General features: G+C 39.8%; 2 protein-coding genes across 3 annotated transcripts in view; one reads left to right on the forward strand and one right to left on the reverse strand.

The window, feature by feature from the left end:
• Positions 1-5,213, forward strand: part of LOC131221626 (cycloartenol-C-24-methyltransferase) — an 8,801-nt gene extending 3,588 nt beyond the window's left edge. Inside the window, exons 3-14 of the mRNA XM_058216917.1 lie at positions 735-801; positions 1,287-1,360; positions 1,515-1,599; positions 1,694-1,749; positions 3,222-3,276; positions 3,435-3,482; positions 3,673-3,756; positions 3,895-4,011; positions 4,096-4,179; positions 4,269-4,394; positions 4,527-4,624; positions 4,916-5,213. Coding sequence (XP_058072900.1) covers positions 735-801; positions 1,287-1,360; positions 1,515-1,599; positions 1,694-1,749; positions 3,222-3,276; positions 3,435-3,482; positions 3,673-3,756; positions 3,895-4,011; positions 4,096-4,179; positions 4,269-4,394; positions 4,527-4,624; positions 4,916-4,979 — 958 coding nt within the window. The 3' untranslated portion in view covers positions 4,980-5,213. The remainder of the gene's footprint in view (positions 1-734; positions 802-1,286; positions 1,361-1,514; positions 1,600-1,693; positions 1,750-3,221; positions 3,277-3,434; positions 3,483-3,672; positions 3,757-3,894; positions 4,012-4,095; positions 4,180-4,268; positions 4,395-4,526; positions 4,625-4,915) is intronic.
• A 2,881-nt stretch (positions 5,214-8,094) lies between these two features.
• Positions 8,095-120,302, reverse strand: LOC131221633 (insulin-degrading enzyme-like 1, peroxisomal). Of its 2 annotated transcripts, XM_058216928.1 has the most exons (26): positions 120,040-120,302; positions 119,682-119,757; positions 119,228-119,295; positions 97,692-97,783; positions 97,506-97,579; positions 97,349-97,392; positions 96,364-96,415; positions 84,174-84,296; positions 83,963-84,075; positions 83,603-83,765; positions 81,062-81,154; positions 80,741-80,826; positions 79,033-79,119; positions 73,145-73,248; positions 71,424-71,526; positions 57,574-57,669; positions 57,287-57,476; positions 38,217-38,278; positions 26,422-26,526; positions 15,157-15,358; positions 14,848-15,056; positions 9,826-9,950; positions 9,690-9,741; positions 9,128-9,214; positions 8,672-8,794; positions 8,095-8,504 (listed from the first exon to the last, which is right to left on the reverse strand). In XM_058216928.1, exons 1-26 carry the CDS (start codon positions 120,160-120,162, stop codon positions 8,217-8,219), a joined length of 2,940 nt encoding a protein of 979 aa, XP_058072911.1. In that variant the 5' UTR covers positions 120,163-120,302; the 3' UTR covers positions 8,095-8,216. The 2 variants fall into 2 exon arrangements, with proteins under 2 accessions (XP_058072911.1, XP_058072919.1); XM_058216936.1 differs by lacking the exon at positions 119,228-119,295 and having other exon boundaries at positions 120,040-120,180.
• Positions 120,303-133,256: the final 12,954 nt, after the last annotated feature.

Genomic DNA, 133,256 nt, shown 5'->3' on the forward strand with positions numbered 1-133,256 from the left:
TCTTACATTTATAAATTATACGAGTAGACTTTGAATATACTTGCATCAACAATATTTCATTGTTGATGCAAGTATATCGATGTATTTTTTAACAATCATTCAAGTTTTATTGAAAAATTCCACCAATTTCCCAATGTTTCCCCATGTTTCTAACAACAACAATACATTATGCGATACAACCGATATATCCCATGCGATAACCAATGCGTATCCGTATCCAAGGGTACGATACATAACGTGATACAAATATTTCGAACACTGATCCCTACTAATCAGGTGTTATATATAGTAGAGATACACAAATTGAATGCAATATCTGTTGATCTTCACAGAAATGAGCTCTTTCTGGTATTATCTTAGATAAGACGGACATTTTGATAATCTTTTCTTTCTTTCTATTTTTGTTTTTTTCTTTTGTTTTTCTCTTTTGAGATAATGCAAATTGTCATTGTTATAATCAACAAATCGGCATTGAAGATTGGTCCAGGACTCTGACATTCATCTTGCACTGTCACACCGGTCCTCAGCTAAAGATTGAACAAGAGGACTGGGGAGAGAGGAATGGGGAATTTACATATATAGAGAGATGTTCCTGACTTGTGTGCTGGTTATCAGTCATCATCATGTCACCGATTACTGTTATCATCATCCAAGCCTTATCCCAACAAATTGGGGTGTCACTGATTACTGTATTTGATTTATTTTGGTTGTTAATCTTTTTTGCTATAATCCAGGTATGAGAAGTATCATGTCTATTATGGAGGAGAGGAGGAAGCGAGAAAAGCTAACTACACTGACATGGTTAGAGAACAATTTTTTTTTTTTTGTTTAATTTGTTTATCAAAAATGACTTCCATTGTTTATGGGATCCTCCACTTGGCCACATGTTGTGTCATTTTATTCAATTTAAGTTCCACTTTTTGGTATTAACTATACTTGGGCATAATACATTAGGAAAATGTTGTTTAGCAAAAAATGCATGATTTTCTCTTTCCTTCTCCATTCCATCAAAAAAGGTTTTTCTCATTGTGTTGCAAGCATTAATATGGGGGACTGCAGAAACGGTTGCGATCCAACTTTGGCTTTTTTGAATTGTGTTTATATCTCATAGATGTTTGATTCTCAAGAAATACCTCTCTTGACTGAAAGTCTCAAACAGAATTTTATGTTTCCTTCAGACAGATGAACATATAACCAGCATAGAGTGATTGGTTCTCATTATTTCATATTTAAAAGTGAACTTACACTTAACTTCCATTTGAACATCTATATGGTTCACTTTGCAGGTAAACAAATACTACGATCTTGTCACCAGCTTTTATGAATTTGGCTGGGGCGAGTCCTTCCATTTTGCACCCAGGTTAGTGTATTAGAGACTTTCTGGTGTTTCATTCCTTTTCTTACAGATGCAGAGACACTTAAATCATAAGTTGGATATGGATCTTTTTTGCATCTCCATGATTTCTTGGATCCTCCTATTGGAGATGAACTACAAGTTTAAATTACTTCTGCAGATGGGAAGGGGAGTCACTTCGTGAAAGCATCAAACGGCATGAGCACTTTCTTGCTCTACAACTGAGTTTGAAGCCTGGAATGAAGGTTTTGTTAAGCATTTCTTGAAAATGATGGAACTTATGTCCAAAGGAAATCTTGTGGAGATCCTGTAAATTTGGTCCCTGGCTTCTTGTTGTAGGTGTTGGATGTGGGATGTGGAATTGGTGGACCCCTACGGGAAATTGCTAGGTTTAGGTAATCAAATGTCTTCAGTTGATTTTTTTTTTTCCTTCTTTTCTCAAACAGTGGAACTATTCTACTTTAGTTCTCAAGGTCTCTTCAGATCTTGTTCTGTACTAGCTATCATGTACGATTTGGTGAAAACTGTCCTTTCAAATTTCAACTTCCTGCATAATTATGTCTCGACTTTAAATTTGATTTCAATACGGTGAGATTAGGCATCATGATTGAATGCAAGAGTTAACCTGAATCCCAATTCCTATCAAGTAATCCAGTTAATCAGGTCTCAATAATTTCCCAAAGTTACATTTTTAAGAACTGATGGATAAAAATGAGAATTACTTGGTGGAAGAAATTCTCACTTATGGATCTTCAAAGTGTGAGGGAATTTGCTTCATGCCAGAATTAATTTTATGATGGAGTTACTGATGCATCCGATCTCTCCCCATTATCACGAGGATTTCATCGCCTTATGAAAAGTTTTGTGCATAGTTCAAAAGACCCAAAAACTCAACTCGACTCAAATGCCCAGCTGGGTTGGGTTTGGCTCAAGAGCCTTACTTGACTCAACTCGATAATTAATAACAAAATTAAGATTGTAGTGATGGTATTAAATGTTCTTAAGCTTGGTGAAGAGAATGAAATAGTAAAAAAAAAAAAAAACTGCATTAATATTCCACAGGTAAAGGACATTGGTTATCTTGAAGGGGTTGAGGGTCGGAATCTCTTCCCGTCACTTTACAGTATTAAACAAATTCTTTGATAGTGAGTAACTTGGCTTGAGTCATTATGAGTCGCATTGACTCTACTGAGTATGCGATGCTTGATGAGTCTCAATGAAACCATGCTGAGTCAAACTCAATAGTGACTTTCCCATCGACTCAGCTTGAATTCTCACCGAGTCGAGTTGAGTCGGTTTGAGTCGACTCGGCGAGTTCCAGAATTATGGTTTAATGTCAGTTTACTTGCTTTGCTTGTTACATTGGCACAGCAGACTTACAGCCTCCATATATCACATCATCATGGATCATCAGGTTCCATCTGTTATACTATTTGCGCATAGTATTGATGCCTGCATGCCTTCCAATACACATTCTGAAATGTTTCTTTTTCCTGCAGAAACATGGAGGCTGTCTTCTGCTATATTTATCTTTACCTTGAATTTGGCATCTTGAGCATAAACAACTTGGATCAAATTAGGCATGAACACAGGCACATACGCATTCTATCAGTTAAACATTCACACCAAAAAAAGGAGTTTTCTCAAACCCCATTGCCATCTTAATTACCTAATGAAAGGAAAAAAAAAACCATTGATAAAAGGTGCTGTCGTTTGTTTCACGGTATTTTCCCTTTTCAAATGCTGTCCTGGCACAGGTTGGAAGTTACTAGTGACTTTGGGCACACAACAGTTGCACTTCTATGATTTTTTATTTTTTTTGTTTTTGTTTTGAGAGTTGGGAATGATGTTTTTGTGTCTATTGCAGCTCAACATCTGTTACAGGACTGAATAACAATGAATACCAGATTACAAGAGGCACTGTGAGTATATTTTAATTTTTTGCTGTATGATGAGAGATGCATATGACACTCTTGAGATGGGTACCTTTACAACTGGACTTTGATTTGTTTGGTTTTCCATAGACAGGCTTCCTATTTAATTTGTTAATGGCATTATTCTTACTGTCATTGCTCCACAGGAACTCAACCGCTTAGCAGGAGTGGACAAAATCTGCAACTTTGTGAAAGTTAGTTCTTCTTCTTTATCTCTTTTTGAAAGCTCATCCCATTTCTTCTTTCTTTCTTTGTCAAGAAGGTCATTTCTTCCTAAGCCAACATTTCAATCCTAAATGCTTTCCTGTGTTGCTGTTGCTGGTGTATTTGTAAATCTATATCAGACTCGTCAATATTTCTCTTTCTTGTTTTCTGTTGCTGTAGGCCGACTTCATGAAGATGCCAATTTCTGAAAATTCTTTTGACGCAGTATATGCAATAGAAGCCACCTGCCATGCACCAGATGCAGTATGTGATTCATACAAAGCCATATCTATCCAGCAGTAGTTTCTTGTCCATGCCTGCAGATAAATGTTTCACTTCCCAGATCCTTTATATCCTTGGTTTCAAACTCACACATCTATTTATTTTTTGATTGAAAACAAGCTTGGGTGTTACAAAGAGATTCTTAGGGTACTGAAGCCTGGTCAATATTTTGCGGCATATGAATGGTGTATGACTGATTCGTTTGATCCCAAGAACAAAAATCACCAGAAAATCAAGGTTCACACCATATAACGGATAAACTGATACCCTTTCCTTTCTATGCATCCACTTGTCCATAATGAACTTATTTTGTGGAAACAGGCAGAAATTGAGATCGGTGATGGCCTTCCTGACATACGATCAACAAGGCAATGCCTTGAAGCTTTGAAGCTTGCTGGATTTGAGGTAAGCTGACCTGATTGCTGCATTTCCCCTTGCCCAAGCTTGAATAAGGATGATGTTATAGTGTAACTTGGACTTGCTCGTTTTTGTAGGTTGTATGGGAGAAAGACCTAGCTGTAGACTCCCCTGTACCTTGGTATTTGCCTTTGGATAGAAGTCGCTTCTCTATAAGCAGCTTCCGTTTAACAGCTGTTGGACGTTTCATCACTAGAAACATGGTATCTGGGATTTTTCTGACCCTTTCTTGTCTTGATATCAGTTGAATAGTCTGAAGAATTCTGGTTTCTTCCTTTAAAATCTTGGTTAACAGTAAATAAGCAAACCCTTTGCTTTCTTGTTTTCATTTTTAGGTCAAAGCTTTGGAATTTTTAGGGCTTGCACCTGAAGGAAGCCAAAGAGTTTCATCTTTTCTTGAACAAGCTGCAGAGGGGCTTGTTGAAGGCGGGAGGTGAGCTCATAAATCATGTCAAACTGCTGGTTTGTGTGTGCGCGTGTGTGTTTCCCCTTCTCGCATATACTCATTTTTCTCCCAAAAACCATGTTCTGAATGTGGGACCAAAATACACGAGTAGTTCTAAGTTTGATGAAAATGCTACCAATGTTCATTTTGCATTTCTCTTGTTTGTTTCAATTTCTCTATAGTCTCAGACTCCTGGTTAATTTAATTGGCTGTTGGCTATCTTTTCAAGTGAGGCCATAAGCAGTCACTGACGAATGTGAGTGTCATGAAATTGGGCAGGAAAGAGATATTCACACCAATGTACTTCTTCTTGGCTAGGAAGCCAACTGCAGAAGCTCACTGAAAGGTTTGAAGGTTGTATGGGGAAGTGTAAAGCGGGGTTTGTTCTTCGGATGTCAAATTGAAAACGATGTGCTTTCTACATAATAGAATCTTGTATTTGGTTGCTTTGTCTACTTTCGAATCTGTAACAGGAAAACATCTCCTGATTGAGCTCTGACTTTTGCATGGATGATTTTAGGACCTACCATAGCTTAGAAATGATTAATTAGCCCTGCTCACAGGACTTCTTCTGCTCTGTTGCCAAGGATTTGGAGTGCATAGGTGAGCCACGCTCATATGAGCCCAATGTGGAAGCCACTTCAAGTGGGACCTTCACCCCATACCCAAAAAAAGAAAAAAGAAAACACACACACACACACACACAAATTGAACCCTCCAGCCAAGGTATCAAATGGTTGGGCTCTCCCGATGGGCCGATCATGCACACACATTTTGACATTTATGAGCTGTTGATCTTCTACTGACTTCCCAGTATCAATGTGGTTGCACCTTATAAGGCCCACGCACTTGTTTGGCTGACTACTGGTCTGCCCATTTCATCTGGCTTAAGCAGTTGTCATGGGGACAAATTTTAGAGGTGGTGTGGCCTATTTACAATAAGCGCCTGTTTGGGCGGTGGGATTAGAAGGGATTAGTTGGGATGGGATTCAAAAAAACATAATTATTACCCACGGCAGGGATTGTCCCCTGTTGCCATGGGATAAAATTAATGCCATGCATTGAATGGATATACCCACCATCATTTGAAATTATTGAGAATAACACGTGTTATCTAAACCGTTCATTTGTTTTGTAACCTCATTTTATGGCATGGGCCTAAAAATGAGATAGATCCAAAACTTATGTGGCCCCAAAGAAGTTTTCAACGGTAAGTATTCAATCCCCGTTGCTTTCTATGGTGGGGTCCACTTCAGCTTTAGATTTACCTGATTTTTTGGCCCATGCTCTAAAATAATCTCGATAAATGGGTGGACAGTGTGGATATAGCTCACAAATCATGGTGGGACCTACATAACTTGCTAACATTGAGTGAAATTAGCACGAGACCCAATGCAATTCCATTTAATGTAATTCCAAGCTTTTCCATTTCTTCCCAAACATGGAGTGGAATTGGCACGGAACAGATGAATCCCATCCCACCTAAATCCCTTCTAATCCCACCGCCCAAACAGGCCCTAAATGGAGGGATGCACATGGGAGATGTCCGAAGCAGATTGCGTACTGCCCTAGCCTGGACAATAATCCGTCCAGGCAGGGCCTACGTGGGGTCCACTGAGATGTATGAATTTTATCCATGCCGTCCATCCATTTTTCCAGATCATTTAATGGTATCATTCAAAAAATGAGGCAGATCTAAGGTTAAGTCACACAATGCCACATGAAGCAGCGCTGATAATGACACTAACGGTTAAAACCTTCCTAGGAGCCACTGAGATGTTTATTTGCCTATCCAACATGTTCATAAGGTTATATAGACGTGGATGAAGCTAAAAAACAAATATCAAACCAAAACTTCTGCAGCTCCCAAGAGGTTAATGATGGGTGTTCAATCTCCACTGTGTGGTCCACTTGAGGCCTTGATCTGCCTCCTTTTTAGGTTCATACTAAAATAATCTGGAAAAAAAATGGATGGATGGAGTAGATAAAACACACATCACTGTGGGCCCCACAGCCATGCCTCTACTGTTCAAGTGTTGTTTCTTATAGTTGGTTGGTCACTGGTTCCACGTCAAATCATTTCCATGGTCCAAGGTCTGGAAAAGACCCTTGTCCTTTTGGATTTGGAACTGGTCAACCGTTGGCCTTCCTCAGTTGCCATTAAAAACCCATGCGCATCATTTATGTGTCGATTTACCCATCAGGCGACTGTACCTGGCTCTTTGACTATGTGATCTTCTGTGACTGAGTATGTGGGTGCATTGTAGGAAAAATTGTCAAGAAAATGCTGGCCTGATTAAGTTGGTCACAGTAGTAGGCTAGGAATTGGTTTGGACTCCCTTTTGAACATGAGCAAGGGTCCTATTGAAATGCTTTCCCCAGGCGACCAGCTTTCAATATTATTAGTTACATAATTTACATATACATACATGTTGATTGATCTATATCAATCCCACATTCTCCACACGCATTTTATGATATCACACCAATCTCAGAAATATTTGCCATTTGATCAATGATTTTTTAACATGGATGATCAAAATCATTATCGCAAAATAGGTCCAATCATTTTGATCCATCTATTTGTTAGAGACCATCATGGCTCGCTTATGATTCTAAAGAACAACTTTTCTTAGGCAATCATTACCATTCCATCCATGGCTTGGAAAAAGGATGGCTACAGAAAATAAGGCCAAATTAACAATGGTCATCCAATCAGCGTGCCTTTTGCATTGTAGACTGGAATATATGTCCTGGAATTAATGGACAGTTCAGATCAATTGATTAGACAATCTAATCCAATTGAGGCAACTAGGAGCACTATAACCATCATGGATTGCTTATGACTCATTAGGTGGGATATGTTTGCGGCAAATAATCTCAGTTGGGGCAGCCGACTGTACAGGCGTGAGGTTGGCTTCAGCCCAGATTTTGAACTGTTCAAGCTGGGGCTGGCCAGGCCTGTCCTATTCAATATTTTGATTTTGGCATAGCCCCCACTGACGGCCTTATCTCTGGCCCCAACTTTAACAAGCAACCTTCTCACTAACACACACACACACACAGATATATATATATATATATATATATATATATATATACAGCCAGCACATTACGTAACAGATCCAACTACCGTCCAGGCTAGGAGGAAGCAAGACATTTAACCCCCAGGAGGGCTAGCTAGAATAACAGACTAATGCCATTTGAAGTGTGACGGTTCATCAATATGCATGGAAGAAGATTGATAGTGGTTCCCAATTTTAATTTTCTGCCAAGGCTGAAAATTCTAATCTATCATGTGCAAGGAAAATATTCCCAGGAACTTTGGACTTCACATTAGGTACACACAACCGTATGTGGTGGCCATTTTTGGCACAGGTTAACAGCCAAAGTTTGTGAGTCTGCATGCAAGATTATCTGGGCTCTTACAACTTTAATACTTCAACCTAAGGCAGACAGAACAGAATCATGAACTCTATTTATCAATGTCAAACAAATCAGATCATTCTGATTAGTTCATTAAAGGGTTTCTTACGACAATTTGGATACACATGGGGCAACGCTGAATTCTGCACACACCCTATATATTTTTCTGCAAAATAGCTGGATTGAAGCATTCATACTTCATAGGACCAAAGCCTCCTCTGAAAGAACCAAACAGAGGGCGTGATCTTCTGAAGCTGAAAATATCATCAATCCAAATGGATTGGGGCCGATTGGTTTCACATTTGGCTGCTTTGCATTCAGCAGAATGTAGGCCCCCATAGACCTGTATGCTCAGAGACTTTCTTTGAGGTGCCCCTATCTTGATATGCTCGTTGAAAAAATCTATCAGTTCCAGTTGGGTGAGATCTCTTAATGCAGCAACCTGTTTGATGTCATCAATTAAAAAATAATAATAAAAAACTTGGTTTTATACTAGAGATGTGGTGCTAGACCTGTGACACAAATATTGTCCTCAAAATTGTTAAAAGGTAACCTGAAAAAAAATAAAATAAAATAAAATCATGCACCCATATATTCAGGAGTGCTCACCTCAGATTCTCTCCGATCGAACTTGAGGGTACCATCCACAATCTCGCGCCAGTAAAATGCAGATTCCTCCCTCAGATTCTTGTGCTTCTCCAGCTTCATATCAATCAGTGCATTTACATTGCTCTGTGGGCCATAATTCCAATTTACCAAAAGAGTAATTTTAATGCTGGCTAGGACATGTCCTGGTGATTTTAATATCAAGATGAGATCTAATCCTACTCTCCGAACATGTGCTACTGTGACATTCTGTGGGAGACCCAGGGCTTATCCATGGCGAGGGCTGCCCTATTAAATTGTGCTCACACGAGCCACATTTGCATGTTGTGGGGAAAGAGATGGAATGACATGGGCTTTTGCTAGTGTGGTTTTGAAAGTCAAAGTGCAGGTCCTAATATAGTTTATATAAATAGTTATTGGCACATAATCTCGTCAGGAAATCGGTGCTACAAATCTTACCTTGTATTCATCATTGGTCATTTCATAAAGCTTGCTTTCAAACATCTTAAGAAACACTTCTACTCTCAAATCAAGCTTCGCTGGATCCTGTCAAGGTCATTCAAACAGTACTTCAGAAGATGAATAGGCATGCGCATATAGCAGAGCTACTATTCTGATTGAAAAAATGTGCAAGTGTAGCATGAAGAGGATTGTCTGACACCTGAGCCTGGTATGAGCATATGCAAGATTCAGGCCATTCATCAAGCAGGTGCCAACATGAACATGACCTTACACAAATTTCAAGCCAGTTCACTGATGAAATGGAACACTTGTGTGCACTAGATGTGGACCATTGGTCAATTTGTTTAACTGTCCATTTTTTTTTCAAAAAAAAACATAGATGTGACTTCTGACCCAACTTAAGAGCAGAGCAACATGATTATTAGGCCAGGGAATGTTCACGGTGGGACAAGCCTAATGATTGATCCAGATCCCACACTATTATGTCACAATAGCCACAAACAGGATAGAGGATCCTCTTCTTTGTGCAGACGTCCTTGGAAGGGCTCATTCTAGTTACCTTGACAGTGGATTGGACAATAAACTGCACTCCTCGAATGCCTGAATCATTCCTGCATTTGTGATGTTTTGAAAGTTTAACAAATAATACTGGGATCAACTAGGGGATTGCTTCATTGAAAGATGCTTCTGCAAACCTCTGCATAAGCACAGTAACGTATCCAAGCTGCTCGACTGTTCGAAGCTGATAAAAAGCTGGTTGCTTAGCAATGAGAGCAAAAAGCTGAACTTTCACATTCAATTTAAAATCGTCTTGATGAACCTTGTAATATTTTGACAAAATCAGGTATCAGTGCTTGCAAGATATTGAGATGAATGATCCAATCAAGAAAGTATCATTGTAAAACGGTATAAATGTGAATCGGATACTCAGTAGAATAAAGCACAATAAAAAAAATGCTCCTACTTCCTAACAATATTATGCCTTAGGAGTAAAATGTCAGAAACTAACCTCCCTCACACTTTATCCAATGTGCCATACCCTAAATTTCATGTTTTCTTTCCCGTTCTGTTTTTCTGAATGGCTAGGCATTGACAAACATTGATTCCTATGGGGCAACAAAATGATCTCGATACTGAACAAAGGAATGGATCGACAGTTTCTTATAATGCACATTTACATGATTTGAAATTTACTATAAATGTTTATAATGCATAAAAATTATAGCAAATTGGATGGGAGGTTCAAATGTTCCCTTTCATTCGTAGATGGAACTCCTGTTCAACTCAAAACCAGTGCCTTGACTTGAGAACCCAGCAACTTGTTGAGAATTAACACAGGAAGGATCCTTGCTCTTGCTTGGGTGGTAGACTCTCGGGAGTTTCAACACCCGTTCAAGGGTTCAAGTATCCATAGGTGGTGAAAGCCCACTATGGTGTGAGTGTGTGGGGGTGTGTGTACGTGTAAAAAAAAAAAAAAGAAAGAAAAGAAAGAAAGGAATTAACACAAGAAACTTGGGAGCCTGGATGATCTCAATTCAAAATGCATCCATTTAACCTAAGCCTCACCCACTCCCGAGTAGCACCATTTTTGGGGGCATTATCCTTAACTTTTCTAATTTACATGCAAGGGTACATTATCATGAAATTTCATCCCCTCAAATAACATCTACAATATCACTGACTAAAAACAATTAAAAAAACAAGAGGAAGAAGAGAGAGAAGAAAAGAACATGGTTTATCATTTGTTATGTATAATATATAATTGACATATAACACTTTACAATTATATACAAACAACAGTCCTGGTTTAGAGCCTTGTAAAATTTTTCTTCAGTCATATGCTATTGTCAAGAACTTAAATTAGTGCGATCAAAGATTTATCATTTACTGTAAAATTGCTGACATGATTTGCCAATTCTAGTCAATCCACATTAACTTCGTCTTTAGTTAGAAGTGATATGCTGCCAACTCAATTCATATCTCAGAATCCATCCGTAATTTGGTATTTTCCGATCAAGCATCGGTGCTGAGTTTACCCTTTAAGCTGTACTAGCCTATCAATTACAAGCTTAGTCCAAGCAGCCACATAGATATTAGTTAACTTCATTCGAGGAGACATTGTACTTTCCTGTGAATTACCTTATTTTATTTTATTTTATTTTAACACCACCTATCACAGAAGATTATTACAAGCCTCTGAACGGTAAATAAAAAAACCTGGGAAGGAGAATGAATGGTTGACACAATCTTAACAAGAAACTGTGATGCACATATACACCCAAGGCCAACGTATCTGTGCGCTTAATATTATAGTGATACTGCCATGGATAAAAGTATCAACACTGGATATGGCCAGATACTTCTTGAACGGGAACCCTACCACAAATAGGGTTGGTAGTTTGTTAGCTCAGGTGAGACCTTCATCCCTTTCTTCCTTGCCTCCAATTTCTTTCTGCGCACCACAGTCCAACCACCTGGATTTTCTTCTTCTGTGAACCATCTTTTGCATCCGCCAATGAAACCAGCTGCTTCCCTTTCAGATTTGTAGGAGGTTCTGACTTGATTGATCGACCTTCTCTAATTGCCTTTTTTTTTTTTGCCACTCTCATTTCTCTCATTAATCATTTCAAAATCACATTGGAAAATTCCTTCATTATTGCCTAGTGCATTTCAAGTATGGATTCTACGGCACTGTGAATGACGAGAACGTGAAAAAAACTGTTATCCCTATTTGATTCAGCAATGCTGATCTTCCTCAATCTGACACTTTGGCTGTAGTTTATTTTCATTTATGCTTCCATATCTTACTTGCTAGAAATGAAGAACTTTGTTTGCACCATAGAATTCATATCCATTATTGGGGCATCAAAGCCTACAAACTAAAAAATATGTGGGTGTGTCTGGCATCCTCAATTGAAATAAATTACAATAAAACAAATAAATAAAGACAAAAGTTGTATGTGGCAATGGTGAAGTTCTATGACAATTTGCTCATGGGGGAAGGATGGGAAAGACCAAGATTAGATAATTTGCAGTTTGATCGAATTTCCAAGGTGGAGGCAGATTCATTGGAAAACTGGTTTCAGAGGAAGATATCAAAGCCTACTAACTAAAAATATATGGGGGTGTGTCTAGCATCCTCAACTGAATTAAATTACAATAAAACAAATACAAGACGCATACCCATTTGATCAAATTTCCAAGGTGGAGGCAGATTCATTGGAAAACTGGCTACAAAGGAAGAGATCAAGGCCTACTAACTAAAAATATATGGGGGTGTGTCTAGCATCCTCAATTGAATTAAATTATAATAAAACAAATAGATAAAGACGAAAGGTGTGCGTGGCAATAGTGAAGTTCTATGACGATTTGCTCATGGGGGAAGGATGGGAAAGACCAAGACTAGATAATTTGCAGTTTGATCGAATTTCCAAGGTGGAGGCAGATTCATTGGAAAAACCGGCTAAAGAGGAAGAAATCAAAGCAGCGATAAGGAAGTAGGGTAGTGACAAGGCCCTGGGAGCAAATGGATTCAAAACTTTTTTTTTTCAAAAGTTTTGGGAGGTGGTAAAAAGCAATTTGGTATGCTGCATCAATGAATTTTTCGATAAAGGCCTCTTGGCAGCAAAGATAGGAGCAACTTTCATTGCTCTTGTCATGAAAAAGGAAGGCGCCGAATATTTGAGGGATTTCAGGCTAATTTGTCTTCTCAGGGGTTCATACAAGCCATTAGCGAAAATTTTGGCATCTAGATTTAAAGTGGTACTAGAAGGTGTGATTACCAAATCTCAAGGGGGGTTTGTGGCTAGAAGACAGATAGTAGATGGTGCCTCTTATTGTGCAAGAATTCATCAACTTCCGGTTCAAGGAAAAGAAAAAATGTGTAGTGTGCAAATTGGACATAGAGAAGGCATATGATCAAGTAGATTGGGGATTCCTCGATTACATTCTAGATCGGTTGGTATGTGGGATGAAATCGAGAAGATGGATTCAAGTCCGTGTAAAGTTGGCTAAATATTGGTATTGGTAAATGGATTTCTAAAAGGCTTTTTTCTTGGCATCTAGAGGCTTGCGAGAGGGGGACCCGTGATCTCCATACCCATTTGTGATGGTCATGGAAACTCTAAGCAAGATGATAGAGGAAAGGTGTTTGGATTGATACAAGGCTTTAAGGTGGACAAGTTAGATTTCCTAATCACCCATTTACAACACGTAGACGACACGATGCTATTTTGCAAGGTATATGAAACTAAAATGGATAATCTCATAAAGATTATTATATGCTTTGAGGCCGTATTGGGGTTAAAAGTGAACATGAGCAGGAGCGAGTTGTTGGGGGTTAATCTCTCAAAGGAAGAAGTGAAGAATTTTGCAGTTATGTTTGGATGGCAGGGACATACATTTCCCATTTCCTATTTGGGCCTCCCTCTTTATGTAGGGAAGCTAATGAAGTCATTATGGGATAAAATCATTCAAAGATTCGAAGGAAAGCTTTCTCGATGGAAGAGTAGGCATCTATCTTTGGAAGGGAGGTTAAAGTTAATAAATGAGGCAATGTGCACAATATTTCGGTATATAACATGTCTCTTTTCAGATGTCTAATATCAGTTTTCAATAGAATGGAAAAATTAAGGGATTTATTATGTTTGGGGTAGAAGAAAAACATAAATTTCACCTCATGAAATGGGAGAAGGTATGCAAACCATTTGAGGAAGGGGGAGTGATGGTACAAAATTTGTAGGTGATGAATTCAACACTTCTTGGAAAATGGAATTGGAGATTTGGGGCAGAAGAAGGTAATCTTTGAAGGGAGGTGGTGGGTAGGAAGTATGGGATACAAGAATGGGGTAGGCGGACTAAACCTTTGTCCTTATAAAGGGAATTGGCTATATAGAAGGCGGCGTCAAGATGAAGAGCAGAGTTCATGGAGGGGGTGAGTTACTCCTTAGGAGATGGCAAAAGTATCAAATTTTGCGAAGATCCTTGGATGGGGGATAGAGCGTTGTGGGAGTTATTTCCAAGTTTAGCTAAAATTTCGGCAGAGAAACATTTCGGTGGCAAGATGCTTTTCATGGTCAGGAGGATAGGTTATTTGGGCTCCTCCTTATAGGAATCTTTCGGATGAAGAGGTAGAAGAATTCGTTAGGTTGATGGAGAAGTTATGAAGTGTAAGGCTTGTGTCACAAGAGAGGGATATAATGGTGTGGTCCAAAGAAAGGTCAGGTTTGTTTTCCGTGAAATCATTTTATAGAGTACTCGATGGTTCTTCATCAGGAAATCAGGTGCGTCACATAGTGCCCATGTGAAGATATGGGGCACCTACCAAGGTGGCAACACTGGTTTGGTTTAAAGATTGGGAAGAGAGGGGAGGCAAGTATGGAGGCTAACACTATTGGCGGGTAATTGGTTCACATGGAAGGAAAAACAATCGATGTTTTAGGAATCGATGTGGACATGAAACATTTTCATTTGTGTCAATCACCAAACCCCTACTTGCAATTCCAGGCATTTCAAGTCTAACTTGAGCAATCATAATGGCACTCGGGGCTAGTCCTTCAATAAGAATGGAGTGTAGCTAGCCCCTTTGCTTTTCTAATTGATCAACTTAAGTGCATTACATTTCAATTGAACATCGAAACACGATTTAAATTAAAATATCTGTTAAAATTTCATCCAAGACAGCCATATTGTTGTTTTCATAGGCAATAAGAGCACACCTGGATATAGTGGACTAGTGCTGAATTCTCATTACTTTGATTTAGACCCTCAATAGGGTAAAAGTGACTTGTGCCCCTTTCAAGCTTAACAACTCTATTTGTCAAATGCTGAGATGGGAATAGTGCTTTGCTCTTAGGTAGGGGACCCTTGAAGAAAACGTCTTCAATATGTTGGACTATTGACTCAGCTTCATCTGGTTTGATGTTTCCTGGAAAATTTAAGCGGAGTTATATAATATAAAATGAAGACGAGATGTCAAACTTAAAAACTATATTCAATTGGAACTTAATATAGCAGAATGTATGAACCTGCCACATAACACTCCAAGAAGACCTTTGAGAGCATGCAAGGTGAGAATTTCACAAGATCACCAGCCTCAAGATGTGGAAGAACTTCAAGATGTTCAGTCCAAGGCCATGTGTGATCCTCTAGTACTAATGAGCAATAGTACAAAGCCTGCTGATACGGTTGTTGAAACTTGAAATTTTGGTACTCTTTGATTACCGTTTCCTGATTCAGAAAACATATGAGAATATCAGTTAGCAATACAAACCCAGTTTTCAAAATACTAGGCGTTTGAAGGCAATTATATAACATTGCAGCTTTCAGGCAGCTTGGTGATGACTTGATGAGGGAACCAACCATATCCTGTAAATCTAGCAATAGAAAACAAACTATGTTCTGCTTTTGGGAACAGAGTGCTTTCTTTCTGTTGGGAGGTAGAATTGTTAGATACCTGCTCATGGTTTCTCTCTTTTGTTTCCTCATAAGTTAGCCCAATCTAGATCATCTGTGTTGAGCATATATTTAAAATCACCGATTGGTTTCCATTCACAATGTGATCAACTATTTGAACGCTCTGGATTTCTGAACAACTAGGGCATGTCTATGGTTAAAGAGTCACCGTCATTTTTAAAATGGTCATGAACTATCACATAAGTCTGCCCTAAAAGGTTTTCTAAGCCCACTTACATTTAGAGCCTTCCCCATCCACATGCAAGCACACTTGCCAATATCTCATGTGCGCAAGATCCAAGCTTTCATCAGGTGGACAAAACTAAGTAGATCTTCTGGTTAAAAGAACCAGGCTGTTACACTCTTTGAATGGAGCATTGTGTATGAGACAAATGGATAATGACTTGAAGAAAATGATTTAGCCATGTGGCCATTACATGTTTGGCATGCCAATGAGTGAACAGGCTTGAGATTTGGTTAGGAGCCATTCATGGTGGCACTACTGAATACCTTTCAAAATAAATAAATAAAAACGGTAGCACTACTGGATGGATAGCATAGGTTTTTCACGTGTGCTACATTGGAAGATGTGCTATGAAGCCACTGTCCACATGCTAGTGAGAAAATACTTGCATTTCTCCTTTTAAAGTTCAGTTGTGTGGCCTAACAACAATATGGACTGTCCAAATTAGAACCTATAGCTAATTGATCATGGCAGAAAGTAAATTACACAAATAGTCTTGATTATCAGGAGAGTTGCAGTAAATATAGCACTCATCATGTGCCCTATTTAGTTGTAGGGCTTCAATGGTGACCACACGTGAGGCTTGAGGGTAGTAGAGGAGGATGAAATAACTCAGAAAGTAATATGCTAGAATCAGAATAAAAAAACCTATTGGTTTAAAACCTTAAAATTGAAGAAAAGAGAAGAAAAGAAAAGCGAAAGGGGAGAGGAGAGAAGAGAGAGACGAGGGAGAAGGGCTGCTTGATCTATTCACATGCCCAGTAAACCCTCTCTTATTATATTAGGGCTTTCATTTACTAAAGAGAAAACTACAAAACTGTCCCTCTTTACTTAAATATTACGTAAACTAAACTCACGGGCCCAAACTCTACTCCAACATGTACAAGAGAACAGACGTGAGACCCAAGCTGGACCGCCCAAGTGATTACAACTGTCCATTTAACACTTCCCTTCTAGCTGGAGCGTAGATATCGTACATTTCTAGCTTCAAAATAAGATTTTGAAACTGAGATTTCCCAAGAGCTTTGGCGAATAGACCTGCAGTCTAATCATGGGACGAGATATATGGAATAGAAATATCTTTCTAAGAAACCTTATCACAAACGAAGTAGCAGTTGACCACTATGTGGTTTGTTCTTCCATGAAACAATGGATTGTTGGCTATATGAGGAGTATTTTGGTGGTCGGATTGCAGAGTGATAGCCGGACTTCAAAAAGGTACGAAAAAACCCAAGTACTTCGGATTTTCCGAAAACAATTCTTGAAATAGCATTTTCCGGAAAGATTAGCATTGCCAGATGATGTTAGGGTTACTAAAAATCACGATTTTTGTTTGCTTATGCAGGCAAAATCGGAAGTTAGGGTTTGAGATTTGGGGAAACAAGGCTTTCGGAGAAAAGTGGGAAGGTTTCGTGTTTTTCTTCTGTTTGGGCATTTTTAATGAAGCGGATTATGAACAGTACCGCTTTACTTAATAAACGTTGTGGGGCCCACCTTGGATCTATGTATCTTATCCATGCCGTCCATCCATTTTTTCACATCATTTTAGGGCATGAACCCAAAATCGAAGCATATCCAAAGCTCCGGTGGACCACACCACAAGAAACAATGTGAATAATGATGTCCACTGTTGAAACCTTCTTGGGGCCCAGAATGATTTTTATTTGCCATCCAACCTGTTCATAAGATGACACGGCCATGGATGAAGGGAAAACACAAATATCAGCTTGGTTCAAAATATGTGGCCCCTAATAAGTTTTCAATGGTAGGCTTTCGATTCACATCGTTTCCTATGGTGTGGTCCAACTGAGCTTTGGATATGCTTAATTGTTGGGCTCATGGCCTAAAATTAACTTCTAAAAATGATGGATGGTTTGGATAAGACCAAAAAATCACTTTGGGCCCCACAAAGCGTACTCAGTACGCTAATCCGCTTCCTTATGGACGTGGATTTCCTACGAAAGCCTTTCGCAGGAAGTTCATGCGCACTGTGATGTTTGGGATAAATCCACCCCGTCCATCTATTCTGCGAGCTCATGTTAGGACATGGAACCAAATATGATCTGGATCCAATACTCAAGTGGGCCACACAAGAGGGCAAATTGAGGAAAGGAATTTCTATCATTGAAATCTTTTGGGCTCCACCTTGATGTTTTTATGACATCCAAACCATTTATATGGTCATTCCCACTGGGATGAACTTAAAACACAAAAAAACTTAGCCTGATACAAAACTTTTGTGGCCATACGTGTGTTTCAACGGTGGTTGCTCATTCCCCACAGTTTTGTCTCATGTGGCCCACTTGAGTATTGGATCCAGATCATTTTTGGTACCTTGTCTTGAAATGAACTCACAAAATGGATGTACGGGGTGGATTTATCCCAAACATCACGGTGGGCCCCACCTAGGCTCCTAGCATAGGAACATCTTGCGAAAGCCTTCAGTAAGAAATCTGCGGTATTAGGTGTTACGGAGATAACACTTTAGTGGGTGTTACCCTTACTGTGTGAGGACCACCTTTGATGGGGACATCTCGCGCATACGCGCATGCACGCCGCCTCACCTACGCACGTACGCACGGAGTAGGAGGGCCCCACCATCGATCTGTCTCGATGACGACGTCCAGGGAGGGCCTCCTACCTAGAAGACGAAGTTTAGTTCAAAAGATTGGGCCCGGTAATCAAGAAAAGCCCATCATGGGATCTCATGATCGTGGCCCACTCGTCGGATTGATTTCATATTTTAGGTTTTGTTTATTATTATTATTTAGAACATTGTGAACGCTTTAAATATCTCTGTTTGGTTTTTATTTTAGTTTACTTCATCGCCAAGTAATAGGTTGCGCACATAGTGCGAGTTTTGGGGTATAGGATTTTCCCTATAAATAGGCACTCTTTGTAGTTATTTTGATTCATTAAAGTTAATAAAAAAATTCTTGCTTTATTTTTCTACTCTCTTCGTGAGTTGTGGAAGAATTCAAAAGTGGGTGCGAAGCCCTCCCTTTTCAAAGGGCTAACTACCGTGGTGCGAAGCCACATTGATCCTGATTCACCCCCATCCTCCATCATCTTTTTTTTTCTATCTTCCCCCACCATCCGTGCTTCAAATTCGTCCCTTTTGTTGTATCAGATTTCTTCATTACAGCAAGTTTCTAGATTTCGTCCCGCAGGCGAGCTGAAACTTTGGCGGAGCACCACACTCAGACCAGAGCTCGGATCGACGTCAGATTTGGGGGTTTTGCAGCCCAAGCCTGGCTGACTAAGGCCTAGGAATCCGTTTCTGGATTCCGTCCCCCACCACACGTGCGCCTACACATGCGCCCGCACCTGGCGTGCTGCCCACACGCAGGGACTGTCTCGAGTTCAGGTTTCTTCCTATTTTCCTCTCTTTTATACATGATTTCATAAATCCTTACCCTAGATTATATTATCCCTAATTGATTTGCCCCTTTTTTCATCCTAGGGTTCCTTGAATTGAGATTAGGGAATTCCTTGGATTAGGGACTGATTCTTATGCATGTGGGTGATTTCTATTTCCCTTTGAGTATTGTTTGGTTCATAATTTTCATTGATCCAGCCCTAACGTGTGTAGGCCTGGATCGGCATAGATTCCCCTTTAATTGAATGTTTGGATTTTCATGTGGGATGTGGAATTTGTGTGATTGTTTCTGAAATGGTGTAATCTAAGCCTGAAATCTTGCATATCATATTTAAATTCATGTCCTGCATCAAATTTGGTATCAGAGCCTAGGGTTCTTGTAGGGGAATTCACCACATATTTAGGGTTTAGTTTGTTTGAGTCATTCATACATCCAGTCCATCATATATAGCTACTAGAAAACCGTAGCCCCTGATATATATAGCTGAATTTTCGTAACGGTGTGTAGTCTCCTTCATATAGAGTCTCGTAGGGTCATTTAGTTTTTAGACGCATATAGTCGTCATAGAAAGTCCTTAGGTTGACTTAGCCAGTGTATGCCCACACGTACGGGTCAAGGTTTTGGCTTGCACCCTACACTAAACATGGAGCAACTGCTAGAGTCAATGAACAAGTTGTCCCAGCAAATCGAGTATTTGGGTAAGTGATATGAACAATATATAGACCAACGCTTTGATCAATTTGATGCGCGCATAACCCAACTAAAGGCCTCCGCCAGGACAAATCCCAACATTGGGATAGATGTCCAATCTCAGGCAGGTGGCCAGGAGGATAGACCAATGAATGGAGGTGGCCAAGGAATTAGTCATGGGCATGCACCTGTGCATCCACCCCAACAGGGGCATCAAGACCACTATTTTGAGTGGCACAACATATACGGCCTTGTGGCTAGAGAGAGTGCCCCAGAGCAACTACTAGAGTCAATGAACAAGTTGTCTCAGCAAATCGAGTATTTGGGTAAGTGCTATGAACAATATATAGACCAACGCTTTGATCAATTTGATGCGCGCATAACCCAACTAAAGGCTTCCGCCAGGACAAATCCCAGCATTGGGGTAGATGTCCAATTTCAGGCAGGTGGCCAGGAGGATAGACCAATGAATGGAGGTGGCCAAGGAATTAGTTATGGGCATGCACCTGTGCACCCACCCCAACAGGGGCATCAAGACTACTATTTTGAGTGGCACAACACATACGGCCTTCTGGCTAGAGAAAGTGCCCCAGAGGCTAGTATAGAGTTACCCATTGAGGCCATTTCGGTAGTAGATGAGTTTTATAATGTCTTTCCTGATGATCTACCGGATGAGTCTCCCCCTAGGAGGGATATAGAGCACACCAGAACATGGGACTCCGTAATACCTACAGCCGAGGTTGCGTTTAATAGTTCCGTTGATAGGTCCATAGGTTTCAGTCCTTATGAAGTCGTTACTGATTATAAACCTGAGAAACGTATTGATCTTGTCCCTATGTCACTGCCTCATAGGCCGTCAGAGCCTGCAGAGTCTTTTGTGCATCACATTCATTCATGGTATCAAGAAATCAGCAGAAGATCACTACTAGTAATGAATATTACAAATTTTTTGCAGACCAGCATAAATGTTTCAAAGAATTCAATGTAAGGGACTCCGTGATGGTCCACATCAGCCCCAAGCGGTACCCTCCGAGGGTCGTTCGTAAGTTACATGCGCGTAATGCTGGACCCTTCAAAATTATAAAACGAAACGGTCTCAATGTGCATGAGGTAGATCTTCCACCTTCCATGGGAATTAGTTCCACATTCAATGTGGAGGATCTAGTTGCATTTCAAGGGGCTATTGATGCATTGTCTAGCCTTTCGCCTAACTATCCTGATTCATCAGACCTTTCCATTGATCTATGACCCCCTCCCGACCCATTTTTCCAGCCTCTACCTCCCATACTTATCCGTCCCGACCCATCTTCCCAGTTACTACGTCCTATATCTACCCCTCTCGACCCATTTTTCCAACCTCTATCTCTCATACCTATTCGTCCCGACCCATTTTCTCAGCCTCTACCTCCCATACCTACCTGTCCTGACCCATCTTCTCAGCTTCAACGTCCTATACCTACCCTTCCCGACCCATTTTCCCAGCCTCTATGTCCCAAACATACCCGTCCCGACCCGTTTTTCCAGCCTCTACCTTCCATACCTACCCGTCCCAACCCATTTTCTCAGCCTTTACCTCCCATACCTATTCTTCCTGACATTTCTTCTTAGTCACTCCCTCCTATACCTAACCTTCACACACCCAGAGAGAAAATAGAGGATATCCTGGACCATCAGATAGTTTTAACGTCAAACGGCAAGTTTCAGAAGTACCTGATCAAGTGGATGTTACGCCTAGCTTCAGACAGCACGTGACTCACTGCGGAGGAGCTCCAGAGACTTGATCTTGACGTCCTGGAGTGGTTCAGGAGTTTTATTTTGCCAGTGGCGAAATCTTCGCAGCCGAAGAGAATTGATGGGGACATCTCGCGCATAGGCGCACGCATGCCGCCTCACCTACGCACGTACGCACTGAGTAGGAGGGCCCCACCATCGATCTGTCTCGATGACGACGTCCAGGGAGGGCCTCCTACCTAGAAGACAAAGTTTGGTTCAAAAGATTGGGCCCGATAATCAAGAAAAGCCCATCATGGGATCTCATGATCGTGGCCCACTCGTCGGATTAATTTCATATTTTAGGTTTTGTTTAATTTTATTATTTAGAACATTGTGAACGCTTTAGATTTCTCTACTTGGTTTTTATTTTAGTTTACTTCATCGCCAAGTAATAGGTTGCGCGCATGGTGCGAGTTTTGGGGTATAGGATTTTCCCTATAAATAGGCACCCCTTGTAGTTTTTTTGATTCATTGAAGTTAATAAAAAAATTCCTGCTTTATTTTTCTTCTCTCTTCATGAGTTGTGGAAGAATTCAAAAGTGGGTGCGAAGCTCTCCCTTTTCGAAGGGCTAACTACCGTGGTGCGAAGCCACATCGATCCCGATTCACCCCCATCCTCCATCATCTTTTTTTTCCATCTTCCCCCACCATCCGTGTTTCAAATTCGTCCCTTTTGTTGCATCAGATTTCTTCATTACAGCAGGTTTCCAGATTTCGGCTCACAAGCGAGCTGAAACTTTGGCGGAACACCACACTCAGACCAGAGCTCAGATCGAAGTCAGATTTGGGGGTTTTGCAGTCCAAGCCTGGCCGACCAAGGCCTAGGAATCCTTTTCTGGATTCCGTCCCCCACCACACGTGCGGCCAGCCTCAGGCGCACGTGTGCTCGCACCTGGCTCGTTGCCCACACGCAGGGATTGTCTCGGGTTCAAGTTTCTTCCTATTTTCCTCTCTTTTATACATGATTTCATAAATCCTTACCCTAGATTACATTATCCCTAATTGATTTGACCCTTTTCTCATCCTAGGGTTCCTTGAATTGAGATTAGGGAATCCTTTGGATTAGGGACTGATTCTTATGCATGTGTGGGTGATTTCTATTTCCCTTTGAGTATTGTTTGGTTCATAATTTTCATTGATTCAGCCCTAACGTGTGTAGGCCTAGATCCGGATAGATTCCCCTTTAATTGAATGTTTGGATTTTCATGTGGGATGTGGAATTTGTGTGATTGTTTCTGAAATGGTGTGATCTAAGCCTGAAATCTTGGATATCATATTTAAATTCATGTCCTGCATCAACCTTGATGAGTTTTTTTTTTTGGTATATCCTCATCGTCCATCCATTTTCACAACTCATTTGATGATTTGATCCGAAACCTTTAGTAGATCCAAACCTCAGGTGGATCATACCACTAGAAACAATGGTGGATGACCAATAAAACATTTTGGGGGCCATAAGAGTTTTGTACGATGCTAATCTTTGTATTTTCTCTCCATCTAGGTTTGGTTGACCTTATTAATGGGTTGGATGGCAAGTAAACATTATGTTGGGCCTTAGGAAGTTCTTAGTAGTGAGCGTTCAATCACCACGCTTTCCTATAATCTAGACAACGTCCATCTAAGAGTTGGATTTGCAGAAGTTGATGGACGGTCCTGAAAACAATAATAAGGAGGGCGTTTTCCCATCCAAAACAAAATGACATTCATTTTATAAAATAACATGCAATAAATATTAAATCACCCAGAAAAAACTGTGGTACATTCATTTCCAAGAGTAAAGTAAGTGTGACTTCAATTGAATGTCTATTATTGTGCTTAGCCACCCCATTCTGTTGAGAGATAGCTTAAGAAGTTTAGTGAATAATACTATGACATTAGAAATAGGACAATCACGAGACAAATTCCAATGCATTATCAAATCTAACAATGCAAAGAGTTGAGCCGAGTTGACACCCTGATCCATAGCTCAAGTGGTAGATGGAGTGAAAGATACCTCGTTTCAACACTGAGGTCTTGGTATCGATCCCTAGTGGGGGTGGCTAACAGTGAAGTGTGAACTGACAGTGGGGTGTACTAATAAGCTAACCAAAAAAAAAAAAAAAGAAAAGAAAAGAAAAAGGTTGAGCCGAATTGAGTTTTTTATTTTTATTTTTCACTATGAAAATTATAATATACAGAAAAAGTTTTAAATGATTTTTCATAAGATATTACTAGGTCATTCTAAAATAGTAATCATTTTTTTAAGGTAACAATAATAAGGATTGAACTCTGGATCGCTCACACACACTATACTGTCTCTACCAGCTCATCTAACGAGCAGGAGACGAATGGCCATCAATAAAAGAACAAAATACTGAAAACCTGACAGACTAACAGCTTGAGATGGTCCCCACACATCACAATGACCAACTTAAATGGAACAATGCTTCATTCATCAACTCTATAAGGAAAATGTCCTCTATGGTGTTTACTCAGTTAGCACATTTCGCAATTCAAACTTGATAATCTCAAAAGAGATGGAACAAGGCTCTGTAGTTTCTAGAGAGAGAGATGGCCCATCCGGCGATGTGACTAGATAACAAAATCCTCGGGTAGCACCGTAGCATCTATTGATTCTTTTTTCAAATAGTAGACTATTCCTCTAATGTCCTCCACCAAATGTCCTGCCCTTCTTCAAGTTCTAAAAAGGGCAGTGAGAAAGGAAGAAGGTGACAAAGAAATTTATAGACTTTGTTAGCTTACTCACAGATAAAAAGGAAAATTTAAGGGCATATAAGATGGAAGATAATGACATAAATGCATTAGACTAAGTAGTTCCAAGTCTAATAATGTTGGAGGAGGTGCCATCAACTAAGGTAATAGACGTGTTGGCAGTAGGAGCAAATGAGAAAAATAAACTGTGATTTATAATAATATGATTGAAAGCCCGAAAATCTATTATCCAGGGAAATGAATGGGATGACCCAAAGCAACAATTGATGTGAAGGGTAAGTTATTGGATGAAGGACCACTGGATGAGAGGAACCACACATTCTTCCTGTGATAATGTGGCATCAACCCTATCACCACCAGTATTGGAAGCAGTAAAGTAGCAATCTACCGTAAGCTGGAAGATCATCAACAACCAGTGCTTGATTGGCTCTTGGAGGTTTCCAATGAAGGTCCCAACAGAAATCCACAGAATGATTAATCAACCCAAAATCTGATCATTTCTGAATTAATACTCCTTTTTAGCAAGCCGGATAAGAGCTTTGCTGCTTTCATGTCTTTCATCTGCTTCTTCGCAAGTGTCGCATCGGACGTAAATCATAATGAGATGATAGATGGCAAAATAACCACGAAGATATTTACCTCCATTTTAAGGAGACAAAATCTCTTCATACAACTGATGCACCTGAGAAATATACTATTAAGAGTACATCATTCTAACCATATCCCACACATTTTTATCAGAATTAAAAACACCAAATTTTAATAGACTCTTGGTTCCATATTATTCCACAACCAGGACCTAAGCTAAGCATCATCACACATCCACTATTTATATTCAAGATCAGATTCCTCAGGTTCAATCTTCATGAGGAAGTGATCCTTCTCATGAGCTAAAAGAAACACTTCAAAAGATTTAACTTAGTTCTGCCTATTAAGTTTTACAAACATAATTGATGCATTAAATGAGGAATTGGGATTCACCCAATGATGAAGAACCAACAACCACGCCTTTATGCTCCACAACCAACTTTTAATGAATTTGATTCAACTAGCATTGAAAAAAGTATGACCTATGATCAGATCCACAGTTAATTACATCTGCATAACTTCCTTTGCAAAAGGTTGCACTCACCTTAAAATTATCGCAGAAAACATTATCTTTTTTTTTAAAAAAAAAACAAAAACAAAAACAAAAGAGAAGAACTCTTTCTTCTAGGGTTCAACCAACACTTTGGGATTTTTGACTACTCCCCCAAAATCTGCTTGTTATGTTAGGGTTTTGAGAGAAGAAGATCTAGATTTGAATCACCTCTCGGTCTACTCTGATAGCATAGAAAGCCTTCAAACTGAAGAAAAGAGAAGAAAGGAAAAGAGAAAGAGGAGAAAGGTGAGAAAAGAAAAGAGGAGGCAGAAGGGCAGATCAATCTATTCACATACCCGCTCACCTTTCTCTTATCATATTAGGGCTTTCATTATTAAAGAGAAAATCACAAGAAGACCCGCTTTACTTAAATATTACATAAACTAAGCCCATGGACCTAAAGTCTACCGCAACAAATATTTTAGCCCACTAATCCACTTGAATGATTGCAATGGTCCATTTAATCAGTGCCTCGGACTCTAAGCTGATATTCCCTACGGATGGGCAGATTTGTACTGAATTTCAGTGATGTAGTCAAAACTTCAATTTCAAAATGAAGGGTAGGATAAAACTGAATCATACCACACCATACCACAGTAACACAGAACGCAAGATAACACTTCCTAAGAACAGTATTAAAAACATTGCAAAGCAAAAATTGAATAATCATGTGAGCATCGCAAGGTTCGGTCTAATAAACCTGTGGCAAGTTTCATATTATATAGGAATGAGTTACATGATATGAGTCTTTCTACTGGTTTGGAGGAAGAGTGCTCTACTTTTAGCCTCATGTTGCATTCATTCTTCCTTGATTAGACAGGAAAAAGAAGTGAACAGAAGGTGGAATTACGAACAAACTGGGCAACCTTAAGTGAAGCAAGACAGGAGAACTTATTACCTTGATTACAGCAAATCTGTCTGGTTTTACTTCGAACTGTGCAATTTTTCCAATTATTGTTTCTAATAAAATCCTCATTTTGTGATTATAACCAACCACTATCACCTACAGAGACAAGCAATAGGTTAGTACATACATACACATGCATAAGCACAAGCGCGCACACACACAAAGAAACCAATACAAATAAAGGTATAAATTGAAGATGAATTAAAATGCATGTAAAAGATGAACAAGTGTCAGCAGATTCAATAATTCCTCCATGCATCATTATCAGCGGAATTTAGTCCTGGTCCATAAAAGTCAAAGATTTAGAAGCTCAATTCTTCTGACCTCCAAAGCAGTTTTACTATTCAGAAGAAGATTTATTTATTTTTCTTAAGCACATCTAATTTAATCGATAAGAAAAATCAATTGCACAAATTGAAGAAACTTTCCACTTCATCAAGACTTTGATATCTGAATTACAAATTTCTTGGAATTAGGTCACCCTGAATGTCATACTATGAAATTTTAGTTAGGTTGTGATTTTCACTGAAGAACAACGCAGGCCACCGGTCCACTGCTAGAGTGATGCCAATCAGGCGCTAACACTTGCGCAAGTGCCTTTCCGCTCTGGCATGTGGGTCCACCCACCAATGTTTTAAATTGCTTATGGTATATGGTGTGTAACTTATGCTACGTAGCATAGCTTATGAAATTACCTTAAGTTGCATGTAGGCTACGCAACATGATAATTTGCATATGCTACGTGCTACATAGACTAACTATGCTACATGCTACATAGCGCACATTACAAGTTACTTTTCACCACAACATTAAGATCAATGATGTTTTCGATTATTTGTTACATTTTTCTATTTTCAGTAAAAAAATAGTAAAATCTTTCCAATGCTTTTAGTAAAATAGAATAGGTGACAGTATTAAATCAGTCATGTTGCTCTTTCTTTACCCTAATCATTTCCCTTTCATATTACTTTAGGTTGCGTTTGGTTGCACCAATACCATAAAATTTCATTATTAATCAGTCTAATTTGGTGCAAAATATCAAGAAATTGGTGCCACCAAGCGCAACCTGAAGTAAGCTAAACGCTACGTAGCTTACACCTCATGCTTCATAGGGGTGATTGCTATGATACACACTATTCGCTATTTAAAACACCAACACCCACTCAACCGCAAGTGTACCACTTGGCCCATGCGGAGTGTATCTCCCTCTAGCGAGAGTTGTTAAGGGGATGATTTAATCTCCCTGGAAGCAGGGGGTGTAAAGAAATCTCACATGGGACCCATGCAGGCATTCCCATAGAACTGATCCATAGTTCTGGAGAAAATTACAATATCACAAATTTTTCTTTGCATGCATACAGACAGACGCAGACCCTTTTCCCTATTACGTCCAACCATGCCAAGTGCTCATACAAGAGGCCCTTTGGTCTCTGATCTACAATGGTTGAGTTCAACAGCATAGCACCTCAGCCCTACTATGCTAATATTCCAGAGCACAGCATGTGTCCAAAGGATCCTTTGATCCTTGAACAGTGCGCAATGCTAGTGCTTCCATGGACCCACTACCAGTAGGCCCTTCCTGCTCTTTGGCAGATGTTTGCCATTCATTGCAAGCTCATGCCCACAACAAGGACAGCAATCTGCCCTTCAAGTTGCAGTGCAAACAGTGTGCAACTTATACAGTTTTGAACATTGCACTTCAATTATAATAGGCAGAATTCATGCCAATGCCGTTAAGTCCTGTTCACCAACTAGACAGGCATCACTGTCTGGATTAGATCACCCTGCATCATGCAAAAGAGTGCATTATGTGCACTTCTACCACCAATGGTGTCCCTGTGGCACATAGCTAAAGCAATGCTGATGCTGCACAACTAGTAAGGTATCTTAACACTTTGTAGCTGAAGAAGTCTTATGCTTCATGGCTAGGAGATATCTTGTGACACCCTAAAACTATAAATATATCTGTCAATGCTAAACATCTGAAAGATGATCTCTGATGCTCAACAGCTCAAAGATGTTCTTTGCACACGACAGCTAGAAAGATGCTCTCCAATGCTAAACGGCTAAAAGACCGTTGATTGCTCCTAACAATCTTTGAAGCCCTAAAACAAAACAATGCGCACAACATTCACACCTCCATGATACCCACATTGTACTTCACTATCACGTGGATTCTATGGTTTTCACATTTAATCAAGGATTTTCTCCATGAGAAGTAATAGCGACTTGTAATATGTTGTAGCTAGGAATGTATCATGTCCCTACGGAATGGAAAACTTCTCAAAGGTTGTGTTTGGACAGTGGAAAAGTTAATAAAGAAATAGTAACCCAGTATCCTCATGGAATGGAAAACCATGGATTTTGATCTTCCTTCCCTTGTTTGTTTTGGATTGTAATTTTACATGGATTGGAATATACCAAGCCTTTCCTGGAGCAGAATTTATCCAATCGTGTTCAAATGACACTTGTTAGAGTCAGTGTTCGAAATATCAGTATCGCGCAATGCATCGCATCCTTGGGATACAGACACATATCGGTTATCGCATGGGATATATCGTTTGTATCGCATAATTTATTGCACTTTTTGGGAAACATGGGGAAACATTACGAAAATGGTTGAATTTTTCAATAAAACTTCTGGGATTATTAAAAAAGACTTTAATACACACTTTTAAATTATAAAGTTTCAAAAAAGAAGTGCACATAATAGGTTTCCTTTGTATAGGGTCCTAAGCTATGCGCTGTCCGATTGAACTAAGACAACTATATTCAGTATCCACCCTGTCCATCCGTTTTTCCATATCATTTCAAGACATTATCCAAAAAATAAAGCAGATCCAATAATCAGGTAGACCATGCCATAGGAAACAATGGTGATTGACCATTAGTGGGCCACAAAAGTTTTGGATCAAGATGATAATAATTTTTTCTCTTCATTCAAACTTATGTGAAGTTATCAGCATATTGGGGCCTACAATGATGTTTATTTTTCATCTAACCTGTTCATAAGATCACAAAGGCATGGATGAAGGAAAAAAAAAAAACAAAGATCATCCTAATCCAAAACTTCTTTGGCCCCCAAGGATTTGTTAATGGTAGACGTTCAATTTGCAATGTTTTCCATGGTGTGGTCCAATTGAGATTTGGATATGCTTAATTTTTTTAGGCTAAAACCATAAAATTATCTGGTAAAATGGATGGACAGAGTGGATAAAATACATGAATTATAGTGGGCCCACAAAGCTTACGAAGTACACTGCTGACTATGCATCCGTTTCCCACCATGCTGGAGTGCTGTCGGATGCGGATTCCTGCTATGTTCCTGCGCTCGAAACCTAGGTGGGGCGCACTGTAATGTTTGTAAGAAATCTACCCCGTCCATCCATATTTTGAGATCATTTTAGAACTTGAGAGCAAAAATGAGCAGGATCCAAGACTAAAGTGGGCCGCACTAAAGGAAAAGGTGGGTAGGAAAATTTCTACCATTGAAACCTCCTTGGGGTCAACAGTGATGTTAACATGCCATCTATACCGTTCATAACGTCATTCCTATTGGGATGAATTGAAAATACAAATATTAATCTGGTTCAAAACTTATATGGCCCACGAATATTTCAAGTGTAGATGTTCAATCCTCACGTTTTTGGCACACTTGAGTATCAGATCCTGCTCATTTTTTACCCCATGTCCTAAAATGATCTCACAAAACGGATGGATGGAGTGGATTCCTCAAAAACATCATAGTAGGCCCCACTAAGGTTTCGAGCACAGGAACTTCCTACGGAAGGCTTTGCCAGGAAATCCGTGTCCAGCGCTGACGCTACTCAAGCTCAAGTTGTACGGACGTTTCAAAGTTACGTGGCCCCACAATAATGTATTTATTATATCTACACCGTTCATGCATTTGGAGAGATCATTTTAGAACATGAACCCAAAAATGAGTCATATCCAAAGCTCAAGTGGACCCCACCACAAATAGCAATGGGGGACCAATTCTCACCATTAAAACATTTGTAGGGCCCACCATAACGTTTATTTTACATCCAATCTGTTAATTAGGTCACACAGACCTGGATGAAGAGGAAAAATAAATATCATATTGATCCAAAACTTCTGTGACCCTCAAAAGGGTTTCAATAGTAGAAGTTGAATCTACCACTGCCGTTTGTAGTGTGGTCCACTTAATCTTTGGAGCTGCCTTATTTTCAGCTCAAGTCTTACGAAGAGCTCGCCAAATGGACAAACGGTCTGGATATAACACATACCTCATGATGGGACCCACAAACTTGGTGACGTTAGCTCGGTGGTGTGCGGTACTCAAAGGCTCGAATGCTCGAAGCCATTTTATTTTTGGGAAAGTAGCAGCCGAGCAGGGAGAGGGTTTCGGGATTCCGAAACCCTAAATTTCCACAAATCCCGCAAAGAAAATTGGCATTTGAATGCGGAAAGCTTGGGATTCCATTTTCGAGAAGGAGATTCAAACGACGTGTAGCTCTGATTCGAATGGCCCACCAAGTGAAGCTTCCGATCAGATCCAACCCCTTTTCAAGTATCAAATCCTCCCTCTTGAAAATTTTTTACTCCTTTTTTCTCTGATTTTGTCGAATTTTTACTATGGTAGGTGGCTACAGTAGCTATCGGCGAAAAAACCGCGCTAAAAGTTATAATATCGCACGATTTTTAGTGATATCATGCGATATGTAGGAATATCGGCCGATAATTAGCGATATATTGATCGATAACAGCTATTTCTTGATTTTTTTTCCCTAAATATCTTTCGGATAGTTTTGTATCGCAAGAGTGCAATACCGATAATATCGACCGATAGTATCGATATTGCGAACATTGGTTAGAGTATAATGAGCCTTTCCTGAAGCAGGGTTTAGACATTAAGGAATAAGATGCATAGTTTCCAGGTGATCAGTGTTTAGTTATGATCGGTGTTTCCATTGTCTATGAAAAATCGATAATATCGCCGATATTATCGGTGTCGCTGGACCGGTGATACCGAAACAACAAAAAATCGTTTCTCTTCCCAATGTCGACGAAATATCGGCGATATTTTCGATTTTATCAGAAAAAAATAGTTATTAGCGACAACTCTCCCTATTATTTCCAAAAAACAAAATAGATATAGAAAAAAAATCTCTTACCTTTTTTTCTCAAAATCTGCCTGCGGGAGTGGCTTTCGGATGGATTTGGTGGGCCAATTACGGTTGATAGCGCCGGATTTTCGGAGGTAGGAAATCTCCCTTTTTTTTTCTTTTTTTTTTTTTCCTCTTTGAAAAGAATAGATTTGAAAGAAACCCAATTTCGGTGAGGTTGAAGGGGATTTGGGTTGGGATTTGAAAAAAAGAGAAATTTCGGGAGAGATATTCGGAATTTTTTTTATACGGAAAAAACGATTGAAATCATCATTTGAGGTTTTCCAGAGAAAATGAGACGAAAGGGAAGCAGATTGACTGGTGTATACACCAACGTAGTTGTGTGGGTACGTGTCATGCGAAAACGAGCGCTGACGCTCCTCGAGCACCGAGTTGTACGAATGGTTCAAAGGAGATCAAAGTTAAATGGGCCCCAAAATGATGTATTTATTACATCCATACCGTTCATCCATTTTTCGAGATCATTTTAGAGCATGAGCCAAAAAATAAATCATATCCAAAGCTCAAATGGACCACACCAGAAATAGTAGTGGGTAATGATTTTCACCGTTAAAACATTCGTAGGGCCCACCGTAAAGTTTATTTTCAATCCAATATGTTCATAAGGTCAAAAATACCTGGATTAAGAGGAAAAACAAATATCATATTGATCTAAAACTTTTGTGACCCCCAAAAGGGTTTCAATGGTAAATGTTCAATCCCCCACTGCTTTTTGCAGTGTGGTCCACTTGATCTTTAGATCTGTCTTATTTTTTGGCTCAAGCCTTACTACGAGCACATAAAATGAATGGACGGTTTGAATGGACGGTTTGGATATAACACATACCTCATGATGGGACCCACAGAACTTGCTAATGTCAATACACCAGTTATCTAGTACACCAATTCGTTTCCAGACGAAAGCTCTCTTTTGAGAGAGTGAACTCGGTGCGACTACGGCTTTACAAACGATGGTGCGGCCCTCACGACGGGGCCCACTGTGATGTATTTATTTTTTATCCATGCCAACCATAGGTTTTTCCAGATCATTATAGGACACTAGCCCAAAAATGAAGTAGATCGAAATCTAAGTTGGACCATATTTTAAGAAAGAGTGGTGGTTGAACCTCCACCATTAAAAACTTCTTCGGGCCCACATTAATGTTTTTGTAATGTTTATTTGTCATCCAACCCGTTGATAAGATCACGTAAACCTTTATGAATGGAAACGAACAAATATCAGGTTGGTCCAAAACTTTTGTAACCCATGAGAAGGTTTGAATGGTCAATCATCACTGTTTCTTATGTAATGGTCCACCAAAGATTTGAATCTGCTTCATTTTTGAGATTATACCCTAAATTGATTTTTAAAAATAGAGGGACAGGATGGATATACAATAAATATATCAAGGTGGGCCCCACCATAAGTGTTGTACCGTCTTACGTCAGGCTAGGGCTGCACATAATCCACTCTACTCCCCTTGCACCACTAAGTGGGTGGGAGTCAGTAGGCTGGGGCTATTTTTTTTTAATTTTTTTTTTTTTTCAATTCATCCCAGCAGGAATGGGGCATGAATGGTGTGAATGTGATATAAACATCATGGTGGACCAGGGAGGTTTCAACGGTGGGCATTTTCTTGCACACTTTTCCTTATCATGAGGTCCACTTGAGTTTTGGATATGCATGTTTTTAGGCTTAGGCCCTATCATGGTCTGGATAAACGGATGGACGGAGTGGATTTCTCACAAACTTCATGGTGGGCCCCACTGAGAGGATGTAAGGGTAAGAAGACATATTTACACACCAAAAAATTTAAAATAGGAGTTTTATTATACTCCACCTGCAATTAACCCTTCACGCATAGGCACTTGAAATTGTACACGTGACATATATTCATTAAAAAATAAATTGAATGGAATGAGTTATTAACGCTTGTTTATAATAATACAACCATTAGATTTATTCATTTTAACTGTCCAATAAATGTCCACCAATCTCATACGGAAATAATAAGATATGATAAAGTTTGGGTCTACTCAAATAACTACACTGAGTACTATAAATAGGATGGTTTAATTTGATTAATTGTATGCCATGTATGCAACTTCTCAGTGTATGTGTATTGTCCGTGTCACACACTCACAAACACTTGCCAGCATTTAACTATTGATGGAATGATGTGGGTCCCTAATCATGGGGCCTACCTTGATGGCATGTATTCTTTTTACAATTTTTTATTCCTAAATATGTAAATATGTGTATTTAGGCATGTCTTAAAGTTTTACAAAAAAATTTCATCACTTTTCCATGTTTTCTCCCGATTTCCGGTTATCAGCGATATTATTGGCAATAACGATATTATTTCTCTATCTCTGGCTAGCGAAACTTGTAGTGATAACGACAACTTGGTTATGATAAATTGAAATGATCATTAGACACAATTATCTTGCATTGTAGGTCCTAGAAAGCTTTCATAAGAAGAAAAGGAAATGGCAAAAGCAAGGGGAGGAGGTCCAAGTGGAAGAAGAATCGGTCATCCGATTCTAAATAATAAGAAAACATCGTTTATTAGGATAATAGGATGACAATGATGATATCGTCACCGATGATGAGAGAGAAAGAGAGAGGATGCATGAAGACTGAAGAGGGAGGGGATACATTTTTGAACTTGTTTTATTTTTAAAAGGGTAATAAAAATGTAACGAAATGGGAATAAGTAGAATTGAGTTAAACATTACAATAAGCAACTATGACACATATACAAGCGTAAATATAGGTTCTCAATTGATAATGTCATAATATGTTACTTTTCTTTGTGCATGTTGATGGAAAATGGATAGGTTATGTGCAAGGTATCACATAACGGTAACAGTGGCCATAACAGCCACTGTTGTTACTGTCATTGTATGGGCCATAATGGCCATTACAAACTTTTTTCTTTTTTGAAAAAAATATGTTTTGGCCCCATAATGGACCATTAAGGGAGCTGTTATGGCCATTACGGGTTTTTTCTTCTTCTTCCAATTATGGCCGTTACAAACTTACAGCCATTACATAACTGTTTTGGAATTCCTTGGTCATGTGCTTTTCTTTTTTTATGATGCATTTATAAAATTTCCATTTTTTTTTTCTGAATTTTAAGCAAAAAAAATCTTAGAATTTATGACACAATTGGCGATTTGATACGCGACTCAACCTAAATTATGAGTTTGAGCCGAGTTCGAGCAGGCCCCAACTCGACTCGACTCGGATTGAATCCAACTCGAATCGAACCAGTTCGGTGACTCGGTTACTTTGCCATTGATGTTGCTCACCAAGTGTTTGATAAAATAACTCAATGAAGTGTGGCTGGTGGCAAGGAAGGTGTGTACATGAAACAAATACCCTTTTTTTTTCTTGGTTTTTATATTGCTTAGAAGGTGTTTGATAAAATACCTATAAAACCATTGCTTCTGTTTCACATACAGAGGGATTTTGAAGGTGCAGTCCAGGTGTTTGTGGAAATGCCTCAATGGCGAACTCAGCTCAAGCTGGCACGAGCTGCTGATCGAACCGAGTCAAGCTGGCCAACCAGGCTCGAGGACTGACCTGAGCCAAGTTCATGCTGAGGTCAGCTAGTGGCCGAGCCAAGTTGAGCCGAGGCCAGCTCGACTCGATGTACACCCCTAGGTAAAAGAGTGCTTAAAAGATAGCTTGAACAACACCACCCAACACCCACCAACCCCCACCCCCCCCCCCCCCCCCTTTTCTTTTTCTTAAAGGTAACCCCACCAACCCTGGACTACTAACACAAACTACATTGTCTCCACTAGCTCATCTAGCGAGCGGGAGACATAACATCTTATAGTTCCCCCCTCTCTCTAGACATCTTAACACGCACTACACTGTCTCCACCAGCTCATTTAACAGGCGGGAGACATAACATCTTATAGCTTCATCCCCCTCTCTTTAGACATCTTATAGCTTAACCTAAACATAACATCATTGTCAACAGCATCAAATGAAATAATATGGTATACTGCAGGAGCACTGAATATATTAGACTCTAACAACACAAGAAACATGCTTAGGGGGCATTTGGATCGTAAGTTACTTTGGATAAGTTACTTATGCCATAAGTAGCTAATCTTGGTTTCTACTTATTCAGCCAATAAGTATGTTTGGTAACCAACATACTTATCAACCAAAAAGTAGAAAAGCATGTTTAGTTTTCAACATCATAAGTAATTATCCCTCAAGTTTGTTTGGTCCCCCTCACATCCACCATCCATCATCTAGGGCTAACCTTTGATGTGGACCATTCATAGTGTGGGTCCCACCTTTGATGTGGGTTGTCCTTCATATGAGGCCCACCTTGGATGTGGGCCATTCATCATTATAGCCTGACCTTTAATGTGCACCATTCATTATGCAGGGCCCACTATGATGTTGGCCATCCATCAAGTGGGGTCCACCATCAATGTTATTGTCCATCATGTGGGGCCCACTTTCAATATCCACCACCCAACAAGTGGAGCACACATTTGATGTGGATTGTCCATCATGTGGACCCCACCTCTGACGCTGGCCGTCCATCATGCAGCGCCCACCTTGGATATGGGCCACTCATCATTAGGGCTAACCTTTGATGTGGACCGTCCATCATGTGTGGCCTACCTTGATGAGGACCATCCATCAGGTGAGGCCCATCTAAATGTGGATCATCCATCATGTGCGGCTCACCATTATTAATTGTCCATCATGTGGCTCCACCTTCAATGTGGATTGCCTATCATGTAGGGCTCACCTTGGATGTGGGTGATTCATCATTAGGGGCCGACCTTTGATGTGGACCATACATCGTGTGGGGCCAGTTCAATATGGGCCATCCATCATGTGGAGCCCACCTTTGATGTGGACCATCCATCATGTAGGCCCCACCTTTGAAGTGGGTTGTCCATCATGCCAGACTGCTTTGGATGTGAGCTTTTTATCATTATGGGATGACCTTTGATGTGGACCATCCATATGAGGTCCTCCATCATGTGGGGCCCATCTTTTACACACACACACGCAAAGAGGGCCAGACCATCAATCTGGATCAATGATGACGTCCAGGGAGGGCCTCTTAGTTAGAGGGCCGCATTTTGGTTCGTTGGAGTGGACTCAATAGTCATGTGAATCCCACCATGAGTTCTCATGATCGCGGCTCACTATTCCAATTAATTTAGTACTTTGGGTTTTGCTTATTATTGGTATTAGGAATATCATGGACAGCTTAGATTGCTTTGATTAGTTGTTATTTTTGATTACTTCGTCTCCAAGTAATAGGTTGCGAACATGGCGCGAGTTTTGGGGTATAGGGTTTTATTATAAATAAGCACCCCTCCCTTGTAGTCTTTTTTTCCTCAATGAAGAGTAATAAAATTGCTGCGTTTTTCCGCTCCTCTAAATTTCTGAGTTGTGGAGATTCAATTGGGTGCGAAACCCTTCTTCCTTAAGGGCTGACTACCGTGGTGCAAAGCCACACCTATCCCGATTCGTTCCCACCTTCTTCCATCCATATTTCGCTTTTCCTACAATCATTTATGCTTCAAATCCATCCTCTATTGCAGCCGTTTTTCTCTCTACAGCAGATTTCCAGAATTTGGTCCTGCAGGAGGACTGAAACTTCGGCGGAGCACTACGCACAAACCGTGCATCGGATTGAGCTGAGATTTGGGGGTTTTGGAGTCCATCCCTAGCCGACCAGGGCTAAAGTGGCCTTTTTTCTGAATAGTGAGCCCCACACAAGTGCGGCCGAGATCACACGCACATGCGTCTAGGCCATTGTTGCTGTCCACACGTGCGGTACTCCTCTGGTTCGTCTATCCTCTCTTTCACTCCTCTTTCACCTAAAATCCCTAAACCTAACCCTAAATTACTCAAATCCTCAATTTTATGCCCTTTCTTCAACCTTAGGGTTCCCCGAATTAAAATTTCTGAATCCCTTGGATTGGGGGAATTATTTTTGTGCATGTGTGGATGAATTTACCCTCCTTTGATTCTTATTTAGTCTATAATTTTGATTGATCCGGCCCTAGCATGTGTAGGCCTGGACCTGCATAAGATTCCCCTTGATTGAGCATTTGAACTTTTGTGTGGGATGTAGAATTTTGTGTAATTGTTTCTGAACTAGTGTGATCTAAAGCTTGAAAATCTTGCACATCATACTTGAATTTCATGTCTGGCATCACTGTCCACCTTCAATGTGGATAGTCCACCACGTGGGTCCTCCTTTGACATGGACTGTGAGAGAGAAGTAGAAAAGTCATAAGTTAAAAAGCTAAAAATAATTACTTATTAAGTAGCTTTTGGCACACAAGTAACTTTTACCATGATGCTTACCAAACTAACTTAAGTGAAAAAAGTAACTTAATTACTTAACATAAGTTAAAAAGCAACTTATTTGGTGGTATCCAAATGGGCCCTAAGGGACATAATTCAATAAGATGCAGATATCATGAATGCTCTAACATTTTGCATACACCGATATGTCACTCGAGAATAAAATTACTTTTACATCCTTGAGAGATTGGATGTGTACATGATTAGATTTCAACTCCTATAGATACAACATCAGTCAGCAAACAGCATTTAAAGAAAAGAAAATGAATCACCTGAAATCCAGCATCAGTGTTGTTTATCCCATAATAAAGACCAGCGACTTGAGCATCATAAGCTGAAAGATTGAGAGGATAAATTTAGCATATCGCTCCAAGGATATATCATGGTTAATAATAAAAAACACAATGGATGTGTACTGAAGGTTACATAAGATGTTTTACTACAAATCAACCATGAAAGTAAACCATCATTTAATCTTTAAGCACCCAAAAATTACTTAAGAGTGTAAGATATTGGATAAAAGGTAACCAATATGGCCATAGAGCCAAACTGACAAGGAAGAAACAGAGTTGAAGCCCGCACGAATGTACAAGACAGGTTACACACCATCAGGCCCATCACAGCAGTAGGGTGGCTGACAGCATCAGAGCAATATCAAGGTTCTTAATCTCAGGATGCATATCGGCCCATTTGTAAACTGATACAATACGGGTATATCAGACCCATAGCACTCCTCTTTTACCAAAAGACTGATGGAAAATTTTCATGAAAGAAAAAAAGAAATATGGGAAACTCAGTAATTGGTAATTTTTGTGTTTTAGACATCCAGATGGTTTCAAACAGTTTTTTGGTAAGATGATGTTTGTCTGGCTAACCTCTCTCTCTCTCTCTCTCTCTCTGAAGGCGACAATTTTATTGTAGGATGTGAAAGCCTGAAAGAATACAATTTACAAAAAAAATAAACAAAAAGAAACACAATCCTACGTCTTCAAATAGCTTTCTCCCATTCCATGACATACATTTTTGCCCTTCTGTATACATTCCCTACCTGCTGACTTTGGTTCCTAAAGAATCTATTTTTCCTTTCTTCCCATAGGGACCAAATTCCGGCCAACATAGATAAGTGCCATCTTACCTTACTTCCCCATTCCTTTGCCATGCCAAGTCCAAAATAACAACAACAACAACAACAATAATAAAATCTTCAATGGAACCCAACATCACCCAAAACGCTCCAAAGCTTTGATGCCACTAACCCAAATCTAATTTGCAAACAAAGTGCATGAAAAGATGATTGATTGTCTCTTCATTTTGCATGCACATCAAACATACATTTGGAAGCACCATCCTTCTCTTTAGAAAATTGTCTATGGTTAACACGTTTCACTAGCCATGCCAAAACTATCACTTTGGGGGAGCTTTCTAATTTCACACATAGCTGTACTGTAAGTCTGTCTATTCGATGAAGCCCAAGAAATGAGCGAGTAGAAGGATTTAACCGCAAATTTAACCGATTTTTCTTTAATCCACACCATTGTATCCTTCTCTCCCATAACTGGCGAAGCCTTTTGAAGCAGTTCAACAACTTGAATATCTCTTCTTCCTATTCTTCCAACAGGTCCCTTCTATGTAATGGGTTCCAACTCACCACAATTTTCAATTATAGAAAAGCAATGAGTGACAAGCATGTTCGGCTCCATCGAGATCCTAGCCAATCAAGGGAAAATATTTTTAGGTGGATTATCTTCCAACCAAATACCCTCTCAAAAACAAGTACTTGTCCATCTTCCGAGGAGAATCCTATTCCCTCTTTAAGTCTGCCGAAGATTACCTTAAAAATTACCTTCCTCTTCTTCCAACAGGTCCCTTCTATGTAATGGGTTCCAACTCACCACAATTTTCAATCATAAAAAAGCAATGAGTGACAAGCATGTTCGGCTCCATCGAGATCCTAGCCAATCAAGGGAAAATATCTTTAAGTGGATTATCTTCCAACCAAATATCCTCCCAAAAACGAGTACTTGTCCATCTCCCGAGGAGAATTCTATTCCGTCTTTAAGCTTATCTCTCATTTCGCATATTGCTCTCTCATTCCGCAAGAAGACGACGCTTTATCTTCCCCCTGATGGCCTATGGTGACAAAACGTAGCGGAAAGGACAAGTTTATGCAAAAGAATGTACTAATTTTATGGATCCTCGAGGTAATCATGTGAGATTTCTAGAAACAAACCACAATAAATGGTTTAAAAATTACCTTATGTGATCGGTTGCGATCACGTACTGTCCGATGCCGAAGATGCTCTCAACCAAGATAGTTTCTCCCCGATCTATCCAAATACCAAAGAGTTTGGGTGAAGCCAACCTTTCCCTCTGGTAGGTGCCAAGGGAAAAGCACACCGTCCAACAAGTTGAGTTTGGGTGAAGCCAACCTTTCCCTCCATCGAAGATGCTCTCAACCAAGATGATTGAGGAAGGAAAAGAAGAAGAGGATGAAGATGTGGAAGCAATCCTCTCTCTCTCTCAAAGAAGAAGAGGATGAAGATGTGGAAGCAATCCTCTCTCTCTCTCTCTCTCTCTCACACACACACACACACACACGAGTACAAAAAATAGAACGTCAATCCGCCTCATCTATGCATGTACTCATGATCCAATCCCTCCGCCATGTCCATCCATTAATGATCATATCCCATGCCAATCAAAAGTAGACCATCAAATCTGGTCCATCAGGTTATCATCAAGTATATGATTAAAACAGTTTTAACGGTAAAAACAAAACTCCAATGGTTGAAAATCTATTTAAAACATTTCAAGTGTTGGGCCCAGCGGAAAAAACACTAAGTCGGTTCCTAATGGTGGAGACTGTCCATCTTGACCCAAGTCAGTCCTCTCACACAAGATGATCATACATCTCATGAACTAATGTCCACCCACGCACTTTTAGCGATTATGGTTAAAACAGGGTACTAAGATCTATGGACCATGACTTTGCCCGGTCAACGATCGTCGTGTCCAATCTCAAGTTGCCAAGGACTACCAGAGGAATCACTCCTCAACAAACCCATGATATAGATTCAAGGTAACACTACACACTAGGACCAACAAATTGTTTGTTCGCCAAGGATTCATAGTCATCATGATCTATTAAGATCGACCTAAGCACATCCACATGGCTAATGGATCAAGGCTCACATTGGTTTTCTAGGGCATTGGCTCTAAAAATCTCCCACTTGCCTTAAAACCAATGTGTGCTCAAATCCCTTAAGCGCACGTGTCAAGTAGGGACTTTAAAGACAAGAGGCTTAAGGAGCCATAATAGTCCTCTAATAGTCCGCATTATCACTCTAATGGGAACACTATCTAACACAAACGACCACACATTCCAATAGTTTCACTAATACCATACAAAGCTTGCCTTTCAGTATTTGTGATCTAAACCCGATCACCTGACAACTCTAAGTTCACTTAAGAACTAAATGATCCACTAGGAGAGTAAACATGTGCATCTCACACACATTGATCATCTAGGGAACTCCCAGCATGTCACATGCTAAACTAACAGTGTCACCATTTAAGTGAAAGTCCAGTACCAAATCACATTCTCATGAGAAACGATACATTCACATGAGGATGTTCTAATACGAACTTTCTTAAGGGGAGGTCAAGCTTATCACATTGTCTCATTTTCCTTTCACTCACTAAGACATCTCATCATAATTCTAATAATGTGCGCACCAATGCACTTAGGATTCTAATGAGCAATTTGTATGCCTTTTGGCATTAATCCCTTAGTAATGCACCTAAGTTGGTAAAATATGAGCAACGACTCAGATAAAACCACATCTAGGGTAACATGTCATTCATCCAATCATCAATATTGCAACTGTGGGTTCAACCAAAAACCATGTCCATGAATCAAAGTATCAAACTGGGTTCATGTCCTCCATTACTCTAGACTATGAATGTATCCATCCTACTTAAGTTGCTCTTAGCCGATGCACACTCGTTCTTTGCTTCACTTTCCATTGTCCCATTCAACTTTCTGCGCAAATAACGATTTTGCAGTTTATCAACTCCACATGTATGAAACATTTGTACTAAGAGAATCAAGTAAAGTGGGAGGAGATTGTGACCTTACATTGGCCTCCAGAGCAAGATGCTTCTTGTAGGCCTCACACTTATTCATGAAGTGCCCCGACTTCCCACAGTGCCAACAATATTTCTTTCCCTTGCCCTTTCCTTTTCCGTTCTAGCTAGTAGGAGCACCTACTCCTTTAGGGTTATTACCCTTTCCATGGTCACGCTTGTGCTTCTTGGCATATTGGGGTTACCTCCAAAGGAACCCTTAGTCAATATGGTCATACGCCCTTTTTGACATTTCATGTTGTTGGTCTCATAGAGAATCAATTGCGAGCGGTGTTTCTACTTATCATACTAGAGCTCATTAATGTTATGGTTGTTAACAATGTTTTAAATAGTGTGTAACGTATAGCATAGCGTAGCGTAGCATAAGCTACATAGCGTGTAGTGTAAGATGCACAATACTTAATATTTTTTTAATTAAAATATGATAAATTTACAAAATGCATGATTCCTATAAGTTCTTGATTGCGAATCTGGATCGTCAACCACATATTTCCATGCAAAATCAGTCTGTCTATTTGGCTTCAGACATCTCTAAGTGTGACCTCTTTTTTATTTATGGAAACATCACAAATTCACAATATAGATGGTCTGGATTGATATAAGTGTTTTATCCACAATATGGACCACAATTTGGATGGTTTGGATTGATCTAATGCAGTGCTACATGTGATGGGGATGAGTCACCACCATTTTAAAATAGGTGTTGAACTAGCATAGAAGAAAAACTTTTAAAAAAAAAGGAAATTCCAGGCAACATACGCTATATACGCTACATGCCCCGTAGCTTATGCTACAAGGGAGCTATGCTACATGCATACACTACGTAGCATTTGTTGATTCTACTGTATGGAAAAGGAAAATATTCGATTGAAATAAAGCGGAATAAAGGAACCCCACACCTAGAATATAGATCTTCGATGTCGATGGGAACAAATCGCCGATGATATGAAATTGTCGCTACGTCGAGGTGCGTACATGGTTGCTATCTTTAAGATAGTTTGAAGTACCCCTTGGTGTAATGAACCGGTGTAGAAGGTTACCGATGCGGCTATCTCCCAGGATACAACAACCCAACAAGATGGTTCTCCACAACATGCAATAGTTGCAAGACCCCAACACCAATACCACACCACACACCTTTTTGCCCCAAAGATAAATCAAAATTTGATCCCAAAAAAGAAGAAAAGATAGGAAAAAGCATAAAAGAATTTTTTACATTTTCTTCTTTTCTTTTTGGAACAATACGAAACCCTAGCCCTAACTCCTTATATAGGACTCGATTACCACGTTTCGATAAAAAGACCCGTTAAAAGAAACAGTCGTGACGATTAGATATGCTCGATTACGGATGCACGTTTCGCACTATGGAAATGGCCTTATCAACCGGGCCATATCCAATAGTCGCGATAAAAAAGAGAATAAAAAAACGATTTGTAAATCCAGGCAAAATGAAGCCCATTAAGACTCAACTCTAGGAGGCTCATCCAAACTCAACTGAAAGGTTGAACATAGCCACCTTTATCAACGTCAATCTCCCCCCTAAAGACAAATGCCTTCTTTTCCAACTCGATAATTTATTTTTTTTAAAAATCTACCAAACACCTTCTCCCATAAGTGCTTAGCCGGCTTTCCTACACATAATGGAAGATCTACATTAAAGGAAAATATCCTAATTGAAACCCAAAAGTAAACGCATATTCCTCCAATTGACTATCAGATAAATGAACCCCCAACACTTCACACTTGCTCATATTCACTTTTAAACAAGAAACTACCGCAAAACAAACCACAATTTTCCTCAAATTGTCCACCTTGCTTGCATTCACATCACAAATAAAAATCTTATCGCCTGCATATTGTACTAATGGCACTTGATATACTAATTTATTAACCTTGAAGCATTCTATGAGATCTGCTTCCACACCTTTGAAAACCATTTTACTCAAAGCCTCCATGACCACCACAAATAGGTATAAAGATAGTGGATCCCCTTGTCTCAAGCCTCTTGAAGTTTAAATGAAACCTTTTTGCAAACCATTCACCAAAATTGAATACCTAGCCAACTTAACAAAAGCTTGTGTCCATCCTCTCCATTTCTGACCACAACGCACATGATTCAGCATGTAATCGAGAAATTACCAATCCACATGGTCATAGGCCTCTTCTATATCAAACTTACAAACAATTCCTTTTCTTTTTTCCTTTGTAACAAGAATCAATAACCTCATGAGTAATCAACACGCTATACATTAGCTGTCATCCTGCCACAAAAGCACCTTTTGAATTGGAGGTCACACTAGGTAAAACTAAATGGAAACTTGGAAGCCATATATATATATATATATATTTCTAATAGTTTAGAAAGACTTCCAAGTAAGCTTATAGGTCTAAAATCTCACAAACTCTCCAACCCATCTTTGTGGAATCAAAGCATTAATGTAGCACCCAACTCCTTTGTTATCCTTGCATTATCATGAAAATCATTTATGAACGCACTCAAATCATCTCCAAAATTCCTAAAACAAAGCTATGGGAAATCCATTTGGCCCAACCGCCGAAGAGCTTTGTCCCTTCCTAACTTCTCAACTGCCCTTTTAATCTCCTTAATCAAGAATGATCTTTCCAAATCTTCTGCCTTCTCTCTTGAAATCATATCAAAAGAGAGATTATCTAGCTTTGTTTGAGAACCCAATCTTCACTCGATAGGTCTTTCTTGTAGAATCCCACTATGGCTACGTGATGCAGGGACATGTGATGACCTAATCCTAAATGCATGTATAATCAGGTTAAAGAATGTTCAAATAAATACACCAATTAACTAACCGTTTTCAGTCAAAGGGATTAGGTAAACTTCAAAACAAAGATGAGGTCATTCAGTCAGGATCATGCCCCTTAGCATAAAATCGCGTAAACAGTAAAAAAGGAGGACCTAGGGATATGAGAATATCCCTGATCTAGCATAAGTCAGTCCACAGTCAAGTTTGGATCTGATTCTACTGACTAACCATCCCTCTCTTCCGTTCAAACTAGAAAGGGGATATCCAGAGAGGAACGAAATGGGTGAAGAATGAAGGGTTCAAGATGAAGAAAGTACAAGTCCCTTTGTTGTCAAAAGAAAATGAAGATGATTCTTACCTTTTTCCCGCACTTCGAAGATCTAGAAAGAAGGAAATCTGAAATCGGGGTGGAATCCTCAACACCCAAGGGCCAATCCTGAAACCCTAATATCTTAAATAAAGAGGAAGAAAAGAGACAAATTTCTATTCATTCAACAATAATGAAAATAGGGTTTCTCAAAACATATATATAAGTTATGGAAAAAGTAAAAGTGCACTAAAGCTCCTGAAAACAAGAAAAATAACAAAAAAAGATGAAAAGTAAAGGAAGTGCAATAAAGCCCCTTAAATAAGGAAAAGAACAAAAACGCCAAAAACTAAAACACCCGTTTGGTAGGGTGTGAAATCTGACCTATGGATCTATGGTTAGGATGCGGTCATGTCACTCCTGCACTCGTACCACGTCAGAAAATGGGTCCAATGGACCCAACATCCATCCACATCAACTCCTCCACTCCGGTACTCAGTCGGCGACGGCTCCTCTGGTACACCCTAAATGGTGCACCACTGATGTCTGCATCACTACGCATACCTTTTCTTTTTCCTCTACCCTGACACCTTCACCTCAACACTTTTGATTTTGTTAACTTTTGCCTGAATAGTAGCCATTGCATGGAAAAATTGGTATTTCTATCCTCTTCTTTGCGCCAAGTTGTCCGAGATATTTTTCTCCACTTTATCTCATCCTCCTTTAGCATTGCACTATACTTCGCATTGTAAACCTCTCGCCATCAAGGTGTTCTGTAACGGTACTGGTGGCCATAACGGCCACCACAGTTACCTTTACGATACAAGTCGTAACGACTGTTACGGCCGTTACGGTCTCTTTTTTTATTGAAAAAAAATCCCGAAAAACTTGTATTTGCCCTGTAATGTTAATTAAAAAGTATGCAAAACCTGTATATTCCCCATAACATACAATTACAGGGTTGTTATGGCCTTTATAGGAGACGTAACGTGCCGTTAACAGCAATTACGGGTCATTTTTTTTTCCACAATGGCTGTTACGACCTCGTAATGTGTAACGGTTGCCATCGTTACCTTTACGTGACGGCCTTTACGGCACACCATGCTCGAGATGCCAGCTTCTCTTCCAACAATTCCACTTCCTCATCCTTAGAATTTAATGCTTGTATTTTCTGTAACACTTCAAATAGTTCCGCTACCTGACTGCCTAGAATCTCCTTCCTCCACAATAATATATATATTTTTCCTTTAGACCTTGAAGCTTTTGAAATAAAGAAAAGCTTACATAACCTTGAACCATTATAAATTACCACAAATTTTTTATCAAATCCTTGAAACCCGCTATCTACAACCAAGCTGACTCAAATCCAACGGAATGAGGGCCCCAATTTTCCTCTTCCACCTCTAATATTATTGAATAGTGATATGAAATTGGTTTCGGAAGACCTCTTTGATGGGCTAGAGGAAATTTCTTACATGCAACGACATTATCTCTGCCTTGAATCGTTTACACATTTTTAATGTTCCCTCTTTTGAGGACACCCCAACCCTCTTACATTCTAGCTAATTATCTTCATGAGAATTTTTTGCCCCTTCTCACTTATTCATCACTCCTTGGAGAATCTTGAGCCTCATAATTTATTTTTGAAGATAATCGCTTAAGTTCTATGTTACCTTTACCATTTTTCTATGTCGGGCTGCTATGCATTTCCATCGATGTCTCCCTTTCCTTCAATAAATTGAAAAATCGCATTAATCCTCCTATTTGTCCCCAAAACATACACCCAGGATATGGCCCACTCTACCCGATACATCTTTCACCCAAGCCATTCCACATACCATCGAACCTCCACAAAAAAAAAAAAAAAAAAGCACAAAATTCTATGATACTAATCTTTCACCATTCTGTCTCCCGACAATTACTTTATCGCATTCCAACATCGCCGCCATTGTTTGGATAGCCTGCTCTTGTATGGCCCATTCTTCTGCTGTCCTTGTTGCCCCGCCGACCCCTAAATCTTGTAGCCGATGCAAGTTTGATTCGTCTTTAGGCCCAAACAATAATCACCATTTTGTCTTCACAATTTGCGTCTGATGTTGAAGGGACTTTTTTGACCTTGTTTGCCTCTTAAGACTATGGGTTGCTGCTCTAATCTTCTCGGAGAAGCCCCTGGGCTGCTCCGACACTAGATTCCACGATTCCATTTCAAAAGAAATGTTATAATTGATGGTTAAATGAAACATCGACTGACGCATGAGACACTTCTAATTCTCAGATACGTGAGACTACAAACAAAGGTGAGGGTTCGATTCACCCTCAGTACTTTCCTTCCCATGGGATCCATGTATGGAGTGGATCCCTGTTTATCTCCTCTAGTCCATATCTCGCCACATTCACCCTCAGTACTTTCCTTCCCATGCGAACTCCATCAACGACGTCAATGGCCTCTAAAGGTGCTTCCATCTTCTTCATTCGAACAAAGACAAAACCCCTTGCTTCTTTAGTACCTTCTTTCTTGGAATAATTACCTCTATAACTTCTCCATAATCCCCAAAGACATCTTCAAAAGTCGTCTGATCCCACCCTTAAAGAAAATTATCTACGAAGGCCGTTAGAAACTTCTGCAGATTCTGGCCACCATACCTCCTCTAACGATCCTCCTTCCGAAAATCTTTTCGAGTTACGTGATTCATTCTCCATCATCTACCAATTTCCTTCCATGGTCGACCTTTGATATGGGGTTTGCTTCTTCAACGACCAATAGTTTCTCTTTACCTTTCGCAGTTCATATGGTGTTGTCATTCTTCTTTTCATACATCATCTCTATGGTCCTGACATAGTTCTCACTCCGGATTGTCGAGACTCTTCTCTATTTTGATCTCCCCCTCGAGCGAGATGATGAGATATCACGATAACTCGCCGCCTCCCTCCATTGATCCATCCTCTATGCTCACATTTTTCTAGTTATAAACTTCTCTACATTTTTCCAGAACGAGCCCCCTATCAATCAACAGACTACTCTGATGTCTTTGACTTTTGACCTCTTAACTTCTGTAATTATTATTATTATTATTTAAAGGTAACACTACCAGGGATTGAACCCCGTATCACTCACACACGCTACCCTATCTCTATTGACTCACCTAATGAGCAAAAGACTATAAGCAGACCATAGAGTAGTGGGCCACATACTAGAGAAACTTAGACATTTTACAGTAGGTAGGGAAAGTACCATTAAGATTCATGATATCATCTAGTAATTAGCATCTTCATGTAGTACCACTATACACAAGTTCATAGAATATATTCACGAGATTACAAAAGTACTCATTAGTCATTACCTCGTCAACACCACATGGAAGCTCAAGGGGGCTTAAAATCATTGTTGTTGCATTGATATCATACATGCAAGGATCTAGGTTTTGAATAAGTTACATTGCCTAGTTTGCTAAAGAAATTTTAAGGGGGGGAAAACAAATGAAAAGGAGAGTGACCACTAAAAAATGGCCCAAGATTGATGAAAACCAAAAAGGCGTCCAAAACTTGTAAAAAAAACACCAAAAGATTGCTAAGAAAGTAGTGAGGCTAAACTTAGAGGCATTTTTTTTGGGAAAGATACTGATTTTATTGAAGCCAAAAGGCAAAAAAGAGAAACAAAAAGAAAATTACTAGCAAAGAGAAAAAGAAAAGGGGAAAATACTCATGTAGAAGAAGCCCTTGCCTGCTCAAGGCATCCACTCCATACATAAACTAACCCTATTTATTACCTAAAGCTTGGAGTTTTTCCTATTCCTGAAACACCTTTCATTCTGCTCAAGCCAAAGGATCCAGAAGACCGCAAGGAGAGCTACCTTCCAGCGAGAAGAGGACTTCTTGTTCGGGAGTGCTGAGTGCCAAACATGGAGCAGTTGGGCTGAAGGATGCATCACCCACTGAAAATTGAATTGGACCAAAATATTGTTCCAAACCTCCCTAGCCTTTTTTTTTTGGTAACGATAACCTGCCTAGCCATATTGCAGTGTATGAACAAGTAATTAATAAATTCTGAGTCCTTAATGATGGGGACATCATGCGCACACGCACATGCACACGCATGCCGCCCCCTACGAACGTACGGAAGGAGAGGGAGGGCCACACCGTCGATCTGGCTCGATGACGACGTCCAGGGAGGGCCTCCTAGTTAGAAGACGAAGTTTTAGTTCATTAGAGTGAGCCCGATAATCAAGTAAAACCCATCATGGGATCTCATGATCGGGGCCCACTAGTCGGATTAAGTTCATACTTTAGGTTTTGCTTATTTATATTATTTAGAACAACATGAAGGCTTTAGATTTCTTTGATTGGTTTTTATTTTAGTTTACTTCATCGCCAAGTAATAAGTTGTGCACATGGCGCGAGTTTTGGGGTATAGGGTTTTCTTATAAATAGGCACCCCTTGTAGTTCTTTTAATTCAATGAAAATTAATAAAAATTGCCACGTTTTCCTGCTCCTTTCCTAGTTATGAAAACCTAATTACGTGCAAAGCCCTCCCTTTTTCGAAGGGCTAACTACTGTGGTACGAACCCACATCTATCCCGATTCGCCCCCACCTTCTTCCGTCCATATTTTTCTTCTCCTACAAGCATTTCATTTGTAAATCCATCAATAGCTGTAGCCGTTTTTCTCTCTACAGCAGATTTCTAGAATCTGGCCCTGTAGGAGGGCTGAAACTTCGGCGGAGCACCACGCACAAACCGTGTATCGGATCGAGCTGAGATTTGAGGGTTTTGGAGTTCATCCCCGGCCGACCAGGGCCAAGGTGGCCTTTTTCCGAATAGTGGGCCCTACACACGTGCGGCCGTGATCACATGCACGTGCGTCTGGGCTATTGTTGCTGTTCGCGTGCGGGAACTGTCTTCCGGTTCATGTTTTCTTCTTATTTTACCCTCTCATACTAGTTTTTCATAAACCCTAACCTAGATTGCATTATCCTTAATTTATTTGCCCATTTTCTCACCCCTAGGGTTCCTTAAATTGAAATTGGTGAATCCCTTGGATTAGAGACTGATTGTTGTGCATGTGTGAATGATTACTGCTTATCTTTGAGCATCGTTTGGTTTATAATTTAAACAGATCCAGCCCTAACATGTGTAGGCCTAGACCCGCATAGATTCCCCTTAATTGAATGGTTTGGACTTTCATGTGGGATATGAAATTTATGTAATTGTATGAACTAACATGATCTTAAGCCTGAAATCTCGCACATCATATTTAAATTTCATGTCCTACATCACTTGAAGTGAAGCAAATGCATGGGAGCAACAAAACTCTTATGCTTACGTTGTCCACCATCAAATTCCTATTCCTTCCAGCCAACCAGAAAAAGATTAAAGAAAAAGAAAAAGAAAAAAAAACTGCCACCTTGGAGGCAGCTCCATAAGACCAAACAGCTGCTGTGAAGTGACAAGGAACCTAAACAAAGGACACTAAAATCTAAGAGAAGAAGGATATAACTGTAAAAATACTAGATTGATCCCATCTCCACACCAAAGAGTCGTTCTCATCAAGGTTGGGTTGAAACCCATGCAACCAGGATGAGAACTGATTGGCTCATCTCATCTCCTCATCCAAAAGGTGTCTATGACAAGGGGAAGGGGGGCAGCCAGATTCCACCATTCCCTGAGAAGGAAAAGCAAGTTAGAATCGAAATCCTCGGATTCGAATTGAGACTAGCAAGTAACAAAAATCCAACCTAAGTTTTGAATCCCCTTGCTAAATATCTTTGTAAAATCTAACCCGAGAACCATTCCCAATTGAAAATCCCAACCCCTCGAAGACAATTGGTGCAACTCTAGCTATTGCTTTTCAAAGAGAGGAAGTGTGATACAAGGACGAATTACTGATCCACCACCCCATTTTGAACGATCCATACTTCCCAACAATAACGGACTTCCAAAAAACTATCATCTTCGACCCCGAACCTCCAGACCCACTTACCTAGCAAAGCCAAATTAACTTCCTCAAGATTCTTTATGCCAGCACCTCCTTCCAGCTTAACAAGTGAAATTTTCCCGAAGAAGCACCTCCCTGCCATAGGAAATTCCTTCTAAGTCTATCAATCCTACCTAAGACCGACTTGGGACATTGGAAAAGCGACATAAAGTAAAGGGGAAGATTAGACAGAGAACCTACACCCTAGAGACAGGAGTTTACTCTTCCAGGGGGAAAGCTTTCATTCCATCCTATCCAGAAGGTATTTTGCCAGCTTCCCAACAAAAAGGGGTAGGCCCAAGTAGGAGGGGAGAGCCCCTACTTCACACCCAAAGATATTTGCCAACAAGGAGATTTCCGAATCTAACAGATGAACCCCTAACAGTTCACTTTTGATCAAGTTGATTCCAAGGCCCGAGGCCACCTTAAAACACGAATGGGTAATGACTGACTCTATGAGGGAAATTTGGGAATAAGAAGGTGACGAAGATGTCTTTTTCTTTTTTCTTTTTTTAAAGAGATGAGAAAGATGTTTTCTTTTCTTTTCTTTTTTGAAAGGTGAAAAAGATGTCTTCAACCTTGTATTTTTGCAAGGGAGGAAGAGTAGGGGCCGAAATCATGTTAGATGCATTAAGAGTGATGACCAGAGGGTACTAGCAAAGGATAATGAGATCAATGAAGGTGGAGAGGCCGTTTTTAGAACTTATTAAATAGCAATCATTCTAAGAGCATAGGGATAGATGGAACCATAAACTCAAATGATGTCAGAGTCCAAAGTGAAAGAAGCTTTGGGAAAGATGAAAAAAAGAAAGAAAAAAGAAACGCCCTTGGACCAAATTCTATACCAATAGAGGTTTGGAAGTGTATGGGAGATACAAGGTTATTTTGGTTAAAAAAGTTGTTCAACAAGATTGCAAGATCAATGTTGTCGGATCGCATATCATATGCGATCATGTGCAATTGCATATGCCTATGCGCATATGCGATCGCACAATCGCATATGCAACTGCATGTTTTTTTTTTTAAACAATGAATTAAACATCAAATCATCGACATTCAACAATATAGGTAACAAGAAGTAACAACAAAATTAACAAGCTATTTATTTATTATTGTAGAAAATCAACAAGCTATCTTCCTTGAAACTTAAAAGTGCTTTAATCTTGATCTTCTAAGCTCCAAGAGAGGGGCAATGTAGGAGAGAGAGCGAGAAATTAAGATCACTTGGAAGTTGGAACTAGGAAATATGAGAGAGAGAGAGAGAGCACTTATGTAAGAGAAGAAGAGAGTAAGAGAGTTTTGGAGTGAGAATATTGCAAATGGAGGAGATTTGGAAGCCTTTTTACAGGCAAAATGTTGTTTTTTTTTTTTTTTTTTTGCAAAAAAAATTAATGTGCCATGGCCAATATGCGATTGCATATGTAGTATGCGATCGCGCATATTTTCGCATATGCCACATATGCGATCGCATATGGATATGCGCATATGCGGTTGCACATGACAACACTGTGTAAGATTGAAGAAAAATACTTGATGAATGGAGAAAAAGTATCATGGTGCCTATTTATAAGAATATAAGAGACGCAGTTGCACTAACTATCAAGGGATTAAACTTATGAGCCATACTATGTAACTTTGAGAAAGTGTGATTGAGCAAAGACTAAGACATGAGACTAATGTATCAAAAAATCACTTGGGTTTGATGCCAGGGAGTAGCACCGATAGGTTATAAGATGAGGAAAGTAGATAGAGTGGTCTAGTCATGTGCATTGGAGACCAAGAATCGCACTAGTTAAAAGAAGTGAGTTGATACAAGTTGAAGGCTCTAAAAGGGCAATGGGAAGGCCCAAAAAGACGTGCATGATGGTGGTAAGAGATGACCTGAGCTATGGTATAACTGAAGGTATAACCCTTGATAAAGTGGAATGGTGGAACAATATTCATGTAGCTGACTCGATTAATTGGGATAAGGCAAAAATGATGATGTTGATTCCAAATTACAAATAATTGCCTTGCGAAACAATTTCCAAAACCCAGGCTTTGAGCCATACTATGTAACTTTGAGAAAGTGTGATTGAGCAAAGATTAAGACATGAGACGAATGTATCCAAAAATCACTTGAGCTTGATGCTAGGGAGTAGCACCAATCAATGTTCGAAATATCGGTATCGCGCAACGTATATACAGATATGTATCGCACCCTTGGGATACAGATATGTATCGGTTATCGCACGGGATATATCGTTTGTATCACATAATTTATAGCAATTTTTGGGAAACATGGGGAAACATTGGGAAAATGGCTGAATTTTTCAATGAAACTTCAAAGATGATTAAAAAAGACTTTAATACACACTTCTAAATCATAACATCTCAAAAAAAAAAAAAAAGTGCACACAATAGGTTTCCTTTGTATAGGGTCATAAGCCATGTGCTGTTTGATTGAACCTAGTCAATTATATTCAAATATAATGTATAATATTTATAAATGTATCAAAACATGCATGAAAACACAACTAAGTAGACTCCACCACAAAAAACAGTGGGGACAGTGACACCCATCGTTGAAACCTTCCTAGGGCCCACCATGATGTTTGTTTGAGATCCAACTTGTTCATAAGGTTACTCTAACTACTGGAAAATGCTCTGTGAGCCCCGCCATGATATATGTTTTATCTGTACGGTCCATCTATTTTTTTAGGTCATTTTAGGGCACGTGGCCAAAATTGAAACAGGTTTGAATCTCAAGTGAACCACACCATAAGAAAACAGTGGTGATTAAACATTCACCATTAAAAACTTCATAGGGCCCATTGTAATGTTTATCTTGCATCAAACCTGTTGATTAGGTCACACAATCCTAGATGAAGGGAAAACACAAATATCAGCTTTATCCAAAAATTTGTGGCCCTCGTGAAGTTTTTAATGGTGAGCCTTCAATCACCATTGTTTCCTTCAGTGTGGTCCACATGAGATTTTGATCTATCTCATTTTTGGGTTAATGCCCTAAAATGATTTGAAAAAATGGAAGGATGGTACAGATAAAACACAAACATAATTGTGGCGCCCACAGGGCACTGACTGGTAGCTACTTACTGGTATAGTGCAGGCACTCAAGTTGGGACTCGATTTCATGCGAAGGCCTTCAATGGGAAGTTCCTACGCTGAGATGCTAGGTGGGGCCATCATGATGTTTCTGAAAAATCCACGCCGTCCATCTCGTTTTCCATATCATTTTAGGACAAGATACCAAAAATAAGGTGGATACAAAACTCAAGTGGGCCGCACAGAGTGGAGATTCAATGACCACCGTTTTCACGTCCGGCCATGCCACAGAACCAACATGTGCGTGGGACCTGACTATGGCCCTTGCCATTACGTATGTGTTGTATCCACACCGTACATCCATTTGGATAGATCATTTTAGGGCCTGAGCCAAAGAATTAGACCGATCAGAAGCTCAAGTGTACCCTACCAAAGATAACAATGGGGACAATGACACCCACCGTTGAAACTTGAAACCACTTCTATAGCGACGACCATCATATTTATTTGAGATCCAACCTATTTATAAGTTCACACAAATATGGGCAAAGGTAAAACACAAATATCAGCTTGATCGAAAACTTTTGTGGCCCTCACAAAGTTTTTAATGGTAAGAGTTCAATCCCCGCTGTTTTGTGTGGTGGGGTCCACTTGAGCTTTGGATTTGACCCATTATTTGTATTATGACCTAAACTAATCTCTCCAAATGGATGGATAGAATTGATATACAAAACATACATCTATGTGGGCCCCACCGTAAGGGCTACACCATTTTGTGCAGCCAAGTCGCACCAAATCCACTTTCCAGTGTGGATTAGGTGTTATGTGGGTAACTGCATAGCCCATGTTAACCCAACTGTAGGTCCCACCTTTGATGATATGTTGTATATCCACTCCGTCCATTCGTTTTTATAGATAATTTTAATACATTTTCCCAAACAGTAAGTACATAAAAATCTCAGGTGGACCACACCACATGAAACAGTGATTATTGAATGTTCACCATTAAAAACATATCAAGGCCTACTTTAAGTAGATCCTTAATGTTTATTTGTCATCCAACCTGTTGATAAGGTCAATTAGAATTGTATGAAGGGAAAATACAAATATTAGCTTAAACCAAAACTTTTGTGGCCTATAAAATACTTTTAATGGTCATTCACCACTTTTTTTGGTGTGGTCCACCTGAGATCTGGATCTTCTTAATTTTTTGTATAACGTCCTTAAATGATATTAAAAAAGAGATGGACGTCCTGGATAAAACATATACATCAATATGGACACCACAAATCCTGTGACATACCGTGTGTGATACATCTCATATGTATCTATCGCATCCCTTAAAAAAGGGTAAGCTACTTGCGTCCTACCACCGCCCGTCTCTAGTTGGGAACGAGCAGTAGCTTTAATTGGCCACCGTGATGTATGAATATTATCCACACCGTCCATCCAGTTTTTCGTATCATTATAAGATATAAGCCCAAAAATGAGGAAGATCCAAAGCCCAGGTGGACCACACCACATGAATCAGTGTGATAATGATTCTCACGGTTGAAAATTTTCTAGGGCCCACCATGATGTCTATTTTCCATCCAACCTATTCATAAAGTTACGTAGACCTGGATGAAGAGAAAACACAAATATCAGCTCCATCCAAAACTTCTGTGGCCCTAAAAGATTTCAACGGTAAGAGTTTAATCCCCATTTTGTAGTCCACTTGAGCCTTGGATCTGTCTCATTTTTGGGTCTATACCCTAAAATAATACGAAAAAATGGATTGACAGTGTGGATAAGACTCATACATCACGTGGCCACTCAAAGCTGCTGCTTGTTCCCAGATGGAGATGGCGGGGGTAGGACGCAATCTGCGTCCTCAAAAAATGGCTTCTGAAGCCAATCTCGCAGCAAAGATAGGGTTCCGATCATTCCAGAACCCTAAAATCCTAAAATTTCTCTGAAAAATCCCCCAAATCCCTTAGATTTTTGGCAGACCGCTAGCTCTCGATCGAGCGGCCCACCAAATTCAGCTTCCAATCGCAATCTTCTTCCACAGGTACCAAAATCCCCTTCTATGAAAGATTTTCCCTCTCTTTTTTCCTAATTTTTCGGTAAATCTGCATATACAACACGATAGGATTGCTAAAATCGTGTGATATTCTGCGATATATCGCACGATTAAAAAGAATTTTGACTATTTATTTATTTATTTATTTCCAAAGGAATCGGATATGTTTCATCTCGCTGGGCAGCGATAACAATAATATCGGCCGATAGTATCGATATTACGAACACTGGCACCAATAGGTAATAAGATGAGGCAAGTATACATAGATGGTCTAGTCATGTGCATTGGAGACCAAGAATCGCACCAGTTAAAAGGAGTGAGTTGATAGAAATTAAAGGCTCTAAAAGGGCAATGGGAAGGCCCAAAAAGACGTGCATGGTGGTGGTAAGAGATGACCTGACCTATCGTCTAATTGAAGGTATAACCCTTGATAAAGTGGAATAGTGGAATAATATTCATGTAGCTGACCCTAATTAATTGGATAAGGCAAAAATGATGATGTTGACTCCAAATTACAAATAATTGCATTTGCAAAACTATTTCCAAAACCCAGACTTTGCAACACTGCATGGAAAATACATAGCTGAAGAAGAATGCAAATAAAAATCATTTTACCTTTTAAAAAGGTCACGGAGAAGGCAACTGAAAGATGCATTTGTGTTACAATTCAATTGTTGCAGAAGGTCTTGGAAGGATTCCAGCAATGGTGGAAACATGTTGCTTGTATATTATGGCTATTAAAAGGGCAAACCATAGAAAATTTAAACTATCTAAACTGCTTACGATGAGAGACCCTAAATAGACTCAATAATTTCTAACTAGAATTACCTAAAGCTCCTGTTTTCAAAGAAAACAACGATTCATTTAACACACATGATAAATTATAAAGAAAGTTGCACATTATCATGTAAAACAACAGAGAACAAGAAACTCGGAAGGAAAGAATACATGCGACAAAATTGTCGAGGAATGATAGCTACGTAATAGAAAGTAAACATTTAAAACTTAAAATGGCAGTTCCAATTGCTTACCATATTCATTCAAATAATCCATCAATAACCTTGTAAAAATTTCAGTAAGGACTTCGGCTTCGGGGGAGTAGCTTGATTCAGGGCAATTGAAATCTATCTTGATGTAAGCCTTAGGGGTGGAGAACATAGTATCAGGTTTGTACCACAATCTTGAAATGGAAGACCTCCTCAACAGAACTGGAAATTTAGGCTGATCATAGGCCAATCATGTTAGATATTCAGTTAAATGAAAATTCCTATGAGATAAGGACTTTCAGTAAAAACATGTGTATAAAAAATTTGTATACCTTCTCTTGCACGTCTTTAATTGACAAATCAGTGGGAATGAATACGTTTGGTGCTGGAAGATGCACGTCAGCATTAGGAGTCGTCTCTAACCATTGCTACAAAACATAATAATTCAAAGATCACCAATTTTATTTGCAAAGTGATATAGAACTGAACTAAATTTCTTCATCATCCAAGTCATCCCAAATCTGGAAATAAAGTAAGGGCCTGTTTGAAAAGCTGGAAAAGAAAGGAAAAGAAACTGATTACCTTTTACAAGACCTTTTCTCATGTTTTCATTTCTAGAGAAAACTGTGGATTCCAGGAAATAATTATATGCCTCTACCACTATTGCAATTCTCTAGCACAAGATTCAAGGTGATTGTTGTCTAATGAATTGAAAATTTCACTTGTGAAACAAACATGCCCTTAGAAATGTAATCCATTTCTAATAGCCATCATCATCCAAGCCTTATCCCAACATTTCTCAATAGTACCAATGTAAATAATCATTACAATTCCCACTTTTGGTTTCTTTTTATGAGGACATCCGAGCACCATTCAAAGTATACTAGAGGAAGAGAGCTTTAGCCCCAGTTCTAGCATATCTATGGTTGGATGATCATTATATGGGGCCCGAATTGAGTAAGTAGCAACGTTGGCAGAGACCACATGCATGTTCATGCATCTTTGAAGACCCCACACTGGGAAGATGCATCTGGACTGCATATGGGAGCTTACTGAACACATCTAGACTGTTGGATTGAGTAGATGTTTTCATCGGACCATTGGCCCATCTTGATCAGTAGGCCATCTTGACCTTAGACATTATGAGATATTAGTTTAGTTATTTTCTCAGTTATTTTATTTATTTTGTGGGTTGTTTTATGTTTTAGTTGATTTATGGGGAATTTTGAATATTTTAGAGCAATAAGAGTGTTTTCGTAAGAACACCCCAAATAGTCTATAAAGGCTTGGGTGTGTGAGTACCCTAGCATTATTATGCATTTAATGATAATAATAATAATAAAATTCTCATTTCCTTGAGCAAAGAAAACCTCCTGTGATTGGAGTGAAGCCATGGAGTGATTTCATCCTCTCTCTCTCTCTCTCTCTCTCTCTCTCTCTCTCTCTCTCTCTCATTCTCTTCTTCAAGGTATTATCTTCTCTTTTCTGTTCTTATCTCTCTACTTCCCTCAATCTCTCTCTATTCCTTTATTTGCCTTTTGTTTTCTTCAAAACCCATTCCCATCCTCTCAAAAACCCACCTAAACCTAGATCCACCCCAACTGTATCACCGTATGAACCCCCACCCTCGACTGTACGACCATCCGTACAACCAACCCATTCCCCCTATCTTTCCCTCTTTGATCCTTCACCCTTTCCCCTTGAATCCCATAACCCTAACATAGAAACTAGAGTCCAAAAACGCTAATTCCCAATTCCTAACCTCCCTAATCCAATTCCCCAATTTCCTAATCCTTAAATTTAACCCTAACACATCAAAACCCTAACTAGGACAAGTGATTCCCTTTGAATCAAGAGATCTCCCTATGCTAGATGGAAGTTCTACCTTCCATAGATCCTAATCGATTCATATTTTGTTACATCTCATTGCGAGATTGTTTACGATTTTGAACTGGAACATGTTTTGTTACTTGGATTATTTAACTTTGTAATAGAGTAGTTTTATTTTTGTGTTTTGATTGCTTTAATTAATCCGTTATTTAGTTTTAGCACATCATTCTAGGTTAGACCCAGTGTTCATACTATCAGTGAGAAATCGATAATATCGCCGATAATATTGGTGTCGCCTGAGTTGCGACATCGAAACTCGCTTCTTTCGTTTATCTTCCTAATATAGGCGAATTTTCAGCGATTTTATCGTTTTTTCGTGAAAAATACAGTTGTCGGTGAGAAATTGTTGTAGCTACCTACCCTGCCACGAGATAACTGTCGCAAACAACCCCTTTTTGACGCCGATAATATTGGGAGACTGCATAAATACCCAAAAATAGAAAAAAAAAAAAAAAAAGGGGGGGGGGGGAGCTTTTTGGATTTCGTACCTGTACAAGAGGATTGCTGATCCTTTTTTTGAATAGATCATAAATTTCAAATGGAATGACAATTTTAGCAAAGAATCTGCGAAATCTCAGCGATCTTGGAGAGGTCTTTTTGGGATTTTGGGGTTTTGAGGTTCCCTTTTGGAACCCTCTTTTGTTTTCAGAAAACGGGAGTGGATTAGTTGGTAGGGACGCAGATTAGATACTGACAAGTTGAGTAGCCAGACTCGCAACTAAAGTGACGCCACCGAGTTCTGTGGGGCCCACCATGATGTATGTGTTATCTCTACACCGTCCATCCATTTGGAGAGATCATTTTAAGGGATGAGACAAAGAATGAGTCAGATACAAATCTGGAGTGGATCCCATCATAGAAAACAGTGGGAGAGGGACGCACACCGTTGAAACCTTCCTAAGGTCCACTATGATGTTTATCTGAGATCCAACCTGTTTATAATTTAATATAGACATGAAAGAAGGGAAAAAACAAATTTCAGCTTAATAGAAAACTTTTGTGGCCTTTAGAAATTTTTAATGGTGCGCATCACTCTCTCCACTGTTTTCTGTGGTGGGGTCCACTCAAGCTTTGGATATGACTCGTACTTTGTCTCATGCCATAAAATGATAGATCCAAATGAATGGACTGTGTGGATACACCACATACATCATGGTGGGCCCCATAGAACTTGGTGACGTCACTTCAGTAGCGAGTCTGGCTACTCAACCTATCAGTATCTAATCCGCGTCCAATTGGTAGTGTGGTGTGCGGGTCAATCTCGGTGCCGTCTGGATGTCACTAAGTTCCGTAGGCCCCACCATGATGTATGTGTTATATACATGTAAGATCATTTTATCAATATCGTCCATTTATTTGCCAAATATAATTTTAGGGCATGGGCCAAAAAAATGAGGCAGATCCGCATCTCAGGTGTGCCACACCAAAGGAAACAATGGTGATTAAATGCCCACCATTAAAAACTTCGTAGGGCCCATTATAAACTTCCTATAGCTATTGTAACGTTTTTTTGCCATCCAACCTATTGCTTAGGTCACACGGACTGGGATGAAGCGGAAACACAATTATCAGCTTGATCAAAAACTTTCAGTGGGCCCCTAAGGAGTTTTTAATGGCAAGATTCAACCAGTATTGTTTCCCTTGGTGTGTTCCACTTGAGATTTGGATCTACTTCATTTTTGAGTCTCTGTCCTAAAATGATATGGTGAAACGGATAAATGGAGTGGATTTCCCAAAAGAATGATAGTGGGCCCCACATGGTAAGGATAACACCCACATGTATCCGGGTAACATCTAATCCACTCCACGAAGGACACATTGCCTACTGACACTTATAGCCAGTAGCTAGTGGATGGTGCTTTGTGGGACCCACCATAATGTTTGTGTTTATCCATTCCGTTCATTCATTTTTTCAAATCATTTTAGGACAAGCCAAAAAATTAGGCAAATCCACATCTCCTGTGGAGCACATCACAGAAATCAGTCGTGATTGAATGCCCACCATTTAAAAAAAATAATCATGTAGGGGTCACAAAATTTTGGATGAAGCTGATACTTGTTTTTTTTCCTTTCATCTAGGACTTTATGAGCTTATCAATAGGATGGATGGAAAATAAACATTACAGTGGGCCTTGGGAAGGATTTAATGGTGGGCTTTCAGTCACCACTATTTCTTATGGTGTGGTCTAGTTGAGATGTGGATCAATCTTATCTTTTGGCCCAATCCATAAATTAATCTTTAAAAACAAATGAACAGTGTAGATAAAACACATATCTTGGTATTGGTGAGACAGATCAAATGCTCAAGTGGAGCACAGCACAGGAAACAATGAGGACTGACTGCGTACAGTTGAAAATCTCTTGGGGCTATAAAAGTTATGGATCAAACCGATATTGATATGTATGTTTTTCTTGCGGTGTGGTCCACTTGAGATCTGGATATGCTTCATTATTGGGCCTATGTGCTCAAATGAGTTAGCAAAAAGGATGGACCGTGTGGATATACAACGGATACATTAAGGTAGGCCCATGGTCAGGTGCCACCCACATTCCTATCCCTAGAAAACTTGCCAAGGTCCACCATATTATTTTATTGCTCATCCAAACCCTTGATAAGGTGTCACAAACCATTGATCAAGGCCAAATCCTGTTGGGTGAGGCCATGGCCACTCCTAATATGTTCTCTTTGCTTAGATAAGGTGTCATTATTCGAGTGATTTCTTTCAGCAGTGCATGCTTTTTAGGTCCCGTTAAATGAAAACTTTTTATGTGATGCATTCTTTTTACAATTTTTTATTCCTAAATATCCATATATGTGTATTTAGGTATGTCCTGAAATTTCACTGAAAAATTATACACTTTTTCCCATATTTCCCTATTTTCCCTCGCATTTCCGGTTATCTCTGATATTATCGGCGATAACGATATTATATCTTTATCTCCAGCTAGCGAAACTTGTAGCGATACCGACAACTTGAACACTGGTTAGACCATCCATCCTGCATCAAATTTTGGTATCAAAGCCTAGGGTTAGCCTAGGGTTTAGTGTGGTCCTCAAATTAGCACAGGACTTTCATGTTGCATTTAGAGTAGGCTTTTCTTATTGACGCATCTAAGATTAGCAGCCTTCCCATTCTCACCACATTGCATTTAGAGTCTTTAGTTCCTAAGGATCTCTTTTCGATCCCCAGTTTATGCCCACTCGTATTGGGCGCAGTTTGGTTTACACCCCATTATGAATTTAAAATAGCTTGTCGAGGCTATTGATGCCATAAAAAACCATCTCGCGGCCATCGAAGCCCAAAGTAAAACCACCAGTAACCAACTGGCAACCCTCATGAATGAGACCAATACTCACATGACCTAGTTAGAAGCCTCTCTCCAGGAAAAACCCAATGATGGGGAGGATGACTAATCTCAAGCGAGTGATCAAGTTAGTGGACGTGGAAGAGGTCGTGATCGAGGTAATGGTCGTGGTGGGGTACATGCCCAACCACCCTTGGAGAGTATCAAACCACCATGATACTAATGAGTGTGTAGTGAAAAATGTGAAAGTTGAGGAATCAAGTTATGATGATCACTTAGACCCAAAGGCCTTTGGCTTGCGGACATTAATCATTATTTTGAGTGGTACGATATGTCCGATCGCTGTCGGGTGAGATTCGTCAACATGAAGTTGGTGGGCCAAGCCAAGTTGTTTTGAACGAATGTCGAGCGGAAGATGGAGAGGTGTGGAAATGACCTAGTCTCACTATGGGCCAAGATGAAAGACATCTTAAAGGATAGCGCCAAAAGCTTTTGGATCAGTGGTAATCCTTTCGTCAGAGATCAATGCCCGTGGTAGATTACATCGCCAAGTTTGATGAATATATGATGCGTTGCAACATCGAGGAGGACCTGTTAATGACCCTTTTCCGTTTCAGGATGGGCCTCCGACCCGAGCTTCAGCGTGAGCTCATCATTCCTCATGAGTCACAATGTCAGCACCCTGGAGCATGCCATCCAAGTGGTGCAAGAGCTTGAGCGGTATTTGAAACAGCAATTCGTGAGGTGCTTCGACTCTCATGAATCCAATGTCAGGGCCACTCTCCAGGGAGCTAAGCCTAATTTTAGAAATCACTCCAAAGCCCCTACTAGTACTCAATCCAACAATAGGGACGTGAAGGGAAAATGTCTAGCTAGTTCCAACTCGAGGGTAGGTGAGCAAACACAGTGTTACAACTACCAATGATATGGTCATTTCGCAAACTAGTGCCCACGAAAGAGTGAAATAAGGCTCTCGTGATTGGCGAGTTTGATGAGGATGCGAATGATTAGGGCAATTGTGAAGAAGAAGAATATCAGCTTGAAATTGCTGCTAGTGATGAAGTTAAAGGTGTTGAAGCTATGTCACTTGCTGCTATCAGACGCGCCTTAGCCCAAGCTAAAGAGAGTGATGTTTGTCGTAGGAAATCAAATTTCCACACTTACATCAAGTGTTGTGGTGACAAAAACTGCAAGGTGATAATTGATAGTGGCAGTTGCACCAATGTGGTCTCTGCCAGCACTATATTTTGTTAGGGTTTGAAACCCATCCTTCACCCTCAGCCTTTTTGAGTTTCTTGGGTTTATGCATCCTCGATAGTGGTTTCTAAGGGATGTCTTATTCCCATTCAATTTGCTTCCTACAAAGACATGCTATGGTGTGATGTTTTACCTATGGATGTAGGCCACATCATTTTGTAACACTATTCGGCCGTTCAAATATGTGTTTATTTATGTATGAAGGAAAGAGAATAGAGCTAAATCCTCTTCTGCCCAAAAGCACCACGGAGAAGGGGGACACCAAGAAGGGTGATCTAAAAGATGTGAGGAAATCCCAGCCTAAATCTCTCCACATAATAAACGCCAAAGAGTTTGAAAGGGAGACTAAGGCTGATTTAATGGTGTATGCCCTCCTGGAAGGAGAGGTGACACCCGAGGTTAGCATAGAGTTGCCACCTGAAGTGAATCCGGTGGAGGAGTTTAGCGATGTCTTCCCTTAGGTCCTACCGAATGAGCTTTCATACCTGCAGGACATTCAGCATGCCATAGATCTTGTCCCTAGGTCGATCTACCAAACCTTCCTCATTACCAAATGAACCTTATGGAGCATGCAGAGTTGAAGAGGCAAGTAGATGAGCTTCTTAGGAAAGAATTCATTCAGGAAAGCTTGAGTCTGCGGGTCGTGCCAAACCTCCTCACGCCTAAGAAAGATGACATGTGGCGCATGTGCATGGACGGTTGGGCCATCAATAAGATCACGATCAAGTATTGATTTCCTATACTGTGTTTTGATGCCATGTTAGTTATGATGGGTAGTGCCATGATGCTATCAAAGATTGACTTCAAAAGCGGGTGTCATTAGATACATATTTGCCCCAGAGATGAATGGAAGATAACCTTCAAAACGAAGGATGAGCTACATGAGTGGTTAGCCATGCCTTTTAGCTTAACCAACGCTCTGACTACGTTCATGAGAGTGATGACCCAGGTGTTACGGCCCTTTATGGGTAAGTTTCTAGTGTTATATTTTGACGACATCATCATTTATAATACCTCTAAGGAACAATAACTCCACCATTTTAGGCAAGTTTGCAGGGCTCTCAAAAATGAGAAGTTATATGCTAACCTGAAGAAGTGTTCCTTCATGTATGTAGAACCGAGCTGAGCTTGGCACAACTCAACTCGGCCACTAGCTAACCCCAGCTCGAACTCGGCTCAGTCCTCGAGCCTGACTGGCCAACTCGGCTCGGTTCGGTCAGCAGCTCGAGCTAGTTCGAGTCGAGTTCGAGACAAGATCGAGCATGTGCGGCATTTTCTCAAACACATGGAGTGCACCTTCAATTTCTCACAGTATGTAAAATAGCACCAACAGTTTATAGGAATTTCATCAAACACTCAGTAGGCAACATCAAAATCAAGGTACAAGGGTATTTGTTTCATATCCATACCTTCCTCGCCACCTACCAACACTTCGTTGAGTCATTTCATTAAACACTTGGTGAGCAACATCAATATCAAAATAACCGAGTCACCGAACTGGCTCGATTCGAGTTGGGGTTCGATCCGAGTCGATTCGAGCTCGGACAAGCTCGAAATTTTTTAGAGCTCCAAAAATCAACTCGACTCGGCTCAAACTCAGTTTGGAACCGAGTCGAATCGAGCTTTTTTTAGTCGAGTCGAACGAGTTAACCAAGCTAACTCAATTCGTGTACAACTCTACATGTATGATTAAGTTTTCTTAGGCTTCATTGTTTTATCTAAGGGCATGATTGCGGATCACCAAAAGGTCAAGGTTATAATAAGTTGGCTTGAACCACAAACCATTCATGAGGTGCATAGCTTTCACAGCTTAGCCACTTTTTATAAGCAGTTCATCGAGGCTTAGTTCCATTGTGGCTCCCATCACAGACTGTATTAAAAATGGGGACTTCGAATGGGCTAATGTTGCCTCCAAGGCGTTCAAGGAGATTAAGGGCAAGATGATTGAGGCTCTTTTCATGCACCTTCCTGACCTTTCTAAAGTCTTCGAGGTTGCATGTGATGCATTTGGAGTTGGTATAGGTGGAGTGCTTAGCCAGGAAGGGCACTCTATTGCCTATTTTAGTGAGAAGTTGAATGAGGTGAAACAACGATATTCTACCTATGAAAAGGAATTCTATGCAGCAATCCAATCGTTGCAACATTGGCGACATTATTTATTACCACGAGAGTTTGTCTTCTTTTCTAACAATGAGGCCTTGCGATACCTCAACTCTCAAAAGAAATTAAACCCAAGGCATGCCAAGTGGGTTGAGTTTCTTCAAGAGCACACCTTTGTTTTGAATCATAAGACCGACGTCGAGAATAAACCTGTAAATGCCCTTAGTCGTAGAATGGCATTACTCCAATCCAGAAGCATGGAAGTCACTGGGTTCGAATAATTGAAAGGAGAATATTCTGCGTGCCCAAATTTTGGGAAAGTATACACGTCACTTTTAAATGACCAGTCGAGTAGTGCTAAAGGGTTTGTCCTGAGCGATGAGTTTTTATTTAAAAGTGTCTGACTCTGCATTCCTTGCATCTTCCTACGGGATTTTCTTGTTTGGGAGCTTCATTCCGAAGTACTCGGTCATTTTGGTCAAGACAAGACTATTGCCCTTGTCGAGGCTAGATTTTATTGGCCCAGACTCAAGCAAGACATTACCAAAATTATTGGGCAATATAGGACTTGTCAACTGGCAAAGCAAAAAAGGCACAATACTGGATTATATACGCCTTTGCCAATGTCACACGCTCCGTGCAAGATATCAGTATGGATTTCGTGCTTAGGTTACCAAAGACGATCAGAAAGCACAATTTCATCTTTATGGTGGTGGACTATTTCTCGAAAATGTCCCATTTTCTCCCATGTTCCAAAACATCCGATGCCTCCAACATTGCCAAGCTTTTCTTTGGAGAAACTAAAGCTACTTCATTCTCTACCACATAAAACATATTGAGATCAACAACCAAAAGAAAAGTTACATGCACTGCTTCGAAATCAGAACCATTCTACCTTGGGATTGTTTTCCTATTCCATCTGTTTGTGGAGAAAGCCCTAATAACACCAAATATGTCCCGTTGCGATCAATACCGGGAGTGGAAGAATCCCTTGAGAGGAGAGGATGATTTCATCCTCTAGGGAAAACCCTTAGAAGCGACGGATGGCTCGGCATCTCAACCTCAACCGGAAGTCCTATTGTTGCTACCAAATTGCTTTCTATTCCAAATCCTCATAAAAAGGATTAGTATCGACTTCTTCAAAAGAAACTTCCTGACGAACAGACGAGACTTCTTGTCTATTTGCCTTGAAAACCTGATGCATCGGCATGACTTCAACCGCACAAGAAGCCTCTCCACAAACCCCTTTCGAGAAATGATCGGGAGTATCGAGGGGACTATGCGAAAAAGGCTCGCATGTACCACCCCTTAAGTTATTTGGTGCACGTGCGACCAAGAAGACGAAAACCTCTCATGAGAGAGCTTCCGCACGAGCCTTTGGTGAGAAAACAGTCCTTGCCCTAGTGGAAACACCCTCCTCCAAGACCAGAAAGAGACCCCCACCCTCCTCTTCTATTACCTCATTAATTCCTGTTGCCATCGCCGGCGAGGGCTGATGAACAATGCCAGATGCCGCTTCCTCCATCATCCCTTTTGATGTCTTTTTTCTCCTGGCCAATAGAGAAAAGACATAACTTTTGGCAACCTTCCAATGTTCCAGTAGAGCATTTTTCCCGTGCTCCTCTGTATTTCCATTCTATTGCCGTTGGCGACCTCTCTTCCGCACTGATTGCTTCCAACTCCGCCCGCTCCACTACAACTTTCACTATGATTACTGCTGCCCCAACTTTAATTCTTGCAAAACGCACCCCTTCACTATCTTCTGTTCTTGGGTCAATTTCTACTACTGTTCCCAAACAAGCACCTAGCTCTTTAAAGATATCGGATGCCCAGAATTCCAATAGGATGTTCCACAGTTGGAACCATATTTTATCTGACCCCGGGATATACCATTCCTCCTGACGTTTAATACTACCAAAAAAACCTTTGTCGTGCATGGGCACAACTAGAAGGATCGCTTCAATGACTTCGATAGACGTAAGAGAGAGCAAAAACAAACTTCCCATAAGTCTTTTTAAGACTGTATCTTCCTGTTCCATTCCAGTGCAATGGGATGCCAAGCATTCCATAATAACTTCTTCTAATATCCTCGGGCATACTGAGAGGACTAAGCTATGATTAAAGGATTGCAGGGACTACCACGAGCTGTTCGTGAATGTGTACTCCCAGCCCCTCTGCCAAGCACACCCTCTAAACCCATTTTTTCTCCCTTGATCTTAGAGACCCTTCATCCTTGCTTTCACTCCCTTTTTGGACAAGTTCTCCACCACTTGTTTGTAAGATCTACCTCCACCATGATCTCTCTGTAATTTATCTGTCTCTAGAGGAATAGTGGGAACTCCCATTTGCTTGCCTTCGTTTTACCCATCGCCTCCGACTTCTTTTCTATCACTCACTTACCACCTTCCGCGTTTTTTTAACTCTGGCCCAAATCTAAATTCTTGGACTCACAGTTTAACCCCACAAAACCTTTCTCCATTTAGCACTTGCACCACCTTCTCCAACTCTAGTTTCGACAACATTCGGACAAAAGCAAAACCGGGGGAGTTGCTGAAAGCCTATCTTGAGGTATAACTACCTCCATGAATATACCTGCTTGCCCAAAGACCCTCTCGAAATTAGCCAGCAATTATTCTTCCAGATAACTATCCACGAATAATGTAGGGTATTCCAAAAGCTTTTGTTTACTCGATCTGTCGAGTCCCTGTTTACCGGCCCTCTAATATGATACATGATTCCAACCCCCTGATCTATCTTATCCAGATTGGAGGCCGATGGAATCCCCAGAACACTGGAGAATTGATTCCCATTTCCTTCTTGTTGAGATTGAGAATCTCGTCTTACCAAGTCTCCACCCTTCTCGTCGCTACTCTCACCTCGCTTTTCTCGCCACTCGCTCCTAGATTTTCCCCTTAGTTCATTTTCAAAACGGATTAATGTGAGCAATGAAAAGTACAAAATATTTGCCAGCTCTCATCATAGGTTTAAGGAATTTCAAGTAGGGGAATATGTGATGGTTCAGATAATGCTAGAATGGTTTCCGCAAGGGACCACGAAGAAATTATAAGCTCATAGTGTGACACCTTATAAAATATTGAAAAGATTGGGACCTAAAGCTATATCATAGATCTTCCACCAGATATAGCCATTAGTTTTACATTCAATGTGGAAGATCTTGTGTCTTTTAAGGGTCTAGCATCTCCATCTACTAGCCTTTCTCCCAACCCACATAGTGACCTGGATTTCGATCCCATCCCCATGACCCATGGCTCTTGCCAAATCAGCCTTCCTAGCCTTTGCCTTCTCTACCATCCATACCTACCAAAAGAGAAGAGATGGAAAGAATCTTAGATGAATAATTGATTCCTACTAAAGAAGGAGGTTACCAAAAATATCTAAAGTGGAAGAACAAGCCAGAGTCAGACGATACATGGATTACAAAGACCGAGCTTCAGAGGCTAGACCCGAATCTCTTAGAACGTTACCACCACTTTATTTCACCAAACGCGACCTCTTCTCAGCCGAGGGGAGTTGATGAGGACATCTGAGTACCATTCAGAGTATACCAGAGGAGGAGGAGAGCTTTGGCCCCAGTTCCACCCAGTGTTTGAATTATCTCTGATATTATCGAAATATTTCTGATATTATCTTCATCTCCAACACAGCGATACCGATAATGCTGGAAGTATCAGAAATTCCAGCTATTAGCAATGTATCGCTGCCAACGTATCAATATCGTTAATGTAATCGCCAATATTTTCAATTATGTAAATTCTAGGTGTTGCTTGTATTGCCAATGCATCAATATCGCCAATATTGCAATGCTTGTATCATAAGCGTATTGACGATATTTAAAAAATATCGCCAACATATTGATATCATCAAAATTTTGTTTACTAGAAATTTTATTTTTTTTCATTTTTTTTCATGGGCAAATGGTTGTATGTAGTGTTCAATTTGTCATTGATAGCGTTGATAATATCTCGATATTATTGATATCGCAACATGGGCGATATTGGGACCACAATCTTCGTTTTCTTTCCAATTGTTGATGATTTCTTGGTGAAATATAATGTGTTGTTGATATTTTGCAATATCGATGGCTGTTTGGATGGAAGGTTGGATGGTTAAATAGGTCGGATGGGATGGTTGGACTGATTTCTTACAACACATGCTTTTAAAGCCCCATTAAATGGAAACTTGTTATGTATGCATTCTTTTTGCATTTTTTTTTTTAATTTTTAAATATGCAAATATGTACATTTTAACATCTCTTGAAGTTTCGCTAAAAATTCCACCGTTTTTCCCTTGTTTTCCCGCATTTCCGATAATTAGCGATATTATCGGCGACATTGATATTGTTTCTGTATCCATGGCCAACGAAACTTGTAGCGATATTGATACTTCGAACACTGGTTCCACCATCTCTATGGTTGGATGATCATTGTATGGGGCTCGGATCGAGTATGAAGCTACGTTGGAAGACCCCACATGCATGTTCATGCATCTTTGAAGATCCCACACTGGGAAGATGCGTGTGGGATGCATATGAGAGCTTATTGAACACATCTAGATCGTTGGATTGGGTGGACGTTTTCGTCGGACCAATGGATTTCTCGCGTTGGATCATCCGGACCATTGGCCCATCTTGGCCGTGGACATCATGGGACATTAGTTTCATTAATTTCTTAGTTTATTTATTTTGTGGGTTGTGCGTGTGAGTGCCCTAGCATTATTATGCATTAAATAAACAAAAAAAAAAAAAAAACTCTCTTTTGCTTGAACAAAGAAAACCTCCTGTGATTGGAGTGGGGTGAAGCCATGGAGTGATTCCATCTTCTCTCTCTCTCTTATTCTCTTCTTCAAGGTATTATCTTCTCTTTTATCTTCTTATCTCTCTCTACTTCCCTCAATTTCTCTTTATTTCTTTCTATTCCTTTATTTTCCTTTTGTTTTCTTCAAAACCCATTCCCATCCTCTCAAAAACCCACATAAACCTAGATCTACCCCAACTAGAGGTGTACACGAGTCGAACCGAGTTGAGCTTGGCACAGCTCGACTCGGCTCTAAAGATAATAGGATGTTGAAATGGATATCTGTGAAGACAAGGATGACTTAGGAATGAGGACATTTGAAACATAAGCAACCAGAGAGTTGTCCCAATTGGAGATATATTGATGGCAAGCCTGTTGAGATGGTTCGGCTATGTGCTAAGACAGCCCTGGTAAACGAAGGCCATTTCTTTTACCAAAGATACAGCCTCAGGAATTTTTGGCAAAACAAGATTCATAAAGCACAGCCCAAATAGTTGGGATGAGGCTAATAATGATAATGACACTAGCAGCATATTGTCATGATTCATATGTGAGAGATCACGAGAATTGGTAATAATTAAACCAAAAATATATTTGTTTAATTGTAAACAAGTAATGCAAACAAATAAATATCTAATAATAACACATGAAGGTTACTTTTTTTATAAGAGATGTGTCTAGGAGTGTTGGGCATGCATGATTTTGCTGATAGGGCACAATTTAAGGAAACTTCTCTTTGTTAGTTAGTTCTAATAATCAATTCTGAGTTCAAGATCATGTATCATAACTGTAACATTCAAAAACCAACTGCATACCTGTATCCTGGCACTTGTGATTTTCTCAACAGAATATGCAGTTCCATACCATGGCTCTACCATGTCTGTAGATCCTTCAAACTTCTTCGACTCCCAAAAGATTCTGGAAAGTAGAGTCTGTCATCTCAAGTTCAAACATTCTGAATAAATGTAAACTATATAAAGCAGATGTCTTTTGGAAAGTCAACTATACAATGTCCAATAGTGTATTACTCTTTTGTTGCAAATAGTTTTACAGCAATAATGTCCTCTCTTTTTTTAACGCGCACACACAACGCAATGAGTACTCAAACCCATGACCTTGGTGTTGAAACTCTTGTGAGTCTACTACTAAGCCATGAGTACAGACCCTAATGTCCTAGAAACCACTATAAGATCCACAAAGGAAACACACTAAGCCAAAAAAAAAAAAAAGCCACTAGAACTGCCACAATGAATATCTTTCAGGTTGGACAAGTGAGGACTTGATGGATGCAGTTTATTAGAAGATCGCCAACATCCCATTGATGAATAACATATCTATCACTGTAAAAAAAAAATTAAAAAATTAAATAAAAAAAAAAAATCCACTAGCAATGACACAATGAATATCTTTCAGGCCAGAGACGAAGACTCAACGGAAGCAGCATAGTAAGAAATCAACTACAGGTGAGAGATGGCTCTCCAAATGCCTAAAATACTAATGCAATGCTGGCTATCTTTCCCAGAGATTATCTAGTGCTAGAACTGATATAGTTTTGAGGAAATTCTAGGTACCTATCTTCATAACTAGAAAAAGTAAAAATTCAGTAGCGGGTCAGACCTAGAGTACCAATTAGCACGAAAGCTGATGCAGCATACAAGATCTTTTGAACACAACCTCATATTGCATTACAAATACCTTGGATCCAATTTGCATTTATCTAATAATGACAGAATCAGAAAGTCTCTCCGGAATTCATCAAAGGCCTGAACTTTTTTATGCTGAAGGAAATTTGACACACTCAAATCTGGTAAATAATTACGTTCTGGGCCAAGATGGATCACAAAAGTAACCAATGACATACAAGATCTACCAATTCGAGCTTGAAACAAAAAATTCAGAAACACAATGTGAGAGTATGTAAATCATGTAACACTTTCAGTACATAAACATTTTTTCTGTCAAACAATATTAAACTTTCCCTCCTCCAGTAAAAAATACAATGTTTTAGATACAACTTCAGTAGAGCTGAGAAGGTAGTTTTTATATGAGATAATTGTACAAAAGTTTTAGGATTTCAACTCATCAAGAATAACCTGGGCAAAACCAAAACAAAATCCAGAAAACCAACGAATACTATATCATTTTGGAAGCATGATTTTTTTAAAAATAAAATCCAACTAATACACTGTCATAATAACATTTCCAATGAGATATCACTAACAAAGACCAGCTTACACTGATAATAAATGAAAAGATATAAATCAGAAGCCCATGTGAAAAGTTCCATGCATGCATATGCGGAGGTGTTGTTCTTCATATGCTGCAACTTCCCCTTTGGAAGATGACTAAGATCTTATTAAAACAAAGAAGGAAACTACCAAGCAACCCGCCATTAACAAGTAACCCTCTACACCATTCCCCCTCTATGCTGCAACTTTTCGAGTTTAAAATATAAACATTAGATGGTGTATTCCCATCATGATTACCAATAAGCTTATTCTATAATGGTAGGTAATAACACGTGTTATAACGATACCTGATGTTATTTGGAGTGAGTTCATCCAATATCATTTGAATGGTGCCTGGATTAAACCTAGAAGGCAAGGATGATGCTACAAGCCAATCTTCCGGAGGGTATAGCTGCAAGAATAGCTCTTTATCACCATCGAAACAGGAAAATCATATTGCATTTGGTTAAAAAGAATTTGTAGCATAAACCCATTTTAACAGAATAATCGTGGAAAGCAACTGCTGAATCGCAAACAACTTTCCTGTTCCCTTACCAAGATGGAGGACCACCATTTAAATACTAGAGAGAATACAATATGCATACAATTTAGCTGATGCACCCCTCTTTTTTTTTCTTTTTTTAAAATCAGTAATGCACTTCAATAGTTGACAGCAAATATTGATAAACACACAAACTGCCATGCATTAGTCATCCACAAGGCTATATAAAAAGCACCAAAATCAGACAAACACTTTTTGGTTCAGGCTTCATTAGAAAAATGAAACGAAAAGAAAAGGCTTGTATCCAGCAAATTCCATATAAATGTGAAGCTCTGGAAGTTCATTTTATATGCCACCTGGCCTAATATAAGGCAAACAGGACATCTTTTCTTTTCTTTATACTGAATAGTAGCTTTTATCTATTAAAAAAGAAAAAAGAAAAGGAAATAGGAGTATGAAACCAGCAACCAAAAGGTTGAGAAATGTGGCTTCTGATGCAGGCCCACAGCTCATTGTAGCATGTGCTGATTTTGGACTGTTTATTTATAGATTTGGGGCCAAAATATTAAAAGCTACAATTTCCTGTTTGTGGGAGATATGGGAGGATGTGATGGATGATATGAGGCTGATTTAAAGATATAATTGAAGATTTTGAGGGTTACTTTTACCATTATTAGGCTTGTTGACATCTTAGGTAGATTAGACTGATTTGAATCAATTAGATCGGTTGGGGAAACTTTAATTAAAGATTTATTTAAGGTCTATGGGGGGGGGGGGGGGGGGTTGGTTTAAGTGGGCATTCCAAAATTATCTTTGTATGAGTTTTTCTTCAGTATTGTAAGAAGAAGTTTGATATCATTCAAGTACTTCTCCCTCTCTATCAAAATATTCTTGTGGGCGTACGCTTGCCCATTTCTTGCAATTTAGGTATCGAGATCTCAATGAATCAAAATTTGGGTTGCACCATTTGTATTAGAGCAGGTCATCTTTCAGGATTTTTCAACAATGCATCATCTACTAATGGGTTCGAAAGGGGTGACACAGGAAGAGTTTATACAAGTCACCCAATTGATCCACACAGTCACAGAGCTAGTGAATCAATTCATGCATGTGGTAGGCAATCTCACTTATTAGGTGAGAGAACTTCGATGTAAAAGGAATCTGAAAACCAAATGTGGAGCACATGGACACATAGGGGGAGGTGCCCACCAAGGTCCTAACTAACAATGGGCGGCATCAGTTTGTGAAGACACCAATGATCAAATCCTTCGGTTGTTAGAATGGCACAAAGAGCCCGGAATTACGGTAGAAATTCTGAAATTCTATGGTCGATTGCACGTTGACCATTCAATTGATTGGCCAAGTAAGATATAAAAAGTGTTCAAGTACAAGGAAATCATGGACAATTGGAAGGTTAGGATAGTAGTTATGAAGTTTTCCAGTCATGCATTAGCATGGTCGGACAATCTTCAAGCCGAATGAACACATCAAGGTAAGGAGAAAGTAAATTCTTGTGAGAAGATGAAAAAGAAGTTAAAAAGGGAAGTTCCCACTCGCATCTTATGCCTGTGACCCCTATCAAAGATGTCATAATTTAAGTCAAGGGAACAAATTGATAAATGAATATATCGAGTTCCATACATTGACATAACGGATATGGTTTCTAATCTAACCCAATAAGAGCTACTCTAACAAGCTCTTTTTGTTCTAGCTCTTGTTTCACAATAAGCTCATTTGGTAAAATCAATTTTCAAAACTTAAAATTAAAATTTTAAAAATAAAAATAAAAAATCTTATTTTAAATAGCACGTTTAGTAAAACATTCTAATAAGAGCTTTTTTTAGAGTAGTTGATGTCATTTTCAAAATTTACAACTCCATTATAAGAGCAATTTAGACAGTTGTTTTGGTGGATCTCACCATAGATGGAACGTGCCCCAAATGGCAAAAGAATTGACGGCTACAATCTTCATGTTTTAAGACATTTAGGCCGTCCATCATGTCAGACATTGGATATGGATCGTCTATCATATGGAGCCCACCCTTAAGTGGACCGTCCATCATGTGGGCCAAACCTTCAAAGTGTCTTGTCCATCATGCGAGGCATGTCTTGGATGCGGACCATTCATCATTAGGTGTTAACCTTTGATGTGGAACGTCCATTATGTGGGGCTAACATTGATGTAGGTCATCCATCATGTGGGGCCCACAATCAATGCTAATTGGTCCTTTATGTGCGACCCTTCAATGTCCACTACCCATCACGTGGAGCCCAAATTTGATGGGTCAATCATGTGGGCCCCACCTTTGCAGTGGATTGTCCATCATGTGGGGCCCACTTTTGAGGTTCACCATCCATCATGTGGGGTGCACCTATGTGGATCATTGATCATGTTGGGTGTATTATCCTAGATGTTACCGTTTTAGCCTAGGTTCATCGTGTTGTTTGATATATGTATCTCCTCTTAATTAATGAGAATTTTAACTTATTCGGTGAATAACTCTTTATTTGTAATGATTTAGATATGAGTTCTTTTGTAAGAATTGCTTAGAAACGTGCCTATAGGCTATAACCATGGAGAATCATTAGATTTCCCAAAACTCTTAGATGAGAAATAATTACGAAAATAACATTAACCTCAACCCTTGATTTCTAGATCACATAGTTCTCATGATCCGTTTGATGTGAAATTTTATTCTCTGCCTATCTATCATAAATTGATTGTAATTGTCGAATTTAAGCCCTTAGATTATAGTAGAAGTTTTCCAATTGACAAATCAGCCGCTTAACCCTTGATTTTGGTGTCCATCAAGTGAGGAAAGTCCGTAGGCAATTGTAGTAGGATATTTCCTTTCATATGAAGGACTTTGATTACCCATCATATAGACCGAATGTGCGATGTGAGAACCTCATATTGATAAGCATTTTCTTAAGCGCCAAGTCACCTCATTTAGGAAATAGCCACCTTACCAAATCTTCCAAAACTTGGATATTTCAATTGACCTACTTTCTACCGTTAATCGCAACTCAAATTTGGATCACACTTTGGCCTCATATGACTATGAGATTATACAAAATTTAAACTCCGATATATGATCTTACACGGTTGAATGATGATCACTTTAAAGCCAATTCCTTCCTTTTGGAGCAACACGTGAAGTTTCATATTTAGGCATTTCCCACCATCGATCAACTACCAAAATTTGCCCAATCGTTTACTTATCTTGACTACACATTTCCCCCAAAATTGGGCCCTGATCATTAAGCGCGGATCGTTAATTAAGATCAAGTCCATTTTGGCATCCGCTAGGAGAATTTTCAAGATAGGCCAATCTAAATTTCAGATAACTAGGAAAATCATGTACCTTGGCTCTACTCAACAACCCCGACACCGTGAATGGGTTAGAACTAGAGAAAGATTACCCAAAATTAGGGTTTTAGAGTGTCCCAATGAGAGTGAGATGAGGTAGATGCCCACCCCTCTTTACAAGAGGGTGCGTGCACGCCCATTTTCTCCCAAACCCTCATAAGAGTCACACGCCCTCTTCCACTCCAGCCCTTGCACGTTTTAGAGAGAGAGAGAGAGAGAGAGAGAGAGAGACCCATCCCTTCTCATCAGAGTTGAGTCCTTTCCAACTCGGGGGGAATGTATAAGGCCCACGGCTCACCACGAGACCCAACATGTGATGATTTTAGACTTTTTATTTATAGATTTGGGGCGTAAATATTAAAAGCTACAATTTAGTATTTATAGGAGATATGGGAGGATGTGATGGATGATATGGGGTTCATTTAAGGCTATGATCGATGATGTAATTGAAGATTTTGAGAGTTATTTTCTAGAGTTGCTTTTACTATTATTAGGCTTGTTGCCATCTTAGGTAGATTAGATTGATTTGAATCAATTAGAAAGAGCCCCAACAAGTTGGGACAAGGCTTAGATGATAATGATGAAAAAAATTATTATAGAAACATACTATGACTTTGCTAGTCTAGATTGCCAATCTAGAGTGGAATGACAGAATAGCACTCGTGCAGCTGGCCCAATCAGTTGGGATCAGTGTTCGAAATATCGGTATCGCACAATGTATCGCACCCTTGGGAAACTATGACAAATTGACAACTATATTCACTATCCACCCCATCCATCCGTTTTTTCATATCATTTTAGGACATTATTCAAAAAAAAAAATGAAGCAGATCCAATAATCAAGTGGACCGTACCATAGGAAACAATGATGATTGACCATTAGTGGGCCACAAAGGTTAGATCAAGCTGATAATTGTTTTTTCTCTTCATTCAAACTTACGTGAAGTTATCAATAAATTAAGTGCCTAATAAAATATAGGGAAAATCAAGGTGCACCCTAAAAAGTTTTTAATGGTACCGTGTTCAACCACCATTGTTTCCTTGAGTATAGTCCACTTGAGACGAAAAATAAAATAGATCTAACGATCAAGTGGACCACACTGAAAAAAGTAATGGAGGGATTAAACGTCTGCCATTGAAACCCTTTAGGGGTTCACGGAATTTTTGGATCAATATAAAATTTGTTTTTCCTCTTAATTTATGTCTTTGTGACTTCATGAACAGATTGGATGGGCACCACAGATGACTCTGACATTTAATGCTTAGTGCATTTTAATGCAACCAAGCTTATTATTTGGTGTGGTCCACTTGAGCGTTGGATATGCCTCATTTTCGTACTCATATCTTAAAATAATATGAGAAAAGGGATTAACGGTTTGGATGGATAGACACATCACGGTGGGCCCGACCACGGACCTGCCCGTTCGGAGCTAGGGACGGGCAGGGGTAGTACGCAATCCGCGTCCTCGTGTGGTACACCAGCTAATCCGATTCCTTTTGGATAGATTTAATATTATATGGCCCCACAATAATATATTTATTATATCCACACCGTTCAACCATTTGGAGAGATTATTTTAGATCATGAGCCAAAAATAATTAATATCCAAAGCTCAAGTGGACCACACCACAAATAGCAGTGGGACAGTGATTCTCACTGTTAAAACATTCGTATGGCCCACCGTGAGGTCACACAGAGCTGGATGAAGAGGAAAAATAAATATCATATTTATCCAAAACTTCTCTGACCTCAAAAGGGTTTCAATGGTAGACGTTCAATCTCCCACTATTGTCTATTGTTTGGGGTGTGTCCACTTGTTCTCTGGATCTGTTTTATTTTTCGGCTCAAGCCTTACAACGAGCTCTCCAAATGCTTAGATGATAATGATGAAAAAAATTATTATAGAAACATACTATGACTTTGCTAGTCTAGATTGCCAATCTAGAGTGGAATGACAGAATAGCACTCGTGCAGCTGGCCCAATCAGTTGGGATCAGTGTTCGAAATATCGGTATCGCACAATGTATCGCACCCTTGGGATACAGTATCGTCTCGCAGTGGTGCGATACCGATAATATCGGCCGATAGTATCGATATTTCGAACACTGGTTGGGATAAGAATTAGATGATGATGATGATGATGGCAATGATGACGACGACGACTTGCTAGTCGATATTAAACTATGAGTCAATAAACATGGCAAATAGGATTACAGAACTACCCACTAATTTTTTTGTCAAGAAAATTGTTGGCAACTGAATGAAATGTAAGAGTGCAGCCAACGCATTATTTACTAAACTCGGAAATGATCAATTAGCTGACCTGCATTCCACATGCAATGCTGACCACATAATCACTAGGAGGGATTTTGTCTTGATAATGGAACCCCGTTTCACAAACTGCCAAAAGCTTCATAAACAAAACAAGTTGTCAATAAATTTTTTTCTTTAAAAACCAAATACTAGGATAACTGATATACTTAAACAACTGAACAAGCAATAATAGGTAACAAACCATACAGAGTAACAGAACTCAATGAATGCGAGAAGAAGATAAGACAGTCTATGCAAAAAATTTGACAATGTTTTTATCTTGTGATGTTAGCAAAATAAAAAACCACACGGAATTGACATAATACAAGAGGTCAGCCATATGCCCATTTACTGTGATCTCTATCACCCGCCAAAGAAATGTGCAGTCTGATGGTGCTTTAGAGAGATTCATATTTTGCTGTTTCTCAAATTTCTATGCTTATTGCATAAGAGCAGTCATATACATTTCTAATTCCAGGGGTAGGTTACTCACGTGATCCTTCTCCATATTATAAATTGCAACAGCGAGAAAAAAGGAGAGAACCAAATTCCCATTTCTGATGCAGTAGCAAGGTTGCAGAAACTAAGGAACAGTCGCTGAGAGCATAACAGTCCTAGAAATGTAGAGCTACGAGTTTTACTGGAGTGTAAAACAAAAATATTAGAATGTCTTAAGATAGCATTAGTCTCTAGTTTCTGTTCCATCTTCCTGCCAATTCTCATAAACTGTGATTAAAAAAAAAAATCAAAACGTCCTATAATTCACTAATACAAACCACAAAACCTTCCATCTTTACTCTCCCAACAGCGCTACATCTTAAGACACCTTTTACTATGAGCTCTCCCCAAATAAATAACTCCAGCCATAGCATGAGAATTAGAGTCACTACTTCCTAAAGATTCTCAAAGACACTTAGAAATCGCAACTAGCAACCAAACCTGGACCCTATCTAAACCCAAACAAAGAACAAAATCTGAAAATTTTCTAAACGTTATTGGCTCTTGAGTAAAAGGTAACCCCACATAGCTGATAGAACTCCAAATCTTCGAGAAAGTCCAAAGAAATTAGCTGACAATTCAAAATTCCTAAAAAATAGGTATGGGAGAGTATCAATTAGCTCCCCATCCTCATTTACATTTTGAGAAATCAAAAACCTGATAGTTGATATGCAGCCACTCAGGAATTGTACATCTGGCAAATAAGTAACTCAACTTAAAACAGTACAGATAGTGGGCACCACTTTTAAATGTTTTATAAAAGACAATTATGCTTTAGTAATTTCCTAGCCAGTCAATATATTGCTATCAAATATACGGTCTGTGGATAGACGTAGCGACTGGAGAGATATCCATAGTCATGCATATATCTTTTCCTTCTTTTTTTGCTTCATTCCTGTGGTCGGTCATGAGTACCATACTAATCTCCTTTATTAACAACATTAGTGTGCTAGTCTCACAGCTTACATTCTCTTTTTGCCCTAGCCCCATCTCTCCTCTCTCTTTTTCACTTCTACATCTATACTTCTTTTCTTCATACCAAAGATTTCAAGGTGGTATCAGAGCAAGGTTGGAGTGCTGATTACAACCTAAGTTTAAAGGCCCACTGCAGGCAAATCTGGTCCAAACCAATCTATCTGGTCCACAATGGGTTTTAAAACATTGAAAACAATAATTTTCTATTCATTAAAAGAGGAAAGTTCAACCAAAAAATCCCATACCTCATCAAAAATCCATTTCTGAACCCCAGACTTCTGTAAGAGGAGAATGTATTTGAACAGTAAGCCAACAATATCTTCCATGTGATCTGCAATGTGTTTCATAAAATCCATTTTTAGGTTCTAGAAAAAGGGACTCCTAGAGCAATCACAAATTTCCCGAGGCAACATGGAAAAAAAAAAAAGTTGAATGTATACATATCTAGAACAAAGTTTGAACTTTGACCACTAAAAAAGGAAAAAGAAAAAACAAAGAAGAAAAAAGAAAGGTCCTGAACACTAGAGCATGAATTACAAGTGAAGAAACATCAAAGAATAACTAACCATGTCCCGCATCAGTTAGATCAATAACTACTTTAAAGAATGAAAACTCATGAGTCCAATCGCCTTCTCCAGCAGACAAACTTGTAGCCCATCCTGCAATTTTAGCAACTATCCATGTTAGCAGGCCACGATCACAGAAAATAAGTTAATAAGATTTGAATTGCAATGTAAGGCATAACAAAGCATTTTGAGGACGACCATGAAAGGAACTCTAAATACCACATTATCTGAATGAACCAAATAGATGCAGAGACAGGATACAACTTCATAATAAAGTAAGCAGGGAGATAGGATTTCTTCTTCTTTTTTTTTTTTCTTTTTTTTTTTTTTTTGAAAGGTAGGATTTAATCTTTCTGTACACCAATGCAAACAGAAACCTATAACTGTTATGCACCAACACAGATGCACATGTCACTACATGCAAACATGACAATAATCCACAAGGATGGTGTGTAAGTATTTCTTTGCTGTTAATGAAGATAATGCTACAAAAGCAGCTGCATGTCTCAAAGCATAGGAAGGTAAGGGTGCTTGGTTCGATTGAGTCAGAAGCCACCGCAATTCAAGAAGGATGAGAAATCTTCACATACTTCTTTTCTAGGCATTTGGTGTTGAAGGGTCTCAAAAAAGGTTCTTCAATTCGGCATCCTCTTCCGAGCTGGGATGTGGAAAATAGCTTTCTTAATCTCGGACATTAAGCTTCCGCTTCTAGATTAAATGAGAAGGGGAGGGTGGTCGGTTCAATTGAGTCGGAAGCCACCGCAATTCAAAAAGGATGAGAAATCTTCACATGCTTTTTTTTTATAGGGATTTGGTGTTGAAGGGTCTCACAAAAAGGTTCTTAAATTCGGCATCTCCTTCAGAGCTGGGACCGTGGAAACTAGCTTTCTTGATCTCGGACATTAAAGCTTCTGTTTCTAGATTAAATGTTGTTGTCTATTATATTTGCAGGGATGCAAACAGGAGTGCCAAATCCCTTGCGAGAGAGGGAGGGACAAGAGGGTCACTCATCATCAGATCCTCATTTCCCCTTCCGTAAGCTGAAGCTACTTCTGATTAGTTTGGACCTCAAAGAATGAGGCAATCTTCAGCATTTGAAAACTTGCCAGCATCATTAAAGTATCTAGATATCAGCATAGATTAAAGTTTTTCAAATGGGCTATAAAGGGCCCATTTGAAAAACTAAAAATTCAACTTCTTCTCTAGTTTTTTTTTTTTTTTTTTTCATTTCAACCACAAAGGAAGCTTAATAACTCATCTTATGCTAGATATACGCTTACTTTTGGAATTAAAACACAAGATTTGAGTGATAGTCAATGACTTGGAAGTGGAATAAACCATTAAAAAAATAAAGGGGTAAAACTATCATCTTTTCATCCCCCCTCCTCAATTTTGTTGTATTTCAATACAATGGGCCCTAAATTAATCGATCAAACCATGCTTGATTCGTGTTTGACCAGGGCCTATTTGGTTGACTTTTAACAGGTCAAGCAACAGACAACAATCTTATCAAAACCTTAGGTGTCAGGTCTCCTAAACTATAGAAAAACTAAGGGTGATTTTCCAACTTCCTATGAAATGCAAGGTAAATGAGTCATCATTACCATTTGCAGGTGTTTGTTTAAACAGGAATTATGACTCGTAAATCGAGAGTCAAATACACTTGTAAATGAAGGAGGTAAAGTAAAATGTAATCATTACATTTTTTCATTATAAAACAACCATTTTTGCAGTGATTTCAGGGTAAAACAAACAATGTAATAAAATCATTATTACAGTCAAATGTATGTCATGTGACCACACAATTACAAAGCAAATAATCATGACCCACTTACAACCATTAACGGTAGAAATTGGAAAACCAAACAGGCCCTAAGGTATATGTATCAGTCGTTTTAATAGAAGATTAAAATATTTATATACTAAAACGGAAAATTGGGTTGTTTTGAGAATATTCAATGGTTGAGATATGATTTAGATGGATGGTCCAGACTGCATAGGTAATTTAGAAGAAAGTTTATTGTTTCTAGTCTCTCTCTCAGTTGTAACTTGTAACATAGTTTATTATTTCTAGTCTCTCTCACTTGTAACATAGTTTATTGTTTCTAGTTCCTCTCCCAGTTGTAACATATAAATATGAATATTGGTAGTCAAGACAGAGACTTCAGTTTGTCTCTGTAGTGATTTGATTGCACTTGAGAAGTGGTTTCTCAAATCTATAGGGTGTGATGCTCAGAGCGGTGAGTGTGTTACTGTTTAGATGAGGAAAAAGAAGAGAAAAAATACAGATCAATATTATTGCATCTTATGTTATGCAAACCAGAAGGATCACATGATGCAGTAAGGATGTTACAAGTTATAGCACAACAAGGTGCCATGTGAAAGATAAGGAGTAGATAAGGCACAACTTAAAACATTACAAGTCATAAATTCTGACACTTAAGCATCGATTTCAATCATGACAATAAAATGTCAGGAAATTTAAGTTCTCAAGCTCGAAGCATTGTAGTCGAACTATGGCAATATGCGTGAATAACTCACCTAATGTTTTCAAGATGTAGAAAAGAGAGCCTTCTCCTTCATGCCCAATAAGGTGACCAAGATACCTACAAGGTCCTTCTTTGTAAAACCGTATGCCTGGAGTGATCGGCCAAATAATCCTCAGTTTATGGCCTTGTTTTATTGGGACAGCTTTGACAAGAATCTACAATAAAGAACGGTGAAAAACAAAGTAAACAAAATCATTCAAGTCCAGAGTTGTTTTGCCATCATAAAATGGGCCTAAAATTTAATGCTCGGAGAAGTTACAAGAGGCAAGCAAATAAAATAAAAGCTGCATTTTGTGTAGAATCTATTGTACCAGGGCCCAGGGACCGGTATACCATTAATATCCAGAAATACCTGAAGATGTTCAGCGGCACAAGGCTGACCCGGAAAATTAAAAGTGCTCCGGTCAGTATTTTGAATTTCCCAGAATTTTTGCTCCACCAGTCTTTGAATTTCATTGAGGCTCTCTGGAATTACCCAAGATGAAATAAGCCATAAGAGTAAAGAACTTTGAAGCAGACCACAATTGTCAAAGCCTACAGAACAAATGCAGAAGTATATTTACCTTTTCCATACACAACAAGATGCATGAGGTTTGCTGAGTAATTTTGTTCATAGAATTTAATCAGCTCTTGTCTTATATCGAGCCCTTTTGCTTTGGGACCAACCTCTAAAGTATCCCAATTTCCTAAAACACGGCACATCTTCATCACATTAGAATAAGATATGATAAACTCCAATTTTAAAATATATTCATCGCCCTATCTTTATGAAGGAATAGGCTACAAGTATCAATGAGCAATTGGAAGATAGGATCCACAGAAACAAACTCCATGTGGCCTCCAAACCTGTCCAGTTATTAGACTGGCAAATTTGATTTTTAGTTTGCTAGAGATTGCTAAACGTGGGTAGCAGAAAACATCATCGAACCAAAAGGAATCCCAAGATCAAATAGCTATATAGCACAAGCAGTGTTCAAAGTATTAGTATCGCTAAAGGTTTCGCTGACCAGGGATACAGAAACAATATCGATATCGCCGATAATATCGCTGATAACCAGAAATGCGGGGAAACATGGGAAAACGGTGGAATTTTCAGCGAAACTTCAGAAGATGTTAAAATGTACATACTTGCAAATTTAGAAATAAAAAAGTGCAAAAAAAAAAAAAAAAAGCATACATAACGAGTTTCCATTTAATGGAGCCTTAAAAGCATGTACCATTGTAAGAAATCAGTCCAACCATCCCATCCAGACTATTTAACCATCCAATCTTTCATCCAAACATCCATCAATATTGCAAAATATTAACAAAATATGATATTTCACCAAGAAATCATCAACAATTGGAAAGGAAATGAAAGATTGTGGACTCAATATCGCCCATGTTAATATATCAATAATATTGAGATATTATTAATATTTTCAATGACAAATTGAACACTACATACAACCATGTGCCCATGGAAAAAAAAAAAAGCTGAAATAAAAATTTTTCTAATAAACAAAATTCTGATACGTTGGCAATATTATTAAAATATCGTCGATACACTTATGATACAAGCATTACCTAGAATTTACGGCAAAATTGGTGATATTGATGTATTGGCAATACAAGCGACACCTAGAATTTGCATACTTGAAAATATTGACGATTACATTAGTGATATTGATACGTTAGCGATACTTAGTGATACATTGCTAATACCGAGAATTTCCGATACTACCGGCATTATCAGTATCGCTATCAGTGTTATCGGTATTGCTAAGCTGGAGATAAGGATAATATCGGAGATAATTCAAACACTGAGCACAAGTAACATTTGGTTTTTTAGGTAGGTATCATTTTATTAAAAAGAAAGCCCCGAGATGGCGCAAAAACTACAACCTAAGAAAAAAAAAATAATTTAATCCTTCAACACATGTATACAAGAAGCCCACTCCACTACAAATAGAATTGTCCTGCTAGAAACTTGCTCCACCTCGTTAGTCTCATTCCGAAAGCATATTCCATTCCTTTCCCCCCATATTGCCCAAAGAACTACAGACAAGCTCAACTTCCAAATAGCCCTAGCTTGCTTCTCAAAGCCCCACTCCATGCTAGGCCATAAGTAGACCCCCGATTGAGTCCACCATCAACCAAGACAATTTGAATCTTCTTAGAAGGCCATCCCACAATTGTCGTGCAATTGGGCAATGGACAAAAAGATGATCGACAAATTCGGCACACATTAGAGATAATCATTGACTGCTTTTGGAGATTGTCAACGATAGAAACCCTTCCCCTTCCTACTAACCACCCAAAGGCCAAGGGGTGTCGTGTTTGCACTTCCATCCCACTCCTTCGTTCATTCTAAACTACTTGGTAGAAGAGGCAGACCAATAAACGTCCCGATTTATCCAAACACCAAACCATCTTGTCCTAAATCCCACTCACCAGACCACAGTGCCGGAGACGATCCAACAAAGATACAAACTGCTCCATCTCATTGTCTGGGAGGAATCTCCTTCAGGGAGGCAACCAAACGACATTATCTCCATTCAAAGAGAAGCAATTGTTGATCAAGACACCGATCTGAAAGGAGTTTGGAGCCAGACATCCTCCCAAAATTCGATCTTCTCCACATTGCCCAGAGAGAATCTAATGCCTCTAAGAATGTCTGCTGCATGGAGGTGAACCCTTTCCAGACTACAAATACCCTATAGGAGGATGAGTCCTTAGTCCTTCAGCCCTCTTCTTAGCACCCGTACTTGCTAGCTATTATTTCAGGCCACATGGCACCCTTTGAGTCTCCGCCCCAAATCTTTTAAAGCCACTTTCCCAATGACGCAAGGTTCATAGACTCCATGTCCCTTATGGTTACTACTCTTGCAAAAGACTTGCATGCCTAAACCCATCCCAGCAAGTGGCGTTTCTTCTTATATTCTAACCCCTGCCACAAGAAATCGCGCCTAAGCCTCTCCAATCTAGCCAGCACCAACCTTGAGCATCTAAACAAAGAGAGGAAAGTTAGACAATGTTGCTTTTGTTAAAGTGATTTGGCTACCTAGAGACTACGTATCAACTCTTCACCTTTATAGCTTCCTCTTAAACCTTTCCACCGCATTGTCCTACAAATGTTTAGCTAGTTTCCCAATGAAAAGGGGCAACCCAAGACGTGGAGGGGGAAGATCCCGCCACACACCCAAATTTCCCGCCAACTGCTCTCAACTCCTCCGAAGGCAAACAAACACTCGACATTTCTCTCTTGGCAATATTTACCTCCAACCCAATACCACTTTAAAGCATCTTAATAATCATTCTCAACTTATACACCATGACCGCATCAACTTTGCAAAACAAGATCGTATCATCGGCAAACTGTAGGTGGGAAATTGGGGGGGGGGGGGGGGGGGGGTGGGGGTTGACCCTCCCACCTTAAATCCAAGGAAGAGACCTACCCTTGCTCTCTGTCCAACATTCTACCCAACGCTTTTGCCAGCACCACAAATAAAAAGGGAAAACAAATTGCCTTGTCTCAAGCCTCTCAAACTTTTTAAGAAGCCTTTGGGGGAACCATTAATCAAAACCAGTGTTGTTAAAAACAATAAATTGGATCACTTCTAATTCATAAAGTTTATATTATTTTTTGTAGATTTTCTTCAATTTTTTCTTAATTTGTGTGCAATTGCATAAGCGATCACACACAAGCAATCGCATATGACATTTGACAACATTGATCAAAACCGAGAACTTACTCAATTGATACACTCAGTCACTCACTGATCCATCAATTCCATTTCCTCCTACACCTAATTCGGCCCAACATATAATCCAGAAAGCCCCAATTAGCATGGTCATAAGCCTTTTCAATAGCCAACTCATAGAGAACTCCTTTTCGACCCCCATATATTGAATCAATGCACTTGTAATTCATAAGCTATCAGTGTGTTGTCCAAGATTTACCGCCCCACAACAAAAGCAACGGGAGTATAACGGCCCGTAACGGCGCAAAATTTTTTTTTTGCCAAAAAAATATGAAAAAATATGGATTAAATCCGGAATATTCTAAGCATTCCAAATATGCATTCATTTATAAATTGGAACATGTTTATGGTGGTGTAACGGTCCACTCTTTGGTGAGAAGTTGTATCAGATTGTCTGTAACTTGAATTTGACTACAAAATTCATATATTTAATTTTCTAACTATCTACTATCAATGATAGATATATTAGAATGAATGTAATATGAAAATATCTTACATTTAGGCGTTTGCAATTATTTTTGAGGGCCAAAATTCACGCGTCAATAGACCAACAAATATCCAAAAACTAGCACCGGGCACCCCAAATATGTAAACTGCACATTAACATGTTCTACTATGATTAACACATCATATGACATCATTAAAACAGCAAAAGAATCATTAAAAATGATTTTTTGAATTTTCAAAAAACGGGCCAAAATAAATGCCAAAATAATTGCGTAAATAGAAAAAATATTAAAAATATATAAAATGCACCCCAAATATGTAATTTGCACATTATCATGTTCTACTATGATTAACACATCATATGAGATTATTAAAACAGCAAAAGAATCATTAAAATATGATTTTTCGAATTTTCAAAAAAGGGCCGAAATAAATGCGTAAATAGAAAAAAATATAAAAAAATATAAAATGGCACCCCAAATCTTTAAAATGCATATTAACATGTTCTACTATGATTAACACATCATATGGCATCATTAAAACAGCAAAAGAATCATTAAAAATGATTTTTCGAATTTTCAAAAAAAGGGCCGAAATAAATGCGTAAATAGAAAAAATATAAAAATATATAAAATGGCACCCCAAATCTGTAAAATGCACATTAACATGTTCTACTATGATTAACACATCATATGATGTCATTAAAACAGCAAAAGAATCATTAAAAATGATTTTTCGAATTTTCAAAAAAAGGGCCAAAATAAATGCGTAAATAGAAAAAATATTAAAAAAATATAAAATGGCACCCCAAATCTGTAAAATGCACATTAACATGCTCTACTATGATTAACACATCAAATGGCATGATTAAAACAGCAAAACAACCATTAAAATTTGATTTTTCGAATTTTAAAAAAGGGGTCATGCGTAAATAGAAAAAAATATTAAAAAATTATTAAATGGCACACATCTGTAAAATGTACACTAACATGTTCTACTATGATTAACACACATATGACATGATTAAAACAGCAAAACATATTAAAAAAGTATAAATACTATTTTTGATGAATTTACGAAAAATGGCCCACCGAGCTTTGATTCAAAAAAATCGTGATATAATGTGTTTTTATCTTCGAAATTAGTAGTAGAAGGAGTGAAAAACAGTTTGGAAGCAAGAGGTTTCAAAAACAACAAAAATGAAAAAAAAAAAAACGGGCCCGTTAGCCTTCGGCCAAGACGTAACCGATTTGGCACACCATGCATTCAGATGACAGCCACAAGAACCACATGGAATCTAGAACCCGAAACTTTGGCGAGAATTTTATATGGCCCTCCTATCAAGCTAAAGTTTTGAAATCCCCCAAACTTTCTGCAACTGTAAATGGCAACAAAGGAAGCCCCAAGCTCTGCCAAAAGGCGTCCTTTCAAAAAATTCTACCATGAAGCTCATAACCCTTGACGATTTCCCAAAACTCCTAGAACAACATCAAAGGAAATCCATCTAGAGTCGGAGCTTTGTCCCCATCCAAGGAGACCTCTGCTGCTTTCACTTCCTCCTCAGTGAAAGGTTTCTCGAGTGAGTTGGCTTCCTCCCTAGAGAGCCTACTGCAATTCAAATTGTCCAAGCTCGGTCCCCTCCACCCTTAACCAGATAACAACTCTTATAAAGTTGGAACACTGCGTTGCACACTTCTTTCTCCTCAAACCGTCTACTTCCACAACAATGTTGGCAATCATATTGTTTATGGCCCATGAACTTGCAATATTATGAACAACCTTGTATTTTTGTCCCCTTCTTTAAGCTACATGGCTCTTGAGCATTACGTCCATTTTATCTCCTCCATTAGAGGACTTGAGTATTCTTAAGTGAGCTTCACCTGAAGAGACTTTTCATCCTCCGGTAACTCATCCCCTTTTGCTTTATATCTAGAGCTTGCATGTTATTGAGGATGCCTTCAGTTTCTGCATCATGCTTCCCTAGGACATCCCTCTTCCACAAAATGATTTTTTCCTTTCAACAACTTCAATTTCTGACCTAGCTTGAACCCAACATAGCCCGTGGCATCAAAGGAAGCCCACCAATCTCTCACTAGCTTGGAAAACCCCTCCACCTCCAACCACATCAACTCGAATTTTAAAAGTTTTGTGCCCCAACTTTCTTCCTCCATCTCCAGCAAAATAGCGCAATGATTAGATGCGGGCTTTGGCAACCTATGCAGTGAAGTTAGTGGGAAACTTCACCCATTTTGCTGAAAATAAAAATTTGCTAAGCTTTGACATCAGCATCCACTCTTGCCCGTTGGGCCAGGTATATTTGCCACCTCTTATAAGGATATCTATCAGTATGTGTGAGTCAAGCCACTCCAAAACAGGCCTCATGTTGCGAGTGATCCTCCTGCCACTCGACTTCTCAAAGGAAAATTTGGTGACGTTAAAATCACCCCCACACAACACACCAAGGGAAAGCAACCCTGTCGCCAATGTTCCTAATATCGATACTATCGGCCGATATTATCGTTATCGCTACCCAGCGAGACAAAACCCATCCAATTCCTTTGGATTTTATTTTATTTAAAAAAAAAAAACAAAATTCTTTTTATTGTGCAATATATCACACAATATCGCACAATTTTATTGCAAAATCGCCGATATTAGTGATACTATCGTGTTGTATATGCAGATTTACCAGAAAATCAAGAAAAAAAAAAAAGAAAAGAAAGGGAAAATCTTTCATAGGAGGGGATTTCGGTACTTGTGGAAAAAGATTGCGATCGGAAGCTGAATTTGGTGAGCCACTCGATGAAGAGCTAGCAGTCTGCCAAAAATCGCAGGGATTTGGGAGATTTTTCAGAGAAATTTTAAGATTTTAGGGTTCCAAAATGACCGGAACCCTATCTTTGTTGCGAGAATGGCTACGAAGGCTTTTTTTTAAGGATGCAGATTGCGTCCTACCCCCGCCGTCTCCATCTGGGAACGAGCAGCAGCTTTGAGTGGCCACATGACATATGGGTCTTATCCACATCGTCCATCCATTTTTTCGTATCAGTTTAGGGTATAAACCCAAAAATGAGACAGATCCAAGGCTCAAGTGGACTACAAAATGGGGATTAAACTCTTACCATTGAAAACTTCTTGGGGGCCACAAAAGTTTTGGATGGGGCTGATATTTGTGTTTTCTCTCCATTCAAGTCTACGTAACTTTATCAATAGGTTGGATGGAAAATAAACATCACGATGGGCCCTAGAAAAGTTTCAACTGTGAGAATCATTATCACCGCTGATTCATGTGGTGTGGTCCACTTGGCCTTTGGATCTTCCTCATTTTTGGGCTTATACCCTAAAATGATACGAAGAACTGAATGGACGGTGTGGATAAGACCTATACATTATGGTGGCCAATCAAAGTTGTTGCCCGTTCCCAGTTAGAGACGAGCGGTGGTAGGACGCAATTAGCTTACCTTAAAAAAAGGGATGCGATAAATACAGATGAAATGTATTGCACACAGTATGTCATGGGATCTGTGGGGTCCATATTGATGTATATGTTTTATCCAGGCCGTCCATCCGCTTTTTAATATCATTTAAGGACGTTATACAAAAAATTAAGAAGATCCAGATCTCAAGTGGACCACAGTTGAAAAAGTGGTGAATGACCATTGAAAGTATTTTATAGGCCACGAAAGTTTGGTTTAAGCGAATCTTTGTATATTCCCTTAATACAGTTCTGATTGACCTTATCAACGGGTTGGATGACAAATAAACATTAAGGATCTACTTAAAGTAGGCCTTGATATGTTTTTAATGGTGAACATTCAATAATCATTGTTTCATGTGGTTGGTGATTGTGGTCCACCTGAGATTTGTATGTACTTAATGTTTGGGAAAATGTACTAAAATGATCTGTAAAAACTAATGGACGGAGTGGATATACAACATATAATCAAAGGTGGGCCCCATAGTTAGGTTAACACAGGCTATGCAATTACCCACGTAACACCTAATCCACGCCCGCAAAGTGGATTCGGTGCGACTTAGCTGCACTGAAAACGGTGTGGCCCTTACGGTGGGGCCCACAGATGTATGTATTGTATATCAATTTTGTCCATCCATTTGGAGAGATTAGTTTAGGTCATAATACAAATAATGGGTCAAATCCAAAGCTCAAGTGGACCCCACCACACAAAAAAGTGGGGATTGAACTCTTACCATTAAAAACTTTGTGAGGGCCACAAAACTTTTCGATCAAGCTGATATTTGTGTTTTACCTGGGCCCATATTTGTATGAACTTATGAATAGGTTGGATCTCAAATAAACACGATGGTGGACGCCATAGAAGTGGTTTCAAGTTTCAACGGTGGGTGTCATTGCCTCCATTGTTATCTGTGGTAGGGTGCACTTGAGTTTCAGATTGGCATAATTCTTTGCCTCAGGCCCTAAAATGATCTATTCAAATGGATGGATGGTGTGGATACAACACATACGTAATGGTAAGGGCCATAGTCAGGTCCCACGCACATGTTGGTTCCGTAGCACGGCCGGCGTGAAAACGATGGTCACTGAATCTCCACTCTTTCCTCTCGTGTAGCCCACTTGAATTTTGTATCCACCTTATTTTTGGTCTCGTCCTAAAATGATACGGAAAAAGGGATGGACGGCGTGGATTTTTCAGAAACATCATGATGGCCCCACCTAGCATCTCAGCGCAGGAACTTCCCATTAAAGGCCTTCGCATGAAATCGAGTCCCAACATGATTGCTGCACTGTACCAGTAGCTACTAGTCAGTGCCCTGTGGACCCCACAATAATGTATGTGTTTTATCTGTGCCATCCATCCATCTTTTTTCAAATCATTTTAGGGCATTAGCCCAAAAATGAGATAGATCAAAATCTCATGTGGACCACACTAAAGGAAACAATGGTGATTGAAGGCTCACCATTAAAAACTTCACGAGGGCCACAAAAGTTTTGGATGAAGCTGATATTTGTGTTTTCCCTTCATCTAGGTTTGTGTGACCTAATCAACAGGTTTGATGCAAAATAAACATTACAGTGGGCCCTACGAAGTTTTTAATGGTGAATATTTAATCATCATTGTTTTCTTATGGTGTGGTCCACTTGAGATTTGGACATGTTTCAATTTTGGCCACATGCCCGAAAATGACCTAAAAAAATAGATGAACCATACGGATAAAACATATATCATGGTGGGGCTCACAGAGCATTATCCAGTAGCTACCTCGCTATCAGCATCGTCAATACGCAACCTGCGTCCCACTCGTTGGATCCCTAATTATGGGGGATATTGTAGGGTATGTGCCTTACATCCACACTACCCATCCATTTTGAAAGCTCATCCAGGTCTGTGTAACCTTATGAACAAGTTGGATCTCAAATAAACATCATAGTGGGCCCTAGGAAGGTTTCAACAGTGGGTGTCATTGTCCCCACTGTTTCTTTGTGGTGGGGTCTACTTAGTTGTGTTTTCATACATGTTTTGATACATTTATAAATATAATTGACTAGGTTCAATCAGACAATGCTTATGACCCTATACAAAGGAAACCTATTGTGTGCACTTTCTTTTTTTTTTTTTGAAATGTTAAGATTTAAAAGTATGTATTAAAGTCTTTTTTAATCATCCCTAAAGTTTCATTGAAAAATTCAACCATTTTCCCAATGTTTCCCAAAAAGTGCGATAAATTATGCGATACAAACAATATATCCCGTGCGATAACCGATACGTATCTATATCACAAGGGTGTGATACATTGCGCGATACTGATATTTCGAACATTGCCTGTCACACACTAAATTTAACTCAACCCAAAAGTTGTCTTTCTTTGCTGCCCAAATTGACCTGTATACAACTGTGAACATCTAAACAAACCCTAAAGAGATACCCTTCAACAGAATTGTGGCAGAGAAACCCAAACCCATCCCCCCCCCCCCCCCCCCAAATAGCTCACAAACTATAATACCACATGACCACAACTCCCCCCACATTGTCAACAACATCAATGGTTACCCAGTCCTTAGCACTGACATCACATGGAGTCCAACAACTTTTTTCAAAAGCCTAAACCTTGATTTCCTAGAGCGACACCACCTGGGCTTTTGATTTCTTGCAAACATCTCTAATATGCCTCTTTTTTCTTTTTTTTTCTTTTTCTTACATCCCTTTCGTTGTTCCTCACCCCCCTAAACTAGCATTGGAGTCATAATTGGCTTCCGAGGCAAGAATTACCAGCCCCACCCCCCGGAAGGAAAAAAGAATTGCCCTGCAGCTCGTGGATGGACCACACACCTACCCCACCAGCAACATCCACCTGCAGTTGCACAACCTCGAGGACTCACCCCTCTATCCCTGATTATCATCATCCCTAGCACTCTAGGCCATCATCTCCGTAAAGTAGGCCCATACCTCCAACTCGTCTTCTTAGGCCATAGCCACCATCACATGCTTCGCCGCCTCCTCCCATCAAATCTACTTAAGCTTCTTCTCGACCCACCTCGAACTCCCTTAAGGAAGCCCCAGAACCACCTCATAAATAGACAAAGGAGTCGAACTCGAAGGCCAGTTTGCCTCTAACTCAGGAAATAACACCACATCTCTCGGGCTACAAAGGGTAGAGCCTCCACAAGTGCAAGAGCTAAGTTGAGGCCACTCATGTCACCATTGGAGAAATCCACACAAGCAGAAAAGTGCACACTCTACAAGCCTGAACGAACCTCCTTAAAGAAACGTGGAGAGATCTCCACCATATCCCCACCACACGTCACTTTCGACAAGCATCCGCCTGATCTTGCCACTGACACCTCAAGATAGCAATCTGAACCACCACGTGTTGCCCCAGCCTCTACCTTTGACACCCATTCATGCCACTTATGCCCCATACCTGCCACACATCAGCACTTTGACAGAGCCACCGCCCGGACCTGCCACTGTTAACTTAAGGCATCACTTTGAACCAGCATGTGCTACCCGAACCTCAGCATTGATCGTTTGAGGCACACCACCTAAGCCCCCAACCGCACCACATGTCGCCACTCTCCTAATCAGATGTCATCCTCTGCAACTTCTTCAGAACAATTGTAAAATGTAGGCATGGCTCTCTGTCGCATCGGTCGCCTCGCCAGTTGGCTCCTGACAACCAACTTGTGGCATGGATATGATGCAATCAATTGTCATGCGTCGGTGCCCAAGGTAATCATCTAAACTCTGTCTCCACGGTACCAACAACAATTTCGATGCATTACCAGTAATGGCAATCTCACATTAATGGGAATGGCCAAATACTCGGTACAAGGCTTTAATGATGGTTGATGCAGATTAATTGGAATGATCAATGCAATGTGTAATCTACTACCATTGATCCCCAATACATTATAATATAGGTAAGTTGAACTGACAACTATTGGTTGGGTTGAACATAGATACATAGTGTTGGATACGGCAACTTTGCAAAGCCCAATATTACTCATGTTTGAACATGAATATTAGAATAAAACCCTTTTTATCAGTAACCATCAATTTCGTGAAGAAAATAAAATGAATAACATTACATCAACGGGAGACACATCCCCAGTTACAAAGCCATCGTTAATCACTCCCTCTATTGTCATAACCTCTATCAACTCCTCTTTAAATCTTCCCATGCGACCACTAGAAGTCCCGTATGGATTAAGCCTAAGACCCCAAAGAAAAAAAAAAAAATTTCTCCCCAACTCTTTGGGCCACCTAGTTTGATGTTGCCACTTTGTTCCAAAATCTATGAGTGATGCATGCATGCCACACAGCACCATCGAAGGTGGCCCGGATGAATCCCACAAGCTGGCTTATCAAAGACCAAGCACACAGAAGGGTCCCAATTAAAGAGCAACCATCCAGGTAGAACATCTGAACCATCCAACCATAAAGATTGAAGATTAGGACCATATCAAGAGTCCAGATTGATTTGCAGGAAGATGAATGCCTTATCAATGGTCCTGATGTGTATAGTGGATGAGATCAACGGTCAGATTGGATTATGGGATCCAGAAACTGCAGGCTGCAGTTGAGTAGGACATCAATTTGTCGCAACATTTCTTTCATCTCCCTGTTTAGTGATCCTGCCTGCATTTTGCAACTGTTCATTCTGGACTTATTTTTTAACTGAAACTAATTGTTGAAAATCTAAAACATAAGCACCAGATTAAATGTTATAATTCTCCAAGAACGCCAAACACAGCACGCATTCTCAAAAAACTGTAGAAGAAACAGATGCTAATAGTAGAGAAGCAACTAATACTACGAGTAATTATTAATGCATGATAACAGGAAGAAAATAAAATGATTGCTTGTATATGTTATATACTTATATTAAGATAATCAGGTCAACATCAAAGAAGAATGACAAAGCAGCAAATATATTACAGCCAATTTATAGTCAACATACCCGAAATGAAGCCAATAATTGAAAATAATGCAAAAACCTTCAAACCATATAAAACCGCAGAAAGCATGCAATTAATCCATTATACCAAGATCCAACAATTTAAAATGAATTTCAGCATACTCACCTGTGCTGAATTTGTGGTACGGATGTGCCCTTGCACAAAGATGTTTGTGGAGCTGAAAAGGATAAGCAATTTTACAGAAGCTGTAGTTACCACTATGTACAGATAATGATAAGAATGAACATTTCCTTCTGAGAACCGATCACCTACTGGTGGCTGCACGATTATTTGTCATGATGTCACATCTTTTCTGCCAAGATGCCACTTGTGTAGGACATCCATGAAGATCACATGTCTCAAAAATCAGGCTGATCAACTCATCAGACAGGCCACACCTGCTGATTCAGACCATGCCTGTCCATTGATTCCAACCGCATGTCCCACCTTGTAAGTTGATTGGCCTGATTTCTGATCCAGCGGATCTTCAAGGTGAGGACCACCATTTGCATGGTACGGATTTCATGTTGGCAGGAAATGGAACAGCATGACAGGAACCTGTAGGTGATCAGTTGTCTTTTCTTTTAAGCCTGTGGGATGTGGTGTGGGGGACTCCAGCAGGGTAATAAATGATAAGAAGGGAATAAAAGAAAATCTTGTGCACGAGGAAGAAATAACAATGACTGCCCATTTATGGTAAAGTCACAATCGTTGCTAGTACGAAGTACTAGAACTCTCAAACAATAAATATTTTTATGTATCAGAATGGCAACAGGGGCCAAAGTTACTGACCTCTTCAAGACAGAGCACAGATTGTGCTTGAATGATTTAATTGATTCAGTGAATCTAATTATCAAAAATAACTTAAACTTCAAACCAGTCCATCATAATTAGTTAGTAGCCCAATGGGAATGCCAAGTCATACCCGTTCAACTCCTGTAACTACTATATATTTCCCAAGCCACTGAGTATCAAATCATGAATGATGCTTGAAATTTTAACATAATTCCATCATCCCGGTATATTAAAAAAGAATGTAGTATTTTGATGAATTGTATTGCAATTTTTATAGCCAAGCATTACAAGCAGAAAACATTAAAATAACCAATACCTGACTCATTCGCCAAGCATCAGACAATAAATTTTTCTGATTCTCTGGATAAGGGAAAGGGAAAAAGGGGGAAAAACTCAGGAAATTTGCTTGACAATGAACTAAAAAATGTTGGAAAAATTCAAAACTGATACCAACTACCTAAGAGCATACTTACCGGAATCAACTGCTTTTATTTCCCTCAGAGTAGCATCAGGAGACATCAATGGTTTGATAAAAAACTGTGCAAATCTGCAAAAGGCAGACAGCACGCAAACATCAAAGTGCAGTAATTTTCAAAAGGAAAACAAGACATGCGACAAAGAACAACTGGTTGATGGAAAAAGGTAAAACAGCATCTCACCTATCAAGTGCCTCTTCAAAACAGTCTGTGTTAATATCAAAATAGAAGTTTGTATGCTCAGAAGAGGTAAAAGCATTTGTGCTACCGCCATGCTGAGCATCACCCAAGATGACAAACAGAAAAAAGATTAATATTATCATTAGCCACCTCACAAGGATAACATGATTAAAAGGAAATCTTAAAAAATAAATAATAAATAAATAAATAATAAAAATAAAAAACATGATTAAAAGGGCGACATGGACAGGACATACAAAAGGTTCGGATCATGAAGGTAAAAGGGATTAAGTGAGTGAGTAGTGAGAGAAACTAGATAGGGGGAAATCCATCAGGGGGGCAAACGAAAGACAAGGTTCGGATTGTGAAAGTAAAAGGGATGCGGCAGCATGGGAAGAACAAGGTAACAGAGAAGTGGAGAGGGGCTGGCAAGAAATTCGTTGAAAGTCGACATCCTCTGGGAAGAAAACATCTCACACTTCCAAGCTCCCGGAATACCCTACACTGTATGCGGATGGCTTCCAGGAGGGTTGGCTCCCGATCAACTTTTCTAGAGTTTTCAGGAAAGCGGGCATTGTCATGGACGTCTACATTCCTCGGGACAATGTGGCTTCTCGCTACAAAGGTTTTGCCTTCGTTAGGATGAGCTCCGAAGGTGAGATTGAATGCACAATCAACTTGCTGGACGAAGAGAGTTTCAGGGGCAAGAAGCTTAGAGTTCAGAGGACTTGATTTGGACCAGATGTGAAAAACAAAGAGGGTTTAAGCAATAGGTTGCTCAGAGGCTCTTCGACCAGAAGGGAGGAGGTAGGGAACTTACAAAATACCAAACTGAATACCCAGCAAATCTCAGCCAAACAAGGAAAGCATTCATCATTTAGGGATGCAGTGGTGGGTGGAAATCATATGCAAACCAGTCGAGCTCCTCTTCTACAAGATGCGGGACATGACTCTATCTTAGAGGACATAGAACGTCAGAAAGTGGTGCCAGAGAAAACAGAACCCTCCAAGTGGGTATGGTCCCAAGCTTCTTCTGAAGGACCAATTGTCAATGTGAGACCCGAGGTTATTGACAATGCACTTGTCACACTACAATGGTCCCTTCTTATAGAGACAGTCCCCGATGTGACCCTTTCTGAAGTTCATAGCTGGATTCAGGAATGTGACATCTCTGACTCAAGCTTTTCAGTAAGGCCTATTGGTGAAAACGAGATATGGATTCAATTCGACACAAAAGAGACTCTTCTTAAAGTTCTTCTGACGAGCTCTTCGTTTCTTAAGGGTCCTATCAGGAGCCTCACGAGATGGTCAGAAAAGACCCATTTCGGGAGTGAGGAGGCCTTGTTTTTAGTTTGGGGAGTCTCGATGGAACTTTGGATCAAAGACATGCAGTGTTCGAAATATCGGTATCGCACAATGTATCGCACCCTTGGGATATAGATACGTATTGGTTATCGCACGGGATATATCGTTTGTATCGCATAGTTTATCACACTTTTTGGGAAACATGGGGAAACATTAGCAAAATGGTTGAATTTTTTTATGAAACTTTGGGGATTATTTAAAAAAACCTTAATGCACACTTTTAAATCATAAAATATCAAAAAAGAAGTGCACATAATAAATTTCCTTTGAATAAGGTACTAAGTTATGCGTGTTATCTGATTAAACTAAGGTAAATATATTTAAATATGATGCATACCATTTATAAATGTATAAAGATATGTATGAACATCCAAACATCAATTGGAATTCATTTTAACATATCATTTTAGGGCATGGGCCGAAAAATAAGGTAGATCCAAATCTGAGGTGGACCACACCACACCACACAAAATAGTGTTCATTGAATGATCATCATTAAACTATTTTGGGCCTATAATTTTTTTGGATAAAGCTAATATTTATGTTTTCCCATCCAGGTTTGTCAAACCTCATGGATAGATTGGATGGCAAATAAACATTACAGTGGGCCCTAAAAAGCTTCAATGGTGGACATCATTGCCACCACATTTCTTGTAGTGTGGTACACTTGATCTTTCATTTGTCTCCTGTTTGGCCTCATGCCTTAAAATTACTTATGAAAATGGATGGAGGGTGTGGATTGGCTGGTGTACCACACGAGGTATGAGCATGTGTCGTGCGAAGATGGGATGCAGATTTCCTACTAAATCCTTTCGCAGGAGTGGGGCACACCGTGATGTTTGTGAGAAATCTACTCCATCCATCAGTTTTGTGAGATTATTTTAAGACTTGAGGCAAAAATTGAGCAGGATCCAAGACTCAAGTGGGCCGCACTAAAGAAAAAGGTGGGTAGGGAAATTCCTACCGTTGAAACCTTCCTGGGTCGACAGTGATGTTTACATTCCATCCATACCGTTCATTACGTCATCACTACTGGGATGAATTGAAAACCCAAATATTAGACTGATTCAAAACCTGTGGCCCCACGAATATTTCAACTGTGGACCTTCAATCCTCACGTTTTCGGCCTACTTGAGTCTTGGATCCGGCTCATTCTTGGCCCTATGTCTTAAAATGTGTTCAAAAAATGGATGGATGGAGTGGATTTCTCACAAACATCACGGTGGACCCTACCTAAGTTTCCAGCGCATGAACTTCATGCGAAGCCCGGACGAGCGTCCCACGAAATCGGATTGCGTACTGAGTTACTCAATGCGCTTTTATCGTACTGAGTAAACTCAGTTGGACCCACTGTGAATGTATGTGGTTTATCCACACCGTCCATCCATTTTTACTGCTAATTTTAGGGGTTTATACCAAAAATGAAGTAAATCGAAAGTTCAAGTGGACCATTACACAGGAAACAGTGTGGAATAATGATTTCCACCATTGAAACCTTCCTAAGGTCCAAAGTAATTTTTATTTGCCATCCAACCTGTTCATAAGATCACAAAGACATGGATGAAGAGAAACCACAAACATCAGCTTGATCCAAAACTTCTTTGGCCTCCAAAAAATTTTCAATGGTAGAGGTTCAATCAAAATGTTTCCTGTGGTGTGGTCCAATTGAGATTTTAATTTGCTTCATTTTTGGAATCAAGCCATAAAATTATCTTTTAACATGGATTAGCGGAGTGGATAAAATAAAAAAATAACAGTGGACCCCACAAGTTTACTCAGCACGCTAAGGGTACCGAGTTACTCAGTACGCAATCCGCTTCCGTCGTCCACGTCGTACAAACAGTTGAAAGGAGATCAGAGTTACATAGCCCCACCAATAATGTATTTATTATATCCACACCGTTCATCCATTTGGAGAGATCATTTTAGATCGTGAACCCAAAAATGAGTGACATCCAAACCTCAATTGGACCACACCATAAATAGCAGTGAGGACAATGATTCTCACCGTTATAACATTCGTAGGTCCACCATAACATTAGCTTTCCATCCAATCTGTTCATGAGGTCACAAAGACCTTGATGAATAGGAAAAACAAATATCATACAATCCAAAACTTTTGCAACCCCAAAAGGGTTTCAATGGTGGACGTTCAATATCCAGCTGCTTTTTTCCAAAGTGGTCCACTTGATCCTTGGATCTGTCTTATTTTTCTCATAAAGCCTTACGACGAGCTCGCCAAATGAAAGAACGGTTTGGATATAATATATACCTCATGATGGGACCCACATAACTTGGTGATGTCAACACAATCGGTGATGTGAGAGGCACCGTCCGTCCGCCTCCTTTGAATAAGGGCTCGGGGCCCTTTTTTTCGAAGCAGCCGGAACCCTAAAATCTCTCCCAAGGGCCGATGATTTCGAGGATTTCGATGGATTTTGCGCCCAAATCTCTCTAAATCAGAGGCTTCTATTCGAATGGCCCATCAAACACAGCTTCCGATCAGGGCGATCTTCTTTACAGGTACCGAAATCTACCGTTGAAAGTTTTTCTTTTTTCTTTTTTTTCATTTTTTTCGGATAATGACGCTGTCCCAGGTGCGATATCGACGATAATATCGGTCGATATCTGAAGTTTTGGATTTTCGGTATCTTCCGGGGGTTATCGGAGGAGTTTCGTCTCGCTAGGGTCCGATACCGATAATGTCGGCCGATATATCGGCTGATAGTATCAATATTTTGAACACTGAAGACATGTTCCTAGCAATTGGTTCGTGTTTGGGTGAGCTTCTCGCCATCGACCCACCAACGGAAGAGGGTGAAAAGATTGGTTTAGTTTGACTATGTGAAGAAGAAGAGCGTCACCGACCCAAACACCATTAGAGTGATAGCCAGAGATAAGAAACTGAAGCTGAAGGTTCAATGTGAATCTTTTTGGGGAGTTACGCAGCGGTGGGGGGGAATTTGGAGAAGGGAGACTGAAAACTCTTCGATGGCTGCGCATTTTCGGCAGGATGCAAACGAAACTGCATTGAATCAAGCAAGAGTTCAAATAAAGCAAGAATCTACATTCTACTACAAGTCTACAACCACAAGAGAGAGAGAGAGAGAGAGAGAGAAAGAGAGAGAGACTTACACTAGTAGAGTACTAGTGGAACTTGGAAGAGAAGAGAGGGAGAGAGAAGAAAAGGAGAGAGGGAATTAGAGTTACACTTACACTTCTAGTAGAAGAGGGGAGAGAGAGAGTTACACAATTACATAAAAAAAAAAGTTCGAATCTAAAATTCTTCAATCAATCAATCTTGTCATGATCCTAAAAAAGAGACAGATTGAAGGCTACAATAGACCACTCGTGATGGTTATTTGGCCATCCAACTTATTCGTAAGGTCGAATGACCCAGGTTGGAAGTATGGGCACTATCGTAGTGCTATGAATAAAACTCACATAGTACGTGAGTTATGTGAGCATGTAGGTTCCAGTGGCATTGCAAGGCACAAGCAACACCTTGCACATTTACCGAGGTCAAATGCAAACGCATGCGACAAACTTACTCCAAAAATCCAAAGGAAGATCATTGAGTATGTGGATAAACAATCGAGAAAGAGATGCAACAATGCCCAACGACCCTATGTCGGCAGGCCAATCTAGACCACCACTGGCCTTGAAAAGAGCTCATGGAAATGGGCCCATGGATAGATGGTGTAAACTACACCCCAAGGATGTGGTCAAGTGAAGGGGTCGGGACAAAAGGCTGGATCAAACAACTTTAGAAAACCGGTATGAACAAAAAGATAGGAAAACCACTATTCAATATATCGCTAAGTGGTTTTACCTAACCTGTATTGTTTTCAACTCGATTAAATAAAAAAGCTTTAAAGTTATGGTTGAGATAATAGGTCAATTTGGACATGAGCTTAAACCTCCTTCATATAATGAAATGAGGGAAACGTGTCTCAAAGTCGAGATTGATTACACACAATCCTTCATAGCCGAATATAAGGAATCATGGAAAACATATGGTTGTTCACTCATAGCCAACGGATGGACCGATAGATCCAGTCGGTCTCTCAACTCTCATAAACTTTCTAGTAAATAGTCAAGCTAGGACAATGTCCTTAAAGTCCGTGGATGCATCGGCTCATTCTCATACTGCAGATTACTTATTTCATTTATTAGATAGTGTAGTTGGGGAAATAGGGGAGGAATACGTTGTTCAGGTAATTACAGACAATACAACCTCGTATGTAGTTGTCAGTCGTCGTCTTATGGAGAAGAGGCATCGTTTATTTTGGACCCCTTGTGTGGCCCATTGTGTATATACTATGTTAGAAAATATATATAGATTATTTTTAAATGTGATTGTAAGGGCAAGAAGAATCACGGTCTTTATGTACAAACAAGCACTTCTTCTCAGTCGAATGAGAAAAATACATTAGAGGTAACTTGCTACGTCTAGTAGTCACTCGTTTCGTTACAACCTTCTTAACACTACAAAGATTAAATGCAAAAAAATCGGAACTTAAAAGCCTTGTTGTGTCGACCGATTTTACAAATGGGCCTTGGTCAAAGAAAATTAAAGGGAAACAGGTTTAAAAAACAATTTTTTAGCAAATATTTCAGACACAAATAGTAAATGCGCTAAAAGCATCTGAACCCTTAGTCACTGTGTTGCGATTGGTGGACAGGGATAGAAGCCAACAATGGGTTACATATATGATGCGATGGAGAGGGCAGAAAATAAGATCATGTACCACTTTAACTACAGATATTGTGATTACAGGCCTATTATAAATATTATCGATAAAAGATGAAGCAGCCAAATGCCATCTCCATTGTATTCAGTTGCCTACATCCTTAACCCAGCCTATTTATTCACTTCCCCCAATCCGGCAAAAGCACAAACTGTACATATGGTTGGTTTTATTGATGTATTGGAAAGAATGCTTCTAGATAAAGAACAACATGACAAGATCTCAACTCTACTAAACTTCTATACAAAGAGTGAAGGCATATTCTCAAGGGAGATCGTCGTCAGGCATCGGACAATGAAATTGCCTGGTAAGTAGTATGAATTTCTTAACTATCTTACAAATAGTTTTTTTACAATCTAATCTACAAAGTCTAACCTACTTAAACTATTTTCTCAACTGACTGGTGGGTTGCTTATGGAGTGGACCCAAATAGGAATGATCCAAATCTAAAGAAGCTGGCCTTGAGGATTCTTGGACTCATGTTCTGCTAGCGGTTGTGAGTACAACTGGAGCACGTTCGAGGTTGTAAGTTTGGGAAAAAAATTTGAAAAAGTTAATATGTTATAATTTGGGATAATTGTAAGTTGTAGCTTATAAGTTTAAGTTAAATTAATGTCTAATGCACTTTCTTTCATACAAATTCACACCAAGAAAAGGAATTGCCTTGAACAAAAGAAGCTCAATGACTTGCTATTCATCCAATACAATCAGAAATTGCGAGAATAATTCCAGGCTAGGAAAGAAAAGCCTAGTTTCTTTGACCCTATTTGCTTAGATGAGCTGGATGCAGATAATGAGTGGCTCGTTGAGACGAATGAGCAGGTCTTCGCTAGCGAGGACCTGACATGGGGCACGAGTTGAAGGTGTTGCATATGAATCGACACCTGGAGCAAGTACTTCCACACGAAGGGAAAGGAGGAGGGTGAGTGACGCAGGGATGAACGTGATGAGGTCGACCACTGTCTTCCTCAAGGATAACTACTCCGAATCCACGAAGCTTCTCTGGACTCCTCATAGAGACTTCTCGAATCCACGAGGAAAAGAAATAGAAATAATTTTAAGATATATGAAAGAAACTTGTTGATTGATTGATTGATGAAATAAATGAGTCTATAACCCTTTAAATAGGGATACCAAGACTAGGAAAAAGTTTAAGAATTAAACTATAACTAAAACTCCCTAAAATTCGTAACGTACTATAAATAGTAAATTTACTTTTTATAGTAAGTGTCCTATGTGGCTTAACCACGTTATTCTCCTAATTGTTCTAAACACTTTTCATGTTGGACACAACTGCTAAAGCCCAACGGATGAAGAGTTATAATCAAACTAAAACTTTCTAAAAATAGTAAAAATGGAAATAAACATGAAATTCGACCGTCGATATGATGGAATCTCGCAAATTCAGCATGGGTAACCCGGCATAGCCGGGTTGGTTGGCTAAAGTAGCTCATCCTACCCCAAAATCATATATCGTACGTCGAGTAACTCATTCCAGTTTGCGAGATATGCCTGTTTTAAGGTTCTGACGGTCTTAATGACTTCTGCCTCTGATCGGGCCTTCTCTGATCCATCTTGGATATGAAATTGTCCGCGACCTGCTCCACATCAGTGAGTGGTAGCAATTAGCCCATGGAAGAGATTGAGGAGATAGGAGGAGGAGGAGATGATGATCAAGCTGAAGATCCACCGTTGGATGTTGATGAAGTCTTAATACAAACAGTTGATGAAGAAACAGAAGAAAAAGAAGTATATGTGGAAGAAGGAGATGACTTCGATGATGACGGCGATGATTACAATGGTAGTGATCAAATGCCACTGGAAAATAGATCAATGTATATAGCATTTAGTATCATTTTGTTAGTGATTTAGCATATATGACTTGTAATTTATAAATTATATTTTCATTTCCTACAAACAATATAAATAAATAGATTCTTCATTTTGTTGTTAATGTTAGTTACTTGTTATTTCTTAGTTCTTACTTATTAGGTGTTAATTATTAGTTAACTATATTGTTGAATGTTGATAACTTGATGTCTTAATTCATTGTTTAATTAATTTTATTTCATTCAAATGTATTTTAAATATGTAAAATTAATTATCTATTAACTTAGGAAAGTTCCCCCTACTTTCTTATATTTTTTGCATTTTTTTTCTTATTTTTTCCAAATTTTTTTGGAAAAAAAAAAATTGCAACCACATATGCGATTGTGCGATCGCATATGCGCATGGGCATATGCAATCAAACATGATCGCATGTGCGATTCGACAAGTGTGGACTCAAAACAAGCTCAAATGACTACATCATGATCTCTCCAACGATGGTAGTTGATACATCGTCTTCTAATCTCGCCATTCCCGATGACATCAATCTTTCTAAGGCTCAGCTTAGTTGGTGGATATTCTCAAGAGATTTTAAGGAATGGAGGGTATGTATTTCTGGAGAGAGATACTTAGTTTGGAATGTTTGATCAACTATGACTCAGCGAGCAACTCAAGCAGCAACAAAAGGGTGAGAATGGGAAGAGCGGGTATTCAATGATTATTCAATCGTAGAATGCACGATGGTTGGGTTGCAAACTTAAGAGAGCCCATATTAAGAAGATATGTAGGAAATCGAAGGCAAATGTTATTGCTTTAAAAGAGACGAAGCTCCAATCTTTCGACAAAAGTATGTTAAAGTCAATTTGGGGTGTTTGAAACTTTGACTGGGCAGCTCTGGATGCTATCAGGTCTACGGGTGGAATAGTTGTCACCTAGAGTACAGATGTCAAGAGGATTGTCACGCTCCAAACTCGGAAACCGGGCTCACAAAATTTCCGATCGCCGAATCTAGCACCGACAGCCTCCGTAGTACCCCATTCTCAGCTCTCAGCACCCATATACTGGATTCCGATCCTGGGATCCTACAAGGATGTTTTTCAACACGAATTTTTTTTTTTTGTAAAAAGCATAACCATAAGTATAACCCAGATACAAATAATAACATCGCCACATATCCACTACAATCAAAACTTTAGAATACAATACATAAAGGGAAATACAAAATAAATATCAAAACTCCAGAAGCTCAGCCGCACACTCCTGCCTCAGCTCGGCTGCGTCGTAGCATCACCTGCACGCATCTATCATGCATAAGCTTACAGGAAGCTTAGAGGGTGTAAGTGTCTGCGTAATATACATGCCAAGCATAAAATATCACAGTAATGCGGAAAGTACTGGCAAGTCCATAAATACCATTAGCCTTATATAGGCTATACAATGTAAGACATAATAAGCCAATGTAATATACTGAGGAAGCAATGTAGATCGGCTATACAATGCGGGGGACATAATAAGCCAAATGTCATACACTGAGGATGCAATGCAATATGTAAATCCTGATGAGTCCACGAGTATGTGGGACAAAATTCTACCATCACTGGGTGCACAGTAGCCTGCTAACCACTGGTAGCTCGCCCAGGCCCGCTAGGCCCCGCCCACATGTGACCACAGTGACGGAGCGTCACGATATGTCATATACAGAAGATGTATGCAATGCAAAAGAAATGACAAAGCTGGAGTGTGTAGTTGGAATTATAGTACGTGGTATCGCAAGTTGTGGGGTTCATCACAAGGGACTTCTATCCAAATTAGTCTCATACCTAAATTTGGATAGCTAGAATGGTAAACTCCTGATCTCAGGTTGGTTGCGCGCCCCAACCGAAATCCTAGCCATTGCTAAGGTACACATAATGATTTGGTTGCGCACTACCAGCCCGAGTGGATAGTGAATGAATAAATCAATCAATCAAATGTTGAGTACGCAACTCCTGCTCAATAAATTCACATATCAGTACCGTACATCTCTGGGATCATTACCGGGGTCTAGTACACTCTATACCAGATTGCCGCCCCAACTGAACGTGCAACCATGCAAGTGGAAGAGACCTCACTACCCGCCTGGCCAGTAGTCAGCTAATATCTACCCGACACATCGATGGCGAACCCATTTGCGAGCTGGTCAAACTCAGCCTAGCTTTGCCCCCTACCCTAGGACGGGTAAGGCCACACCCCCTTCCAACCAACCACGACACAGTGGGAGACGCAACATAATGGTATTTGGCACTCATGCGCTCATACATCCACTCGGTCTCGACGTTGAAGCATCCCCTAGCCACGGGGGTTTAGGGACCTTCACCCACGGACATCCAACGTGCCCGAGTGATAGAACCAAACATTTCCGGTGTCTCATCCGACCATCCACGATAAGCCTGTGGATGCCACAACCCTGATGTCGCTCGGGCGCCAAATGATCATGTCACAAAATACAAGATGCATGAGTTATACCATCCAATCATGCATCAAACCAACCCATTGACATATGCTACTCCTCATAACAAGCATACATATGATGCGCATGGGCATGTATCATGATGTAATAAAGTACACTAGCCTGAATATCAGATAAGGCAAACAACAATAGCCATAAATGTCACATCCCAAGAGTGTAAACTAAACGACATGCTCCGAGCATCAAACCTATGCGTACCGTGTGCTCAGGTGGGGCAACTCCGTCTCTCAGGGAGTCATAAACAATCAGTCCAATGGCACACGCTATGATCAATCACTCATAATAAACATGTAATGATGTACTCTCCTCATAACAAGGATGGGCCTAGATGGCCTACTCATATCAAGTATGGGCTTAAGAATAAGGGATGGGCTTCCTCACCCGCTCCATCACATAGTAAACCAGGCCTCCTTTGGCGCCTAATAAGCACAAGATGGGTTAAATGACCTTGGACTAATCTACAAGGCATGGTGGACCATAACCCAAAATGGGGGCCCAACAGTTTGGGTTAGCCCACTACAGCTAGAAAGATAATACTATGAGGGCCCAAATCGATGATAATGGGCCTAACGATGGGCCCTAGGGAAGTTTACAATGTGGACATTTAACCACCATTGTCCCCTAGAGAGCGGCCCTCATGAAATCTAATTTATAACGGGGCCCATGGCCCGAATATTAGGAAAAATAAATGGGCAGCATACATGTCTTCATACGCATCATGGTGGGCCTCAAGAAACGGCCCATGGTCCACATACATCAAGGTGTGCTACTTGGGACAGCCCATAGCCCAAAATACCACCGCCAAAGGAAACATACAATACATTATGGTGGGCTCACACATCACACTTGGGCCTGACACAAAGGTCTCATGCATCACAATGGGCCTCAACACATAGGCCTCATATACATCACAATGGGCCTCAACACATAGGCATCATATACATCACAATGTGCCTCATCACATAGGCCTCATATACATCACAACGGGCCTTATGGGGTAGCCCATGATCCAGCAAAACGGATGGGCAGCATGTATATACCTGCTGGGCGGCCCATTTGATGGACAGCCTGGATAAAATACACATCACAATGGGCCTGTTGGGCGGCCCATTTGATGGACAACCTGGATAAAATACACAACACAGTGGGCCTGTTGGGCGGCCCATTTGATGGACGGCCTGGATAAAATACACATCACAATGGGCCCACTGGGCGACCCATTTGATGGACGGCCTGGATAAAGTACACATCACAATGGGCCCACTGGGCGGCCCATTTGATGGATGGCCTAGATAAAATACATACCTCAAGTGGGTCCCGCGTCCAGGCACTGGACGACGTGGATAACATACACATCATGGTGGTCCCACACGTACAGCAGGTGGGTCCCACATCCAGGGACTGGACAGCGCAGATACAACACATACATCATGGCAGGCCCCACCATCCCAGCTGGACGGTGGATGAAAAACATACATCTGGTGGGTCCCACCGTCCCAGCTGGACGGTGTGGATGAAATACATACATCATGTGGGCCCCACAGCCGCTGGACGGCGTGGGTTCAACCCATACATCATGTGGGGTCCCACCGTCCAGGGTCTGGATGGTGTGGACAAGCACATACATCACAGCAGGCCCCACTGTCCAGCCTATCTGGACTGTGTGGATACAACAAATACATCAGGTGGGTCCACACGTGTGGCCCACTACCTAGGATACAAGCTGATATTTATGTTTTCCTTCATCCAGGCTTGTCCAAACGAATAGGCAACAAGCCCACCCGCTGCACAGTGCAACAAGGTGGGCCCACAAGCGGACAGTGTGCATACATCACCGGCGGGGCTGCTAGCCCTGGATGGTGGATGTACGTCAAGGTGGGGTCCACATGTCTAGATGGTGTGAATAAAATACATAAATCATGGTGGGGTCCACAGATCAAGCTGATATTGGTGGTTTCCCTCCAAACAGGACAGCCCAAAACGTCCAGCAAGGTGGACAGCAATGGCATCCCACTGCTGGATGGTTTGAATAGCATGCATACATCACAGTGGGGTCCACACAAGTGGCCACAAGAATTGGAGATCAAACTAACATTTGTGTTTACCCTTGCATGCAAAGTAGGACAGCAAGGCGGGCTAGTGTGCGTCCATAAATCTGGACAACAGGACCGTCCCACCCTGTTGGACGATCTGGATGTGCCGTGCACATCAGGTGGGCCACACATCAGGGAAAAGATGGAGAGAGAGAGAGGGAGAGAGAGAGAGAGAGAGAGAGAGAGAGATCCACGGCCATGGGAGGGAGCTCCGCCACTATGAGCCCCTCCAAACAATTCAAACTAGACATTAATGGGTTCCATGCATGCATGGACCCTTACATCTGAAAATCTGAGGTGGGGATGTCATCCCCACCATGCAATCAAGGGTCTAGATGACCCGTCAATGGTATGGATTCAAACAAAACATCATGATGGGGTCCATGGAGAATGGCCCCATCATGGCTTATGCATGTAACAAGGGTGGGCCATTGGCCACACCCAAGGGGTCAAGTGGGATCTCCACCATCGATTGGTGGGTCCCACATGCCCCCATGCAAGAAAATCAAGGATCTACTCCTAGACATGGCACCCACCTCAAATCTTCTTCTCCTTCTTCTCTTGGGTTCTCAAGCTTCAATGGAGGTCTTTCAATGGTGGAGATGGGTTTTAGATGGTTGGATTAGGAGGGATTGAAGGTGGAAGAGGGCTGGATTTTGGGATGGGTTTCTCTCTAATGATGGGATGTCCAAGCTCCTTGCTAGCAATGGAGAATGAAAGGGAGGAAGAGGGATGCAATGCAGGAATCATTGCTTTGTAAGATTATCATTACATATGTAAGAGGTGTAAGAGCATGGGGAAGAGAAAGCATGCTTGGAATGATTACATGTAAGAGGCATGGGTGGTGATGTCACTCTAGGCTAGCTAGGATGACATCATCATCATGATTGCTTTAGGGAAATGTACTTTATCTGGAATAGCTACGGTCCCGCACCTGTGGTCTACAGTCGAGATAATGCGTAGGCCATAACTCTTAATCTAGGCGTCGCATTGGTGCATGAGACACGGTGTTGGAACCACAGCGACGACTCGGTTGCAACGGCATAGGTCTCGGGTTGAGTCGGCTCGCGTTCACAAAACGCAACTCAGGGTCGCTAGCAAACACTATCTACAGGTCGCGGGTAGCCGGAATTCGACGAAGAGGATCGCGGGATCCTAAGGAATGGAATGGTACTAGCGACCCTGAGTATGTGTTTCATCCACACCGTCCAGTTGGGACGGAGGGGCCCGCCATGACGTATGTGTTGTATCTACGCCGTCTAGTCCCTGGACGTGGGACCCACCTGCTGTACGTGTGGGACCACCATGATGTGTATGTTATCCATGCCGTCTAGTCCCTGGACGTGGGACCCACTTGAGGTATGTAATTTATCCAAGCCATCCATCAAATGGGCCGCCCAGCAGGCCCACTGTGATGTGTATTTTATCCAGGTCGTCCATCGAATGGGCCGCCCAGCAGGCCCACTATGATGTGTATTTTATCCAGGCCGTCCATCAAATGGGCAACCCAGTAGGTATATACATGCTGCCCATCCATTTTGCTGGATCATGGGCTACCCCATAAGGCCCATTGTGATGTATATGAGGCCTATGTGATGAGGCCCATTGTGATGTATATGATGCCCATGTGTTGAGGCCCATTGTGATGTATATGAGGCCTATGTGTTGAGGCCCATTGTGATGCATGAGACCTTTGTGTCAGGCCCAAGTGTGATGTGTGAGCCCACCATAATGTATTGTATGTTTCCTTTGGCCGTGGTATTTTGGGCTATGGGCTGTCCCAAGTAGCACACCTTGATGTATGTGGACCATGGGCCGTTTCTTGAGGCCCACCATGATGTGTGTAAAGACATGTATGCTGCCCATTTATTTTTCCTAGTATTCGGGCCATGGGCCTCGTTATAAATTAGATTTCATGAGGGCTGCTCTCTAGGGGACAATGGTGGTTAAATGTCCATGTTGTAAACCTCCCTAGGGCCCATCGTTAGGCCCATTATCATTGGGCTCTAGTGTTACCCATCTAGCTGTTGTGGGCTAACCCAAACCGTTGGGCCCCCATTTTGGATTATGCTCCACCATGCCTCGTAGATTAGTCTAAGGTCATTTAGCCCATCTTGTGCTTATTGGGTGCCAAAGGAGGCCCGGTTTACTATGTGATGGAGCGGGTGAGGAAGCTCATCCCTTATTTGTAGGCCCATACTTGATATAAGTAGGCCATCTAGGCCCATCCTTGTTATGAGGAGAGTACATCATTACATGTTTATTATGAGCGATTGATCATAGCGTGCGCCATTGGGCTGCTTGTTTATGACTCCCTGAGAGACGCGGTACGCACAGGTTTGATGCTCGAAGCATGTCGTTTAGTTTACACTCTTGGGATGTGACATTTATGGCTATTGTTGTTTGCCTTATCTGATATTCAGGCCAGTGTACTTTATTACATCATAATGCATGCCCATGCGCATCATATGTATGCTTGTTATGAGGAGTAGCATATGTCATTGGGCTGGTTGATTATGGGACTCCTTATGAGACGGAGTTGCCCCACATGATTGCACAGTACGCGTAGGTTTAATGCATGATTGGATGGTATGACTCATGCATCTCACATTTTGTGACATGATCATTTGGCGCCCGAGCGACATCAGGGCTGTGGCATCCACATCCTTATCGTGGATGGTCAGATGGAACCACCGAAAATGTTTGGTTCTATCACTTGGGCACGTTGGATGTCCGTGGGTGAAAGTCCCTAAACCCCCGTGGCCAAGGGATGCTCCAACGTCGAGACCGAGTGGATGTATGAGCACGCGAGTGCCAAATACCATTTGGCCGCGTCTCCCATTGTGTCGTGGTCTGTTGGAAGGGGGTGTGGTCTTACTCGCCCGAGGGTAGGGGCAAAGCTAGGTTGAATTTGACCAACTCGCAAATGAGTCCGCTATCAATGTGCCGAGTAAATATTGGCTGACTACTGGTCAGGTGGGTAGTGAGGTCTCTTCCACTTGCATAGTTGCAGGTCCAGTTGAGGCGGCGATCTGGTGTAGAGTGTACTAGACCCTGCTGATGATCCCAGAGATGTACGATACTGATATGCGGATTTACTGAGCAGGAGTTGCGTACTCAGCATTGGACTCATTCATTCATTCATTCACTATCCACTCGGGCTGGTAGTGCGCAACCAAATCATTATGTGTACCTTCACAATGGCCAGGATTTCGGTTGGGGCGCGCGACCAACCTGAGATCATGAGTTTACCACATTGAGTCTAGCTATCCAAATTTAAGTATGAGACTAGTTTGGATAGAAGTCCCTTTTGATGAACCCCACAGCTTGCGATACCACGTACTATCGTCCAGACTACACACTCCAGCTTTGTCATTTCTTTTGCATTGCATATATCCTCTGCATAAGGCTGATGGTATTTATGGACTTGGCATTACTTTCCGCATAACTCTGATATTGTATGCTTGGCACATATATTACACACACTTACACCACCCTCTGAGCTTCCTATAAGCTTATGCACGATAGATGCGTGCAGGTTAACGCTAGGACGCAGCCGAGCTGAGGCAGGAGCTTGCGACTGAGCTTCTGGAGTTTTGATATCTTGTATTTCCCTCTATGTATTGTACTCTAAAGTTTTGATTATAGTGGATATGTGGTGATGTCATTGTTTGTATCTAGGTTATACTTATGGTTATGCTTCTTACAAAAAAAAAAAAAAAAGGTCGAAAATCCCCCTCGTAGGATCCCAAGATCGGAATCCAGTATATGGGTGCTGGGAGCCGAGAATGGGGTACTACGGAGGCTGTTAGCGTCGGATTCGGTGATCGAGAATTTTGTGAGCCCGGTCCCCGAGTTTGGGGCGTGACAAGGATGGTAGACAGTTTTTCTAGTTCCTTTTTTGTTTTCATCGTTCTTCAGAGTTGCACTTCAAAAAATAAAAATAAAAAATTTAAGATATTCATGATGATTTATGGGCCTAGCTCGTCCTCTCTGCATGACCAGCTTTGGGATGAGCTCTCGTTAGTTCAACGGTGGTGGGATATCCCATGGTGCATTAGAGGTGATTTCAATGTAGTGCGTTTCTCTTTCGAGAAATCCAATGGGGGCAAGGTAACCAGTAGCATGTATAAATTTTTATACTAGGTTACTTCTAACGAATTAGTCGACCTTCCTGTTGGGGGTCAAATTTTCCTAGTCTGATAACCAATCATATGCCATCCTCTTTGGGCTTGATAGATTCCTCATTTCCCACGACTGAATCGAAAAGTTCCCCCCTGCCAACCAACGAGGTTTGTCGAGAGTGTTATCTAATCATAGACCAATTATTTTAGAGGTTATTAATGACAATTGGGGCCCTAAACCTTTTAGATTCGAGCTGGCTTGGCTAGAAATCAAAGGGATCTCGAAATGGTGGTTTTCTTTTATGGTTACAGGTTTTGTTGGGTTCAAACTGGATCGCAAGCTCAAATTGTTAAAAGAAAATATCAAGATCTAAAAGAAAGAAATCTTGGGCTCTAGGGAAACCGTATTCGAATCAATCTTGGCTAGAATTCATGATCTCGATCTTAAAGAAGTCAGCAACTTGTAGAAGAAGAGGGCGTTGAAAGGATTGATTTGTCGACTAGTTACAATTGTTTCTCCGAAGAAGAAGAAATTAAATGACGTCAAAGATAAAGGGCGTTATGGCTGAAACATGGGGATAAAAACACTCGTTTTTTTTTTTTTTTTCACAATATGGCAAGTGCTCAAGCCTAGGTCAGTTGAATCAGCAACTTGGTGGTGAATGGAGTCAAAACTTCGAATAAAGAGAATATTTTTGAAGCTATTGTTTGATATTATAAAGACTTAATTTCTTGCAATGATTGGAGCCAACTCTTGATAATCTTCAATTCTCGTCACTCTCTTTACAAGAGGCTGAGTCTCTTAAGAAGCCTTTTACGAAAGAAGAAATCAAGATTGCAGTCGATGCGATGTGCGATGATAAGGTTCCCGGCCATGATAGTTTCCCCATAATGTTCTTTTTAGAAATTTTGGTTGACAGTGAGAAAAGATGTGGACTTCATTTCAAAATTTTATGAAAGAAGCCGTCTTTTTAGTGACCTTGGTGCTGCTTTCATTGCCCTAATTCCCAGGGTAGAAGGGGCACAATCTCCGAATGATTTTAAGCCAATAAGTCTTATCAGGAGTCCTAATAAGATTCTAGTTAAAGCTCCCTCAATGAGGTTTAAGGGTGTCTTACCCAAGATCATCTCTAAAAATCAAGGCACATTCATAGCTGGTAGACAAATTCTGGATACGGCCCTACTAGCTAGGGCTGAAAGTTGGGCGGGTTCGACCCGACCGACCCGTGACAGGCCCAACATTAGGTTAGGCTTGGGCAGGAAGTATCAGGTTTGGTCTCGGGCTTGGGCCATACAAACGCCAACCCGATAAAACTTGGGTTGGGCTTGGGTTGAGGTCTTGGGTTGCCCAACCCAACCCGAACCCGATCAATATATAAGTTCTTTATAAATTAATTATAATTGAGTGCGGATCATTTGTGTTGAAGGCACAGGAAATTCCAATGCCGTCGGGTTTCATTGGTCCACGTCATTTCCGATGACTCAAGCTAACAAGATACACTGGATTTCTCTCTCCCAGATGGATTGCTTGATACACAATACAACTTTTAAAGGAGTAGTTGTCCTATATTTTAGCTTGTTTGTTAAAAAAAAAAAGTTCTTTATGATAAATAACTGCATATATAATTAATAAATTTATAGGTATAAAAAATAAAACTTGTATTGAAAATATAATAGACTAATGTAATAATGAAAATATTAGCATATATCTACCTAGCCAACCCGACTAAACCCACTTGGGTTGGGCTTGGGTTAAGAATTCCCAACCCGAGGTTGGGTTGGGTTGGGTTAGGGCTGAGGTATAGGAACCTTGGGTTGTGCTAGGGTTGAGCACCAACCCGACCCAACCCGCCCGACTTTCAACCCTACTACCAGCCCACGAATACGTTGACTCAAGGCACCAGGAAGGGAATAGTGGGTTGGTTCGTAAGCTCATCATTGAGAAAGCCTATGATCATGTTGACTGTAAATTTTTTGACTATATGCTTCAAAGGCTCATATGTGGTCTTAAATGGAGAGGTTGGATCCAAGCCTGCATTCAATCCCCTTCGCTCTCAGTCCTTATCAACGGATCTTCATACGGCTATTTTAAGGCCTCCCGTAGTATTAAGCAAGGCAATCCTTTATCGTTGTATCTATTTGTTGTCATTGAGGAAGCCTTTAGCATGATGCTTGTTGAAGATAATAATCTTATTCGCGGCTTCAAAGTAGTGGATGCAAGAGTGCAAGTTTCTCACCTTCAATATGTGGATGATACGATTCTTTTTTGCGATGCGGATACAACGACCGTTGATGATCTTTAAATAAATAAATAAAAAATTTGTTTTTTTTTTTCCTTCGAAGCAGTTTTGGGCGTAAATGTAAATGTCACTAAAAGCGAAATGCTGGGTACATGTTTAGCGAGAGGTTCTCACGCAACTGGCAAGCAACTTAGGCTGCAAGAAAGGTTCCTTCCCTTCCTCTTATCTCGAGTTACCTCTTTGTATAGAAAACCAGCGAAACAATTATGGGATAAAGTCATTGAAAGGAATGGAAGTAAAATTTCAACTTGAAAGCGCCAATATCTTTCTATGGGAGCTAGGTTAACTCTTCTTAAAGCGGCCCTCTCAAACTTGCCTATTTATTTTATATCTTTTTTCAGGTGCCCAAAATTGGTATTGGACCTTCTTGATAAAATGAGAAGAGATTTCTTATGGAAAGGGGCAAAAGAAAACAGAAAATTCAATCTACTTAAGTGGGAGCATGTTTGTAAGCCCCTCAAGGAAGGAGGCGCTGGTTTGAAGGATTGAAGGATTTGGGCCTCATGAATGTTTCTCTTCTTGGGAAATGGCATTGGAGATTTGGCTCTGAAGCGGGTAAATTGTGGAGAGATCTCATCGCCACTAAATACAGTACCCAATCGAAGGATTGGAGCATAAAATCTTCATCTATCAATTGTGCTTCAAACATTTGGAAAGCAGTGGTGACAATAGACATCTATTTCATGAAGGAACATCTTTCTTTATCGGTAGGGGGATCCGAGTCTGTTTCTAGATTGATATTTGGTGTGCGAACAAGCCGTTGTTGGAGATATTCCCAAGATTGGCCAATCTTGCTTTGGATAGGTCTGTTATGGTGGTTCTTGCTACCCCAATTCTAGCAGATCCATAGTTTGGTCTCCTCCATGACTGAAACCTTTTGGATGGGGAATTCGAGGAATTTCTTAGATTACATGATTATGTTAAGCCCTATATGCCTTCCCCTCAAGAGGAAGAATCAATGATTTGGAAAGTTCATGGATATGGTATTTTCTCGGTGAGATCATTTTATAGCCTCATATCCAAGCAGCAGTCACCTACCACATTTCCTTTTCATCATTGGTTGTATGGAGTCCCCTACGGATTGCAGCATTTGTGTGGCTCATTGGTAGGAAGAGAGTTCTAACAATCGACAATGTTCAAAGAAGATCTTTGGTTTTACCCAATATCTACTTGATGTGGATGAGGGATGCGGAGTTGATCGATCATCCATTTATCCATTGTCCCATCGGTCACTCGATTTGGGACCACTTCCTCAATATATTCCATATTTCATGGGCGATGCCAAGGTCGGTTGATCAGTTTTTATGGGCTTAGCACGGAAGTGCGGTGGGTAAATCTTGAAAGGTAATTTGGAGACTTGTTGCAATGGGAACCCTTTGGTTTATTTGGAGGGCTCAGAATGGCCGTTGTTTTCAGAACAAGTCATCTTCTGTCAGGGAGTATTTACCTTATCAAATTTGCCATTTCATAATGGGTTCATTTTGTTAAATCAGCGATTGACGCTGATTTATCCCCTTGGTTCTTTTTGTAGTTTCGTTGTACTCTTTCCACCTTTGTGCGGCTTTCTAATAAAATTCAGTTATCTCTCAAAAAAAAAAGAAGGACAAGACATACAACATTGACTTCTTCTAGAAGATTATATTTTGCATCCAAAAAAAAAAAAAAAAAACACACTACTTAAGAGAATTTACTTGACATAAAAAATTTTAAAAAAATATATACTGGATTTGTTTTGTAAGTCATTTACGGTAATCAACTCCTTCACTTTAATCAACCTATGTAATAGACTATGAGATAGCGCTTCATTGTACCTATGTAATAGTCTATTACATTGCACCTGTGGGATTTTTGTGCTCTCATTGCCAGCACCGACTTGGAAAAAGGAGGATTGTGTCACGTTGGTGGCCGGCATAAAACTTACGCCATAACTTTCATCATGAATCCTTGATGACCTATTGTCTAACTAAAGGCATGGCCCTTAATAGAGTGGAATGGAGAAACAGGATTCATATAGCTGAGCCCAATTCTTGGGATAAAGCTTAAAAGATGATGATGATGGTTTGTCGTCTCCATGGATACTTTAACAAGCCAGTGTCTTTTTTCCGTGTTCGAGAATATGGTTAACCAACATGTTAGCTAAAATAAATTGTATCAGATTTGCAGTTTTTTTATTCTACTGCAGACTGCAGTACCTCGGCGTGACATGACCATGAAGTTCAAGAATCGGTTGTTGTTTAAAAGGGTTGAAAACGCATGAGTTATTTTGGCTTCTTGACGCATACAGCTTTATGGAAGGTAAGTTTTCTGTTCCTAAACCGTGGTGCAACATGAAGAAGTAACAACAGAAAAGTGAAATAGTCAATTGAAAGCATGCATATGGATGCACCTCAGGACATAGTACATGCAAAGTGCTTATCTACAGAAATGGTATGCTTCTCTACCAAAATGGTACATTGTTCATTTTGAGGAATACTTGAAAGTTGAAACTAATAGAAAACTAATAATCCGCTCATTCAGAGTTTATTTTCCACGTGGCCTCAACCACTATCTAAGGTGTACACAAGCTGTACCTCTGTTATGTACTTTGAATAGCTATCTTCCAAAGGATACTTCTCACTAGCATAAAACAGCATATGCTCTGCAATGACAGCATTAGAAAACAAGCGATCATCAAAACCAAGTTACCAGAGATATAAGTGAAAGCAACTTGCCTATGTCGGCAATAGTATGGCTGTGTTTGGGTGCAATATTGAATTGAATTATTCAATATTGGGGGTACGACATATGTTCCAGTAGAATTTGTCAACTGAGGAATCCTCAACCCAGGGCTTTGTGCGTTACACTTGGGGTTTTCAGTAAGTGGGGCCCGTGGTTTGGTAATCCATGCCCTTGGTGAAATATGCAAGAACATAACAATTCCGTCTCAATGATACGCCACTGGGAAATGCTCCAAATACAATTACTTCTTGAAATGAGAATCCAAAAGACAATTGCCGTTACCAAGCTGTCATTGACGTTGCTTACCAAGAAAATGGGCAAGACCTTCAAGACCGTCGGGGTCACTAAAAGAACCCACGCCGACATCCATGGACGCTGCAGCCTAAACCCAGGGAAGAAGAAGAAAATTGCAAGAATGAAATGAATTGAAAACGATACCGAACGCCAAAAAGAAACCATTTGAAAACAAAAGTAGTTATCATTTACAACCACTCTGATTGACAGGTACACCCTTTCTTTCTATTTTTTGAGATACATCATTACAAAATTCTACTATTGTATTACCGAAAGAAACAGACGAGTGTTTATATCAATCAAAGGGGGTGTAGATATCATTTCCCTAAAAATCGAGAATTAGGGCATGTGTACAGAGAGAAAGAGAGACCTTGTCTGTATCGGGATCACTGATGAGGAGAGCTTCGAGGGAATTCAGAAGGACGATTCGTCTGTATTCTCTCTTGTCCGTACGGGGCTTGAAGATCTCGATCTCTGCCTTCCCGACCGCCATTTTCGTTCTTGATCCTTTTCCTGCCGCCGCAGACAAGCGAAAAGAAACAGACCCTTTACACGCTTCTCTCCTGGAAATTGGAAAGAACGGGGAAAGACCGATGCACTTCCTTCGTTGGTTCGTGAGTCGCGAGTCAAGGTCCGCGCAGACGGACGCAGATTGGGTTCTACCCCCACCGGTACGTAGCTAGAGACCGACGGTCCACGGTCCAGTCAGCGGCTCTGTGGGCCTACCATGACGTATACGTTATATCCACTCCGTCCATCCGTAATGGAATATTATTTTATATTTTAATACTAAAATTTAGATAGATCTAAGGCTCAATTGGACCACACCACAGGAAGCCCTGATTGAACCCACCGTTGAAAACTTCTTAAGGCTACAAAAGTTTTGAATCAATTGTTCAAGTGACTTCTTTGTTTTTTTTTTTGGTTAGCTTGTTAGTACACCCAATGTCTGTCACATTGCCGTAGTTAGCTTGTCTACATGACCTTGTGAACGGTTCGATGGAAAATAAACATCACATTAGAAGTTTTCAATGGTAAGCATTCAATCCCCCCTCTCAATAGGGACGCGGATTAGATACTGCCAGGTCGCCAGTTCACCGAGTTTTGTTGGCCCCACGATGATGTATGTTTTGTATCCACAACATCCATCGATATTGAGAGATTATATTAAGGCATCATCTAAAAGAGTTCTAAAGGCTACAAAAGTTTTCGATCAAGCCAATATTTGTGTTGTCTCTTCTTTCATGTGTGCGTTACGACATGAACAGATTGGATCTCAAACAAACCCTAAACCTAAAGTGATGTATTTATTATATCTATACCGTTCATTTATTTTTAGAGATCATTTAGAGCATTATCCAAAAAATGAATCGTATCCAAAGATCATTTGGACCACACCAAAAATAGTAGCGGAGGTAACGATTTTCACCGTTAAAACATTTGTAGGGCCCACCATAACATTTATTTTCCATCTAATTTGTTCATGAGGTCACAAAGACCTGATGAAGAGGAAAAACAAATTTCATATTGATCCAAAACTTCTGTGACCCAAAAAGGGTTTCAATTGTAGACATCCAATCCCCCATTGCTTTTTGCAGTGTGGTCCACTTGATAGTTAGATCTGTTTTATTTTTTGTCCCAAGCCTTGAGATGAGCTTGCCAAATGGATGGATAGTTTGGATATAACACATACCTCGTGATCGGACCCACAGAACTTGCTGATGTTAATATAGCAGCTATATAGCTGGTGTGAGGTACACTGGCCAATCCACTTCCTTTCGTGGCGGATGCAGATTTCCTGCGAAAGCCTTTTGCAGGAAGTTCCTACACAAGGATGCTGGGTGGGGCCCACTGAAACGTATGTGAGAATAGGTGGATAAAAAACTCAAATGTGTAACATGAGAGGGAAAACTGTGGAAAGAAATTTCTACCATTGAAACCTTCTTGCATCTTTATATGCTATCCAAACCGTTTATAAGGTCATTCCCATAGGATGAAGTGAAAGCACAAAAAATATAGCCTGATACAATGCTTTTATGGCTATAAGAATACTTCAACGGTGCTCACGGAGTGGATTTATTACAAAAATATTTGTGGCCCTACCCAACATCCTTGTGCATGAACTCCCCGCGAAAAGACTTTTGTAGGAAATCAGGGTCCCTTCGTGGCGGGTTAGCACCCAATCCGCGCACAGTGCGCACATCCTGCGTGGGGTCACATTACTGGACCGGGGGAAGCGGATTGCGTATTGAGTAACTCAGTATGCTAAGCCTACTGAGTAAACTCTATGGGGCCCACCGTCATTCATGAATTGTATCAACTCCGTCCATCAGTTTTATAATATAAATTTAGTTCTTTAACCCAAATATTAAGCATATCCAAAGATCAAGTAGACGACACCACCGGAAATAGTGTAAATTGAAGTTTACTGTTGAAAAGTTATTGGGGGGCGACAGAAGTTTTAGATGAAGTTGATCTTTGTGTTTTCCCCTCATCCATGTCGATGTGATCTTATGATAAGTTTGAATGACAAATAAACATCACTGCGGGGGCCTTAGAAAGGTTTCAACGGTGGAAATCAATACTTCCACTGTTTCCTGTGGTATGGTCTACTTGATTTTGATATACTTCAATTTTGAGTACCGGGATCCTCTATGAAGCAGATTGTGTAGTGTGCGTAGTAACTCACTATGCTTAGCTTATTGAGTAAACTCTGTAAGGTCCACCTTGATTTATTTATTTATTTTATCCGCTCCATCCATCTATGGACCACACCACAAGAAACAGTTAATTTGAACGTCTACCGTTAAAATTTTCTTAGGGGCCATAGAAATTTTGGATCAAGCTTGTATTTGTGTTTATTGTTCATCCATGTCTTTATGATCTCATGAACAAGTTGGATGACAAATAAACATCACTGTGGGGCCTAGCAAGGTTTCAACGGTGGAAATCATTATACCCACTGTTTCCTGTGGTATGATCCAGTTGATCTTTGGATATGCTTCAATTTTGGGATCAACCCCTTAAATTAGATGGAAAACGGATGGAGGCCGTGGATGACCCATATACATTCAAGGTGGGCACAACTGAGTAACTAACATGCAATCCCATTTCGATCCTCTGCAGCACAGAAGAAAATCGAATTGCGTACTAAGTTACTCAGTACACTCTTATCGCACTAAGTAAACTCAGTTGGGCCCACATTGAATGTATGTAGTCTATCCATGTCGTCCATTCGTTTTTCCATATAATTTAAGAGGTTGAACCCAAAATTGAAGCATATCCAAAGATCAAGTGGATCATGCCACAGGAAACAACGGGGATAATGATTTCCACACTTGTAACCTTGCTAGGCCCCACACTATTTTCTATTTGTCATCCAACCTGTTCATAAGATCTTAAAGACATGGATGAAGGGAAAAAAACAAATATAAGCTTGATCCAAAACTTTTGTGGCCTGCAAGAAATTTTCAACGGTAGACATTTAATTCAACAATTTCAGTGTGGTCCGTTTCAACATTGTATATGAAATTGTAGTTTATACCACTAATACTAAAGAATGAATATGAGGCAATGTCTTAGAGGGGGGTGAATAGGACTTTTCAATTATTTTTGCCTATTAAAAATTCTAATTACTTGACTTAAATAATTACTTTAGTTTAAAACAAGTAAAGCAATATAACTCTAAGGCTTCCAAGCCAAGTCCAATTACAAGGCTACTCAATATGTACAAATAGAGCAACTAGCCTATAGCAATGTGAGCTTGTGTGTGGAATGTGCTACCTATCAATCAATAGCATTCATTTAATCATGTATAAGAATTTAAACATTCAAGCATATATATATATATAAGCATAATTAAACATATACGCAAATGACAATTCCAAACACAAGCATGTATAGTGGTTCGGCTACGTGCCTACCCCACTCCCAGCATCCATACTCAATCCCAGAGTACATCGGATTTCACTATTAATGGTTTTAAAACAAGTTCACCAATAACTTTTACAGTCCTACACTAAGGACACCAATTTATGCTCTCCGCATGAGCAAGTGTCCTATACTAAGAACCCACGTTTCCGCCCACCGGCCAAGGTCCCACACAAGGCACCTACACGAGTTTGTTGATAGCAAACTCTTAGCCTCAATCCTACACGAGGATAGAGACTAAACTTTAGACTCTTAAAATGACATTTACTTGTCGGAATGAGTCCTCTCTTGTAGCTTGTCTTGGGTTACTTGATTTTCGCTCTTTCATGCTTGAATCAGCTTCCCGATGCTCCCCCGATCGCATAACTTAGATTTTCCTGTTGGTTTAGCTTCACAATCAAGAACCTTGCATAAGATATACCTATAAAGGTGATCAAGGTAATGAGAGTTAGTTGAATCTCCTATCTAGGATAATGAGTGGATTTTCTAAGGGATTCAACCCATAGATGCTCTAGAGTTTTTTCTATTGGTTTGGTCTTTGTACTCTAGAGAAGGCACGAGTTCATGTTCTTCATTAATAGGAGCTTTGAATGCTCATAGAAGTGAAAGATCACAATGAAGAGAGCATGAAACTTGTATGGATAAAGTCTAGATTGGCTAGGATAAGTTTGGGGTACACTAGAGACTTTAAGATGCCTTAATCCACTCATTTTGCAAGTTTCTACAAGCCACTTTTATAGATAAAATATTCTAACGGATAGAAAACGGCTAGTTTATGGTGCTAGCAAAGCCAACTTTGGTATAACCGAACTTGCTTCGGTGGTACCGAAATATCATTTGGTAGTACCGAATTAATTCCTCAAGTTGTTGAATGAAAAAGGTCCCTTTTGGTGGTACCAAAATTTGTTTATCGGTGGCAGTCGGTGTCACCAAAATATCCAGTTGGTGACACCGAATTATCTTTGTAATGTTGCTGGACTGTTTTGAGCTCTTTCGGTAACACCGAAGATATCTTCGGTGATACCGAAGTGCTATTCAATGGCACCTTCTTCCTACCGGAAGTGGACAGATTTTCCTGTTTGCCCATTTAATCATTCATCAACTCAGGATTTGCTAAAGGCAAGACTAAAGGATAGAAAATATGAACTCAGAATTGGCTTTGAATAGATGACTTAAGTAGGTTTTCCTATTTGGGTTGGGATCATCTATTTGCAAGGTCAAGATCATAGAAGCGGTTCTTTGTCTTCAATGTGGCTTTGATATTTCTGATCTAGTTGTATTGCCGGTCTTCATTTGCCAAGAACTCATTGACTACTAGACACAACTAGTCACGTGATCGACAAACAAGTGTGCAAAGTTGGGTGCACTTACAGTATATGCTTCATTTTTTGACTCAAGCCATAAGACCTCACAGAGTTTACTCAGTATGCTAAGCATAGTGAGTTACTCACTACACAATTCGCTTCACGCGGAAGCTGACTGGACAGCACCAGTGAGGTAAAGTTGGGCACTGTGGGCCCACCCTGATGTATGTGTGTTTATCCATGCTATCCATCGAATTTTCTAACTCATTTTTGAGAAGTAAATCAAAAGCTAAAGTGGATCACATGCCATCATTAAAAACATCTTAAGGGCCACGAACGCCCACTATTAAAATAATAATAATAATAATAAGGCTTACCCAAATTAAACACAACCGGTGGTTGTCTTTGAAGTGTCTTGATGGAACTGGGTTTGATGGGACCACCTCTCTAGCTAGTTGACCAATTATCCCGAAGCCTTACACTTTAATCTACCACAGCTAGTCTATAGAAATCAACAGTCTACCAACATGCTAGTTTATAGAAATCAATGGTCATTGCCCAACCATCGCGATCCAGTGGTGTAGGATCGTCTATAAATTTTCATAATGGTCAATTATCAAATAGCTTGAGTGAATAGTAGGGATACATTCAAAGATGTCTGATTATCTTTTTTACATAAGAAAAGTATTTGATTTCTCAAATTTTCTCACCCTTCAAGACTAATTAATTTTGGTTATGCATATTCTCATACTTATACATTCTTCTTCTTTTTTATTTCTAATCTCGCATATTTCTTTTCTTATTTTTACCTAAGGGATCGATCCCTAAGTAATTGAACCAAGCTTGGCAGAATCCAAATAAACAAAAAATAAATAAATAAAATCAATAAAATCTTGTTAAGTAAAGATCGTACAAGTGTAAGGGTGGAAAATGGTGCTTAGCCCCTTCCTTTTTTGTAACGCCCTAAAACTTGGCACCCGAGTATCAGTGATTAATATCCCAAAATTAAGGATGCTAGCTAAATAATAAACGAATGCTTTAAAATCACACCTTATTCTTTTTTTCCATTCAATTTTGCATGGCATACATTGCACGATAATAAAATAAATTGAATTTTGTAATTAGAGTTATAAACATCACATACATCAACTATGCTCATGTAAGGTTTCTCATATATAAAACTTTAATATGCTTCATAGGCGTGTTTATAATTTCTAGTCCTGCATTATTGGAGTTTTAGAACACTAAAATAGTGAGTTGCCAACTCAATGAAACCCCCGCCCCCCACAATAATACACATCCATCATCGCAGTCAAATATTGTTTATAAACATAAGCAAGCAAGCATATCATTCACATCACAATACAAATCTTATTTAATGCATGAATATATGAATGCACATTGGCTTAGGGTTGCACATCCAACCGGCACGTGTGAACTAGCAGTCACTAAGGATAATCAGTGGTATCACGATGCAAAAGAACTATCATACAATGACCCGGCATCACAAGAGACATACATTGGCACCATACGGTGAGCTCATATAAAGATTAGTCATTACAAGGAACCTACATTGACATCGTTCCTAGCATCACTGAGGCACACATATTGACATCATGACTTCGCATTCTTGGTAACATACATCGGCATAAAAAAATACTATGAATGCACGATTAACTAACCTTTTATTAATTAGTTTTACAAAGCAACAAATTATGAAACCTTTTTCACTTAGTAGCCCCTTGTGTCACCATACCATATAGAAAATATAATAAATATAATCAAAGTCCATTCATGGACTAAAAGGGCTCATCACCCATGTCAATAAGTTATCAAGATAAGTCACAAGTGGACACAAAATAAGGATTCCTCGTCCAAACTACACAGGGTATACAACAAGTCACAAAGTGGTATACAAAATCACATTTTATGGTAGGCCAACCAAGTTTCAAGATATTATCCTAAGAGATGTATTTCAACAAGCAACATCCATAAGAATCATGCCTCAAATGTAACACGGGTAACCACACCACGTGTCCTAAAGTAAATGAATTAGTCCATAATCATAATAATTTACTTAGCGTAAATTGTGAAAATCTCTATTGTGCAATCTATCACTATACATGTGACTACGTCAAAATTGCGAATTTACGACGAATCAAATCCATCGTAAAACCAGATAAAATCCGTCGCTAAAATTCAGAAAAACCCACCCGAATTATTCATCATTAAAAACATTTGCGGTGGATAAGGTCCGTCGCTAATATGAGGAGAACGACGGACCTCAAATCCATCATTGATTTTCAACTTGTTCAAAAATTAGCGACGGATTTGGTCCATTGCTAAAATATCTGTGAATAAAGAAAAATATCAGATTTTTATTTTTATTTTTATTTTTTTGAATCTTACACCTGATAGTCATTCAAAAAATAATTCACAAGATTGTTTAATAAGAAACACATTCACAAGATTGGGCTGAATATGAAACTAAACTATGCTCAGAAGGCCTAAATAAGAAATTGATCTAAATATATAGTAAATGGCCAAAATTAGGTCAGCTACTGATGAAATAAGGTAATGTAAAGAATATCATTTGCCCTGAAAACTAAACAAATGATCATCATAGTTATGTCCCATCAATTAAAATACAAATCCAAGAGATGTAGGACCTCCTTAATTAGAAATGGTTCGATGTATTTGTTGCCTATCAACCTTTCTTTGCAGCAAGTCCCTCTTTTGTCACCTGTTGCAGTAACAAAAAATCAAAAAAAAAAAAAAGAAAAAAAGAAAAGAAAAACATTTTGGGCCTATCAACCACCCTAGTGGATGGCTGAACTTGGTTACAAAACAGATTATAAGTAAACATGACCAATCAGAATGCAAAAGAACCATATATCAATGTTTGAAATGGGTGTGTTACATAACGTATTGTTCACCATCGATACCATTATGTATCGCCCTACGGGCTATTTCAAGACAATACAGAGCTGATACACCCGTATTGTTCATCTTGATACTGCTACATATCAGGTGATATGTACCGACTTTAGATGATAATTTAAACCTTGGTATATGCTATTTTGTTACCTGAATACAGGTCATCAACAGGCTCATAAAAAATTGTACCTGATATCCACAACATGCACCAAAAGCGAGGACTCTGATATTTCCTCCAGTGTTGCAATGCAGCAACCTGTAGCAACAACTGGTCTAACAATACTGGTGAGAATTCAATGGCTTCATATTCCTATGATCGATTTGTTAGAGTATCCAATAGAAGCTCTTATTTTAGAGCATCCATGCCAAACCAAGTCAACCAAGTTTACATATGAACCCAAACATACAAGTATAATTGGCAGATTTTGAAGTTCTAAAAGAGCTTACAAGTGTAGTTGGTAGCTTCTTGATGAATCCAACAGTATCTGTTAGGAGAAACTCCTTCCCATTATTGATCTGTACATGATGCCAGCAAAAGAAGAAATTACGGGAGAAGAAGACATAAAGAATGTACTGCTACAATAATTCTGGCATAATGCCTGTTTGCAAGATACATAGCTAGTCTAGTGGTAAATAATTCACCCAACAGTATCAAGTGGACTATTAAGAAACATTAGCTCATGTAGCGAAGTTAAACTATGTGAATTCTCCCATCAATCGTTGTATTTCACAATCGATGTATTTGTTGCCTATAAACCACCCTTTGCTCAATGATGTTGTTGGAGTCCGGTTCAACGACTACCATAGAAGCAAGAAATAAAGATCTATAATCAGCCATCTAAACCCCAAATGTTTACACATGATTCCTTTGTTACCTCAAATAAAAACCACAAATGCAGATGGGCCTAGGTTACCAAGGATGATACAATACTTTTTACACCCATTTTTAACTTTGGGAATTGAAGTTAGGCATGCAAACAGAATATGGTTGTTGATAGAATGAAGGAAAATAAGATGGGTTTAAATAATTTCAACATTTTCCTTTTTGAAGATAACAAACAATTTAGTAGAAAAGAAAAAGATGTCAGAGAGGAAAAGTGGGCTAGCTATCAATCCATCCTGGTCCCCAACCCACGCAAGGGGTTGTCAGGTAGCAGCTAGTCATAAGCTTTTGACAGGCAAGGATGAGAATTACGAGTTGCCAAACTCAAAAGGGTGGGACAAGGCAGTGATGATTATGATGGCAATGATGAAGACAACAACAATGATGAAATACATCAGGAAATGGTGAAAGAATTCCTATACAAAGAGAAAGCTGAAAGACACCCTTGTGGCTAAAACACTTACAATCCAATTAGCTTCTCTTCCCACCAGTTAAGGGGTTGCTTGGATGTTTGTAAACTACTTAGTTTAAAGGGTTTACAGGTAGGTGTTTGGACAACAAAACTTGACTGTAATGTTTACAAGTTTTAAACACTATACAAGCAAACACTCCCTTTTTTTCTGGGCAAAAACTTACGGTTATGATTACATGTAAAGTCTTTACACCTAAAAAAACATTACACATAGCAGAGCACAGTAGTTGATACATACGCATGCTATGTGGAACCCACCGTGATGTTTATAGTACATCTAATCCATCCATCATGAGCATCCCTTGAGGCATTCCTATCACCCTAGAAAAGTAAGCCAATTGTTCATCAGGTGAGCCACATAACAGGGAATAGATGGGATGGGACACCACCATAAAGCCCTTCCAAATTGTGTGTGGGGCTCACTTTGATGGGTGCAGGACATCCAATCTGTATGCTCTCCTAGGGCCCCCAAAAAAATCAACCCCCCCTTTTTTTTAATGCAATATGAAGATTTTGGCCAGATTTTTCACCCCAAGCTCTATGTGGTGCGAATGCCCACTTAATATATCATAAACACTTTACAAGTTAACCAAACATGAAAATCGTTTGCCCGTAAACACTTTACCGCTTAAAAGCCAAACGGGATAGAATGCAACCATTTTACACTAAACGGCTTGTTTGGATGCTTGTAGATGGAGATAACTGCAAATGATTTACAGGTAAATGGTTTACAGTCTGTGTTTGGATGCTAAAAATGCCTGTAAATGATTTATAGGCTGTAAATCATTTACAACTTTCAGCCTCATTTGATTTACAGGCAAAAAAGGATTTTATTTATAGGCTCTCCAAGATTGGCTCTCCATTTACAGGACTTGAACAATTTACAGGCTATCCAAACACAGACAATCATTTACAGCTTACAGCCAAAACAGGACAAGCTGTAAATGATTTGCACCTGTAAATTATTTACCCTTAAAACATTTATAGGCATCAAAATGACCCTTAAGTGAACCATGTTGATTTTCAGGCCAGGGCATAGACATGGCATGCCACACTTGATGAGCAAATCAGATCTACTACAGACAGTCATCCAATAAATCACTACATAAAAAAATTGTTTGTGTGATTTAGACATAAGAGTGTGCCTCTAAGATTGTCATGCTTGTCTCTCTTACAAAAAATCAAAGTTTATGTTGGCAATATTGCTGGGCATTTTTATGTCACCACTTTTTGGACCTAGCCTATGCCATGACAGACCAAAACAATCTGGCTTGATCCCGAGCCTGAGCCCAGCCACCCACTTCTATGCAGCATTTGGGCTGTTCATTAAGTGTGCCCCATGGTCCATGATATATGACCAAAATGCCCTTCAAATCCTAAACAAGTTGGGCCAGGTTGACAGACTCTTAAATGAAGCCCGAGCAAGGGTGCCCTACCTAATAACTGGACCGTGTTGAGGTTTACAACAGGTCATCTGCATGGTGAGATCTACATATCTCGCAAGCTTTGCAGGTTAGCATGTCTACCATGCATAGGTGCTTGTGGGGCTATGATACCTCCTTATTTGAGATGCCATTTACAAAAATCAAGTCCTTCTAACTTCTTTATTTGATATTAAATTTGTGCTGTTGAACCTTCATCCTTTATGTTACAACTAGATCAAATAAGGATTTTTTAGGTTTTTCCTAGGGTGCGTTTGGCTGCACCAAATATCATGAAATTTCATGATAGCTTATAAAAATTAGATCCATTAATCATGCAATGTAATGATATTGGCAATATCGCTAGGCTTGATTGCTATTCGTTGAAATAAAGATACTGGGCAAACCAGAGTTTTTTTTTTCTTTGCGAAAAGTCCAAACTAGAGTTTTGTTAAAATTAAACTATTGAACCTAGTATTATCTACTACATACTAGTAACAACCAATATTGGGGCACCATACCTGTAACACCTCGTACTTTCCAATACTTGGGTGTTACCATGTAATCTAGTTTAGTATAAATACAAACCTAACCTGTTTAAATATTCACAATCATTACGGTTTAAATCTAATTGTTTAAAATAGTCCCTATCCATATGATAACCCATTCATCCGCTGGAGTTTGAGACCATCATACCATCAGCATAACCCGTTGTTAGGACTTCGATCACCTTGATAGATGAATCAAACCATCCAGAAGTCATATGATATTTAATAAGCATATTATTTTACACAAACATAGATCAAAAAAATTATAGATGTATTTTAATAATTTGTCTGAAAATGCATTGTAATAGGGTGATACGTATATATTTAATGTATATGAAACATTATGAAAATAATATTATATTAAATAAATGTAATGAGTGATAATTTTACAATGTATAATTGAACTATAAATATTAATATAGTATTAAATATCTTTTATAAGTATGTATACAAAAATTATTAGATATTTTAATAAAATTGTATATTATTTAACAATGTTATTAAATACAAATATGATTTTAATTAAATATGATATTGCTCAATCTTCAATTTATTTATATGTATAATATAATATTATATATTATGAATTATATATTAATAAATATGTGATCAATAGCATGTATATAATAGTATATTAATATTAAAATTAATATTTGAATAATAACATATGATGGCGTGCTTAGACATACAAATGATCCCTTGGACGTGCTAGCCCAGTCAAAGTGGGCTGACCCACATTTTCTCAAAAAAGAGAAAAATTCTCTCTCCCTTCGTGTTACACCAGCCGACGGACAACGTCCGTTTGGCATGCGTTATGGCCCACTATCTCAAATCAGATGGGAGATATGATCCGTCCATCGTGTGCGCAGCGTAGGTTGAACCAAAACCTACCCCTTTCCGCGTGTTGGCGCACGTGTGCATACACACCATCTTCGACCCAAACAGGCCCTATAAGTACATGTTTTCGAAAATGGAAACTGTTTTCACTCCACGTTGGCAATCCGCGTGAGGCCGAATCCGCCTATCCCGACCGACCATTTTAAAGCAATCTTAGCCCTACAAACTAGGTCTTTTTGTTTAAAAGAAAGAGAATGAGAGAGAACCGGCCATTTCCCTTCTCCATTCGAATCCACCAACCTATCCTTCGACAAGCTTCGATGAAGCTCGTTGGCAACCTCTCTAGGCTCCTCACAGACTGCTTGATGGGGTCAGAATTGAAGAAAACATGGCATTGGTGAGGACGCCATTAATGGCATATCATCTTCCCCGCCACTCCAAACCGAGCCAGACTTGGTTGGGGCATGCTATTTTTGAGCTGGGTTGTCTAGTGATGTTGTTGGACCTTCGGCAGAGAGAAATGAAGTGGTGGGTGAGAGAGGAAACTCCTACCTCAACAGCCCCTGCTCCACTTGGTGATTTGAACCTGTCGCCTGGTCGACTTAGAAACGTGGTATGAATACCAGACAGACTCGACGAGTTAACTTAGGTAAAACTGCTAAACCCACTGACTCAGCTTCCCTACAGTCACTCATCTCACCCACTAAGAGAATCCCGGAGCCAAACCTCCAGCAGATGTTTTGGGCCGGCCTAGATTCAACTTCAATGAGTGGTGATGATGCCTTGAAGTAACGATGGGTGCAGTTTTTATTTTTTTAATTTTTATTTTTAGGTTTTTTTTTTTTAGGGTTTAGGTTTTAGGGTTTTAGGGTTTCAGGGTTTAGGTTTAGGGTTTTAGGGTTTAGGGTTTAGGGCTTAGGTTCAGTGGCCTTAGGGCTCAGGCCTCAGGCCTTTAGGGCCCAGGCCTTAGGCCTAGGCTCAGTGTGGCCCAGGCTCAGGCTCAGTGGCCTAGGCCTTTTCTTTTTTCAGGCCTAGGCATGGCTCAGGGCCTAGGCTCAGGCTCAGTGGCCTAGGGCCTTTGGTCTTGGGTTTAGGTTTGTGTGGCCTAGTGGCCCAGTGGCCTAGGGTTTGTGGTTTCAGGTTTAGGCCTAGTAGTTTTTAGGTTTAGGGTTTTAGGGTTTTAGGGCTTAGGGGTTTAGGGTTTAGGGTCTGGGGTTTAGGTTTGGGGTTTGGGGTTTAGGTTTGTGGTTTAGGG

The sequence above is a fragment of the Magnolia sinica genome, chromosome 1 (genome assembly GCF_029962835.1).
Source record: "Magnolia sinica isolate HGM2019 chromosome 1, MsV1, whole genome shotgun sequence".
NCBI classification, from domain to species: Eukaryota; Viridiplantae; Streptophyta; class Magnoliopsida; order Magnoliales; family Magnoliaceae; genus Magnolia; species Magnolia sinica.

What these genes read in the sequence shown, in the direction of transcription:
- LOC131221633 (XM_058216928.1), bottom strand. Translation starts at nt 120,162, where the DNA reads ATGGCGGTCGGGAAGGCAGAGATCGAGATCTTCAAGCCCCGTACGGAC. An exon ending in CTCACTCCAAATAACATCAG is followed by an intron (nt 71,527 to 73,144) that starts GTATCGTTATAA and finishes TCTACTTTCCAG; the next exon opens with AATCTTTTGGGAGTCGAAGA. An exon ending in GTTACTGTGCTTATGCAGAG is followed by an intron (nt 9,742 to 9,825) that starts GTTTGCAGAAGC and finishes TCACAAATGCAG; the next exon opens with GAATGATTCAGGCATTCGAG.